The 115,685-nt window shown below is 43.1% G+C and overlaps 12 protein-coding genes across 20 annotated transcripts; 6 read left to right on the forward strand and 6 right to left on the reverse strand.

Moving 5' to 3' along the window:
- Positions 1 to 2,767: 2,767 nt before the first annotated feature.
- Positions 2,768 to 3,269, forward strand: LOC122611955. The gene is made up of 2 exons (XM_043785392.1): positions 2,768 to 2,812; positions 2,879 to 3,269. The coding sequence occupies exons 1-2, from the start codon at positions 2,788 to 2,790 to the stop codon at positions 3,262 to 3,264; spliced, it is 411 nt and encodes a 136-aa protein (XP_043641327.1). The 5' UTR covers positions 2,768 to 2,787; the 3' UTR covers positions 3,265 to 3,269.
- Positions 3,270 to 4,723: 1,454 nt separating this feature from the next.
- Positions 4,724 to 17,174, forward strand: LOC122611950 (ell-associated factor Eaf). Of its 4 annotated transcripts, XM_043785382.1 has the most exons (8): positions 4,724 to 4,811; positions 5,474 to 6,292; positions 6,393 to 6,485; positions 15,459 to 15,597; positions 15,655 to 15,872; positions 15,972 to 16,059; positions 16,116 to 16,575; positions 16,637 to 17,174. In XM_043785382.1, exons 2-8 carry the CDS (start codon positions 6,166 to 6,168, stop codon positions 17,003 to 17,005), a joined length of 1,494 nt encoding a protein of 497 aa, XP_043641317.1. In that variant the 5' UTR covers positions 4,724 to 4,811; positions 5,474 to 6,165; the 3' UTR covers positions 17,006 to 17,174. The 4 variants fall into 4 exon arrangements, with proteins under 4 accessions (XP_043641317.1, XP_043641316.1, XP_043641319.1 ...); XM_043785381.1 differs by having other exon boundaries at positions 4,759 to 6,292; XM_043785384.1 differs by lacking the exons at positions 4,724 to 4,811; positions 5,474 to 6,292; positions 6,393 to 6,485 and adding an exon at positions 9,872 to 9,998.
- On the reverse strand, positions 8,245 to 8,750 carry LOC122611956. Its single transcript, XM_043785393.1, has 2 exons — positions 8,599 to 8,750; positions 8,245 to 8,549 (listed from the first exon to the last, which is right to left on the reverse strand). Exons 1-2 carry the CDS (start codon positions 8,621 to 8,623, stop codon positions 8,326 to 8,328), a joined length of 249 nt encoding a protein of 82 aa, XP_043641328.1. The 5' UTR covers positions 8,624 to 8,750; the 3' UTR covers positions 8,245 to 8,325.
- Positions 8,875 to 9,938, reverse strand: LOC122611951 (pollen-specific leucine-rich repeat extensin-like protein 3). Of its 2 annotated transcripts, XM_043785386.1 has the most exons (3): positions 9,829 to 9,938; positions 9,538 to 9,686; positions 8,875 to 9,462 (listed from the first exon to the last, which is right to left on the reverse strand). In XM_043785386.1, the coding sequence occupies exons 1-3, from the start codon at positions 9,863 to 9,865 to the stop codon at positions 8,923 to 8,925; spliced, it is 726 nt and encodes a 241-aa protein (XP_043641321.1). In that variant the 5' UTR covers positions 9,866 to 9,938; the 3' UTR covers positions 8,875 to 8,922. The 2 variants fall into 2 exon arrangements, with proteins under 2 accessions (XP_043641321.1, XP_043641320.1); XM_043785385.1 differs by having other exon boundaries at positions 8,875 to 9,686; positions 9,829 to 9,937.
- LOC122611954 lies at positions 10,317 to 10,946 on the reverse strand. Its single transcript, XM_043785391.1, has 2 exons — positions 10,779 to 10,946; positions 10,317 to 10,725 (listed from the first exon to the last, which is right to left on the reverse strand). Exons 1-2 carry the CDS (start codon positions 10,801 to 10,803, stop codon positions 10,337 to 10,339), a joined length of 414 nt encoding a protein of 137 aa, XP_043641326.1. The 5' UTR covers positions 10,804 to 10,946; the 3' UTR covers positions 10,317 to 10,336.
- On the reverse strand, positions 11,198 to 11,992 carry LOC122611952. The gene is made up of 2 exons (XM_043785387.1): positions 11,919 to 11,992; positions 11,198 to 11,857 (listed from the first exon to the last, which is right to left on the reverse strand). The coding sequence occupies exons 1-2, from the start codon at positions 11,941 to 11,943 to the stop codon at positions 11,277 to 11,279; spliced, it is 606 nt and encodes a 201-aa protein (XP_043641322.1). The 5' UTR covers positions 11,944 to 11,992; the 3' UTR covers positions 11,198 to 11,276.
- A 904-nt stretch (positions 17,175 to 18,078) lies between the features above and the next one.
- On the forward strand, positions 18,079 to 20,647 carry LOC122611953 (lactoylglutathione lyase). Of its 2 annotated transcripts, XM_043785389.1 has the most exons (6): positions 18,079 to 18,499; positions 19,533 to 19,633; positions 19,703 to 19,839; positions 19,925 to 20,011; positions 20,245 to 20,358; positions 20,415 to 20,647. In XM_043785389.1, exons 2-6 carry the CDS (start codon positions 19,562 to 19,564, stop codon positions 20,533 to 20,535), a joined length of 531 nt encoding a protein of 176 aa, XP_043641324.1. In that variant the 5' UTR covers positions 18,079 to 18,499; positions 19,533 to 19,561; the 3' UTR covers positions 20,536 to 20,647. The 2 variants fall into 2 exon arrangements, with proteins under 2 accessions (XP_043641324.1, XP_043641323.1); XM_043785388.1 differs by lacking the exon at positions 18,079 to 18,499 and having other exon boundaries at positions 19,478 to 19,633.
- Positions 20,648 to 21,002: 355 nt separating this feature from the next.
- LOC122612727 (gustatory receptor for sugar taste 43a) lies at positions 21,003 to 23,208 on the forward strand. 3 transcript variants are annotated; one of them, XM_043786718.1, is made up of 9 exons: positions 21,003 to 21,191; positions 21,254 to 21,308; positions 21,728 to 21,860; positions 21,920 to 22,082; positions 22,168 to 22,311; positions 22,367 to 22,507; positions 22,574 to 22,652; positions 22,709 to 23,060; positions 23,123 to 23,208. In XM_043786718.1, exons 1-9 carry the CDS (start codon positions 21,038 to 21,040, stop codon positions 23,183 to 23,185), a joined length of 1,284 nt encoding a protein of 427 aa, XP_043642653.1. In that variant the 5' UTR covers positions 21,003 to 21,037; the 3' UTR covers positions 23,186 to 23,208. The 3 variants fall into 3 exon arrangements, with proteins under 3 accessions (XP_043642653.1, XP_043642504.1, XP_043642579.1); XM_043786569.1 differs by having other exon boundaries at positions 21,716 to 21,860; positions 22,367 to 22,652; XM_043786644.1 differs by having other exon boundaries at positions 22,367 to 22,652.
- On the reverse strand, positions 23,188 to 26,824 carry LOC122612659 (putative pre-mRNA-splicing factor ATP-dependent RNA helicase PRP1). The gene is made up of 7 exons (XM_043786450.1): positions 26,685 to 26,824; positions 25,837 to 26,630; positions 25,036 to 25,509; positions 24,708 to 24,971; positions 23,999 to 24,121; positions 23,583 to 23,936; positions 23,188 to 23,527 (listed from the first exon to the last, which is right to left on the reverse strand). The coding sequence occupies exons 1-7, from the start codon at positions 26,735 to 26,737 to the stop codon at positions 23,400 to 23,402; spliced, it is 2,190 nt and encodes a 729-aa protein (XP_043642385.1). The 5' UTR covers positions 26,738 to 26,824; the 3' UTR covers positions 23,188 to 23,399.
- Positions 26,825 to 27,230: 406 nt separating this feature from the next.
- LOC122611438 (kinesin-like protein costa) lies at positions 27,231 to 32,077 on the forward strand. Of its 2 annotated transcripts, XM_043784526.1 has the most exons (5): positions 27,231 to 27,988; positions 28,047 to 28,564; positions 28,622 to 28,758; positions 28,814 to 29,229; positions 29,292 to 32,077. In XM_043784526.1, exons 1-5 carry the CDS (start codon positions 27,343 to 27,345, stop codon positions 31,091 to 31,093), a joined length of 3,519 nt encoding a protein of 1,172 aa, XP_043640461.1. In that variant the 5' UTR covers positions 27,231 to 27,342; the 3' UTR covers positions 31,094 to 32,077. The 2 variants fall into 2 exon arrangements, with proteins under 2 accessions (XP_043640461.1, XP_043640450.1); XM_043784515.1 differs by having other exon boundaries at positions 28,047 to 28,758; positions 29,292 to 32,076.
- A 286-nt stretch (positions 32,078 to 32,363) lies between these two features.
- On the forward strand, positions 32,364 to 95,144 carry LOC122611470 (Down syndrome cell adhesion molecule-like protein Dscam2). The gene is made up of 24 exons (XM_043784594.1): positions 32,364 to 32,790; positions 36,646 to 36,842; positions 46,313 to 46,657; positions 51,912 to 52,082; positions 53,191 to 53,340; positions 56,891 to 57,017; positions 64,300 to 65,144; positions 65,280 to 65,441; positions 77,834 to 78,118; positions 80,689 to 80,808; positions 80,867 to 82,093; positions 82,274 to 82,429; positions 82,495 to 83,178; positions 83,902 to 84,010; positions 84,064 to 84,240; positions 84,298 to 84,464; positions 86,980 to 87,192; positions 88,536 to 88,691; positions 89,279 to 89,428; positions 89,915 to 90,225; positions 90,284 to 90,464; positions 90,522 to 90,680; positions 91,576 to 91,642; positions 92,424 to 95,144. The coding sequence occupies exons 2-24, from the start codon at positions 36,782 to 36,784 to the stop codon at positions 92,503 to 92,505; spliced, it is 6,105 nt and encodes a 2,034-aa protein (XP_043640529.1). The 5' UTR covers positions 32,364 to 32,790; positions 36,646 to 36,781; the 3' UTR covers positions 92,506 to 95,144.
- A 5,864-nt stretch (positions 95,145 to 101,008) lies between these two features.
- On the reverse strand, positions 101,009 to 102,741 carry LOC122626442. Its single transcript, XM_043806714.1, has 4 exons — positions 102,651 to 102,741; positions 102,001 to 102,180; positions 101,658 to 101,933; positions 101,009 to 101,602 (listed from the first exon to the last, which is right to left on the reverse strand). The coding sequence occupies exons 1-4, from the start codon at positions 102,669 to 102,671 to the stop codon at positions 101,090 to 101,092; spliced, it is 990 nt and encodes a 329-aa protein (XP_043662649.1). The 5' UTR covers positions 102,672 to 102,741; the 3' UTR covers positions 101,009 to 101,089.
- Between the last annotated feature and the right edge of the window lie 12,944 nt (positions 102,742 to 115,685).

A 115,685-nucleotide genomic window follows, 5' to 3' on the forward strand; every position in this document is an offset into this window, starting at 1 on the left:
TCGTGGCTGCCACGGAGCCATATTTATCGCCTCGATTGAGCTGAATCCGCGGAGTCGTACCGATAGGTGGCATTCCAGCTCCGATCGGAGGTGGTCGCAACATGAGGTCTTTTAAGAACCCAATCTTTAGGCCACGCAGAATGAAAGAGCTCGAGCCACAATTAGGTGCGTTTGTTTTCTATCATAAAATTAAAATAACAGTTTAAGTCTGAAATCGCTAAGCAGCTATAAGATACAACTTCTTGATTAGTATTATCAGATCATCCATCCTTCTGTGCTATACGAAACCAGATCTTTACTCAGAGACATTACTTTGGATAAATATGACTTGTCTAATACCATGTTTCTAATACTATGTTTCCTAAACATTACACATATTTTATACAATACACACATATGCAACTCCCGTTCGTCAGTGAGATTAACATGCTCATTACTGGTGGGCAGGTCCCTTGATCTTTCCTTACTGGGGGTCCATGGACGCGTCGCCAGGAGGGGGAGTTCCATTAGAGGCATTAAAATAATTTCAAAACACATAAATTTTGAATTATGGCCACACAACGTGGCCACGATGCCCCTAACTATGTGGTATACATCCATATGTGCACGTGAATGTGATTCGGGAAACGCGATTGCAGGAGTATTTTAAATCAAATTCGCTGGGGGAGTGCTGTGCTGTGTGCCAAGTGTTTTCACTATAATTACAGACAATTTCAGGCATTCACCGTCGTGCCTGCGGAGCGCCTTCTCCCTGCAGCTCGCTGAGCTGGCCATTTAAATTGATTTATGACCGCCTGATCGAGTGAATTTGTTTGGGTGGGGGGTGGTGGTGGGGGGGGGGGGGACAAGTAGGAGGGCATCGGGGCTGACTATATATTATATATATGCGGCCATAACTCACGATCGCCTTTTTCGCCCAGTTGCTGCTAATTAAATTTGCATAGGGGGCGCACTTATTTGCCGGTGGGCGTGGCTCTGGGGGACAGCTGCCGCTTGTTGTTCTTGATCCCAGTGATTCCCATCAGGTAGCCAGATAGGATGGCTGAACCCTCGTCAGCGAAGCTGAAGAAGTGCTCGCGATGGCCTGGTTTTGAGACAGCCCCTAACCAGGCCAAAAGGGTCAAGGGGTCAGTGGTTCGTTAGTCGCGGAAACAATGCCTTCTTTAATTGATTTAAGATGTCGGAGATCCGATGCATTTGTCAGCGATCTTCGGAGGGTTTTAATTGCCTGGGAAATCTGTAGCTCAATCAGTCCGGCATTGTATTGCACTAGTTGAGTACTAATTGCAGACGTTCCGATACATTGGAAGCTAAACTCCTAGATGCAAAACGATAATTGTGTTCGAAGCAGCAGAACTGGGGAATAATAAAGGAAAGGCCAACTATGACAGGCATATTTCTGCCACTTTTCAAACGAAAGTGTCGATAGACGGAACCACATTTGCCGAGGGACAAATTATGCGAAGGAGTGGAGTGGAACCAACGGAACAGCCAGAGGAAGTGCCATAAAAATGCAATTTTAGATTCCATCAACTGATAAGAAAAGTTTTTAAATTAACCGCCAAATGAGAATGCGAGGTTCGAAACTGTAAAGTGAGCAACAGACAGCAAAACTCTTTGATTAGAAAACAGAAAATAAGGACAACAGTCGTGGATGGAGTACGGTGGCGGTGGCGGGGGCAGAAGAAATACGGCTAAAAGACCTGCAAATTGCCGTCGACACGCCACGAGACCGTTAGAAACTTTTGGCATTTCCTGCTGCATTCGGCCGACCACCCACCACGACCCACCTTTCCCCGAAAGTACCTGTGTGCCATGAGAATCCTTAAAGGGAAACGCACTCCACCGAAAAAAGAGAGCAAAAGTATCGGTTTCAGCTTATCAATTGCTTGCCATCGCCAGTGGGACAGATTAGGAGCAGTATCAAAAGGAATGAAAATGGAATTGAAAATGAAAATGGAAATGCAATGAAGCGCGCTATTTCGGCATTTCGAAATCTTAAAGCCTCGATCTTCGGTACGTAGAGCAGAGACGGCGCTCAAGTAATTAACGCCCCTACAGAGGAGCTGCATCCGCATCCTTCCTCAGGACCTAGAGGTCCAATCCGAACCTCAGTCTCAAGAATACGGTAGCTGGCCCTCGGCGCCTTGAGGATTTACCCAAATGTTAATGATGATCCGATCTCCGAGTTGAATCCCCTACCTTAGTGTGGGTGTGCTACTACTGTTGCTTTCCTAAGCAGGACACAAAACTCGATCTGGTGTGAAGATCGGGGCGGTTTTCAGTCTGTTTGTTTTCTGTTTACGCCGATAATCGCTAATACGATATTATTTAGTGCAATATTCCGTGAATTAGTATATACTTTGGTAGTGGAGAAATAAGAATGATAATATACATATGTATATGATATATTATAAATGTTTATAATATTATATTATTTTGACTATATTAAGTTGTATTAGCAACTTCCACATCTAGCGAGCTAACGTTTGTATACTCTTGCCGGTTAAACTATACCAGAATTTTAAAAATCCATTTTTCTATGGCAGCTACTTCGGATAGTCACCAAAACAAGGGCAAAAGCCAAACTTTAATGGTAGTCCTATCCCTTTTATAGCCTTTATTAGATCTATATTATATAATCGCTCGGTTTCATTTAACTTCTTTAAGTGTACTTGTCCTTAGGTATGACTAATTCAAGCCGTGTCTGACTAATAGATTTATTATATTTGCCATATAAGGCGGGTATCTAAAGATCATATCTGAGTATTATCGCTAAAGTCAGAAATGCGACTTTTTCCACTTTACTTTGGTAAGTTCAAGTTGCTCTATTTCGAAACCCAATTTAGTATACCCAAATGTATTCCTGTTTTCTTAGCTTTAATCTTCCTTTTTCAATATGAAGTCTTTGCAATATCGGATGAAATCAAATCTGAACTGCGATCCTGGTTTGGAAATTTAAAGCCCACGCAAAATTCTGTAACGCTTAACACTCTAAAAAAGCTTTGCGTTTTGGAAGTGTTACGAGGCAGCAAACATCGGATAAATGTTGGAAATATTGACATATTGAATAAGAATACTTTAGAAAACTTCATAAAGCTGCCGAGCATCAAAATGCCGAACATTACAATTGTCATCGTGGAAGATGAGTTGTCTAAGAAGCCAAAGGCAAGAAGCCCGAATCGGTATAAAGAAATGGAAATGGAAAAACTAATTGTAAAATTTAAGGAGTGTATAATTAGAAAGCTTAAGATACTATCTTAGTTAAGACAAAGTTCTCATAAATATCGTAAATATACATTTAGTACGATTAAATTAATTTTTCAATATGGTATTTTTGATCTTTTTATATATTTTGTATTTGTGAAGCTTTTTAATTCTTAATCAGTTTCATGAGCCGTATCAAGCCAGAGTTGTTGTGGTTATCAAGCCATGTGATCCTTAGAATAAAAGCAAGAGAGAACGCTGTAGTCGATTTCATCAAATATCAGCTAATAAGGAATAAATTAGAAATTGGCTAAAAAAAACTGTGAAATTAAAAAAAGTACAAGACAGAACATTATATTCGAGTTCCCTGACTAGCAGTTACCCTATACTCCTACAAACCCGTTACTTACGCCCACAAACTGTGGGCGTTGTAGTTTTCGGCGGTTTGTGGGCGTTAATGGGGGCGTGGCTACATGAATCGACAAATTTGTGCTGCGTCTATGTCTTTGGAGTCTGTATGCTGAGATCTCGACGTTCATACGGACGGACAGACAGACGGACGGACAGACGGGAATGGCCAGATCGACTCGGCTATTGATCCCGATCAAGAATATATACAATACTTCATATGGTCGGAGACGCTTCATTCCGCCTGTTACATACCATGTACCATTAGTATACCATTTTTACCCTACGAGTAACGGGTATAAAAACCTTAACCAAATTTTCAAAATTGTGGGCGTGACTGTTTCGGGCGGTTTGCGCAACTTGTGCTGCGTCGTTGTTTACGTCGAGAATATACGTAATTTACATACATATACATATATGGTCCGAAACGCTTCTTTCTACCTGTAACAACGAATCTCGTACACCCTTCAAGTAACGGGTATAAAAATCAGAAAATCTTCAAATCTTCATGGACATGACAAATTTATACAAATTTATATAACGAAAAAATATAATCCTCAATCGATGTATGATTTGTTGACCCAACAAATAATTTCAAGCACATCATAGACAACTATGAAAGAATGGTCGTTCATTTTGAAAAGACGTATCTTTAAAACGGATATTTATTGGGGCATTTTGGGCCGCAGATCTTAACAGCTTTAATTTTAAAAATTACAATATTCTATCTTTGCTTTCCATATTTGCCAAACCAATCTTTTTAATTCACAATAAGGAGTTCCAAAGAGCATTAAAAACCGGAACCTTTTTTCATCGAACTATCGTGGTAGTTATTCAATTCAACGATCATCTATATTCATAGTATTCTTCTTCCTATATATATTAATATATATAGTTTAGTTTCTAAATTAAATAGGCAAATTTTAGGATTCTTTCAATAAAGTTTTCAGCAAAAGGTTTTGTACGTCAATAACCGAAATTTAATAAGTGTACGATTATGTGGTTGGAATGCTGGCTTAAATCGCTGCAAAGTGCTCAACCTCGATTTGAGCAATTTATTGTGGCTACGGTCACTCTATTTTCGATAGAAATAATTTTTGTCAGCAGGTCTGGTATTTTCGGCATTTGCCACCAGTGCGGCCGCACTGAATCGTAAAAAAGTAAAAAGAGAAGCAACAGCGTGAGGTGTAAATAATGTAAGACAATGCAATATTGTAAAAACAATCAGCAATTGGAATCAGTGTGCTCGAATCAAGTTCGATTGGAGCGGCGGAAAAGTGATTGGCAGTTCGCAGTCCGCAACGCAGTTGTGGAAAACCCAGCACACCCACACACAGCCAGAGTGCACACACATATTAACTGATGATTTTCGTCTACGTTTCAATTCGATTTTCGGAAATTTCACCTTCGCGTTGCTGTTTTTCGGCTATTTCAAACTTGTTTTCAGATGTGCGCGCCCCGCCCCCCAACTCCCGCCCCTTTCGTTCCGCTGGCAAGCCGCTCACTTTTTAACTTGCTTACGTATTACGTTCGCGAGCCAATTCGCAGTGTAAACCGTACATTACAAACGCAAAATCTCGCATAATTCCACGCACATTACTAGTCCGCCGGCCTCCAGTTTCCCCGCTATCTCCTGAATTTGTCGTATTGAAATCGTGTGACGCCAAAGAGCAATACGGATCGGTGGAAAGTCGTGAAAAGTGCAGGGAAACCCAACCAAATGTGTGTCAAAGAGGAGCAGCAGCAGGTGTAAATGTAGTGTTCTAAAGCGCTGCAATCCTGTGCGTGTGTGTGTGTCGCAAACATATGGCAGCAAATAAATATTAATCGCACTTGATATTTTCGCCATACTCCGCAGATTGCAGACGTATGCTAACGCCAAGCAAAAGTGACTAAGTAGTAGTAGGGTCTGCAAAGTGTGCCAAGCAATCCAACCCAGAACCATTTCCAATGACAAATGTAACAACCGAAACACACCAGCCGCCCTGAGGAAGCAGAAGAAAGTTTTCCGACCCACCACCACCCCCCGATTTTGTATCGTTTCGTTTTCGTTTACTTTTTAACCCTCCGCTCGAGAACGTGGTTTCTTTTGCGACGTGCAATACTCTGTGGCAGAAGTCTTGCATCGTTCCAAAAGAGAGCAGCACGTGGAGCGACGAGCACGGCCGTACAATACCCAAATCTTTGGCCACCAAGCTGCAGCGTCTTAAGGCCAAGGCGTCTGCGAGCCAGCACTACGGCGGCACCTATCGCAAGCCCTCGTCCGCAGCGTCAGCGTCCATCGGCAGCCACAGCGAGTGCAGCGACAGGAGCGTATCCGCTGCGTTCCACGGCGGGTACAGCCATCAACGCGGTGGCGCCGCCGAGGAGCCCCACTTTGCTCTGGCGGATGTGGCCGAGAAGTCATATCAAAGCAGCAGCAGCAACCACAACAACAATTATCAAAAGTCAAACCACACCAGTGCCAATTACAACCACGCCAACTATATCAACCACCCACAAAGCGCCACCACCAACCTGCCTTATCAGCCCAACAGCAATACCAGCCCGATGATAATGACCAAACAGAAGAATTCGCTGGCCGAGCGCCTCAACATCGGCGAGGAGGTGCGGGAACTGAAGCTGGGAGCAACCTTCAACCCGAAGAACACCTCGACCGCCTTTCACACTATCAAATGTAAGTGCTGTCCGCGGGGAAATCCCTGAGAATATTCAGGGGATTCTCATTTACCCCTCCCAAGAACCCAGAACTCACCCACAAACGCCTCGTCTTGCAGATGACTTCAAGCCAGCGAGCGTGGACACCAGCCGCATGGCATCTGTGGACGTCGGCTCCAACAATCAAGTTACTGTTACCGTGCCAAATTCAGGTGAGTGTACTCGAAAGAGTTGAACAGCATTGCGCTGAATTTAAATTCGGTCTTTGTCCAGGTAGCTCTTTAACGTCATTGAGTAATTATTTTTAAACTGCAAGTCTTTATTTCGAGCACAATTTAAATGTTTTGAAAACAATAGTTATCCACAGTTCAAACTTCTATACCAAGGCATTCGACTTTGTTACAAGCATGATATTTGGAATTATGTGTATACCAGCTCAAATTTACAGAAAATTTTATTATGACAAATGACGTAAAAAAAGTTACCGACACTAAGGTTGTCCAGAAAAGCAAGTTGAATTTTAGTGTGCACCGGCTTGGTCGAATGCAGGTGTTTTAATTCAAGTAACAGATACCGAAATGTGCATCTCGCCCAGAAGCTTCATAAAAATTACTTCGAGCAATCAAGAATACGTGCATCAAGTCAGGTTCAGATACACCTACTTATTAATTCCTAAAAACGAATAGCCTAAATACCTTTATTTGGCATACACATGTAACTCTTTTTTATTACCTCTTTTTAAAACGGAGTTGATATCCTTTTACAAAGAGAGTTTAGTTGCATAAACCTGACGCCAATCACCGTGGTATATTGACCATCAGATAATGAAATAATTAATAGTTTTTAAAAGAATTTGGTGCAAACGAAGTACATTTTGGGATTGCTCCGATAACGTTGACAACATTATTGACTAAAACTCGAAAATATTGACCTAAAATGTTAAGAATTCGCGAAAAGTTGTCACCCACAGTTTTGTTTTTGCCTTTTGAACGCAGATAAAGTAGGTGACTGCTAAAGCTCATTGTCTGTGATTATTTCGGCCTTCATCTGATGACATAATGCATAATCCATTAGACGAGACAAATCAGTTGCAATGTCTATTCAAAGATACAAATAAATGGCTAGCCCTGTGTAAAATTTGAATCAAACTACTGTCGCGACTGCTCGAAAAGGAGAGAAAAGGCCAGCGCTGGAGCATAGACACCAAATTACAGCAACTCAGGAAAAATGCAGCCAAGCGTTATAGTCTTTCTCCTCGGCCTCTCAATACTGGTATTATTCCGGTATGCTCTTTGTGGCCAGACATTGTCGTCGTCATCGTCTGTGGGCCGTCGACTGTGGTGGGGCTGATGCTTTGGACCCCATTGCGGCCGACTTGGCTTGTGTAACGCTCCGTTGATTGCGAGCGCCAAGTCGCCTAACAGTTTAAGCGGCGGAAGTGGTGCGTTCCAATCAGCGTTCCAAGTGCAGCCAAAAGCTCACAATAATGACCATGTTTCCAGTTTGGTACCGTCCACAGCCAAATTTTCTTGCAGGATATCCATTGAACTCTTTTGGGCTGCTTCAATAACTATAACTTTATCTATATATATACTATATAACTATATCGTTTACCTACAGAAACGGCAATTCTGTTAGTTCATTACCTAAGTAATCTAGCAATGGAAGCCTCTGGTAATAAACTAAGTTGAATTACAAAGTATTTTTAGTAATACATTGTTACGCATTGATACATACTTATTCTTCTTACTAGATATCAAATTAGTTTTTGGAAAGATGTGTATGTTTCCCAAATTCCCCCAGTCTCGCCGTCTAAACTTTATGAGTTCAAAACGCTTAGATGTGGCAATTTGTAAACCGCAAGTCAATCCAAATATGCCATGGTCATCTGAGACCTCAGAGAGGAGCCAAGGGCCTGTGTTTCCTGACATAATACGAGATGGTGCGATGAAATGAAAATTTATTGCAAAATGTTTTTGTAGATCGAAGAGAGGTCTCGCTTAGCAAAGCTGGTTTTTAATGAACGGATGATACACCAGCGCTTTCATTTGATTATTTCGGCAGGAACGCTAAGCCAGCCTTAAATTGGTCAGTTATATTGTCCGAGGACGCATTTCCCTGCCGACTGTCCCCGAAAATCTCCATTAGTGATCCCATTTTAAAAACCATGGAAATGCTCTTCTTGATATCGTTTGCAGTAGAATTTAGAAGTCTACTTTTGACTTCCGTTAGAAGGGGAAATACGACGAAAGCACTGTATACCTGCAGGCAGACCACTGTGTTTCTAAATCAGTATGATCTTTGCTGATGGCGAACGATGCTTACCAAAAATTAAAACTCCGATGCGCATTGTATACTTCTCTCGTTGGCGACGGAGTCCACGTCAATAGGGTCAATTGCAGCCGGAACCTGACCCCCTGTCGAGTTATATAGTCAGCATGATAATTGCTATTAACGGCCAGGCCGGACCGTGAATATCACGCTATGAATAGCAGGAATTACTGAAATGCGTAATCCATCGAAAGAGTGCCTGATGGATTCTTATTTAATACAATTTTCCTAAATTTGAAGTCAAAAATCAGTCAATATCAGTTCTATAAGTTTTCGTTGGTTTCATTCATCCACTCGTGGTTTATTCAGTTTGGCCTATTATCCCCGCCGCTTGGATCTGGAGACTATGTCACGCATGGGACATGCTCCGAACTTGAAAAGCGATCTGGCCGCCACAGGTTTATAAATCTTTGGGCAGTAGGGCTTCTGGCAATTCATGGGCGGTGGACAGTAGGGTGGCACGCAGCTTGCCATCCTGCCTTCTATGTTTCCGGGAATACATTTTGGAGAAGTGCAGGGACTCGGGCAATAAGGTGGCCAGCAGGTCGGTGGGAGCCTACAGCCCGGTTCTTTGCATGGTGGATAGCAATCTGGCGGCACGCATTTGGGATCGCAGTGTGGCGATCTGCAGGGATAACAGTAGGGTGGATGACAAATCGTTGGGCAGTAAGGCATATAGCACCAGGGAAAATAAGAGCCATCAGGGTACTCCAGACCGTCCGATATGTGTACCGGAGGCTGAAATGATGCTGTTGTACTGGTTACCTCTGATGGAGACGGAGGAGGCGGTGGTGGTTTCGGCGGTGGCGGTGGCGGTTTCGGTCGGGTGTACGAGGGCGGAGGATAGTATTCCGGAGGCTTCGGGCAGAGTTTGTTCACTTTGTGGGCCAGTATGTCGAATAAAAAACATCGTCTGGATGATGTTATATGTACCTCTTCAAGAGCTTGGCCCAGCGACGGAACCCACTCGGCTCCATATTTCCTTCCAGAATTAGCCTCCGCAATGGCATTTACCAGATCTGAGGTTAGTTTCTTAAGCTTGAGGTGATCCTGCGTCCTACATAGCTGCGCCCACAAAAGACCTACAAAGTGGATGCTATTATCTCATGCAAAAATTGGTTAGTTCATTTGATTTGAAAACTCGGGTAGGCTCCCAGTTCTGACATATTGTAAAAATATGTCAGCCTAATACCATTCCTATCTAAATTTGTTCCCAAAACTTACATATCATAAGCAGTAAGAGCCGAAACTTTCCGTACATTTCGATAGACTTTCCGAACTCAACAATTTTTGACACATGGATACTTAAGTAAATTAGTTCTATGCATATTTCTTAACAAGCAGACCCAAATTAAAATGCCACGATTTAATCAAATAGGCAACACTTATTATCCGTGAGTATAACATATACAATAGCATTGCAAAAAACAGCTACTTTTAAAACAAATTCAAAGACTATATCAATTCTTCTGCTTATTATCACTAAACGCATAAATGCACTATTTGTTTAAGCTCAAGGCACATCTGTAAAACATCCGATATAAAACATTTTAATACGCACTTGTTTTTAGGCTTATTCTGAAAATAATGCATTGAACAAAGCTATCACTTTCAACCAAACAATACATTTTATAATACATCCAGTCTATTTGGCACAGCACAAAAAAGTCACTTAAAGGGCCTAAATGTTTCCACGAGAGATAAGATCCATCTAGCAGAAGTAGCTTTTTTATTACTCTAAGTGGTCCAGAACGTTTATTTTCTTGGTTATGCAATCTTTAAAAAGACCAATTAGTATATCTAGTTTCTTTTCTCTATTTTGTTCTTGCGATCTAGCTGCTACAGGCGACTTTTCATCTGCGAGAATGATTGTAATGTTTGGAATTTTTATGGTCGGGAGGATTATGTAGTTTTGCACAGTATTCTTGTTGGTTATCTGAAAATTGGCGATCTTTGCCGGAAGCTTGCTTACTGCTTTCATTTCTATGACGCAAAGCATTATAAGTGTGTCAATCGTGGCCGAGTCCTGTCGCCCTTTAATGTTCTGATCAAGCCAGGACTTCAGTTCGTTAATTTCATTCAGCACTGCTCCTATTTCCCATTGAAACAGGTAGAAAATGGCTAAAGAATCGAGGCTTATTTTGGTTCTGGTTCGAATAGTAACTCGGACTTACCAATGAGTACAGCAAGCCGTCGCATTTTCGATTTCAGGGATACCACTCTGATTTTACCTTATATATTCCATGGCCCAAATCCATTAGTCAAACTTTACATTAACTGGTCGCAAAAGCATCGAATTGCCTTAGCAAAAAAGATCAATATTGGATTCCGATAAGGGCGTAGCCATGATTTTCATCAGCAGGCAGCTGTTAAAGCGCTTCCGACCCTATAAAGAACAGTTATTGATGATCACTATGTCTTATTCTTATAAACATATCGGCAATCTTAAGAGCTAGAAAGTTATTAGAGATTAGGCATGCACATTCTAGTGACGCCTACGGAGCGAAATGACACGTAACTGACCCTCTTGAAAACAGTCTCATATCTCAGATACACCAGACTATAAAAATGTCTCTAGCAAAAAAACATTTCCTCAAATTTCAAATTTTCACATTTTAATTGAATAAAAAACATTTTAGCCTGTATGGGTAATTTGAATTTAGAAAGTGCGTTTACGCACTAATTACATTAAGTTCTTTGATTTTCATGAGGACGCACTTCTTAACGTCCGCAGGCAATCCTTTCTTAGGCCTTTTTTCCAACCCCGATCTGGGGGCAGGTTTGGCATCTTTAGTGCGGCTAAAACGTTTGATTATTATGGTCGCGTTGTTGCTCTTTGAGTTTTTAGATTTCTCTTGGTATTTGTCCAGCGCCTTTTCATCCTTCACGATGACAACCGTAATTGGTGGTAATATAATTTCCGGCATGCTGATGTTGTTCGTGATCGTATTTAAATTACGGATGCTTTGTTCGGCAAGAGAAACGTCTAAGCCGGATTTTGTTTCGTTTGCTGTTTCTGATTTACAAAGCTTGATAAGTGTGTTTAGGAATTTCCTCTTTACGTCCTTATCGGGACTATTATTTTCCTTTTTATCGGAATTAGGTTTCGTGTTATCCGGTTCTAAGTCAGCTTCACTGTTACCATTGAACATTTCATGCAGCTTTGAGAACTTATTCTCGAAGTGTTTATGGATGTGGTCAACAACAAGTAAAAATGGCTTCGAATTTGAAACGTGGAGCACACAAAACAGCACTATAAATGTCTCAAACTGAAATTATCGTTCGGGTAACTACTTTGAGAACTGAAAACTCACCCAAAAATATCGTGCAAACCCGCATTGTGCGTTGTAAAAAGACGACTATATTATTTCTGTCCAATGACAGAAACAAATGGACGCAGTCTTGGTTTTGCGAAAAAGCCGCAAATAATCCATTGGTACCAGATCACATTTCAATTTCGGTTTGAAACGACTTTTCAAAAACGCGCGACCAACAAACGACCCCTACGATGAGAAGCTCAAACCAAAAGCCATATATTGTCCAAAAAGTATACTAAATACGTTGAAAAGTACAGGTGGACGGAATCGTTTGCGACCCTATAAAGTCAATATATTCTTGATAAGGATCACTAGCCGAGTCGATATGGCCATGTCGGTCTTTCCTTACGTGTGAATTACAAAGACAGACGCAGCGCAAGTTTGTTTAGAAATGTTGCAACGACCAACCTTTCGAATATTTAAAATAAAATGTATTATTGTCAGAACAATGTTGAACTTCTTCGTTCAAACTTCCACCAGCTAAGTAACGGGTATCGGTTATCTAAAGTCACCTACAAAAAAAATAAATTCACCGAAAACTTTAGTTTTGTCAAATCTATAATAATCTTTAATCCATAAAAATTATTATAAAATTTCAATAGATTTTAATTTTGAATTAAAATCAAATATTAATAATAATACTATTGCCGGGGATAAAATATTTTTGGCTTTTCTTTCCGTTTCGGCAAAAGAAACGAGTAAAGGGTATAAGTATATAAGACAAATGCATAAGACTAGTCGAGCGCAGTCAGTGCTTTTCTCCTATAGCACAATTATTTCTATGGTAATTCTAGTTATCCTTTGGATAAAATATGGATATTATTTTACTCAAATTGAATGAATATTTTTGAAGGTAAAAAAAACCAGAAAGGAAGCTAGCTTTGGCAAAACGAAGCTTATGTAACCTACAAGAAATCTATATATATAAAAGTTGAGAACAAGTTTGGTGAATGATTATAACTCCAGAACGCATGAGTTTCCAACGATTTCAACGGTTTTGCATTCGTTGGAAAGGTCTCGGGCTCCGTTAGGACAAGAGCAAAGAAAATTCTTGAAAAAGTCAAAAGAAAAGCGGGAAAACCGTTTTTTACATACTCGCCATTTTTAAAACATAGGATGTCATTCTTCTCTGCTCATTTCGTTTTATTTAATTCATGAGACAAACTTTATTTGGTTCATAAATAAATTGTAACAGCAGGCATTTGTTTTTGAGGTGGTAAGTTGAACGGTGTTAATTATGTGTATCGTGCATTTGAGGTTAAACTCACCACTTCCACCTTCTTCGACTTCCTCATCCTCCTTCTTCTTCATCAATTAGAAGATACACGAGCCGAACGCAATAAAGCAAGAAGACTAAAGCATCAACAATCACGCAGGTTTTCAGAAGAAGGAGGAGGAGGAAGACGAAAAAGGAAGAAGAAAAAGGTAGAGGAAGAAGAAAGAGGATGAAGAAGAAGACACAGTTAAACCAAAGACATTAGAATGTCTTATTCTAATGTCTTTGGTTAAACTTACCACTTTATTGAATCTAAAATTTCATTGATTTAAGCTGCAGCGCCATTTCTGAAATATAGGATGTCATTTTTCTCTGCTTATTTAGTTCTAGAGTGCTATTATCTTTCATTCAATTTTGTGCTTTTGGAAATCAAATTGGATATTTTATTTGGAAAAATTGACATTGAACATAAACATGCGTGTTCAATTGCACAATGATCAATCTGCAGAACGGTTTTCAAAGCAATTATTAGAAATCGGAAGTGGCAAAGTTCCAAATACAAATGGCTTGATCACTTTGCCAAACAATTTTTGTACAATTCTACAATCTAAAGGCAAATTAATAGAAAGCGTTTTTCCAAATATAATTCGAAATCACAGAAATCACGATTGGTTGAAATTTAAATGCACCAAAATTGTGCAATGGCACAAGATTGGTTTTAAAAAAATTGATGCCGAATTTAATTGACTAAAAAAGCGAAAGGAGAAATGGTGCTCATACTGCGTATTTAAGCGACTGCAATTCCCAGTGCGTCTATCATTTGCCATGTCCATCAATAAGGCACAAGGACAAACGCTTCAAGTATGCGGGTTGAATTTAGAAGAGCCGTGTTTTCAAGAGTTCAAGAGTTGGCATTCCAAACTCTTTATTTGTATTCGCTCCAAATGGACAAACGAAAAATATAGTTTATCCAAATGTGTTGGATTGAAAATAACAATTTTCAAATAAAATAAATGACTTTCATATAACAAATTCTAGGAATTTTTCATGCATGCGGCGAAGCGCATAGGGCCCATAGTTATATATAATTATATATAGAAAAACAGTACATTTATTATCAAAAACGGAATTAAATTATTTTACGACTGTTATTATGGCCACTATTAGATATTTTTTGGATTGCTTGGATGAATTTCAAAGCGAAATTTTATTTATTAATTTACTCAAACTATAAAATAACTGAGAACTGAGGCCTTCCGCTGGTCTAGAGTGACAATGGCTTATACAGAGTGAGAGAAAAATATAGTTTTATACTTTATGAATTAGGTTTGGAGTTTTGCAAAAAGGTTATGATTTTGTTGATGTTATCCTTCGTTGGGTTAGCAAGTGCGGTTATTGGGTTGAATGGTTGAAAGACAGCTGTTCTATGTAGGGAAAGAGAAAGAACAGTTAACTAGGAAGTGTTGAACGTCTAAGTGGTGATGGTCGCAAAGTGGGCATATGTTGGGCAGGGATCAGTTCATGTACACTGACGAGCAAAACTGTAACACGAGTTGCATATTCTAACTTCAACGGTCAGTATCTTCTCTCCTATTTTATGTACGATAATAATCTTAGTCTTGTTTTGTTGCTACTATATTTGACTATCGCTTGTGAAAATATGAAGCGATTTGATAATCTGGAATAAATATGCCGAAGCAAAATGTAAAAGAAGTCAAATGTTACAGTTTTGCACTGGGGTGATATATTAAACGAAAATTTTTTTTAAAATTATTTTAATAATGAGTCCACAGCCCTTTTGATTTTTTTAGCTCCGTTATGCGATTTGGCATACTTTGGGTATACCGTAGCACCATTTCAGGACGAATAGCGTACCAGAGGTCCTTTGTTCTTTCCCACAGCTCCATCATTCTACTTGGAGGGCCTGCATATTTTGCCAGTTGGGATTTTACATGGCTCCACAAATTTTCTATGGGATACATATCAGGAGATTGCGGTGGCCACTTCAGCGATTGAAAATTTTGCTTTTCCATCCAATTCTTTTCTCTCTTGTTTTTCTATTATTCCTTTGGGAGCTTTACGAAGAAATGGTATTTTGTAATACATATAGATTTAAAACTAAGAGACTAGTTTGCGTAGAAACTAACGGGCGGAAGTGGCTGTTGATACTGATCCAGAATTTTATATGCATTGCAAACTTCTGAATAAATCTAATATACCCTCGGCAAGGGTATAAAACCCGCATATATATAATAATCATGGTCCCTACTTGACATTATGATGGTGCCAAAGCATTCATTACTAATTTATTTAATTTGCAGAAAGTTCCGGAGTGCCTCATACAGTTTATAAGGGTAATCAGAGAGAGTATGCAAAGGAGTGTTTGATGATCTACGACAAGGAGACGGGCGCCATCACAATAGAAAAGCTAAATCACAATATTCAAGTAAAGAAGACCAGGCAAGTGCTTTAATCAAAGGGAATTCCGAGCGGTAAATTAAAAGTACAATCCTGCAGGAACGAAGTCACCAGCAAGTCAGTTCAGCTGCCTGGTCACCATGCTTCCGTGAATATGGGCCAGGGTCAGCTCCACAGTCATGCTACGAACGGGACGGGACCAGGACCAATTTCAGCACCTGGGCACGGCTCCGGAACGGCACCCAAAATGGAGAACAGCACCATGCGAATCTCAACCAAGACGAAGGTTTCTACCGGCAGCCGCAGAAATAATATTAGTAAGTAAAAAACTAATTTTATAATTGTTCAGCTTACTTAAAACAGTAACTGAATAAGATTAAAGCGTTTGCTCTAATTTAATTTTCTAATATTTTCAGTTGACTTCAAGCCGCGCAATTCGCCAATGCAACAGAGCTCACCATCGCGTCCAGTGCCAGTCCACCGCAGCCCCCAATCTGCGCCGGCGTATGTTCCTTGAGTAGCATCCTTGACGACGTATGATTAATAGAATTAACTTTCAGTTGGGATGCAAACAATGCACAGCAGACTTTGCCCAGCATTCCCTTGATCACCGATGACGATGACTTTGGGTTGAGGGCGGCCCTACACAACAGCGGCCATGCGAATACTTCAGGCTCATCAACTGGCTCCGCAACAGGTCAAACGGATCTCGGATCTATTTCCTCGTCCTCTCACATTGGCAAGCAGCGGCAGGCTCCCCCGCACGGCCACGGAAAGCGTCAGCAGATGCACCAGCGCCAAAGCCCACCAATGGCTCAGCAGCAACAGCCATCGATCTACGGGCGTGGATACAATGGCGGTCACAGCCACGCACAACAACAGCGGCAACGGAACTCGCCGCAGCAGCAGCGTCCTCCTGCTTATGGCCACGGCAGTAGCATGACCATGGACTTAGACCCGACCAGGGAGCATGAACTGACCTCGCAGTCCGTGGCGCAAGCGGCTGCCGCCTTGGAACAGGTGCGTTGTGATTGTGATTAAGTACTGCGCATTGCTAACTTGGGGGTTTTCTTTCCTGCAGCAAATTGGGGGTGCTCTGAGTGCATCGAGCTCCAGTTCGGAGTCGGATTCCAGCGACAGTGACAGTGGCAGCGATTCGGATGACAGCACTGAGGATGATCGCCCCATGGAGGCCCAGCAGCCAGTGTATCAGAATCACAACCACCAACAACAGCAGATGGCGCAGCAACATCTTAATCAGCTGCCCAACCTGGGCCTTGGCTCCATATCACCAGCATATGGAAGCAATCATCAACAGCAGATGGTGCCCCATCAACAGCAGCAGAAGCAACAGTCCGGCATTTATGCATCCAATGGTGGCTTTCCAAACGATTTGCTACAAAATGATCTGCAGTTGTCGTCAAATTCGTCCGACGATGACGATGAGTAGCTATTTGAAGTTTGATCTTATTTGCCTTCTTTTGACTAAACCAACGACAACAAGAGCAACAACAATTATTGATATTCTGTCTATATGCGTGTAATTTGTAATTACTGAGAAGTGATTTTACTTGCTAGTGAAATTTTTTTAAATAAATTCTTAGTTCTATACCACAATATCCACAAAAATATATTAATTAATTTTAAATATTAATTTTAGACCTTCCAAATGTGCTGGTAAACATTGAATTAAATCGAAAAAAGATTAATCAAACATTGAATTAAAACGAAAAAAGATTAATCAAAATCATAAATATAAACATCAATTAAAATCTATATTTGTCAGTACATATTCGTTTTTAATACAAACAAGTGATTATGTAAAACTTGTTGGCACACTAATAGATCACACGCAAATAAAACCAACAATTATGCTATAAAAAATAACCAGGAGATATAACGAACGATGTAGAGGATGAAACTAAGGAAATTATTTAGTTTGTAATAAAAATGCTGCAAATCAAGAAAATAATTTTAAGTTTTCCAGAAAATTGTGACCACTAGGATTTTTTGCCATTAACTACGCATTTTAATTTAAGCCTAAAATTCTTATTAATATATTCAGATACCAAAAGCGCCAAGAAACATATTTCAAATGATATTTTCAAGTGTTATTTTGTTTCCCTTTACTTCGCTTATGTTTGTAGTCAAGCTTACATTTATCGTTGGCGCTAGTTATTTTAATGAAAAAGTAAAAGCTGTATATCTTCGTTTTTGATTAATTTGTTAGCTATATTTATTACGAATGTATTTTTCAGCCTCTTCTCTTTATTAGTCACATAATTGTGCGGTATAGACATTTGTGTTTTTAGCTCATGTTTATTTTAATATATTTGTATTTTTTTAATTAATTTTTAAAATATAATATTACGATTTTGTTATGAGCTTGCAATAGTTAAAAGCAACGAAGGAAATAAATGTGAATCGAAATAACCGGCCTGGTGAAAGTCATTTTTATTTGTATTTCCCCCAGAATGTCAAAATAATTTTTTACACTGGTGAGCAGTTATTCTCTACTCACTGAAAACACAACTCCTTCCATATGTGAGCGTGCACGAGGTCCAGATACACACTTACACATACTGAGATAAACACTATTTAATTTGCCAAGCCAACAATGAATTGTATTTATGAAGTACCATCCACGAGAGAAACGACCAATAACTGAGAAAAAGCGAAATGATGATAATACAAATTAGTTTTTGTACATGCAAATGCGCCTAGGATTAAATGGTTTTGGCTCTAGCAGGAGTAATTGAGACATTCACTACCAACAACAACTTATAAACAAATCATCATCAACTAAACGACAACAAAATAATTCAGCTAATAAGCACAATATACACATGCAAAGAATCTAGATCTAATTATGTAACTAATTCTGTATAGAGTCCGAAAATGCCTAAGATCATAATGAAATCCAGCAAGTAAAATAGTCTTATTGGTAAGCAAATATATATATATATATATGTATATTATATACAAACATGCATGTACACGACTTTATACACAAAACATATAAGAAGATTACTTTTCGTTAAATTAGTTATAATACCGACCATTAAACAGTCAACAATCAATTACAAATATTTATTTGTGCGTTTAATATTATTTATTGGGGAATAAATACGCTTTGCTGTCCGACATTCCGGAAATAATCGGAATACTTACTTAAAACTTTCCGTCTTATCCTTCGACAAGGAAAGTAAGATATGTCCGAAAATTACAATTTACATTTTCCAATACAGTTTTAAGCATGTTATCAACATTTCCTTTTAACTGCTATTAGGTTTTATTCTTTGATGTTTATGATTATACCTTGAAGGATGTATATTGATTCCAGTCAGAAGTTAATGAGACATTAGCGACAATTCAAGTACATATATGTATGTATTTATATGTATAAGCTTTGTGAGTATCAAGTTGATACTATCAACTGACGTAACGATATAGCCGTGTCCGTTTGTTCATCAGTCTCTCAGTTTTAAAGCTATCTGCATAAAATCTTAATGTCTTTGTTCTATTGCAATAAAAAAGGCCACTTTATTATTTAGTTGCCATAGAATTAATCGGAAAAAAGAAAAACAAATGAGCCTTCGATTTGTTGTATCATTATGTGTTTTAATTATCTAAGCACCCGTTTTTTTGTAAATTTATTAGTTCGGTCTTAAATCAATCCATATCCCATACAGATACCGTAAAAGCAGTCCGAAAAGTATTGAAAATGATAGGAAATAAATAGCAGTTTATTTGGTTTTTAAAGTTTTACAAGCCAATCCTCTTTTGGGGATTTTATTTGAAAAATACGTATGTGAAATTTGTGTTCTTCAAATATACGAGGGTATAAACTTGTCGGTTCGTAATCCAACTTACTTTTCGCGCGCTTAATTTGCGTGCACATTCTAGCCGCACAATAGTATGTTTTACCGGTCGAGCGACGGTCACACTAATAAGTTCCTCGCGGATTGTATCAACAGGTGTTGATTAATTGGCCAAAAGCATCGAAATGGGCGACGTTACAGGATTGAGCAATGCCGAGGCCGACGAGCTGTGCCAGAAGCCGGACCCGTCCACCAAGGTGAGTGGGTCCCAACCGGCCCAGACCGCCGCATCACGGAGTGCCACTGACCCGCTGTCGGCGGCGTAGGATTTCCTCTTCCAGCAAACCATGTACCGCATTAAGGATCCACGCCGGTCGCTGCCCTTCTACACGGGCGTCCTTGGCATGACCTTACTGGTGAAACTGGATTTCCCCGAGGCTAAGTTCTCGCTGTACTTCCTGGGGTAAGGTCGATTGCTCCGGCTTATCTTTATTCCTACCTGTCAACTGATATTGATGCAATGACAATCGCTTTTATATCTGATCCAGCTACGAGAACGCCGCCGACGTGCCAAAGGATCCCAAGGAACGACGCAGCTGGGCAATGAGCCGTAAAGCCACCATTGAGTTGACCCAGTAAGTGGTTTTCCATAAGCAAGCGATTTGCGATGTTCCATTTGAATTGGCTCTTCTCATGTCATGACTCTAGAAAAGCTTATTAAAATACTCTATAGAGCGAATTCTTAATATCTTATATTAATATTGAAGCTTACAACCAAGCACGCAACACTCGATTATATACTTTTAAAGAAATACGAATAGTTCTATTAATTGGTCAAATCAATTATATCTACTGCCATTACCCGTAGCAACTGGGGCACTGAGAGCGATCCGGATCAGAGCTACCACACCGGCAATACCGATCCACGTGGCTTCGGACACATTGGAGTCATGGTGCCCGACGTGTACGCCGCCTGCCAACGGTAAGTAATGTAAATGAGAAAGTGGTGACCTTTCTTCAAAAATATCCTTCCCGCAGCTTCCAAGAGCTTGGCGTTGAGTTCGTAAAGAAGCCCGACGACGGTCGTATGAAGGGACTGGCCTTCATCAAGGACCCGGACGGCTACTGGATCGAGATCTTCAATGCACACTCCGTCTAGTCTGGCAGATAGTTTTAATTTGATTGTGCATCTGCCACTGTTCCTTAATAGCGATTCCCACCACTGAGCTACCGAGTGGAGTCACTACAATAAATGAGAAATTGTGTAATAATTGGCCTGTGGACCTCATTCACTTGGGTGCACCTGTCGCAGCTGCCGCAGCTGTCAACGCCGGCCCCAAAATAATTGGCTCCTGCTCCTGTGTCCTTTCCGGCTTGGTATTTTCACACGCTAATTATTATTTACATCGCAGACAGCCGAGCTTTTTGATAAGCAAATGTGTTACTCACTCGCACATGGGGTGTTTGTCCAGACGGTCTGCGAGGCCCCTGCGGAAACGGTGTGGGTGGGGGGCGGCCCGCTAATAATAGTCAAATATAGGAGCGCAGTATTTGTTTGGTGTCGAATATGGCGTTTTGCAATTTAAGGTCCTGTATTTGGCCACTTTAGAACAGTTCTCGCCCGGAGGTCGTTCTGCGAGTGTCCCTCGTCGTAAAATACCATGGAGATATCCCAGCCCAGCATCGGCATTTTCTACGTCAGCAAAGTGCTGGCCCTGGCTCCATATGCTACGGTCCGGAACTCCAAGGGCCAAGTGGAAATCGGTCGCAGCTGGCTCTTCACGGTATACTCGGCCACGTTAACGGTGGTTATGGGTAAGTTAGGCAGCTACAGGGGATGAAATTCATCTGACTAAGAGCTATCCACATCTGCCTAGTTTTTCTCACCTATCGGGGACTCTTGTTTGATGCCAACTCCGAAATACCAGTGCGGTAGGTACTTCCGACTTGCAGTTGGAACTTTTGTTTCATTTATGTTTCCTACTTGTAAGGTCCCAGTCCTGTGCCGTTCCCTCTACTAATCTTTACGTGCTTGTTCACGCAAGGGTTTCAAATTAGTGACACTCGAAATGAAATTCTCCATAGAATCCATATCTACATGATGTGTTTCTTCAGATTTGAATGCTTAGTTTCTAACGTTTGTATAATCAGTTCTTTTTTATAAAGAATAATATGAATTAGTGGCTAGGGAGTGTCATTACTTTGATCTTAGTTGTGTGTATACTTTTATCTATTTTTCACTATCTAATCATCACCTCTGCTCCCTTCTAAACACATTTGATCTTGACCAATTAATTGCTCTGACAAACTGCAAACAAAACCAACCAACAAATCAAAAGTGCATCTTTTAGAATGAAGTCGGCAACGTCGAAGGTGGTGACGGCCCTGGACGTTTCTGTGGTTGTCATGGCTATTGTATCTGGTGTTTACTGTGGTCTTTTTAGCCTTAACGACACTCTCGAGCTCAACGATCGACTAAACAAGGTGAGACCAAGGAGGTCATCTTCCTTACATTTTATAATACTCCTGTGACCACACCGCAGATCGATAGTACTTTAAATGCCTACAACAACTTTCGAAGAGATCGATGGCGAGCCTTGGGAATGGCTGCCGTCTCCTTGGTTGCCATTTCCCTACTGGTCGGCCTTGATGTTGGGACGTGGATGCGTATTGCCCAGGATATGAACATTGCTCAGTCGGATACGGGTAAATATTTCCATTTATAATTTAAAATAAATCGTAATGGATGAAATCCATCTTTGACTCTTCGTTTTCATTTTCCTTTTGACAGAGCTCAATGTGCACTGGTACATTCCATTTTACAGTCTTTACTTCATACTCACGGGCTTGCAAGTTAATTTTGCCAACACAGCTTACGGACTTGGCAGGCGCTTTGGACGCCTGAATCGAATGCTTTCGAGCAGCTTTCTTGCTGGTAAGTGGTACATTAAATTCCTACGATCTATGATTGATTGTGACACTCCCAACAGAGAACAACGCAACCAGTGCCATTAAACCCCAAAAGGTCAGTACCGTCAAAAACATAAGCTTAAATCGCCCTTCAATGCCATCGGCACTCCATGCGAGCCTGACGAAGCTGAACGGCGAAACCCTGGCCAGCGAATCCGCAGGTGACAAGGAAGCCGCCCGCAGTCTAATCCTCAACGTGGAGTTACTCAAATTGGGATATTTTCCAGCCAAAAACAAGGGGTTGCTCCTGAAATCTCTGGCGGACAGTCACGAGTCGCTAGGAAAGTGTGTCCATCTCTTGTCCAAGTAAAGTTGTTCCACATCCCATGTTGCTGGCTTATTACCCTTTCCGAATTTGACAGCTCTTTCGGCATTGCGGTTCTCTTCATCCTGGTGTCCTGTCTACTGCATCTTGTAGCTACGGCCTATTTCCTCTTTCTGGAACTGCTCAGCAAGCGAGATAACGGGTACCTGTGGGTGCAGATGCTCTGGATTTGCTTTCATTTCCTGCGATTGCTCATGGTGGTGGAGCCGTGCCACTTGGCTGCCCGAGAGTCCCGCAAAACGATCCAGATTGTTTGTGAGATCGAGCGGAAAGTGCACGAGCCTATCCTTGCGGAGGCGGTTAAGAAGTTTTGGCAGCAGTTACTCGTGGTAGATGCTGACTTTTCCGCCTGTGGATTGTGTCGCGTGAACCGCACCATTCTAACATCAGTAATGAGTTGTACTATACGTAAATAAGATCACCGTATTATTCTTTTGTTTTCTGCTTGCAGTTTGCATCGGCCATAGCCACCTATCTCGTAATTCTCATTCAGTTTCAACGGACCAATGGCTAAGGTTTTTAGATATACAAAAAGTGGCTTTTTTTTATTAACACTATTAACTAAACGGAGTTCTTGGATATCATGCTCTCTTAAAGTGTCTATGTGCTTGAATTAGGTTAGCAAACAATAAAAAGCAAAAGGGTTATTTTTCTTAGAACTTGCTTAAATTCACACACTCATATCCATGATCCCTTCTTCATATTACAACTAGCCATACTCTGGGGACTTAAAAACCCTTCTGGTATTGCTTGGTCTCCATCCGCTGCTGTAGCAACTCCAGCTGTCGTTTTGCCTCGCACTGAGGGAAGTTATTCAAGTCATAATATTGAGGCGCCAGGCTGAACAACCATTCAGCTATAAAAGAAAGAAATGCTTACAAAATTGATCCTGGAATTGGAAAGCAACTTACGTTTCACATCTGTCACAGTGCGAATGTAGTTCTTTGTGGTCAGAACAAACTCATTGTAGATGACCCAATCGGGCTTGTGGTCGAGACACGTCGACGGATGCAGCTGCACGTTCTGGTTGTCTTTGATAGTCAGATAGTAACCAGTGCGCTCCAGGTGGGCCACCTGCATGAAAAAGCCCTGCACGAGGGCCTTGCGTATGTTTACGTAGTAATCCTTCGAGGTGAATTCGGTGCTCGTGCGCCGCAAATTGAAGCGGTCCATGATCCTAGCCAGCTGCTGGCGCACGTTATCTGCACTCTTTAGCGATCGGAAGTTTATGAAGTTCTCATAGCACCAATTTGGATCCTCACTGCCTGCAAGCGTCAAAGCAACAATTGTCTTTCTATTTCGATAGGGGTTTGCTTAGTTTACTTACTCTGCTTAAAGGCGTGATAGACATTCAGCAAGGTCAGGTGGTCTCCGTCAATATGGGCGAATCGCATCTTGGCCTCATCGGCAGCTTTCTTAGCCTCGTTGGGACGAACGAAGCATTGTGGAACTTTTGCACGTTTGAATTGGGTTGGTTTCGATTAAGCGTTAAGCGTTAAGTTCAAAACAATTTTTTACATAAACAAATAGATTGTGCTTACTTTTTGTCAGCTATGCAATCTAGAAGCTTGATTCAAAGATTGATTGCATTTGTGAGTTGCAAGTGCGTTCAATGAACTTTAAAAGATAAAAACAATGTCTATTTGGGCATACTTTGCTCATCATTCCATTCAAATAATGGGCTTTGACTATTAGCGCATGTGGAACTTTTTTTTCGAGTTGAATGCAAAGAACAAATAAATTGAAAAACTTTCTCCTTTGCATTGTTTCTTAAGAAATTACAAAAATTCTTTGAAGAATATCAAAAATTCTTCCCGAAAACTTTAAAGACTTTCAATTTACAAATGAAGAAACGAATCATGGCTGCCACTTGAACGGATACAATGTTAATGTATGCATCCGCATAAATCTAAATTAAGTACGAGTCTTACGTATTTGAATAACGAAGAGTGGCAGCCATGAAAGTATTCGTGCGAAACCTGAGTGGACTTCTTAACTTATCGAAGACAGTTTCTTAGAGTTGTATTTTATCTCACCCGACAACATGGCCGTTATGGAAAGTATTTCATTAGAGCAGTTATGTTGGCAGCTGGCGATCAGCATCTTGGCCAGCTGCGGATCCAAGGGAAACTCGGACATAACGGCGCCCAGGTCCGTAAGATTGCCGTCATCATCCAGGGCGGCCAGATAGTTGAGCAGCTCCAGGGCACGCATCAAGGTCTCTGGAGCAGGGGGGTCCATGAAATCAAAATGAACAAGGTCGTCGATTCCCAACTTCTTGAGCTGCAGAACCACAGTGCCTGGTGAAAAATGAGTAACCGGGTGTGAGAAATTGAGTAATGTATTATAGGATATAGGAATTACCCAAATTGGAGCGCAGGATTTCTGGGTAGGTGTTGTCCTGCATTTCGTTCTTAAACGCCTTTTCCGTGTACAGACGGAAACACTTTCCAGGACGCGTACGTCCAGCACGACCGGCTCTCTGCTGTGCAGACGCTTTCGAAATGGGGGAGACGAGAAGACTCTCCACTCGAATGCGGGGATTGTACACTTTTTGCTTGGCGAAGCCTGGATCGATCACGAACACCACTCCGTCAATGGTCAGCGAGGTTTCGGCGATGTTGGTGGACACCACCACCTTGCGTCCAATCGCGCCATTGGCATTTGGCGGTGGGGCCGCCTCAAAGATGCGCTGTTGCAAATTGGGCGGCAACGTGGAGTACAAGGGAATGCATTTTAGCTCTCCAATTTCAGAGCCCAAATTGTCGATCTCGCGCTTGATGCGCTTGCACGCCTCCTCAATCTCTTCCTGTCCCGTGAGAAACATAAGGATATCACCTAATATTGCAAAATAAAGTTTGAATTTAGTTTGAAATGGACAAAGTGAATGAAGCGTTTTTGGCAAATCTAAAAATCATATTCCATATTAAAAAAATCCGATAACAAATAAATATTATTGGAATTTAAGAACTTCCCAACGGCATTAGAAATTTTATCTGTTGCCTTGCACTTTTGCTTTTGGCAATGCTTGACTTCAATATTGACTTCCAATAATTTCATAAATATTTTGAATATAAATTTTTGGGATTATCGTATAAGATTACTATAAATGTCGATGAGGAAGCAACTTATGATATAAACTCTTAGCGGAATCCGTAAACTTACCCTCGATTTCCTCACACATGTGTATCTGAATGACCGTGCGAATGGCAGCCTCTAGGTAATCCCTTTCTGGTTCGGGAGTGTAAAAGATCTCCACGGGATGTGTGCGACCGGGCACATTCATGAGCGGTGCGTTGTCAAAATACTGCTGGAACTTGCCGGCGTCCAGTGTGGCGGACATGACCACCAGCTTAAGGTCGTTACGCTGACGGATGACCTCCTTGAGCACGCCCATGAGAATGTCCGTGGCCAGGGTCCGCTCGTGAGCCTCGTCGAGCAGGATGACCTGGTACTGCTCCAACATAGGGTCAGACATGGCCTCACGCAACAACATACCGTCGGTCATGTACTTGAGCAGCGTCTTGGCCGTGGAGCAGTCCTCGAAACGAATGGAGTACCCGACCTCTTCGCCCAGTTTAACGTCCATCTCCTCCGAAACGCGCTGGGCTACGGACATGGCGGCAACTCGACGTGGCTGGGTGCAGGAAACGCCTTTGCGCCCCTTGGACACTGCGAAGTCCACACACCACTGCGGGATCTGGGTCGTCTTGCCGGAGCCTGTCTCGCCCACCAGCACAATGCATTGGTGCTGGCTGAGCAGCCGCATGAAGTCCGCCTGGTACTCAAATACGGGCAGCGCAATGCGCTTCTTGTAGAGATTTTGGTATCGTTGCGAATACGGCGTGTTGGTCAGTGGGTTCATCGTGGGCGGCTGCTTGTTGGGCACAAATCCGCCCAGGATCTGGGCCACTGTGCCGGCAGCGGCTGCCGCCGACGAGGAGGACGCCTCTGTCTCCCTGGGGAGAAATGAGCATTAAACCACTGCCGTATGGTGGCCGTAACACACTTACTTCTTCGCCTTGCTGCCGTAGGTCTCCCCTACTTCAATTCGACGCTTGGACATGCTAATTTATGCTGATTACTGGACTTAATTCTCAAAACGAAGCGTTTAGCACAAAAAACACACGCGCTCAGTGAGACCTTAAACATACCAACCATGCCGATCGAAATTTTTAAAAATACCAAAATGTACTTTCTATGTATACTGTTTAAATACCATAAATAGCTAAGATCACCACCAACACATGCCAGCAAGTTGGGTATTCTTAAATACTTACACCTATTTGTTCAAATATGTTGATGAGAATCTACAGAAACCTCTTCTTTTAAAAATTAACTTTTTAATAAGAGAAGTTGCAAAAATGATTATATACTTATTATTGTATACAAACTTAGCATTGACTTTCGGTAGCGATTTGGTTGAAATATGCTTTCAACTGTAATCATTTTTAAAGGATTGAACGGTTTGTTTTGTTCGAAACACAAGAATACATGGATTTGGTATTTTCGGCTTGCCTTGGCGCTCTAGCTGTGGCCACACTATTCCATTGTATCGATTCGGAGGGAGCTGAATTTTTGCACGTATTTCAAAGTGCCAAGATGCGAAACAAAGCTCAGGATACCGAATGAAAGAGCTCCTCCGAGAACAGGACAAGTTGCTTAACCACCATGGAAATACCCATTCAGGTAGCGGTGCGCATCTTCCCGCATAGAGAACTCAAGGACTTGTTGAGGAGCTTTGGTCCCTCAGAGCTCAAAAAGGATGTGCAGGCAGAGGATGAGGGGGCAGACTTCAAGGACCCTGCGGTTCAAGCTCCAGTGGCTAAAATGAACATTGCGGCAAAGGCGGACCCAAACGGGAATGTTAAGGATGGCAGTGCGATCGATTCGAAGACAATTCCAGATGCCAATGGCAACGACAGCGGCCACAGGGATTACCCGGACTCCGCATATTGCGTTCAGGCTATTCCCATTAGCGCTTCTGTCCTAGGATTGCCTAGTGCTCTTCCAGGAGGAGATCCCATGGACAGCATTGCGGCTGGACTGATCCAAGTGGGTCCCCACACGGTTCCTGTCACACACGCCCTGGCCAGCAGCAGCTCCCAGGAGCAAGTGTACCACCAAACGGTCTTTCCGCTCATTACCCTGTTTCTGGAAGGTTTTGACGCATCTGTAGTTACCTACGGTCAGCGGGGCCAGGGCAAAAGCTACACGCTCTACGGAAACGTCCATGACCCTACCCTGACAGATTCCACAGAAGGAGTCGTACACCTTTGTGTCCGTGACATTTTCTCGCACATATCATCGCATCCAGGTGAGTTTATTAGAGACTCTTATTAGAATTGTTATCCTAATTCCATTTTCACTTTAAGGACGCACCTATGCCATCAACGTGGGATTCGTGGAGATATGTGGAGGTGAAGTATGCGACTTGTTGTGCATGGGTAACATACACTGCACCAACGTAGATGCCGTCTTTCACTGGCTGCAAGTGGGTCTATCGGCTCGCCAATCGCTACCGGCGCACACCTTATTCACGCTTACCCTGGAGCAGCAGTGGGTGTCCAAGGAAGGGCTATTGCAGCATCGCTTGTCCACGGCCAGTTTCTCGGATCTTTGCGGCACTGAGCGATGTGGCGAACAGCCACCGGGCCGTCCCCTCGATGCTGGCCTGTGTATGCTGGAGCAGGTGATCAGCACTCTCACAGATCCAGGCCTCATGTACGGGGTTAATGGCAACATTCCGTATGGTCAGACCACACTTACCACTCTTCTGAAGGACTCGTTCGGCGGACGGGCTCAGACGCTTGTGATTCTGTGTGTATCACCGCTTGAAGAGCATTTGGCCGAGACTCTGGGCAACCTGCAGTTCGCCTTTAAGGTGCAGTGCGTACGTAATTTTGTAATTATGAACACCTACTCCGATGACAACACGGTGATCGTTCAGCCGGCTGAGGCTGCGCCAGTTTCCAATACCTCTGCTGGACCTTTGGCACAGGCGGGACCTGGGGACAACTTTGGACTGCAATTCGCAGCGAGCCAATGGTCTAAATTAGTGACCAACGCCGAGGGGCTATTTTCCAAGTAAGTGTACACGTTATTTCGAATGTGAAACTTTTGACGACGAAGACATTTCTAGGCTGATAGATTCCAAGCTAATTACTGAAGTGGAGAAGGAGCAGATCGAGGAGTGGCTCTTTCTCAAGCAGGAGTGCGAGGAGTGTCTTAGCTCAACAGAGGCTATGCGTCAGCAAAAACAGTTGGTTCCCATTCTGGAGGCCGAGGAGCCCGAGGAGGTGAACTCTGAAGCAGCTAATTCTGAGCCGCCAAACTCCGACAACGAAAACGACACAGACAATGAGTCACATCGGCCAGATCTAGACGCCAAGATAGAAAGTCTAATGGAAGAGTTTCGCGACAAAACAGACGCTCTTATCCTTGAAAAGCACGCTGATTATCTATCCAAGCACCCGAAGGCGGTTATGCAAAGCCAGGATTGCGAGAATGGACCAGGACCAGCTGAAAATAGAGATGATCGCAAAATCAGCATCGGCAGTATGTCCTTACTTTGCACATCCTCTATTATACAGTAACATTTTGGTTTCTTATTTTAACAGGTCGGAGGAGAAGTGTTCAGCCAGGTGCTAGCTTAAGTACTGCAGAGCTCGCCATGCTTAATCGGGTAGCTTCCCAGCAGCCTTCTCTGCCCATTGATCCTGAGTCGGTCGTTGATCCTCTGGAAACTTCTTCGGGCGAGGGACTCCGTCAGGCAGCTCTCGCTGCCGCCGCTGCCACTGCTCCTATTGAACAGCTGCAAAAAAAATTGCGCAAACTGGTCGCCGAGATCGAGGGCAAGCAACGACAGTTGCAGGAAATCGAAGAGACAATCCAGGTAAAACAAAACATAATCGCCGAATTGATCAAGAACAGTGATACACGTAGCCATGCAAAGCAAAGATTTCACAAAAAACGGGCCAAGCTGGAGACCGAGTGTGACAAGGCGAAGAAGCAGTTAGGTAAAGCACTAGTTCAAGGCCGGGATCAGTCGGAAATTGAGCGATGGACTACGATAATAGGACACCTCGAGCGTCGTCTGGAGGACCTTAGCTCCATGAAGCATATTGCAGGTGAGAGCGGACAGAAGGTGAAGAAGCTTCAGCAATCGGTAGGCGAGTCGCGAAAGCAGGCCGATGATCTAGAGAAAAAGCTTCGAAAAGAGTGTAAGTTGCGCTGCCAGATGGAGGCGGAGCTGGTCAAGCTGCGAGAATCTATGGAGACTGGCAAAGAGCCTGTGAACGCCCAAGGCTCTCCTGAGCAACAGGGTCGCCAATTAAAGGCAGTGCAGGCTAGGATTACGCACCTTAATCACATTTTGCGCGAGAAGTCGGATAACCTAGAGGACCAGCCGGGACCAGAGCAGCAAGAGAGCTTGCGTCATGAGATCCGCAACCTGCGCGGAACTCGTGACTTATTGTTAGAAGAGCGCTGTCATTTGGACCGCAAGCTTAAGCGGGACAAGGTGCTGTCTCAGAAGGAGGAGCGCAAGCTGCTTGAGTGCGATGAGGCCATCGAGGCCATAGATGCGGCCATAGAATTCAAGAACGAAATGATCACGGGTCACCGCTCTATCGACACGAGCGACCGAATCCAGCGGGAGAAGGGAGAACAGATGTTGATGGCCCGCTTAAATCGTCTCTCAACGGAGGAGATGCGAACGCTTCTGTACAAATACTTCACCAAGGTTATAGATTTGCGCGACTCCTCACGAAAGCTGGAACTGCAGCTGGTGCAGTTGGAGCGCGAGCGGGATGCCTGGGAGTGGAAGGAGCGCGTTCTGTCCAATGCCGTGCGCCAGGCTAGACTGGAAGGCGAACGAAATGCGGTGCTGCTGCAGCGTCAGCACGAAATGAAACTCACATTAATGCTGCGTCACATGGCAGAGGAAACTTCGGCCAGCTCAGCCAGCTACGGAGACCGAGCTTTGGCCCCCGCCTGTAGCAGTGATTTCGACTACGATCATTTTTACAAAGCTGATGGTAATCCAAGCAAGGCACTAATTAAAGCGCCAAAGCCGATACCCACCGGCTCGGCGCTAGACAAGTACAAGGACAAAGAGCAACGCAGCGGGCGCAACCTCTTTGCCAAGTTCCATGTACTCACCAGGTACGCTTCAGCTGCTGCAGCCGGGTCCTCAGGCTCTACGGCCGAAGAATCCACAGCCCTCATTGAGTCAACCACCACGGCCACGGCAACCACAACGTCTACAACCACTACCGGAGCCGTCGGAAAAGTAAAGGAAAAGGCCCTGGTCAGCTTCAGGCCGGAGCAGCTGAAGCGACTAATGCCAGCGCCGACGGCCACGAAAGTGACGCGTCAGAAGAACAAAATAATTATTCAGGATGCAAGTCGTCGAAATTAAATTCGAATTTACCCATTTCCAGGACGATATTATCTGGTTAAGCCAAATAGCCATATACAATTAATATCCCTGAGTCGAAATCCAGCCACTTTAATAATTAACTCGACAATATTTTAAATACCCAAGCGCATATCCAGCACATAACAAAAAATTATTGAGATTGTTTACAAAAAAATTATTCATTTTAATTAATCGTTCGATTTAAAAATTATGCGTTTGTTAGACGTATTAGTTTATTAGTTTAGTGCTTGTCGTTTAACTTATTGAAGTGGTTATAGTTCGATATATTTTTAAGTGTGAAGCAAAGATCCTGATATAAGAACTGAACAAGTGTCGTCCACAGTCATGACACAAATACAGCACACATGGTTCTCATTCTGGATCTTTAGCTGGGGAGCATTTATTTTACAAACCCTTACACGTACACCTAGCATATGGAAATAACTATCCTCATGAGATTGAACCGTAAAGACTTGACCTGATACTTAAGATACTCGCAAGACAAACCGTAGACAAAACTCGCTCAAAGTGTTGACCTAAACATCCTCACTGCTTAACTTGTACATAACAATAATTGTTAGGTTACGATTTAATTTTAATTGATTTTGTTAGTTTTAGGTTAGTTGTAACACTATTGTGTCTTCCCTCGAATTTTAATTGACTTCCGTTACCAATTACAATACACGTACTAAATACCCAAGTGTTAACATTTAATACTCGACCCAAAGCATTTACTCTGTACTTAATGCTTAATATGCGCAGTATTTGTGCTATTTGTATCTAATTTTTCACTTGCATTCAAATTCAACACTTTTTGGTTGTGTATAACGTATTTTCTGTAGTCATTCGGATAGGTGAAGTTTCAAGATATATTTCACTATTTTCCGAGTAATTCAAATTGATATTAATGTATGTATGTATGTATGTACCCTCAATATCAACGTGTAAGCGTACATATTTCGCATAATCGCTTGGCATGGCTTTGTGTGGATATTGTTGGATAAGCAAATAAATATATACAAACCAAAATAATCATATATTGAGTGTTTTATTTTGAAAACAAAATAAATATTGTACAAGATAAATAAGTTTAGCATTTACAGATAAAATCCAAGCAAGCCAAGTCCACAAAGCAACAGGTGAAGAATGTCCCAGAAATTTCCCAAACAATCGCCCCTTAGACACACACACAAATTCAAAGCGGAGAGAGAGAGAGAGAGAGAGCGCCGGTTTGAGCGGAGTATCTGAATCCGATGGCGATTATCTGAGCATCCGATTCAGTCTTGTTTGGACCGTCGAGCGATCGAGAACCGGATTTCAACGTTAGTCGGCGAATCGCGAGAGCGTGTGTGTATTTGTGTGTGAACGTTGTTTTGGGACACCGATACGGATACGGGTACGGATATACGGATATACGGCAGCGGTACGCGATTAGCAATCCCCCAACCGGTTGCAGTGGTGCTGGTGCACCTTCAAATAAGTGAATAATAGTGTTTCAAGGTATCTGAAAGATAGCCAAGAGCAGAGCAAAGTAGCTGTGTTTGTGTGTGCGGTGCTTTTGTGCGGAGTCGCCACCCCCGTGGATTAGTGGCACCCTGCTGCAAATAGCCCACCACTTTCACTGAGTGTGATAGTGTGTGTGTAAACAATTAAAAATTGCATTTAAACAACAATCAGCATCAGTAGTAGCTATAACGGTAAGAAAAGTCGGCAGTTCCGTTGGGAAATTTTCACCGTTGTCTGGCAACTTCTTTGTGCCCGTTGTGTATGTATAGGTTGCATGCGGAAGTGTGCGTAAGTCCTGCCCACGCCCACTGAGTAGCCCTAGTCTGCGAAATCAATTGCCGAATGCTGTATGTTAATCTTAAATCGGTTAACTGATAAAAGTCTTGGGTCTTTCTATTGATTTTTCGCCTAACGTAAAGTTTCCTGATTTTAGAATGCAAAAACGGTTACTTTATTACACTGTATTACACACACTTGCAAAAGGGTGTGAAAATGTACTGCCATGAGGGAGGAACATGCATGTTCTGCGACCATCAACCCAGTTTAATGATAAATTTATGAATGTTTGTTTAATATCTAGGGAGTTTCTATACATTTCGTGCCACTTTTTATTTATAAATCAAAATTATTGCAGTTCTGAATTTTCAGCGAATTTTTTTTCGGCGCATGCGCCCTTGGAACCGCAGAAAAGCAACTCTGCGATTACCGTTGTATTCGCTTGGGCGTCCATGGCTATGTCAGTGTGTGTGCAACCTGTGCCTCCAGCCGCCAGGTCCTTCGTCCTTTGTCCTTTGTCCCCGTCAGGTAGTTTTCAGTTTTCCCTACTCAAAACGCCTCATCCTCAAGAACCTTTTAAAATTCCTGGCAGTTTCCATGTGGCACACATACGCCGTGATCCTTTATGCGCATATATGTGTGTGTGCTAGCACGATGCGAGTGTTGGTTCATCCCCTGCTTGTAAAATCTCTGAAATTCCGTGCAGCTGCCTTCGCCCTTTCCTTGTTGCTGTGTCTGAAGTTTCCACTATTTGATTTTGCAAGTGTTGCACTACCCTCCTCCACCATTTCCTTCACCGTCTGCTGGCGATATACTTTTTATTTTTCCTGCTTCTTTTCTGTATTTTTGTCGGCTCGCCATCCTGTTGCTAGGCGGATTTTTACCACTAGCTGGGCTAGTGCCAATTTTCTATGATTCTATGTTCCCTGCTTAACATTTTTTGTGAATAACATAGGTATTTGCAGTAATATTATAATATAAATTATAGGCACTGTTGATTAGATTTTATTTACTTGCTGTTTTGGTACAAAAACTAACTAATTCGACTAACTTAGAAATATTAGTCTTGTAAATATCTCTCAATTTGCCAAAAAACTTTCTGCCACGCCCACTCTAACGCCCACAACCCGCCCAAAACTGTCAGTGTTGAAGTCTCTCCTTTGCACTTCCACTAGCTGAGTAACGGGTATCAGATAGTCGGGGAACTTGACTATAGCGTTCTCTCTTTTTTTAATGCAATTCTTTCTGACCATGTGGACTCTAATGGTGTCTTCTTTTAAATGGACCATCGTGCCAGTTTAGTTAATAGATCCTGGAAATCATTAAAAATCGTACATTTGAAAGTAGTGCAGCTGTGGAGCGATGTATTCAATCATCTTTATTAAGGGCAGTTATAAATATTTTAAAATATATGTACATATATATATATATTTAAACTGCACACTCGAGCTTGAACAAATTTCCTTTGGTCGCTCTTATCGATTTGATGAGAACGCTCTCATCGGGTCGGTTGTGAAGCCAAATATTGATTTCCACTTGGGCAGCAACATGACACAGCGGAAAAGGTTAAAGTGAACAAAGGACCGAATAAATATTTCCTTTTGTTTTTGCTGCCGCACTTGAATCTCAATTAGGGGCGCAGTGCGAGAGCACTGTGCGCGAATGGGTCATAGCAGCGGCTCTGGACAATGGATGTGTCTCTACCTCCGCCGACGACCCTGCGACCACTGCCCTCTGTCCCCCATCCGATCACCGCCACCAGCAACCATCCCTCCGGGCACCACCCTTCCTAAATTTATTGGCTCGTCACCCCAATTTAAAGTTACACATGCAGCCAGACGGGGCAACAAGAAGAATACGAAATGCAAGCATGAGTAATATTAAAATGCTTTTGATTCGTTGATTTTACCACGCGATTGACCAAACGGATCCGCTCAGGGAGGGGTTGTATCTCTTTATGTAGGTACATTGTATATAGTATAAATGTATCCACACATATGTTGCCTATACGGATGCCTGGATCTGTTGACTGATTGCCAGATGTTTTCCAAATTGCTTCAGTCGAGAATCATTTGTCGGGATGAAAAGCGAACCACTTCCAAGCTGAAAGCTCAAGTAGAGGTGTACTGATGCGTCATTCATCGAATTTTACAGTGCTTTTTGGCAATTTTTGGACAGACTATATTCACATTTATTTACTTTATAATTTTTTTTTTAAGGAAAGAAACTAAATTCGCTGATGCACAAAAATTCGCTGATGCGCAAAATGCACTTCATGCATACATTTATTCATTCATACTTATGTAAAAGGATACATTTATTTACCTTATTAACCGTTGGATGACAACCTTTGTGGAGGCATAAGCCTTGTGCCCATGCACGTGATTCAATCAAATTTCGCACCATTTTCATATGTGAACAAACTTCTTTGCCTTCGTCTAGTTTAACTTGCTAATGACATTTAAAATTCAATTAGGGTTTTTGATTAGCAAATACATTTTATAACTAATTAATATATATGCCTATTTTCCACCATCTGCAGACAGCTTTTGTAAAATACTTTGTAGGCTGCTTTGATGCCACACCCCTGCTGGAATATTTTGGCCACCCCAGAGCCTTTAAGGCAGCTGTTCCCCTGTCAAACTGCTCAACTTGGAGACAGTTAACCCTCGCTTAAAGCGACAGCTAGTTCATTAGTCCAATTGAAAATATAATATGGGCAGTGGACCCTCCAACACACAACCTATTTTATTTATTTGAAAGGGGATAGAGCTCTCTGTACGTCTGCGCAACCCTCTAAGCAAATAAAAATGAGTCGTGGATAAGCAATAGTCATCTAGCTGAATGATCCGACTTGAATTAAATGCGGGGTAAAAAACGAAATCTTAGTCCACAATTCATGGCATAAGAAATTAAGGAATCCACTTAAGAGTTAATTAACGCGCTAAGAAACTAAATTCTTCAGCTTTTCAATCTATTTCTATGCTTAAGCATGTGTATAAGGAACAATTAAAGGCAAGCTCATGGATTAAAGTAAGTCGCTGGCCATGTGGAGGAGCTGGAGCTGTCAAGTTGCAGACCCCAAGGGGACCGGGGACAAACAGACAGAAATGTGGAATCGTGACTTCCTGCCTGTCATAAAGTGTTTTTTTTCTCCACCAAACAGACGCGGCGGCGGGGAAGGGAGGCGCGTGACATTTTATGAATAGCAGAAGGCGGAAAAATTAAAAGTAGTTGCCTTCTTCTTCTATCGCCATTTGTGGTTTAATTAATGACATCCCTCCGCGGAACCCTCCTTCCACGAAGCACTGTTGCCTCTTTCGTGTGGTTCCTCTATTTTGTTTTATTCCATTTGCTAATCGCTTTTACAGGGCTTCTTTTGCTTGGTACTTGTTGGATACTTGGGAATTGAGAACTTTCATGGAAGATCATAAACACAGCTATCAGAGGAATTATCCTCAAAGTGTTAGAAAACAATCAATGAATACATCAAATTGAATATAAAGTATACGTATTAAACATTTAGTTTCAGGTAGTCATTAAGCATTGACTTAGAATGGTTAAATAGGATGGAACACTGTCTTACAGTAGAGGGTGGTTTGCCTAATTAAATTACTTGCACTTCATTTAACAGTAGGGCTACATTTTGGAAAAAGTTTTTTTAACGCGCAACTTATAAGCACAAAAGAAAAAACCCATTTAATTAAAAACTAACCATATCATATAAAATCTTATAAAATAATGAAACAATGCTTCTCCCCTGTTTTCAGATAACTCGGGCGTGCCAAAACCGCAGCGAAGGGTGCTTTTCGGTGAATTTTTGCGTAAAATCGATAGCCAGATAGACCCTCTTTCTACTGCCAACCAACCTCACACAACCCGCTCCGCGGAAACACGGCATACGGAATGAATATGCCCAACGAACGCCTCAAATGGCTAATGCTGTTTGCAGCTGTTGCCCTTATTGGTGAGTAATCGCACTTGGCACAGTCTCTATTTGAGTTGGCCCTATGAATTTGTGTTCTAAGGCATTCCGAACTGGTGAACTGTTTGAACTTGTTCGGTCTTCACAACTATCAGATACCTATTACTTATATAATAAGTAAGTTTAAGTAATTATGGCTTCAGGATGACCTGAAGCTAGTCATAATTTATATACACATGAATTTATGTACTGCAAATTAAGATTTATCTTATATATACATATATGTATATAAAATATTAGGTTTCTAATCAACCTTCAGATTGAGTCTGGAAGGCACAAGCGCCACAACTTTTTACCCATTTTTCCCGCTGCCGCTTCTGTGGATTTCCAAACGTTTCTGTGGTTCTGCGATTAAATTCTGTTTTTCTTACATTTACTTTGGCTTTCGCTTTTTGTTTCAATGCGCTTGTCGGCTGCTTGCAGTTGGTTATTTGCTCGAGTGTGCGTCTGGACGGATACATTTGTATATTTTTGTGTGTGGGAGGAGATAAACGTGCGGTTCATTGCCTCGACTGTCCGGAAAATGTTGTTGTGGGGATTGAAGGGGACTTGGGAGGGACTGTGCCACATCAGTGGGTCAGATTTGGAATTAGTCAGTCCCGTCGAGTAGATGAGTAATTCCAGTTCTTGGATAGACTGTGGAAATAGTTTTTTATGAATGGACTAATCTTTTCCTTTATATGTTTTCTATAAGCTTTTTATTTGATTACTTTCATATACAAATTATTTTTACAATAATGAAATCGGATTACTAATTTTGTTACGTAGAATTCGCCTTCTCCAAACATCAAGACATCTTATATTTATTCAATTATTGAATCTTTATTATTTAAGCCACCTCTTATGTTAGCTTAAATGGAAATCAATTAGGAGGGCTAGTATCTTGACCCATCGCCATACAAAGCGAATTTACGAATTTATATAGTGACTGGATCCATTTATGATATCAGTTAGTTATGTAGGGGTTGTCGTTTCTTCTACTGTTGTACACGAAGAACAAAAAAGAAGAATAATAAAAATAGCTTAAGAGTTACAGAAAATTTACTCTGTCGATGAAGGGAGAATTAAAAATTACATTTTCAAATGGAAATCGCGTGATGAGATACTTTTTTGAAATTTATAATAAATAAATGCTAATGAACCGGAATATTTAACCAAAAGCAAAAAAAATAATTTTATAATTGAAATGAGTTAAGCAGATCTGGAGAGAAGATTTCGAGAATTAAAAGACCACATTATACAAAGCTTCAACAACGAGTACAAACATTTGCTTACTGGAATGGAAACATCTCAGGGATACAAGCTTTGAATGAGCGTCTTACGTTGATTGCGCGGGTCATCATTCAATTGAAATTGATTAAAAACATTTTGCGCCAATTTTTGCTCTTGTTATTATTATATGTTTCGCCATTGTGACCGTGCAAGGCAACAGAAAGGCATATTGCATTAATATTTAAAGCCAGACTTAAACAATAAAATGGATTTATTGAGCGGGCTCCGTTATGGGAAAGTCGGTGTGATGCTTATGTTGTTGTTCCGCTGCAGTCGGACGTATTTAATTCGCAATTTCATTCAATCCAATTGAAATTCCGCTCGCATACGACGGGCACTGTAATGGAGCTTAAAGTTCACAAATGGCCACAGTGGGTTCAAAACACTGTAGCCGAAAAGTAAAAAGTAACCATGTAACTCAAAGCAAATAAACAGGAAGCAGTCAATTTGTGTGCACATGTACATATACATACATGTATGTGCAAATCAAATGGCACATGGACAAATGACAAATGGAATGAGCTTTGCTATGCTTCCGAAGCATGCTTTTTGTTACTTTCTATTGAAAACAAGAGAGAACGCTATAGTCGAGTTCCCCGACTATCTGATACCCGTTACTCAGCTATTCGAAGTGCGAAGGAGAGTCTTCAGCACATACAGTTTTTGGCGGTTTTGTGGGCGTTAGAGTGGGCGTGGCAAAAAGTTTTTTGGCAAATCGTTAGAAATTTACAAGACTAATACAAAAATATAAAAATATCAAAACATTTTTCAAAAGTGTGGGCGTGGCAGCTTTGGGCGGTTTGTGGGCGTTAGAGTGGGCGTGGCAACATGAATCGACAAACTTGCGCTGCGCCTATGTCCCTGAAGTCTGTATGCTTAATCTCAACGTTCTAGCTTTTGTAGTTCCTGAGATCTCGACGTCCATACGGACGGACAGACGGACGGACGGACAGACGGACCTGGCCAAATCGACTCGGCTACGAATATATATACTTTATATATATAAGGAAACGCTTCCTTCTGCCTGTTACATACTTTTCAACATACTTTTACTCTACGAGTAAAGGGTATAAAAATATGTGATAAAAACTTATCCGATTGTTAGCTCTAATTAGAGCATATGTTTCACATGTATCCCGTTCGCTATTGAGTTCTATTTATGGAACTTTTCGCTGCTACAGAATATCCATATCTCGGAGCTGAAGTGTTGTATAAGTTATAATATTAGCTCGACAAGAGCACATTTCTATGGGTTTACCTACTGCTGATAAGGGAGGATGGACCTCGAATCCACTTATCAACTGGGTCACATTTCTCCCGCTGCTATCGTCAAGATCTTTCCTTAAGAGATTTCGTAACCAATTAGAAGCAGTGCGTGCCACTTAAAGCACTCGTAAATATGACAGAGATCATCCGGGAGATCACTGAACCAGGCCCTGTTCTGTAAGAAACTATTTCCGTTCCTACACAAAGTCAAATGGTGAAGAATGAAGGAAAGGAGCCGGATTGTGAGGATGGAGTGGAGCTGTCCAAGATGGGAAATGCATTCCGTAATTTCAGATGATTGATGTTCCCCTCCTGACACTTTCTTCGCCCTCTTCGGAGTATGTGTTATGATACCTCGACGATTGAGGCGCATCACACGCGTGGTTTGTGCGAGAAACTCCGAGGGGCTGGGCTCCCATCCTATCCAAAACTCTTATACACTTACCCAAAATCTTACCACTTAGGTTTTTTTTAAATATGTTTGATTTGGATCAAATACGCCTCTCAATATACCATGCCCCAAGATCACGAACACTGTTTTTTCTGAGTGGATCCATCTTTTTCTCGTTAGAGAAAGAGCAGCAACTGCAGACGGTTTAATACAATTTTGCCCCCAACCTATTACTTGCATCGCAGTGGAATGCGACTATGAAGCACGAGAAAGCATTCTATTTGCCAGTGACGTCATCATGCGGCTTGCTGCTTTATGAGCCGTTGCAGCCAATTTTTTCCATTCGCAATAGATCAAAGCTGTTTGTCAACCCGAACAGAGAGTATAGATTGGAAAATAGCGGATCGTAAACTGCTAAGCAAGTTTTCGATAATTGCTTAAAAAATTGCCTTATAACAATGCTGAAAGTGGGCAGCTATGCCGATATAAATGCTATTCACAAGAATCACAAGAACTGACGTTTTAAAAACTCTTTACAAATCCACCTTGATGTCGCGACATCTCAGGGCATCAAAGCGTTTGTTGGCCCATTAAAAGCATTTGTCACATATTCGAGCTCATTGAGTGCTCCCAGAACTTAAGAAACTTTCGAATCCATGTGCATGTGTAAAAAGTATTAAGTTAACTCAAAATATTTTATGAGCTGCAGCCGGCGAAAGAATTTGTGGGGCCTACCAAAATGTATTTTAAGATATTTTGAAGTGGGTGTAGAGTAAATGCCGCTCTTAGCGAGACTTTTAAAGCTTCGGCAATAAAGTTTTTCTTTTCAACCCCTCCGTTGGTGGAAAACACATACATATGTAAGTCTGCATTCTGGCTCTGGCTCTCTTCCTCTTTCGCTGACACCCCTAATTCGCAGTGGAGAGAAAAAGTTGTGAAAATGAGAAATGTTTGTTTAGTTTGCCAGCGAAGTTTTGCTCCCAATGCTTGGCCGCACACTTTTCATTTACCCGGGAAGAGAGAAGAGTGACACCCACCCCCAGACGGCACAAACAGCTGTAATGACTAAGGGCCACGTTGGCGGCACGCATTTCCACCTCCTCCATGCCAAACAGTGTCCTACCCTCTGGAAAATGATTATACTTATTTACGTCTCCCTGCCTGACAAGCTGAATTCGAGCGACGCGCCGTTGCCGCACTTCACTCGGCGAGTTCCTGCTCGCCTGCAGGGATTCCCCCTGCAGCGCCCCCTGGCGACGAATTAGTCGGTCAAGAAGGGCGTTGTGGGTGGGAGTTGTGTGTATATGTTGCCATTTTGCACTACCCATCCAAAGGGTCTAAATTACATATTCTGTTTTTTGTTTCTTTAACTCTTCAAGCAACATTATTTCGAATCAGTCTGATACTTAATTAGACATAAACTCGTCTGCGATTCGAGTTCCTTAAGTCAGACTGTGGATAAGAACTTAGTTACGGCACATAGGGCACAATAAATTGTGTAGCGTTAAATGAAAAGAAATCGCTTATGTGGAATGATACGAGCGGAAGATAAATATGTATCTCAAAAATCAAAGGGTTAGAGGATTAACATCGTTTTGGCGCTCCCTAAAAATGATGTGGAATCAAGTCGTTATAAAAATTTGTAAAGTATGGCCCCACCCATTCACCGATCCCAGTTCCAGTCCAATAGCCTCGGAGAACTGACACTTATCGGCACACATCATCTATGGATGTGATCGCGCACGTCCCGGCATTTCGAAGGCGGGATGTGATTGGAGCCCTATACGTATACCTTCCCCATGTTTGCTTAATCACGTTTTTTGGAGCTGCCGAGTCTCAACCGTTTTGTATCATTCCATCTCCATAATCTGCATGCGACAAAAAAGTGTTTAAAGTTAAATTGTAGATACATGCGTGTATATACGTACTTTTCAAAAGTCTTTTACTGCCTTGCTCGACGTCTTAATTAATGCGCACGAGACGATGACGACGTCAACTCGATTTTATATGGAAAACACGTCTGCAGTTGGTCTTCCTTTGTCATGGGTACATTATGTGCATATGTATATTTTTTGAACGATTCTGTCGAAGAAGTTGCCTTTATCTGACCATAGGAAGATTGCATGCCTGCATGTCTTTAAAGATAGGAGATGTAGACCACGTTCTCAAACATGTCTGAAATTGATCTTAGTAATTCTATAGATCTGTACTCTAAGTTCCACATCGCTTTGCAAATTTTTAACGCACTGTGTATCTTTGAGACAAATTCCTATACTTCCTGAAAATGAAACACGTGTGCGCTCTGCTTCACTTTTCTCTTCTTTCCGCAAATGTTTTGCAACGCTTTCAATTAGGCAACAAATCCACCCCCAAGGTCTTCCTTCTCTGCTACTCTCTTCTTTGGACCCATTGTGCAGCCGCTGATGTAAGTCTCTCTCAGAAGACAGTGGTTATACCCGTTACTCGTAGAGTAAAAGGGTATACTAGATTCGTTGAAAAGTATGTAACAGGCAGAAGGAAGCGTTTCCGACCATATAAAGTATATATATTCTTGATCAGGATCAGTAGCCGAGTCGATCTGGCCATGTCCGTCTGTCCGTCCGTCTGTCTGTCCGTCTGTCTGTCCGTCCGTATGAACGTCGAGATCTCAGGAACTACAAAAGCTAGAAAGTTGAGATTAAACATACAGACTCCAGGGACATAGACGCAGCGCAAGTTTGTCGATTCATGTTGCCACTGCCACGCCCACACTTTTGAAAAAGGTTTTGATATTTTTTCATTTTTGTATTAGTCTTGTAAATTTCTATCGATTTGCCAAAAAACTTTTTGCCACGCCCACTCTAACGCCCACAAACCGCCAAAAACTCTCCTTTGCACTTCCACTAGCTGAGTAACGGGTATCAGATGATATTCCCACCTCGATGGAATTCGCAAAAGCGTGGGCTAACACTGCCAATGATAGTTCATTTGAGGCGCTATTTATCTAATTGTTTAAAATATCAGAATAAAATGTTTTGTTATCATAACGTATTATGATAAAAAGTGCTAAGCCCCGACATTAACCCACTGTGACCTGGCATTTACTGTCAATGGAATCGAACAGTCGCATCATCATCACTCCCAGCCCTCCTCCTTGCCCTGAAGTGTGTCCATCCTCCGCGTGGCCTGCTCCAGTTCGTCCCACTTCTGCCTCCTGCCTCCTGTCGACTTAACGGCGTTTCCCTCCACTCCCGGTCTTGGCACCTGGCTGCGGTTTCGTCGCTCCCTGGCCTCTGGTGTTCCCGTTGTCAGCTTCTGTCGAGTGCGGCGTTTCGTCACGGAGACTCCCTGTCATCTTTTGACTACCGGCGAGGCGGACGGGTAGGTTGCGGGTATCTTGCGGTCTCGGACCTTTCCACGGGTGACTTGCACTTGTCGGCAGTTGGAGGCGTCTATCCATCCAGATACCTGTTACCTGTTAGAATCGCGTGGGCAGTGCGACTGCAGTTATGTGTGTCACGCATTATAGAATTAGTTGAAGTCTGTGCACTGGGAGTTCAGAATTGTTCATTTTCCGCATTGGTAAATAAAATATATTTACAGCCAGGCTAATAACGATTCCTGAATATGCTCATTTATCATCATTGAAGTTTAATGTGATTTGTTTCTTTACTTGGATGTTTCATTTTGCTTGCTTACTACTAACCATATTAATGAGTAGAGTTTTACCAAATGTTTATCTTTTACAAATAAGAAGCTGAGGAAAGAAGCTAACTATAGGAATATGTATATGACTCAGCACACCGCTCTAAATTCAGTTGCAATCGTAGATCGACGTTTGAATGGAGTTTTCCCTGTGTAGCTGAATTTGTATTTGCTCTGATATGTCCACACGAGTAGTTGATAATGTTTTGTGGACTGTGACTGATCGTGACGAGTGTGTAGGTAAATGCCGCGCGATTCGCATGAATGAGTGGGTAACGCTGGCATTGAGACACCGATAGCGATACCTGTTCTCCGAATAACGCAGTACTCCTCCGCTGAACAGCTGTCGAACTGGTTTCTGAGCTCCCGAGCAGATGTTTCTGTCTTTTACCGGCTCAATCGCGGTGAAAAAGTCGAAATTCATTGAGTTGAGGAAGGGGGATATACATACATACATATGTATTCGATTGGGGCTGAGAGCTGTGTGATCCATCCTGGGCAGTTCCTTCCCTTTCGCCTGACCGCGATGTCAAGAGTGCGTGATGTGGACTAATTTCGATGGGCGGGGCATGCGTGTGTGCCTATTGAACTTTTGGGCCCTTTGTTTTTGTGTAGCCTGATGTTATTAGTTTCCAATTTCCTAGCTTAAGGGGTGTTAGGGGTTTGTATATGCCACAAAATAAGTTAATTAGGTGGGCAGCAGTCTTTCGATGGGGAGGTAATACATATTGATGATTATACCTCTGTTATTAATGGCTGTAAAAAAAACCAAGCTTAGTAATTGTTAGCACCTTTCGAATTGCGTGTGGTCTATCTCTATTTCTTTATTTGTTGGCACTGGTGAGGCACTCCTCTACCTGAAGCATATTATTATTTTTACCAGTTGATATCCTTACAAGTTTAGCCCGCTTTTTGTTTACCCAATTAAATACAATATAAATTTGAGCACCTCACGCTGAGTCACTCGGCCTCTTAAGCTTGATAAAGTAACCTACGTCGTCCGCACCGCCATCATCTTCATCATCACAGCAGAATTATCATAAAATTTTGCAAATTGCCAGCCTGAGTGGAAAATTGCGAGGCGAACTTAACTATTCCGCACACAAAAATTCAACTGCTTGATTAGCTTGAGTTTTGCCGACGTTGGCATCGCAGTTCTGCTTTTGCTTTCAGATGCTTTTGCTTATGTTTTGCCTTATTTTACTTTTCATTTTTTTGCTCTTTAAAGCCGGCTTCTTAACCGGTTCCGTTCTGCGTGTTTTTGTTCGCAGAGCTTTAGATTTGGCAGCGGAAAAGGTAAAATAAAACACCTGCTGCAGCTCCAAAACAAAACTGAAACTGGGAGCAGGTGAAACGTAAATGATGATATATAAAATGATGGTATATAAAATGAACCCCAAAAAAGTGGAGTACAGGACATTGGTATCAGAAACATAAAGGATGCAAGTTTTTGGAATTTTATTATCTTCTTTTTAAATGATCTCAGTTGTGCTCAACAGTTGCAAAATATAATTCGCTCTTCTTCTTATTCATCCCTACTCTACCCACTGTTTTTGATGTTTACCACACGATCCATCCAAGATTTTACGCTCTGTATTCCGAATGGCCACCATATGCTGAGATACACATACATATATTTTAATATTTATGTAATTTTGTGTTTGCCGATACAGACTGTTCTGAAACTATAGTTCATATCGCATTTAAGATAAATGTGATATTTTAGATTTGTTACATTTTAATCTTATAAATCAGTTTAGTTGAAGTAAAGTTAAAATAATTACTTGAAGAACAAAAGCATGTATTTTCTTTTGCAAATGCATTAAAATGACCCTATCTAACTGATTCCTATTTTATAAATAGTTTTTAAGTGTTTAATCTTGAACACAAGACTTATTGTTCAACAGGAAATTAATAATTAAATTGAAAGGCGACGTTTCCGGTGTCCTTTCTATATTTTCCTTTGATCGTTCTGAGATGCTGGATGTAAATAATTAGAAATAATAAAGGTTTCCAAGTGTATTAGGAATTATATTTCTATATGCTAAACATATATTCTACTGTTGATATATGGGATCTTAAGTTGACCGGTTGCAGAATACAAATTTCTTGCAGGGACGATGCTAATCAAGCCTATAAATGCTTTTGCGCTAGGCAAATTGCAGCTACACACCCTGAGATTTATATATATGGGAGAAGAGGCGTTGGGTGGGCGTGTCGCCGCACAAAAATTTGTCAACACCTTTTGGTAATAGGAAATGGGGGATGGGAAAATTCCAAGCGCCATGCCGATGCATACATGAAGTCTAAAACCGTTTGCCAATGCAAAAGTGACGGCATCAACAAATGGTAGTGGGTGGAGTCTGCAAAGTGTCAACGAACGATTTTCAGCATGCTTGTCTTTTGTTTGTCGTCGGCGGTGGGTGGAAATGGAAGTGGAACTGTGGCTGGTTTGGCAGATGAGGTATTCCATTCTGAACACGGCTTTTGTTGGCGGTACTGTGCCGAGGAGTCACTGATCCATGGCCCGCAATTGTCAAACAGCCATGGCGAACAATAGCCACACTGTTGACATGAATATGGGAATGCACTTCCGCTGCGCAGCCAAGAGTCTGTTGATCTAGTGCAGTAATGGCTGGCAAGTACATCAAATTAGTAATATGTATAAAAATCGAAGAGATTTAGTGATATCTCTGTGGACGACAATCTACACACTGACGATCACCTCTTCTATCTAATTCAATAGTTAAAATCTGACAATCTTATGTACCAGTTGTAGTACTAAAAATTAATCTCATTATATTTACCAATTGTCGGCTTTGCTCTTTTTTCATTTCAGCTAATGGTCGTCAGACCCTGGCTGCCAATCCCCCCGATGCCGACCAAAAAGGACCAGTCTTCCTAAAGGAACCCACCAACCGCATTGACTTCTCCAACTCCACGGGCGCAGAGATCGAGTGCAAGGCCAGCGGCAACCCCATGCCCGAGATTATCTGGATCCGCAGCGACGGTACCGCAGTGGGTGATGTTCCCGGATTGCGTCAGATCTCATCCGACGGCAAGCTGGTCTTCCCTCCGTTTCGCGCCGAGGACTACCGCCAGGAGGTCCATGCCCAGGTGTACGCCTGCCTGGCCCGCAACCAGTTCGGATCCATCATCTCCCGGGACGTACATGTGCGAGCCGGTAAGTCAGCAGGGTTCAAAGGTAAATAAAGGGCAGTGCAAAGTGTATGTTGATCCGTGATACATATATACCAATCATGAACACAATATGCCGAAGTTATCACTGATGTTGATCGTGTGATTAATAAGGAATCTCAATAGATGTGCTCTGTATATAATAAAAGTTTCTACAAATTGCATATTCCACTTTAGATTGTCTGATTTATACTTTTAAATTAAACTTTAACTGTATTTTAAACAGTTTTTCAATACATTTTGTATGGTCAGATTGCTATCTGCTATCAACAAAGAAAATAAGAAGTTATGTAAGAGAACGATTAGCTAAAATAACTTATTTTATTTTAAAGCCGGTAGTAAATGAAATGTAGTAATCAGAAAATTACATTCAAATTAGGAAAACCAACAGGTGACTTTGCACTGTCCTAAGTTTACCATTTCCTTTGCAGGTTCGCCCAAATGAAGACCCATCTGCGTTGGTTTCGTATCTTCTCTACTCATAGCAGACAGTTGCCGGTTGCCTTTGCGTGTCTAGTTGCTCTTTGCAGTCTTTAAGCCCTTTGTGTATGTCTTATTGTTGCACCGGGTGCGGCAATTAAAACCAAGTTTTCACGGGATTTCCATTGAACGCTACGCGAATTACCAAAATTTTTCCGCACGCTTTATTGTTCCCACATTTTTTAGTCGACCTCTGCAACGTTTAGGGGAGTTAAATGCAAGTTGGCATTTCACTTTAATAGGTTCGTTTTCGCTGCTTCCCTTTCGTCGCCATGTTTTGTCGGCGACTGTACCTGTCATGCCCGTGCATGTCTGTTCAGCACCCTTGAACAGCTCCTCTGGAAGATGTGGCACCTGGGACGACGACGATAATGAAGAAGATGAACCTGTCAGCCCATTTAGCGCACACGGTTTGCCAGCTGATAGAGTTATGGACCAGACCCAACTCCCCTGGATATCAGTCACTTCCGCTTCCATGGAGCCGTCCCTAGATGGGACAGACTTGAGCACATTTTAGCTAATTATGTCGGAGCCATGCCGCCCGTTTACTCATCGCCGGCTGACGTGTTCCCTGGCAATTAGCCAGCACACCTATCCCAGCCACCACCTCGCCTCTCGACCTATGCGCCCACTTTCCAGAAGCCTGACATCATTATTGTCGTTTGCTTTCGCTTGCTATTAACCGGAGGAATTTACGATTTTATAGTATGCTTATGTGTGAATAAGGCGCACACGAGGAAAACATTCTGCCCAGCTGGCCCGCAGCTAGTTGGCCGAAATGAGTTATGGTCTACACCCAGAAACACGGGCTGGCGTAAGAAAATTTGTTAGTTAATTGAAATTAACTTTTGACAGTCAAGTAGCGGCGCGATGATAGTTTCAGAGTTTTTCGTTTTATGAATTTTCGACCAGAAGGTGGCTATAAATCCAGATTTTTCCAGGAACTCTGCTAAGAACTTTCAAGGTTGTGAGAATATTTTGGACATATTAGGTAATAATTGGCCTTTTCCCAGTGGTTGCCCAGTACTACGAGGCGGATGTAAACAAGGAGCACGTTATAAGAGGCAACTCGGCGGTCATCAAGTGTCTGATTCCATCGTTTGTGGCCGATTTCGTCGAAGTGGTATCCTGGCACACCGATGAGGAGGAGAACTACTTTCCAGGCGCGGAATACGGTGCGATCTGAGCTGCAGATGCAGATGGGATGAATGTGTTGTTTTGCTCTACTAAAAGCATGCTGGGGTCGCCATTCCTCTAGTTTCACAGACAATCCCTTCATTCCATAAATCATTCATTCCTTATTTAAATCTGAAACTCACCACTATTATCGTTTCTCCTTATTGTTTAGTCGTTTCCCAACACTACGAAGAAGATATACACAAGGCATTTGTCATCCGCGGCAATTCCGCCATATTGAAATGTGATATTCCGTCGTTTGTAGCCGATTTCGTGAATGTTATATCCTGGCACAGTGACGAGCAAGAGAATTTCTATCCAGGCACTGAATATGGTGTGTGACTAGAAGAACTGTCTCTGTTTGTGAGCTTTTAGAAAAATAGCACTACTTTAACCACTACTGTATAACACTGCAAAGCAAACTCATAGAAACACTTGTGCACAGTGCAAGGGCAGTTAGCTGGAAAACTTCCCACACTAATTATAAAATACAATTCTGTAAAATATACAACACACCGAACTCAAAGAATAACTTATTAACCAACACTGTCTAGTCAAGAAAATGTTGAGAATCCTTCGTTCCCTCGTCGTAGCCTTCCCAATTCGTCAGAGTTTCGTTTTCAGTTCTACCCGATATTGATTTATTTTCGGTTTTATTACGCAAATGCATTTATTTGATTGCTGCCATTGCTGTTTTAGTCGTTGCCCAATACTACGACACCGATGTAAATAAGGCTTATGTAATACGCGGCAATGCGGCGGTTCTGAAATGCGAAATCCCCTCCTTTGTGGCCGATTTTGTGAGCGTTGTCTCCTGGCACACCGATCAGAACGAGGACTTTCTGCCAGGCAGCGAATACGGTTTGTTGGCTACCTTTTTGATTACATTTTGGGCTAGCTATACATAGGGTTTGTACAGTTGCGTGCCACCTAAGAATTATGGATAAGTACCTAACCATTTTCCCTCCTGCATCTATTATGTTTACTTTTTTGCGTTTATCTATGCTATCTCGGGTGACTGCGTGTTGATGAGCCATGTTATCAGAACCATTATTAACCTCTTGCCCGGAGATTTTCTCAGGGGAGCGCGGAGTTCGCAAGCTTAGTGTCCCATTAAGTGCACTCCGCGATATTGTCTGCGCTGTTAGAAGACACTCTCGTTTCAATTAGCTAGCTTCACATTTTCACACGCCCGCCGCACGCAAGGCTTGGACTTAGACTCGGGTTCTGTAGGCGTTTCATCCAATTCCCCTCCGTACCATTGCTTCATTATGTAATCAGTGGCTGTGTGAACTTACCTCCAGTTGTGCAGCAGTTCTACGAATCGGAGGTGAACAACGAGTACGTCATAAGGGGCAATGCGGCGGTGTTGAAGTGCTCGATTCCATCATTCGTTGCGGACTTTGTGCAGGTTGTATCCTGGCAGGACGAAGAGGGTCAGCTCTACGGCTCGCTGGGCGATCAACAGGGAACGGGTACACATGCACTATAAACGAAACTTAATGGTTATGTAGGATTATCCAGACCCCATCCATCACCTACCCACCCAACTCCTGCTATCAGCAATTTCATTTAATTTTGGTTCCTCATAAAAGTTCTTGCTTTACAGTCGTGAATCAGTACTACGAGGCTGAGGTTGTTTCCGAGTACGTTATCCGAGGCAATACGGCGGTATTAAAGTGCACTATTCCCAGTTTTGTGGCTGACTTCCTGCGGGTTGAGGCCTGGGTGGCCAGTGACGGCACTGAGTACACTCCGGAGGAGGATTTTGGTACAGTTCCGCACCGTTGAAACAATTTAGAAGTTAGTCCTAAGCTGCATTCCCATTCCTTCCCTATTTCAATTTGATTAAGCTTCTGTTTCATTTCACCATGCTATCCCTTTTTGAATCGCAGTTGTGAATCAGTTTTACGGCGCCGATATCCTGATGGAGTATGTCATCAGGGGCAATGCGGCGGTTCTAAAGTGTTCCATTCCGTCGTTCGTGGCCGATTTTGTGCGTGTCGAATCCTGGATAGATGAGGAGGGAACCGAACTGAGACCCTCTGAGGACTATGGTATAAACGCAGGGCTAAATAATATTGCAACGGCAACGCATTGTGGGGGTTTCTTTCCTATCCAATCCAATCTCTACCTTTTCAATATATTTTCGTTATTGAACACCTTTGCAGTTGTAAATCAGTTCTATGAGGCGGAGATCATGACCGAGTATGTTATCAGGGGTAATGCTGCCGTTTTGAAGTGTTCCATTCCGTCGTTCGTGGCTGATTTTGTTCGAGTTGAGTCCTGGATCGATGATGAGGGCAATGTGTTGTCCTTTTCGGACAATTACGGTGGGAGGCAAAGATGTTTATCCAATAGTTTTATGTTTAATTTCCACCAGCTCCATTCCCAGTGATCCCCTCTTTTCGATTTACTTATTATTTTATTCGATTCAAAGTCGTTTCACAGTTCTACATAACCGAGGCCGAGAATGAATACGTAATTAAAGGGAACGCGGCGGTGGTCAAGTGTAAGATCCCTTCGTTTGTGGCCGATTTCGTGCAGGTTGAGGCCTGGCTGGACGAGGAGGGCATGGAGTTGTGGCGCAACAATGCCACCACTGCCTATGGTACAGTTTAAGCAAAACATACTTCTTCGGTTAAGTGCAGCACAAGGTCCCATTTACCACCTCCTGACCCTCAACCCCCAACCCGTTTTTTACACTGTGTTACGTTATTCTTTCGGCTTAGTGGTCATCCAAAGCTACGAATCCGAGGCGGACAATGAATACGTCATTAGGGGCAACTCTGTGGTGATGAAGTGCGAGATTCCCTCCTACGTGGCCGACTTCGTGTTCGTCGATCTCTGGCTGGACTCGGAGGGTCGCAACTACTATCCCAACAATGACGCGGAGACGGGTACTTGGCCAGGCTTCTTTGCCTTACCTCTCTCAGACTTCTTTACAATCATCCTGAAACCCTTCCCAGTTTTCTTCAGTTATTATTTCACTAAGTTCGCTCTGATTTCCTTCAGTTGTCCACCAGTTCTACCAGACACGGGTAATCGATGAGTTTGTGCTGCGTGGCAACTCCGCCACCTTAAAGTGCTTGGTGCCCTCGTTTGTGGCAGACTTCATCGATGTCGAGGGGTGGATCGACGAGGAGGGCGTGGAGATCCTGCGGCCCCTCCCGGACGACTCCGTTGGTAACCATTACGATTTTCGGCATTAGCTTAGTTAGAGTACGAAAAAATTCAACCCACTACGACCCTTCCCAGTCCTGATTTAAGTTTCTCACCTCCCGTCTTGCAGTGGTGAAGCAGTTTTTCGAGTCGCAAGTCTACGACGAGTATGTGATCAAAGGCAATGCGGCCATTTTCAAGTGCCAGACGCCCTCCTTTGTGGCGGATCACATAGATATAACCGACTGGATCGATACCGAGGGCGAGGTCTTCACAAAGAACATAACTGGTAGGACCCCGAGTCTCGTAGAGTTGTGCAGTTTGCTCAGTTACATGAATGGGGATCCTATTTACGGCGCCTCTTTTATACTTATGATTTAACCCCACGTCCTGCTCAATAAATCTCTTCGTAAACTTTGCAGTTGTGCCACAATCCTACACTGTCAATGTCATGGATGAGTCCATACTGCGTGGCAATAGCGCCATCCTAAAGTGCCACATTCCCAGTTTTGTGGCCGATTTCATAGTGGTCGACTCGTGGGTGGAGGACGAGGAGCAAGTTATCTATCCTCAGGAGGATATCGCGGAAAGCGGTAAATTTACAGACTAAGAGCTTTGGCATTGCCCACTCCTCCGTAACATCCTGCGTCCCCTATCCAATTCTGTTCGCTTCGATCTGGTCTCAATGTGGTTTTTTTAGAGCTCTCAAAGAAATTCTCCACGTTCAGTGCTGCTTAGGCTTTCGAATGACCTTCTTTGTGTCTTTCCTTTTTTTTGTCCACCTTTTCTGTTTTATATTTTCCCTTTTTTGTTTTCCCATCCCAACCCTATTTCGTTTTCCCCTCCAAAAATCCATGGGTCGCTCCTGACTTGCCCAAAAGAAGCCGAAACCCCTTCATGTAGTTGAACGTAGCGTAGTGTAAATAAATGCAAAAATGCTAATAAACCGTCAAACACGTAAAAATCTGTAGATAAAAATCGTTTTAAATGAATAGTCCATTGCTGTATATATACCATAAACATACGAGTATATATAATGTGTAACATGCATTTCATCTAATATTATTGGCATTTTTGTTAACGCATGTCAAGAATTAAGCACAATGCTAAAGAACTTGGAGATTCGCGATTAAAGAAATCAAATAAACCTATTTGAATTTAAAAATATTTATATATTCTAAATGTAAATGGATTACAATCAATCTTTCGGGTTCAATTATATTTGCTTATACTTATGCTTATACTACAAACTCTTGGCATTGTTGGAACTTTGTTACAACAAAAGTTAGTACAGTTCCTAAAATAAGACTAAATGAGATCCGAGCAGAAGTTAAACTTTCCCACAAAATAAATCGAATGAATAACAAATTTCGTTTTTAATTGAGCTTGTGCAAAATAACTATAAGGGTTTCTCATTTAGTCTATAGAAATTAACTTAGCTGTAATCATTTCAAAGTCACATTGCATGGTCAACGGTTCGAATAGAGTGAAGCTTTTGCTTCATAAAACATAAAACAAAATGAAAATATTTGTACCTTCCATGTGGCTTTCAAATGTAGAGCGAATAAATTCAATTAAATGCATGTTAGTCAATTGATTTTGTTCGACGTACAGCAGTCTTAATAAGTTGACTTATCCAAGTTAGCCGACAAGTCATCACTAACATATTATTTATTCTATCTGAACATATTAACATATCAGATGGAAAGTATCTGGTATTGCCCTCTGGAGAACTGCACATCCGTGAAGTTGGACCCGAGGACGGATACAAGAGCTACCAGTGCCGAACTAAGCATCGTCTGACTGGAGAAACCCGACTAAGTGCCACAAAAGGACGTTTGGTCATCACAGGTAAGTCCGCCTAGTTGGCCAATTTTCTCATACTAGTGAAACCAAAAACTTCAGTTATTGTTTTTTTCTGACCTTTATGCACTTTCCAGTAATAAATGTTTGCAGAACAATCCAATTCATATTAATTTCTTACAAAGTCGATAACTGAAGTTTTCTTGCTGTAGAGTAAATTTCAAATGATACAATGTGTAAATTCAATTGTAACCTTCGTGCCATTAGATAAATGAAAATTTTTATAATTTCAATACAATATGTATCCTTTGGAGTTTTCTCTTACATAGCTCAAAGAGAAAAGTTACGAATCGATTATTAATATACATTGTTTAAAAATAATGATTGGTTTCTCTTCAAATGTTCATAAAATGTTTGAAATATTGAGATATTAAGTAGTTTTACGTTATATATTTTATATTATTTTTGCTTATAAGCATATATAATTTATATAAACAACTCTAATTTATAAAAGTTAAAAGAAATAAAATCATATTTCAAATATTTTTGAACTGTTTTAATTTAAAATTGTTTGGATTTTGCACTCAAAGAATTGTTTGCAATTAAAAACTATATAGGGTTTGCAGTTTCCAAACAAATATAACTAAAACAACAAACAAGCAACAATTCTGGTTTTTTCTAGAATGCAATCAAAAAGATTTTTCGCTTAAAATCTCTTTCTTTGCGCACCGTAAATGCTAGTGAACATTGCTTACGACCTACTACAAATATAAATATTCAATTATTCCATATGCGAATACCTAAAATAATAACATTATAATAAAATTCGCAAAAAGAATTGTTGCTGTAGCCTAAGTCTAAATTGAAAACTGCCTGAATGTTGGGATAGGGTACTCGACAATGCTGAGAGCTTGAAATAAAGCCAAATAGAGTAGGTGTGGTCCGTTCTCAAGAAATCCGAGTTAACTGAAACGTCAGATCCAACAAATGATTCATGTCTCAGTCGTTGGCCACTTTCACTTCTTAGTCTCCTTTGAACTGCTCCCAAGGTAAGTCACTCCATAGATCTTCCATATCTTTACTTATTGGCATTGTACTATGTAAGGCTATTAACTTTGAACTATTTCGCTTCATTCACAGAACCAGTTGGCAGAGTTTCCCCCAAGTTTCCTAATACTCTGACCAGCAGCAGTTTCACGGGAGACGAAGGCTCTAGTCAAACCCTTCTATGCCCTGCCCAGGCTTATCCAGCTCCCCTGTTTAGGTAGGACTTATATACATCCAGACCCAGACCAACTTGCGCCAGTTTCCAATTGAGATTGCACCTCAGCAATATCCTTGCTTTTTGTTTAATCCATCCGCTCCCTCTTTCAAGAACCCATTGCGAGTGTTGCGCCCAGACTTCTCTCTGGTAATGACATTAAGGTGCTTCAGTTCTCTGCTGGCCAAGCCACCACCCTCTTGTGTCCAGCTCAATCATTTCCAGTGCCAGTCTTTAGGTAAGAGTCCGCCTATCCCAACTGAGGGCGCTCCATTCGGGAATTAAATGTTGGGTCCCCGCTTCCCATTTCCCAGAGCCAGTTGGCAGTATTGGACCCCGTTTGACCAGCGGAGATGAGTCGCGAATTCTCCGGGTTTATCTGGCGGCAAGTGCCACTCTTCTCTGCCCGGCTCAGGCTTATCCGGTGCCCTTCTTTAGGTAGACCCAACCCAACACATAGGCTTCTAAGTAGATTATGCTTCCGTTTTATTAATATCCCGAATTCGACAGAACCGGTCGGCAGTGTAAGTCCTCAGCTCAATGGCAATGGCAATCAGGAGCACATAACTCTCACTCGGGTTCCCATGATGGGTAGCGTTTCACTGATGTGTCCGGCTCAAGCTTACCCAGTGCCCTTCTTTAGGTAACAAAGCTACTTTTATGCCCAACTTCAGGCAGGGTCTAGAATTATAGAGGTGAACTTATATCTGAAAGGCCTTTTAAGAACCCGTTGGCAGCGTTGGGCCAAAACTCACATCAGGCGACGATTCGCGGACGGTGAAGATTAAGCTGGAGGCTAGTGTTACGCTCCTTTGTCCAGCTCAAGCTTATCCAGTTCCGGTGTATAGGTAAAATCAGCTGTTTATTTCAGTCAGTCCTTTCCCAGCTCAGGCCTAATACAAACTCGTAGTTCTTTGAGCAATCCCAAAGTATTCTTCCTTATAGAGCCTGTTGGCACAGTCAGCCCGAAGATAAATACTGGTGAGGATTTCAAGCATCTTAAGGGGAGGAGCAGTCAGGACTTGAGTATCCTTTGCCCAGCTCAAGCATATCCGCAGCCTTTCTTTAGGTAAATGCTCCACAAGAATGTCCCTGACTCCCACATCGGCAGCTTACAATTGTGTTAGGAATCTTGTACAACGAAACGATTTCCCCTTGCAGAACCAATTGGTAGTGTCAGTCCTAAGATCTCCAATTCCGATGACTTGAAACATGTAAAGGTGAAGAGATTGCTGAGCCTGTGTCTGCTATGTCCGGCTCAAGCGTATCCGCAGCCAATTTCTAGGTAACTTTCAACTTCTAGGCCCAACAGTCGAGAAACCGTATCCTTCTATAAAATGGGGTAGCTAATTTACGATTTTGTAGAAAATAACTTTTTAGTTCGCTTTATAAGCGCTAATGACGCAGGTCCAGAGTGGAACAAGACGCAATCGTGTCCCCTGCCTGTTTTCAAGGAAAATTCAGTGAGGTTTTACTTTTAAACACATTCAGTCAGTTACAATAAGGGCAATCGTCTTAAAATTTTAGAACCCGTGGGCAGTGTCCGACCCAAAGTGAATCCCCAAGATAAGCACTAGTTCATAGACGTAGAGCTGGCCAGCAGTTATGCCCTCCTGTGCATGGCTCAGTCGTACCCTACCCCGTCCTGCAGGTGGGTTTCCCCTTCCCAACATCATCATAACACAGTTTTCTTCCTTGCCTGTGACTCTGCTTGATTTTTTGCTCTTAGAACCCGTTGGCTCTGTCAGGCCGAAAATAAATGTTCAAGACAAACTACAGACACGCGAAATTGCCCGGGGAATCGGATTCGCCCTACTATGCCCGGCGCAGTCATATCCGATGCCAGCCCACAGGTTTGCATGCCATCAATTGGGAACACAATATACAGGGCGGTATTTGAATTCAGGGCACTGCTGCTTAAGGTTTCTATAAGGTTTATTAGTATGTGATTCATTTGCCAGCTCAGACTTTGCTCCGGTTTCCAAAGCCATAATGGGCGTCAAATGTCCAGCCACGTCATATCTCTTTCCCATTAGGTAGGTAACCTATTCTAGCTCAGCTTCCAACATTTGGGCAGATATCCTGGCAACTATCCCAGTGTTGAAACCCTAATGCTTTTGATTCGCTCAGAGCCCGTTGCTTCGGTTCCTCCAAAGTTGAATCTCTTGGAAAGAGTTCGCACAATGGAGGTTTCTTTGGCCACCACGTATGCCATGCAATGTCCTGGCCAGGCTTTTCCAGTACCCATAAATAGGTAATGCGTAGCCCATCCCAACAACGATTTAGACTATTTTTTTTTTGGACTCCCTGAGGATTTTACTATTCTTGATGTTTCAGAACCCATTGGCTCTGTCCCGCCAAAAATCAACAATATCAACGACAAGTTTCAACTGATGCAGGTTAAATTGGAAACCACTTTTGCGATGCAATGCCCCGGTCAGGCTTATCCTGTGCCAGTCGTTAGGTGGGTTTCGTATCTTTCTATACCAGCATTCCATGTATATGCTTTTTGAGAATATTTCGCCTAATTGTTAAAAACAAACAGAATCTGTCCTGCTCAATCGTATCCAATGCCGTTCTATAGGTAATACCGCAATCCAACATTCAGGTATTTCTTAACAAGACCTACTAAAGAGCCAATTTCTCCCAGAACCTGTCGGTAGTGTGGCCCCAAAAGTTGATATTAAAGATGAGATTAACTACGCCCGGGTGGGCCAGGATCGCAGTCTAGCTATAGTTTGTCCAGCTCAGTCCTATCCAGTGCCTGCCTTCCGGTGAGTAATAGCCGTCAGGATTTGTCCCAACACTTAGGCAGTAAATCTAAAGTCAAGTCCAATGTCTTCACTAAGGCCCTTAAATCTTTGTAGAACCTGTGGGCAGTGTGGCCCCCAAAGTGGATCCCAACGATCGGATCAAGTGGGTCGACAAGCCCATGGGCGTCTCCCTGAATCTGCTTTGTCCAGCTCAATCCTTTCCAATGCCAAGCGCCCGGTAAGCCTTCAGACAGTTTTCTCAAAGGAGCTTAGGTTTTGTTGGAGATATTATTGTGCACTTATATTATTTGCAGAACCTGTCGGCAGTGTAGCGCCCAAGGTGGATGTAAAAGACCGCATCACTTGGCTCGACAAGCCTCTGGGTCAACCTCTAAGTCTGCTGTGTCCAGCTCAGTCGTATCCCATGCCAGCTTATAGGTAGAATATATCTCGCTTTCGCCTTCTACAGGCAGTTTTCAAAGTTAACTGTAGATGAGACGATAGGTGTGCGTGCAATGGTACATGCAGTTCATACTGAACTTTTCAGAACCCGTGGGCATTCTTGCACCAAAGGTTGATAAGCACGATAAGATGTTTTGCACCACCACAAGTTCGAATAGATCTTTGATTTTATCTATTTGATAACCCTTTCTTGCAGAACCTGTTGGCAGTGTGGCACCCAAAGTCGATATGCAGGATAAGTTTGGTGTAAATATCAGAGAATCAAAGAACTCGTTGAATTTACTTTGCAAGGCTCAAGGTTATCCAATGCCAGCGTTTAGGTAAAAACATTGTTGAGTACATTCCTTCAGATCGGGTTTTCCATTGTGGTAGAAGTTTAGAAGCTTTGTAAGAATATAATTTCAGAGCCCGTTGGCAGTGTGGGACCTAAGGTTGAAATTAAGGATAAAGTGGGCATCTTTCTGGCCAGATCTAATGTCTCCCTGGCCTTGCTGTGCCCAGCTCAATCATATCCAATCCCAGCTTTTAGGTAAACACATAAGATTTAAGCATTCCAGTACGTGAAACCCTTTGTGGCAGTTTATTCAAATAAAAACTAAAACTAAACTTCCCTCAGAATCCATTGGTAGTGTTGCTCCTCGTGTAAATCGCAAGAATTAGTTCAATCACGACCGCATAAAAAGCTGCATGACCATTTCCATACAATGTCCAGCTCAAACTTTATCGGTTCCACTTTATAGGTAATGTCGAGTGCCCTGGTTGCCTTATTCTTGTAGTTTTAATGGGCTGTTTTGGCCTGAAGTAAATCGGAACTGTTTTCAGAGCCCGTTGGAAGTGTGGCACCAAAAGTGAATAAGAACGATGAGTTCAGTCACGATCGCATTGCCATTAATGGAATGGTGGCGCTTCGTTGTCCGGCCCAGTCCTTCCCAGTGCCCGTTTATAGGTTGGTCATTGTCGAGCTCTTTACATCCATTCATGTTCAGGCTGTCTTGTATTCGCGGTATAATTCTCTTCTGAAATTTGTAGAGCCCGTGGGCAGCGTGGCACCACGTGTCAATAAAAAGGACGGCTTCAGTCACGACAGCATCCGCCAGGGCAGGACAATAGCCATTTTCTGTCCTGCCCAGGCCTACCCGGTGCCCTTCTATAGGTAACTTGTTGCTGTCAAATTGTGCGGCGTGCCAAAGTTTTCCAATTACAAGAGAGCTTAGCCCCGGTCCTCAAGCCTCATTGGCTCCAAACTCTAATTAGCTTTGTGTCCAAATCTGCCACCCGATTTAACCCATTCAGTGTAAAACTTAGTTGAATAGCAGGTGGGTTCCAACTGTGTCGAGTTTCATGGGCAGTTTTCAATCTCAGCATGGATTTCCGATTCTCACGCCCAATTCTATTGGTTCCAGAACCTGTGGGCAGTGTGCAGCCCAAGATCAGTGTGGGCGAGCGTCGCAAGGATGCCGAGGTTCTCACTCACGGCGATTTGAGCATATTTTGCCCCGCCCAATCTTATCCAGTTCCTGCATTCAGGTGAGCCCCGCTCCATTTCCACTCAGGCAGTTTTCACTGGAGCTCGGTTAGCTGTCATTTTCAATAATCATGATCTTTCAGAGCCCGTTGCCAGTGTAGGTCCCAAAATTAGCGTGGGCGAACGTCTCAGGGATGCTGGTGCCGCATTTAAGTCCACCTTGACCCTCTTTTGTCCAGCGCAATCGTATCCGGTACCATCGTTTAGGTAATCCCAAATTCAAGCAGGCTTCAAATCAAACTTATCTTTAAACAAAATGTTCAAATGAGTTACTAAATTGGCAATCTTTTTAAGAACCTGTGGGCAGTGTGGCGCCTAAAATCAGCGTAGAAAATCGTCTGAAAAATGCAGAGGCGCGAATTGATTTCAGCTGTACCCTCTTTTGCCCTGGTCAAGCCTATCCGGTACCCTTCTTTAGGTAAATCCCTACACATTTTGGGCAGTTTTAAGGTTTTCATAGTTCTAGGGTTATAATTTAATTCCTTTATAGAGCCCGTGGGGAGTGTTGGTCCACGACTCACTTCAGGTGACAAAACCCGGAATGTGGATATATCCTTAGCAGGAAGTGGAACCTTGCTTTGTCCAGCCCAGGCCTATCCGGTACCATTCTTTAGGTGATTACTCTCAGACGTTCAGGGAGTTCAGTCATGAATCGTTATGGAATATTATGACTTATTCAGAACACTTTAGTGGTGCTGCTCCCAGACTGGCTTTTATTCAGAAAACCAACGTAGAATAATACGGCTTTTCTTGTGCTGGTTTTTAGATGAGATCCAACATTCGGGGAGTTTTTAATGCACAATAGATTTGCGTTGGTAAAGTTGTGTTTTTTTTACATTTTTAGAACCTATAAGCAGTACCGTGCCCAAAGTGGTTTCGCTGGCGAAGTTCGATATGAAGACATATTTAGGTTCCTCAACCATCGCGCTTTTATGTCCGGCGCAAGGCTATCCTGTGCCTGTGTTTAGGTAATCAAAACGGGAAGATTTCGAAACGGTGTCAATACTCAGGCAGTTGTAAGGTGTTAGGTGTTGGTTTGGATTCTTCGTCCTTAGTCGCATATTGAAATCTCTTTGCAGAGCCGGTTTCCAGCACTGCTCCCAAGGTGCCACCTCTTCAATCTCGACCTCTGGTAGTTTCTGGCCACACCGATCTCTCAATATTGTGCCCGGCTCAAGGATATCCCGCCCCAAGTTTTAGGTCGGTGTAAAAAACCATGTGTTTTTTTCTCTTTTCTCTCCTTGTAGTTCCCTCATTCAGCCAGTTTGCAGCAATTGCTTTCCTTAGACTTTGATGTTATATTGTTATAATTATATAACTTTTGACTTTTGTAGAGCCCGTTAGCAGTAGTCCCCCCAAAATCAACGCTCTGACCTATAAGCCCAATATTGTGGAGTCCATGGCGGCCACCGCAATACTTTGTCCAGCTCAAGGCTATCCAGCTCCTAGTTTTAGGTGGGTTCTGCAGAGACCTTAAACCAACATCAGGCATCGGTTTCGATTTCCTTTAAAATAGTGCTTTACTGTATAGCAAGCTAATTCAATGTAGAACCCGTCGGCGGTAAGGCACCCACTCTGCTCTCCAATGACATAAAGCGCTCTTGGATCGAACGGATGCTGTCCACCAATCTGGCTCTGTTCTGTCCCGCGCAGGCCTTCCCAGTGCCCGCCTTTAGGTTAGACTATAAAAATTATAATATTAACTTGTAAAATTGACTGAAAAGAAATAAGAAAATATGCAAATTGCGAGCTTAAACTAACTGCTCTTCTAGCAGCAGAAGTAAGAAATAAACGAATCCATATTACTGAGCCATTAGACCAACATCAGGCTTGGATACCAGTCCAATAAAAATACTTCACCATGAACTTTGCAGAGCCCATTTCGAGCACTGCTCCCAGAACCCCAGACCTGGTTCAAAAACCTCTGGAACTGCTGGTGACGCACGCCATATCGTTACAATGTCCCGCCCAGGGGTTTCCGGCTCCTGATTTTCGCTAAGCGGAGCTCAAAAACTACATTTATGTAAGATAGGAAATCCTGTAATTTGTTGCTTCGGGTTCATTGAGGAGTTACTTATCCAAAGAGTTAGATTCTTGTTTGCCATACAGAATCATACTTGGTTTACTGGGATTACCAAAAACCTCATAGCAAACCACATCCCTTTTAGCGAGCTATCTCCCTATCCCATGCATTCTTGCCAAGCCCACGACAGATTCTAATATTGCCATCATCCAACAGAGCCCATTTCGGCCAAGGCACCCGTGCTCTCGGTGGACACCAAGTGGTCCGGCATCGAGAGGCACCGCGACATGGACATCGTGCTCCTCTGTCCGGCGCAGGCATATCCGGTGCCCATTAGCAGGTTAGCAGATTCTGGCGGAACTTTTGGGCGCGTTCCCTCGTGACATAAATAATGCATGCCGCAAACGTAAAAAGCCACACCACCACTCTCGTACGCGGAAAAGTAAGCTACGTAAACAAACCGTAAACAGAGCGGCGGAAAGAGAGAGAATCTGCACATGAGAGCACATGACTGTGCATGTGTGGGTGCTTCCCCTCCCTTTTCCGTTTCGCACTAGTGTGAGTGAGCAGCTTCTCACTGCGCATGCTTGGCATCCACAGAAATTTCCCAAACAATTACCCCTCCCATGCTGGTGTGGATCGCATGTGTCTCGCTTTATGAATGAACGCACGTTTATGGGTCAACAACCGTTGGTTTGTGTCACTTTCTTAAGGTCGAATGACATTGAGAAGGGGTCGGAGTGGGCGTTGGTGACCTCCACCTGTTGCGCGTTCAGCTGATTGTGTTTGTAGCCGTACTTCTGCGCATGTCCATGGCCTTAGCTTTGACCGAAAGGAAATATGCATTAGTTATTCACTTCTTCTTTGCACCTATTGGCTAAAGTTGGGATTTAAGGCGCCAAGTTTTCCCAGCGTAGCTTCAACATTCACCATACAGTCGCCCAAAAATAGCGAATTGGCCTTAACTTGCGAAGCTCAATCCTATCCCGTACCCATATTTAGGTAATTTGATTCAACGCTGCTCAACTGGTTCTGCTAAGGTTATAAAAATGAATGCCAAAGATATATTACATTTATTTATTATAGAGCCCGTTGGGGCGAAAGCTCCGACATTTTCGAGTGACTCCAAGGGTAGTATCTTCGAGCGGTCGATAAAGGCCAGCTTTGCGCTTTTGTGCCAGGCTCAGGCGTTCCCCGTCCCCATTATTAGGCAAGTTTCGGTAAACAGTCTTCTGGGGTAGTCCTGTTTAAATACTTTGCAGAGCCCATCGGCGCCAGAGCTCCCACCTGTGCCAGCGATTCCAATTCGTTTTCCTATACGCGCTCTGTGAGTCAAAGATTTGCTCTGCTTTGCTAGGCTCAGGGCTATCCAGTTTCCATTATCAGGTTAGGTATTAACAATTGAGCATCAGGCAGCTTTTCCATATAGAAATCGTTAAAATTAAAGTCTCCAATAATTGATTTCAGAACCCATTGGCGCCAGGGCTCCGACGTTTTCAACGGATTCAAATGTATTTTCATATATTCGCCCTGTGGGTCATAGCTTTGCGTTACTTTGTCAGGCTCAGGCCTATCCAGTTCCCGCTATGAGGTACTGTAAGACCAAAACCCGAACCTGTTCAGGCAGTTTATTAATCGTCCCTCAAAACACTCCCAGGTCCTAAATTTATTTAACGTTTCAGAGCCCGTGGGCTCCAAGGCTCCAACCTTTGCTACGGCTTCAAAGATTTCAAGTATACTCGACTCAAGTTCGAGTGACATTGTGCTACTTTGCCAGGCTCAGGCTTTTCCAGTTCCCTATACACGGTAATTCCAATTCAGGCAGTTAAGGTGGCTTCTCTCGTTTTTTTACTAGAACCCGTTAGTGCCAAGGGACCAACCTTTGCTTCCGATATGAAAAGCTATACATTTGTGCGCCACTTTGGTCAGAGTTTCGCGTTACTCTGTCAGGCGCAGGCGTATCCAGTGCCCCTGATAAGGTAGCCAATAAGTAGACATAAGACTAAAAAATTCGAAAAGCCCCATAAGAATCATATTGTTATCCTTTTTGTAGAGCCAGTTGGCGCCAAAGCTCCCACGTTTTCTGGCGAGTCCAAGAGTTTCACGTTTGTCAAAGAGATATTCAATAGTTTCGCCCTTTTGTGCCAGGCGCAGGCTTTTCCAGTACCCATTATCAGGTTAGTCCAACATGTGGGCATTTTTTATTAGACGGAGGGTGCAACTTTTAAAAGTGCTATTAATTTTCAGAACCCGTGGGCAGTGTATCACCCAAAATATCCGGTGACCGTTTGCAGGAAATTACAAAGTCAGCGACTGCTGACTTGGCCATTTTGTGCCTGGGACAATCGTTTCCCACCCCCGCATTTAGGTAATACAGGCTAACTATCAGAGTTCACATTCATGCAGCGAAATGCATTTCAAAAGGGAAACTCATAGAATTTGGATTAACCCATTGATAGTGAAGCTCCGCTAATATATTCGGAGGGGAAAACCCTGAAGCTGGGCCATAGTTTCTCTATTCTATGTCATGGGCAATCGTATTCCCATTCAGTGTTCAGGCAATATGAAAGAAATTTGAATTGTCTTTTAAAATCCTCCTGTTTCCATACATATGAACCTCGATAAGCCCATAATTTTAGTTAAAAGCACTAAAGTCAGGGAAGTGCCCTTCTAGTTTTTTTAACTTTGTCCATGGCAGGGTATCCAGTACCGGCTTAAACCCAGATTATGTCCCCTTTACTAGGTCGAGGTTAGGTTTTCCCAAATTCCCAAAAGTGGCGCACAGAATGAGCAGGTAAAATAAAAAGTAAAATATATTGGTTATGAAGGTAAGTAAGATCCCTCACCAAACCTTGGAAAGGTAAGTAATTCGTCTTTACATGAATGCTCTTCGCAAAAAAGACTGACTCACTCTGTGCCCACTTGATCCTGATGCCAACCATTAACCTCAGAGTTCCCAACTAACACTACGTTCTCGTTCCAGATGGTACAAGTTCATCGAAGGAACAACCCGCAAACAAGCTGTGGTGTTAAATGATCGAGTGAAGCAGGTCTCTGGCACTCTCATTATCAAGGACGCAGTAGTCGATGACTCCGGCAAATACCTGTGCGTGGTGAACAATTCCGTGGGAGGCGAGAGCGTTGAGACCGTGCTTACCGTCACTGCTCCCTTATCCGCTAAGATCGATCCCCCCACCCAGACAGTAGACTTCGGACGTCCAGCCGTATTCACCTGCCAATACACTGGAAACCCCATCAAGACCGTCAGCTGGATGAAGGACGGCAAGGCCATCGGACATAGCGAACCTGTGCTGCGCATCGAATCCGTGAAAAAGGAGGACAAGGGCATGTACCAATGCTTCGTAAGAAACGACCAGGAATCTGCGGAGGCTAGTGCTGAGCTGAAGCTTGGAGGCCGTTTCGATCCTCCTGTCATCCGACAGGCATTCCAGGAAGAAACCATGGAACCCGGACCAAGTGTGTTCCTCAAGTGCGTCGCCGGTGGAAACCCCACGCCTGAAATTTCCTGGGAACTGGACGGGAAGAAAATCGCCAACAACGACCGCTATCAGGTTGGACAGTATGTGACGGTTAACGGAGATGTGGTTTCTTATCTGAATATAACCTCGGTGCACGCCAACGACGGCGGCCTCTACAAGTGCATAGCCAAGAGCAAAGTGGGCGTGGCTGAACACTCGGCTAAGTTAAATGTATATGGACTTCCCTACATCCGACAAATGGAGAAGAAGGCGATTGTTGCTGGAGAAACCCTGATTGTCACCTGTCCTGTAGCTGGCTACCCCATCGATTCTATTGTCTGGGAGCGAGGTGAGTGGATAATTCATCGAAATCTAAAAGAGAGATTGTATCTTCCTAGTAACGATATGAATCAACAGGGCTGCTTTAGTGTTTAATTCGTGACTTCCTTCTCATTTTCTCATAAAACTTTTATTCTTTCATTAGATAACCGTGCCCTGCCCATTAATCGCAAACAGAAGGTCTTCCCCAACGGAACGCTAATAATCGAGAATGTGGAACGGAACTCAGACCAGGCGACCTACACTTGTGTGGCCAAGAATCAGGAAGGATATTCCGCTCGCGGATCTCTGGAAGTTCAAGTCATGGGTAAGTTGAAAATGCTGCTTTTCCCAGAGCTCCCCAGATTTGGGAAATGCTCTGGTCGACCCTATTTTCTTTGGTGGGTCTAAAATTTTCAGCCTCATCGTTGGTCGTTCGTGCTTCTCTCAATCGAACCCGCAAAACTCTCGCTCAGTTCCACCGCAGGTCGTACCCTTTGATTTTGGCGAGGAAACCATCAACATGAACGACATGGTCTCGGCCACGTGCACAGTGAATAAGGGCGACACTCCCCTGGAGTTGTATTGGACAACGGCTCCGGATCCTACGACGGGAGTGGGTCGCCTGATGTCCAACGATGGCATTCTGATCACAAAGACGACGCAGCGCATCAGCATGCTGAGCATAGAGTCTGTGCATGCTCGACATCGGGCGAACTACACGTGTGTGGCCAGGAATGCGGCCGGGGTTATCTACCACACGGCTGAGCTGCGCGTAAACGGTTCGCTTAGGCCCTCTTCGATTCGTAGATTAATTAGTTCCTTGGATTTTGAGTTATGTTTTCTTGACCCTCCTCGCTTCCTCGCCCTCCACCGCAGTTCTGCCCCAGATTGTGCCTTTCGATTTCGGTGAGGAGACCGTCAACGAGCTGGACATGGTCTCTGCCTCCTGTACGGTCAACAAGGGCGACCTGCCCATCGACGTGGCGTGGACGAAGAACGGCGGCCGAGTCTACACTAACGATGGAATTGTGGTGACTAAGACCAGTACCCGTATGAGTGTCCTGAGCATTGAGTCTGCCAGGGCGCGACATGCCGGGAACTACTCTTGCGTGGCCACCAATAATGCGGGCGAAACTCGCCAATGCGCAGTCCTGGCCGTCAATGGTTAATAGCCTCGAATAGACACTTGATCGTTTTTGATTTTCCCTTGGTTCTCTTCTGTTAACCCAACCCCATCCCAGTCTTACCCCAGGTCGTGCCCTTTGACTTTGGTGAGGAGAGCATCAACGAGCTGGACATGGTATCGGCCTCCTGTACGGTCAACAAGGGCGATCTGCCCGTGGACATCTACTGGACAAAGAACGGCGGTCGAGTCTACACCAACGATGGTCTAATTGTGACCAGGAACAGCCAGCGCCTGAGTGTCCTAAGCATTGAATCCGTGCGAGCGCGCCATTCGGGGAATTACTCCTGCGTGGCGACCAACAACGCGGGGGCCGTAATCCAGTCCGCCATGCTAGCAGTCAATGGTTATTGTTTAGCAGATAAGGAGTTCATTTCTTAAGTTTTCGTTGACATTTTTTGCGTTTTGCCTTCCGTTCCCGGCTTCACCAGTCCTGCCACAAATAATGCCCTTCGATTTTGGAGAGGATGTGATCAACGAACTAGACATGGTGTCCGCTTATTGCACTGTAAACCGGGGGGATCTTCCCGTCGACATAGCCTGGACCAAGAACGGCGGTCGTATTTACACCAACGATGGTCTGATAGTCACCCGGAATAGTCAGCGCATCAGCGTTTTGAGCATCGAATCCGTCAGGGCTCGACATGCTGGAAATTACACCTGCGTGGCCACCAACAATGCCGGCGAGACCACGCAATCCGCCATCCTATCTGTTAATGGTTAATCCCTGTTGATCTCTTAAGATTTGCTTTTGTTTTCTGCATTTTCGTCTTAACCCTTTTCCCTTCCTCCTTTGCTCCCTGCAATGCCATGCAGTTCCACCTTCGATAGCGCCGTTCTCCTTCGGTGATGATCCGGTGAACACGGGCGAGAATGCCGGAGTGCAGTGCATGGTCCAGAAGGGCGATGTGCCAATCACTATCAAGTGGACGCTGAATTCCCGACCGATCATCAACGGCGAGGAGGGAATTACCATATTGAAACTGTCTCCAAAGACAAGTGTTTTAAACATAGCCGCCGTGGAACAGGATCATGGCGGCGTCTTCAAGTGCATAGCCGAAAATAAGGCAGGGTCTAGTTTCACAACATCGGAGCTCAAAGTCAACGGTACATAGACCCAGGGACCTCACTCCAAGCTCCTTTATTTTTATTTTTTATTCTAATTTTATTTACTTTTATTGTATTTAATCCTTTCGAAATCTTTAGTACCTCCCCATGTCCTGCCCTTTAGTTTTGGCAGCGAAGTCTTTAATATGGGCGATGTTTTGAGTATCACTTGTGTTGTCCTCAAGGGGGACCTACCCTTGAAAATCCACTGGACTTTGAATGGTGAGTCTGTGGCAACAGGTGTGGATGGATTCACAGTAATGCAGTTGAATCAACGTACCAGCTACCTAAGTGCGGATGCACTAGGGGCCAAGCATCGGGGCTCCTACAGCTGCGTGGCTCAAAATCAGGCGGGTCAAGCGGTTTACTCCGCTGACCTGCAAGTGAATGGTTAGTGAAATTCCCTGTTGGATTTCTCTTTATATCCGCCTGTTAAGTTGCTTCCTACTAACACCATCCTGGTTTATTTGGTGGCTGAGAGTTTTGTCTATGTCTCGAGCTAAAATGGATTTCCCCTTCATAGTTGCACCACAGATCAGCCCCTTTTCCTTCGGTGATGAGCCCCTTAATCGCGGGGAAGTGGCTAGTGTAACCTGTGTCGTTCCCAAAGGGGACTTGCCACTAGATATATATTGGACATTAAACTCCGCACTCATTGTGAATGGTGAAATGGGATTCACGTTGGTGCGACTGAATAAGCGGACCAGTTCGCTGAATGTTGACTCCTTGGAAGCTGTCCATCGGGGTAGCTACAAATGCATAGCTAACAATTCAGCAGGATATGCTGAATACGTTTCCACACTAGATGTGAACGGTTCGTTTGACTTTATCACTATTAATAGTGTTTTAAGTTTTGTATTTGATTTTATCTTTTACTTACTTTACCTCTCTCTACCTCATCTCCACTTTAAAAGTTTCCCCCCAAATCCAAGCATTTGACTTTGGTTCTGAGCCAGCCAATACTGGTGAAATTGCGGGTGGCTTTTGCATGGTCCCCAAGGGCGATCTGCCAATGGAGATCCGTTGGACCTTGAATTCAGCACCCATCATCACCGGTGAGCATGGATTTTCCTTGTCGCGCCTTAATCCGCGTACCAGCTCTTTGAGCATCGATTCACTTGAGGCCAGGCATCGAGGACTGTACAGATGTATTGCCTCCAACAAAGCGGGAAGCGCTGAATACAGCGCTGAATTGCACGTGAATGGTCATTACTCAACTCATACACATATTTCAACGTGTTTCTATTTGAAATTCTTTATTTAAGTTTTAATTTACCACTTATTTCCCGTCCATTTAAGTGCCGCCCCAGGTTTTGCCCTTTAGTTTCGGTGAATCCGCCGCCGATGTTGGCGATATTGCCAGTGCCAACTGTGTGGTGCCCAAGGGAGATCTGCCCCTGGAGATTCGCTGGTCCCTCAACTCTGCTCCAATCATTAACGGCGAAAACGGGTTTACCTTGATGCGTATGAATAAGCGCACAAGTCTGTTAAACATCGATTCCCTAAATGCTTTCCATCGCGGTGTCTACAAGTGCATAGCCACAAATCCGGCTGGGACCAGTGAATATGTAGCTGAATTACAAGTTAATGGTTTGTCCCCACAAGAAATATTGAATAAGGAGAAATAAGAGCACGCTTTCTATATTGTATATTGTTTTCACTTAGTATTGCTTGCGGTGTTTGGTGTTGGAGCAGAAAGAAATATCCTGAGAAGCTGTTTTGTCATTATGATAGATAAAATACGACCGAATTCTCTATGCCTATTTGCATATAGTGCCCCCTCAGGTTATGCCCTTCGCTTTTGGTGAGGAACCCTCAAATTACGGAGACAGTACCGCGGTCCAATGCATGGTGTTCAAGGGCGACACACCTCTTCAGCTGCACTGGACTCTAAATGGACAGCCGATAACGAACGAGCACGTCGGAATACGCATCATCAAAATGTCCCCCAAACTGAGTTCCTTGAGCATTGACGCCATCAATGGTCAACATCGGGGACTTTTCAAGTGTATAGCTACCAATGCGGCAGGGACTTCTGAGCAAAGTGCTGAATTGGTGGTCAATGGTTAATATCTTAACAAGGAAATGGCTCTAATGTTATGTCTTTATTTCTCCTCCCCCTCCTCACTATTACTCCTATCTCGCCAATTACGGTCCAGTGCCTCCCCAAATTCGATCATTTGACTTCGGCGACGAGGCTTCCAACTCAGGCGAAACCATGGGTATTCAGTGCACGGTGGTCAAGGGCGATCTGCCCATCAATATTACGTGGGTTCTCAACAATCACACCCTGAACAGTGGTGACCTAGACGTGGTGATCGGTCGAATGTCGAGCAAGTCGAGCACCCTGAATATCGACTACATAGCCGCCGAGCACCGTGGGGTCTACACCTGTCTGGCTCGCAATCAGGCGGGCGAGAGCAGTTACAGTGCGGAGTTGAAAGTCAACGGTTACTAGCCCTCGATTTTTTTCGCAGAAGATACATTATAATTTGGTTTACTTTTCGATTTTAAAATATATCCCCATCCATCCCAGTCCTGCCCAGCATCCATCCGTTTAGCTTTGATGCGGAGGCCAACGAGGGCGACAGCGTTCAGTTGACCTGCCACGTGGCCAAGGGCGATTTGCCACTGAGGATCCGCTGGACCCACAATGGTCTGCCCCTGTTCACGCACCTTGGCGTGATGGCCAGCAAGATCGGGGAACGGATTAGCCTACTCACGGTAGAGTCTGTCAAGGCCGCCAATTCTGGAAACTATAGCTGCGTAGCGAGCAACAATGCGGGGAACGTGAGCTCAAGCGCCGAACTGCTCGTCAATGGTTACCAACTAACTTTCGTAGTCTTACATTAATGTTCTGTTGATTGAGATCATTTTTTAACCCATCACCGTCCCAATCACTTCCCAGTTCTGCCCCAAATTGTGCCCTTCGCCTACGAGGATCTGATTAATATGGGCGACTCGATAGATTTGTTTTGCCAAATCCAAAAAGGAGACCGTCCCATCAAGGTGCACTGGAGTTTTGAGCGGAGCGTTGCAGATTACGGCTTTGATCAGGTGCAGCCCCAGATGCGAACGAATCGCATCAGCGACAAGACAAGCATGATCTCCATTCCTAGTGCCAGTCCCGCCCACACCGGCCGATATACCTGTATAGCCAGTAATAAGGCTGGAACTACAACATATAGCGTTGATCTGACAGTGAACGGTACTGAAATTTATAGTGTCATGGCTTAGTTTTAGTGGTTGCGGTTACTAAAGGCCCTGATACGTTGCTACTAATCAAACCCAATTTCTCTAACTATCTATCTAACTGAGCGTGCGTGGTTAACTGTGAACTTTTATTGCATATTCGCCTTACTTATTTGAACTGCATTTTCCATACCCCAAAGTGGCACCGAAGATAGCGTCCTTTGATTTTGGGGAAGAACCTCTGAACTACGGAGAACCTGCGTCAGTACAGTGCACCATTTTGGGTGGAGACCTCCCAATGAACGTCACCTGGCTACTGAATAACGCCACCATTGACACTTTTCATGACATTTCCTTCTCGCGGATCGGGAAGCGGATCAATGTGCTCTCCATTGAGTCCGTTTCCGCTCATCACGCCGGATTCTATTCGTGTCACGCGCAGAATAAGGCCGGAATCACGGCGCACTCTGCACGACTGATCGTGAATGGTTAGCTAAACAAAGAGTCCGCCGTTTAGACCTAAGAACCTTACACATTATATTTGAATTATGTTTACTTACGTTGATTTAATTACCCTTTAAACCTTATCTCAGCACTGCCAAAGATAAGTCCTTTTAACTTTGGAGAGGAGTCCATGAGCTACGGCGAGTTTGTGAATGTACAATGCACCATTTCGGGTGGTGATCTGCCCGTTAACATAACCTGGACCTTGAACAATAAGCCCTTCGAGGATTACCTTGAAATCTTGACCACTAAGCGCGGCAAACGCATCAATGAGTTGACAATCGAAGCGGTATCGGCCAAACATGCTGGGAACTATGCCTGCATTGCCGAAAATAAAGCTGGGGTCGTTAACCACACGGCCGAGTTGAAAGTCAATGGTTAATAGTCTAGAAATATTTAAATTGACCTTTCGCTTTTTTATTCGTTTTTTCCTCCTTTATCCCTAAACAAAATCCTATTAAAAGTGCCTTCGAAAATTGCCCCATTCGATTTCGGAGATGAGCCCTCAAACTTTGGTGAATCGGCTAGTGTTCAGTGTCTGGTTACCTCGGGTGACTTCCCGGTTAGCTTCGCGTGGCTCTTCAACGGACGTGAGATCAATGAGAACGTATACGACGTATCCATGGTTAAGTTAGGAAAAAAAATCAGTGCATTATCCATTGATATTGTCCGGGATCACCACGCTGGCAATTATACTTGTGTAGCAGTCAACCGGGCCACTTCCGTTAACTTTACCGCCGAACTGGTGGTGAATGGTACTTTCAACAGTTTAACTATCCTTTTGTACTTTTATGTACTTCATCATTTTTTGATTTATTTATTCTTCAACACTCCCCACTCTTCTACATTCCCCGAAGTGCCCCCAAAAATCGCACACTTTGATTTCGGCGATCATGCTGTCAACTTTGAGGAGTCCGTCTCCGTGAATTGCCTGATCTACCTGGGGGATCTGCCCATGGATATCACTTGGTTGTTCAACGGGGCCCACATAAGCACATATACTGGAGTGTCCATAGTCAAGGGTGGCAAAAAGGCTAGCATCCTGACCATCGATTCGGTGCACGCAGGACACGCAGGAAACTACACCTGCAAGGCTCGTAACGATGCAGATTCTGCAGAATACACGGCAGAGTTGATTGTGAATGGTATTAAGGGGGTCTTAGATCAGATAATGCTACATGTTATTGGTTCGATTATAATTTGAATCCCCACATCCTTTAATTCCCATTAAACACCACCGAAAATTGCGCCCCACGACTTTGGGCATCCGCAGTCGAACTTTAAGGGCTCGGTTTCTGTGAACTGCCTCCGGTGATCTGCCCATCCACATCGAGTGGGTATTTGGCGTGGAGCCCATCAGGTATTGCAATTCTAAGAGGGGGCAAGCGGACTAGTCTTCTGACTATAAATTCATAGAACAGAGCATTGCGCAGCGAGTTCTTAGAGGCCTTAATTGTGAACGGTTGGCAGGGAAACCCTTTACCTAAAGAAAAATGATTGTTGGTTTTTTGAATTTCTGACCTTTTTTTTCCAAATCCTACGCTCTTAACAAGCTCCACCCAAGATCACTCCCTTCAGCTTTGGTGAAGAGCCCGCAAATGTGGAGGACTCCGTTTCGGTGACCTGCCTCATCTCAACTGGAGACCTACCAATCGATATTGAGTGGTTCTTCAACGAATACGGCATTAGTTCCTATTCGGGAATTTCGGTTATGAAGGGAGGAAAGCGAAATAGCGTATTGAGCATCGACAGTGTACAGGCCCGTCATGCGGGAAATTATAGTTGTCGGGCCAAGAACCATGCCGCTGCTGTTAATTACACCACCGATCTTATTGTGAACGGTATTTGATCATTTAAATTTCGTATTTAGATAAATAATTCTATTCATTTTTCGCTTTAAATTGACTTTAATTTTACTACCTTAGTTCCCCCAAAGATAACTCCCTTTGACTTTGGAGATGAGCCAACAAACTTTGAGGATTCTGTATCAGTCACTTGTCTTATATCCAGCGGAGACTTACCCATCGATATCGAATGGTTTTTCAACGAGTACGGCATAAGCCACTATTCGGGAATTTCTGTAGTAAAGGGAGGCAAACGTAATAGTGTATTAAGTATCGACAGTGTCCAAGCTCGGCATGCGGGAAATTATAGTTGTCGGGCGAAGAATCATGCCGCCTCCGTAAATTATACCACCAGCCTGATTGTGAACGGTATATTTATTAAGGGTTGTCTCAATTAATGTTCAGTGTTTCGTATTATTTAGTAAGATTTTCGTTCAATTTTACGCCTTTAACCCCAAAGTTCCCCCGAAAATCACACCCTTTGACTTTGGAGACCAGCCCACCAATGTTGAGGATTCTGTGTCGGTCACTTGCTTAATATCCAGCGGAGATCTGCCAATCGATATTGAATGGTTTTTCAATGAATACGGCATAAGTTCCTACTCTGGTGTCACAGTTGTCAAGGGAGGAAAGCGAAGTAGTATATTGGGAATAGATAATGTCCAAGCGCGTCACGCAGGAAAATATAGTTGTCGAGCGAAGAATCATGCAGCTGCAGTCAACTACACCTCCGATCTTGTAGTAAACGGTACTGGCAAATCTTTAAAGGAAAACTTAAAATTAGGTTTATAATTTTTAAGTTCCTTTAATTATTATTACACTTCAATCCTTCAGTTCCCCCCAAAATCACACCTTTCACCTTTGGCGAGGATCCCACCAATGTGGAGGACTCAGTCTCTGTGACTTGTTTGATATCCAGTGGAGACTTACCCATCGATATCGAGTGGTTATTTAATGACTTCGGAATCAGCTCGTATTCAGGAATGACTGTTCTCAGAGGTGGAAAAAGAACCAGCATGCTGACTATAGACAATGTCCATGCTCGTCACGCGGGAAAGTATAGTTGCGGCGCAAAGAACCACGCAGCCGCCGTCAACTATACCACTGAGTTAATTGTGAATGGTACACTTAGTTAAAGTATACATATTTAGTTGGGTTTATGAATTAGCTATTTGTCTTGTGTAATCTTGCATATTTATCATCGTTTTGGTTAACCCATAGTTCCTCCAAAAATCACTACCTTCACCTTCGGCGATAAACCTACTAATGTTGAGGATTCGGTTTCGGTGACCTGCTTGATCTCTAGCGGGGACCTACCCATCGATATAGAGTGGCTATTTAATGACTACGGGATTAGCTCCTTCTCCGGGATGACCGTTTATAGAGGAGGAAAGAGAACGAGCATGCTGACCATAGACAATGTCCATGCTCGTCACGCGGGGAATTATAGTTGTCGAGCGAGGAACCATGCAGCTGCCGTTAATTTCACAACCGAATTGATTGTGAATGGTACACTTGTATTACTATATTTAATAGAATAGAGTTTATTTTTCTTAAAGTTTAATTTTTGTTCTCCTCCCGTATTGCGCTTAACTCTCACAAAAGCCCCACCGAAACTAGCTCCTTTTGACTTTGGTGACTCCCCTGCTAGCTTCGAGGACTCCGTTTCGGTTAGCTGTCTCGTTTCCTCTGGTGATTTGCCCATTGACATCGAATGGCTGTTTAACGGGGAATCCATTAACTACGCCTCGGGAATCGCTGTTTTGCGTGGTGGCAAAAGGACTAGTGTACTTACGATAGATTCCGTTCATGCTGGACATGCGGGGAACTATAGCTGCAAGGCCAAAAACAAGGCGGCCAGCATTGAATTCTCGGCGGCCCTAATTGTCAATGGTCATTAGATTATACTTATAAAAATCCGTAGCTGTTTGCCACTTTTATTTAAACTTATCGTTTATTTCCTCCAATATAAATCGAATCAAGTTCCACCCAAAATTACGCCCTTCGACTTTGGTGACGCTCCGACGAATGTGGAGGACTCTGTTTCGGTTATGTGTCTCATTTCCAATGGGGACTTACCCATCGACATCGAGTGGTTCTTTAACGACTATGGAATTAGTTCGTACTCCGGAATAAATGTAGTTAAAGGTGGAAAGAGAAACAGCATGCTAAGTATTGATAGTGTCCAAGCTCGTCATGCCGGAAAGTATAGTTGTCATGCTAAGAACCACGCTGCTGCTGTAAATTATACCACCGAATTAATAGTTAATGGTACACCTAAAATTTTCTTAAATTCGTTCTTAGTGCAAGGTATATTTTTATGTTCATGTAATTTTCATTAAAAACCACCTTTACTCCTAAGTTCCTCCAAAAATCACGCCTTTTGACTTTGGGGACGAGCCCACTAATGTTGAGGATTCCGTTTCTGTGACTTGTCTAATCTCCTCCGGCGATTTGCCCATTGATATCGAGTGGTTCTTCAACGACTACGGAATTAGCTCCTACTCCGGCATAAACGTAGTTAAGGGTGGCAAGAGGAACAGTATGTTGAGCATCGATAGTGTGCAGGCGAGGCATGCGGGAAAGTATAGTTGTCGGGCAAAGAACTACGCAGCAGCCGTCAACTACACCTCTGAACTCATAGTTAATGGTACTGATGGTCGCTTTTCCACCAACCTGTAATATTGATTATTGTTTTTATTTCGTAGTTTTGTTTTGAGACCCCAAGCTTATTGTGGCTTTCCCTATCTATGTCACTAGTTGCCCCCAAAATTACACACTTTGACTTCGGCGAAGTGGCGGCGAATTTTGAGGATTCGGTTTCCGTAAACTGCCTGGTCAGTTCCGGTGACCTGCCGCTCGACATCGAGTGGATGTTTAACGACTACCCCATCAACCACTACTCGGGCATATCCACCTCCAAGATGGGGAAGCGCCTAAGTGTGCTGATGATCGATGCCGTGAGTGCCCGCCACGTGGGCAACTACACCTGCAAGGCCAGGAATCTGTGGGCATCGGCTGTCTACACGGCCCAGCTGACAGTTAATGGTACTTCCTTGCGAAGTCAGAGCTTCTGTACAGCACTTCAGTGTCATTCTGGTTTAGTTAGTTTCTATTTGTATACCCACTCCTGTTTTTCCTACACACAGTACGCATATAAAGATTGCATGTTTGCTTTGGCTTTTGTGTCTTGGCTTTTGTAGCTTAGTTGTAAGGTTTTTAACTGGGGATCTGCAAAGATGTCAATCTACTCTTAGATTTAATGTGAACATAATCTATAGATGTACTATACCCTTTGATTGCTCACCTTTTTCCAAGTGCCTCCCCATATCAGTCCCTTTGTGTTCGGGGAAGAGCCAGCCAATTTCGGGGATTCGGTAACCGTTCAATGCACCATTTCGAAGGGCGATCAACCCGTGGACATAACCTGGTTGTTCAATGACTATGCCATCAACGAGTATCACGGGGTCACCACTTCCAAAATCGGCAAGAAGGTCAATGTGCTGACCATTGATTCGGTAAATGGCAACAATGCGGGAAACTATACGTGCCGGGCAAGGAACAAAGCCCAAATGGTGGAGTACACTGCAGCCCTCATTGTCAACGGTGGGATAGAGATGCAAATGCATATGCATATACCGTAGATAGAGATCACCTTACTTGTCTTCATTTTTGGTCCTTGATTGTTCGTTTAGTTGACTGCTTTTGTTTTGTGTATCCCGCAAGTTTTGCCTCAAATCACGCCCTTTGCCACCGGTTCGCAGCCAACCCATCTGGGTCAGTATATAACGTATCAGTGCACCCTGACGGAGGGCGACTTGCCCCTCAATATCCGTTGGACGTTTAACAACCAGCCGCTCTTCAATGACGATGACCAGGACATCATCGTAGCGAAGATGGGTCGTCGAAGTAGTGTTCTGACCATCGAAAGCGTGGCTGATCGTCATGCGGGCAACTACAGCTGCCACGGGGAAAACGCCGCCGGCCGGGCCACCTACAGCACTGAGCTGCACACATTCCATAGTCTTAGACTTAAGAGAAGCTTACGTTGATGCGGTTGTGTTTTAATTTTATGCACCTTTTGTTTTACCATCACACACACCACATCACCAAAACGTAAATGCACATCCAGTTCTTCCGCGCATCATACCCTTTGCCTTCGAGGAGGGCCCTGCCCAGGTGGGTCAGTACCTGACACTCCACTGCTCCGTTCCTGGCGGAGATCTGCCCATGAACATCAACTGGACGCTGGATGGTCAGTCAATCTCGGAGGACCTGGGAATTACCACGGCCCGCGTGGGTCGTCGTGGAAGTGTGCTAACCATCGAGGCTGTGGAGGCCTCCCATGCGGGCAATTTCACCTGCCACGCCCGGAATTTGGCGGGTCATCAGCAGTTCACCACGCCTTTGAACGTCTACGGTTAGAAATTCTACGGGATTGGGTCTGTCGAGTAGTTTCTTTGTGGCCGAGTACTAACCCAGCGTCGCTGCATGACCGTCTGTCTCTGCTGCTGTCCTGACTTATTTTTCTCAGACCTCTTTGGTCTAACCTCTGACCTCTTAGACCTCACTCCTCTTAGGAATGGCCTGACGCACATCCACACTGAAAGCTTGCATGTATGACACCCAGACTGCACTGAACTGTTCTGACCAGAATAGGTTAAGTTTCACAGAAACAACTACAACTAGAAACTAGAATTATTTGCTCTAAAGCCAGAATCAGTTGTGTTATCAAATAAGGTTTTTAAAAGAAAGGAAGATTTATGAAGAACTTGAAATGTTAAAAAGCGTCCATTATAATGGGAAAGAGATAACCCTTCGTCAAACGAATTATATTTTATGTTTAACTTTTATTTATACATTTTTTGGTGGAATCACTTAACGCAGTGCCCCCCAAACTGGCTCCCCTGCCCGTGAATTCGCCCCTATACGTGGGCGACTACTACCAGTTGACCTGCGCGGTGGTGCACGGCGACGCACCCTTCAACATTACGTGGTACTACAACAACGAACCCGCCGGAGACTTGGCCGGGGTCACCATCCTGATGCACGGCCGGCGCAGCAGCTCGCTGAACATCGAGAGCGTGGGGGGTGAACACACGGGCAACTACACCTGCAAGGGCGCCAACCGGGCGGGCGAAACCACAGCAGAGACCCACCTGAGCGTCAAGGGTTTGTTCGAATTACTTCTAAGGAATCGCTAGCTTGGGGGTGGCGTCTTAGTCGTAGACTCCTAGAATAGGAGCTAGGCATCTGTAAATCCCCACTCTCCGTCTGTGCCTCCTTGTCTGGTGTTGGTACTGCATAAGCACGAACCTGTATTATCTGTATTATACAACTGGAGTTGGGCGTTCTCATAGTACACCCATCTAAAATTCCTTCGCTGTACAGTGTGTTGATCTCTTGCACGGCTTTTTTTTATCACCCGGTCCCAGAGCTGCCCCAGGTTGATCAGTTCCACTTCAATGCCAACGGGGTTAATGGCGGCCAGGCGGTCCGGGTCATGTGTATGGTCTCCTCCGGCGACCTGCCCATCGACATCTACTGGCTCAAGGATGGTCAGCCCCTGCTGCGTTCCATCTACCACAAGATCGACGAATACACCCTAATCCTATCGCTGCGTCAGACCACTATTGGTGACTCCGGCAACTACACTTGCGTGGCCAGCAACGCAGCGGGAGTGGCAAGTCGCTGGTCCATCCTGAAAGTGAAGGGTACTCCGTTGTGTATATAGCCTTTAGTTGTGTCTTTTCTGTTTGTATAAAGTTATTCTCCTTAGAGTCCACCCAAACAAAAATCAAAATTCAAGTCAATATAAAGCGTGGTAGTTCTAAAGTTAGTTACTCAGAGAACAATGGTTGCTAAACAGAGGACTAGGTTTTTTTAAACATTTACCACTTACCACACCTAAGGACTATCATCTTATATTTGGGATAATTAAGGATGTTATTTTCATTTTTATAGTGGCACACTACAGAGATCAAATCATATCATAATCAAATCACTCATCACTGATGAATTTAATCAGAATTCGAAATCAATCTAATCATTACTTTTAAAGAATGGCTTTCCATCTATGGGGACTGAACACTCACTCATCATCCCATGAATGACTTACTTTATGACCTGACATCTAAATAATGGCGATCCTTTCTGTACCCACAAAAATATTCCAAGAACCGCCTGTGCTCTCTGCGCTGCTGCTTTCCGCTTCCGTTTGTGATGTCGGCGATTACGTGCAACTCACCTGTATTGCCACCCGGGGGGCCACGCCCATTCTGTTCGAGTGGTGGCTAGATGGGCGGCAGGTGCACGATGACGGCAACAATGACGTCACTCAGGCCACAGTGGGCGAACACACCAGCCTACTGCTGATCAACAGGGCGGGGGAGGGACATGCGGGGAACTACAGTTGCCGGGCGCTCAACCAGGTGGGCGTAGCAGAACGCCGGACCAAGCTTACTGTGAATGGTAAATGGGCGGTAATCAGATATGCCAATTCCACCTTACTTTCGACTTCTCTTGCTGCAGCTAATACAGTTTTTCTCGACTTCTCTGAATTATTCAATATTCCGCATCCGTAGGCCAAAGACCAAGTTGAACCAAGTCAATCGAGGTCTATATAGTCTATATATAGTTTGTGTAAATATGTGAAGTCTCCGCAATCAACTCTATCAGTAAACCTACCAACGTCGGGCAAAGTTAGCCTAGATCTAACCTAGGTCCCACTGTGTATTAGCTTACTCGAATCTTATCCATAAAAGTCAAAACAGCTCAGATCTGACCCTGCACGCATACATGCACAGCCACACCCACACACAGCACTACACTTAGCACTTTTCCGGAGAATAACTCAGAATTACGACTCACGGGCTTCAATTTCGAATGACTCCTAGAGGGTTATGGTTTCTATGTAAAATACAAGTTCACAGGGCTCATGCTCCAACACCGAATAAACCAATAACAGCTAAATCTATTATCCTAATCGCTTCTAATTGTCTACTTAACTAAAAATAAACATAATCGTAACTATGGAACCCAGTCCTCCACCAAACGAGACTGACCTTTTGCGCTTCCACAAACGTAAACGTATCTGTCCAGCTGAAAAATAACCCACATCCTAATCCAATCCTGCATTAAGTATTCTTCGTTTGTTAATTATTATTTACCTAGACCATAAGACACAAAGCAAAGTCCATTGGCAAGGAAACACAAAATGACAAAGAAAATCTTTTACAAGGACTTCGTTTTGCACTGATTGCATAAAATGTTAACTTTTAGTTTTGGTATATCATATGTTTTATTAATGCCCCACTTTCATTTGTCCTATTATCATCTTGGTTATTTGTGCTAATGTTTCTGTTGTAGTTTGGCCTTTTAAGTTAACCTCGTATGTAAGCGATCGTGTGGAAATATTTTATTGTATATAATAAGACGATATTCAATCAACACTTAAACTTTCGTATTGAATAGGAAAGCATTATTATATTTCCACACCTTTTAAAGAAAACTGAAATGATATTTAATTATATGTTAAAAAACTTTTACCACGCAGTTGTCGAACTTAAAAAGAATTTTTTAGTTCATCAAAAAATCATTTCACTTTGCTTGAAACTATGTCCGTCCTTCCGCTTTCGCCGATACTCTTGACCATATTGCATGCAACAACTTATGCTAGAAACCACCACAGCTCAACTAACGTGTTTTCTTTTCCCAATCGCGTCATCAAACCCGGCCAACAGTACCTCCTAGATGGATCCTCGAGCCCACCGATAAAGCCTTCGCCCAGGGTTCCGATGCCAAGGTGGAATGCAAGGCTGATGGCTTCCCCAAGCCCCAAGTCACATGGAAAAAAGCAGTTGGTACGTACAAATCAGTAGTATACCTTGAAAGCATCACGTAAAACGAGTTCCTTTCCAGGCGACACCCCCGGAGAGTACAAGGATCTGAAGAAAAGCGACAACATCCGCGTGGAAGAGGGCACTCTGCATGTGGACAATATCCAGAAGACCAACGAGGGCTACTACCTGTGCGAGGCTATCAATGGAATAGGCTCCGGCCTCTCGGCAGTGATTATGATTAGCGTTCAGGCCCCTCCGGAGTTCACGGAGAAACTGCGCAACCAGACCGCTCGACGAGGAGAACCCGCCGTACTCCAATGCGAGGCGAAGGGCGAGAAGCCCATTGGCATCTTGTGGAACATGAACAACATGAGACTGGACCCCAAGAACGACAATCGCTACACCATTCGCGAGGAGATCCTGTCCACCGGAGTTATGTCCAGCCTATCGATCAAGCGCACCGAGAGGTCCGACTCCGCCCTGTTCACCTGTGTCGCCACTAATGCCTTTGGTTCCGACGACGCAAGCATAAATATGATAGTCCAGGAAGTTCCAGAGATGCCCTATGCCTTGAAGGTGCTCGACAAGTCCGGACGTTCCGTGCAGCTGAGCTGGGCCCAACCCTACGATGGCAACTCCCCTCTGGACAGGTACATCATTGAGTTCAAGCGTTCCCGTGCCTCCTGGAGCGAAATTGATCGCGTCATTGTGCCCGGACACACCACAGAAGCCCAAGTGCAAAAGCTTAGCCCCGCCACCACCTACAACATTCGCATCGTGGCCGAGAACGCCATCGGCACATCCCAATCCTCCGAAGCGGTGACCATCATCACAGCCGAAGAAGCGCCCTCCGGCAAACCCCAGAATATCAAGGTAGAACCCGTGAACCAGACCACTATGCGCGTAACCTGGAAGCCACCACCACGCACCGAGTGGAACGGAGAGATCCTGGGCTACTACGTCGGATACAAGCTGTCCAACACTAACTCGTCCTATGTTTTCGAGACGATCAACTTCATCACCGAGGAGGGCAAGGAGCACAACCTGGAACTGCAGAACCTGCGCGTGTACACCCAGTACTCCGTGGTGATCCAGGCCTTCAACAAGATCGGAGCCGGACCACTGAGCGAGGAGGAGAAGCAGTTCACGGCCGAGGGAACGCCCAGCCAGCCACCCAGTGACACCGCCTGCACAACTTTGACCTCACAAACCATCCGCGTCGGATGGGTCAGCCCACCTCTGGAATCCGCCAACGGAGTGATCAAGACCTATAAGGTTGTCTATGCCCCCAGTGATGAGTGGTATGGTAAGTAGATTCAAGTCAAATATGGGAACTACCACAACTGAATTGACAGAGAATGGGAATAATAAAATAGAATGTTAATAAAAAATAGTCCTTATGTTCATTATTGATTTTTTTACTTTTTCACCCATCAGAAGATAATACTTGTATGATAATTTGTCTGTGTTTTCCAAACTAATTTAGATGAGACCAAGCGGCATTATAAGAAGACGGCATCCTCCGACACCGTTCTCCATGGCTTAAAGAAGTACACAAACTACACAATGCAGGTCCTGGCAACAACAGCCGGAGGCGATGGCGTCCGAAGCGTTCCCATTCACTGCCAAACCGAACCCGATGGTAATTCATAACCATAACCATATATACTATAAAAAAAGCAATTTCTAACATCTTTGCTTTAACAGTTCCCGAAGCACCCACTGACGTTAAGGCTCTTGTTATGGGTAACGCCGCTATCCTGGTATCCTGGCGCCCACCAGCACAACCCAACGGCATTATCACCCAGTACACCGTATACTCTAAGGCCGAAGGCGCTGAAACAGAGACAAAGACTCAAAAGGTTCCCCACTACCAGATGAGTTTCGAGGCCACTGAACTGGAGAAGAACAAGCCCTACGAGTTCTGGGTGACAGCCAGCACCACCATTGGAGAAGGACAGCAGTCCAAGAGCATAGTGGCCATGCCCAGCGACCAGGTGCCCGCCAAGATCGCCTCCTTCGACGACACATTTACTGCCACCTTCAAGGAGGACGCCAAGATGCCCTGCCTGGCCGTTGGAGCTCCCCAACCCGAGATCACCTGGAAGATCAAGGGCGTCGAATTCAGTGCCAATGATCGCATGCGCCTCCTCCCCGACGGATCCCTGCTCATCAAGTCGGTGAATCGCCAGGATGCCGGAGATTACTCCTGTCATGCTGAGAACTCGATTGCAAAGGACTCCATAACGCACAAGCTCATTGTTCTGGCACCACCACAATCGCCCCACGTCACCCTCTCGGCAACCACCACTGATGCCCTGACTGTCAAGCTGAAGCCCCATGAGGGAGACACTGCTCCTCTGCATGGATACACCCTGCACTACAAGCCAGGTGGGTGGATCAGTCTAAATATAAACTGGAATTCGTATTAGTTCGGTGCTAATTATACCCGTTACTCGTAGAGTAAAAGGGTATACTAGATTCGTTGAAAAGTATGTAACATGCAGAAGAAAGCGTTTCCGACCATATAAAGTATATCTATTCTTGATCAGGATCAGTAGCCGAGTCGATCTGGCCATGTCCGTCTGTCCGTCCGTCTGTCCGTCCGTCTGTCCGTCCGTCTGTCCGTCCGTATGAACGTCGAGATCTCATGAACTACAAAAGCTAGAAAGTTGAGATTAAGCATACAGACTCCAGGGACATAGACGCAGCGCAAGTTTGTCGATTCATGTTGCCACGCCCACTCTAACGCTCACAATCCGCCCAATACTGCCACGTCCACACTTTTGAAAAATTTTTCGATATTTTTTCATTTTTGTATTAGTCTTGTAAATTTCTAACGATTTGCCAAAAACTTTTTAGCTCTACGCCCACCGCCAACTGCCCACACTTTCAAAATGTTTTATTTTTTCATTTTGTATTATCTTGTAAATTTCTATCGATTTGCCAAAAACTTTTTGCCACGCCCACTCCAACGCCCACAAAACCGCCAAAAACTGTATGTGCTGAAGACTCTCCTTCGCACTGCAAATAGCTGAGTAACGGGTATCAGATAGTCGGGGAACTCGACTATAGCGTTCTCTCTTGTATTTAAATTGTAATCCCCACTCTTAGAATTCGGAGAATGGGAAACATCAGAAGTGTCTGTGGACTCACAGAAGCACAATATTGAGGGACTCCTGTGCGGCTCCCGCTATCAGGTCTATGCCACAGGATTTAATAAGTGAGTGTTTAAATACCTATTATGAGACAAAACTAATTTAAAAACCTGTACAGCATTGGAGCCGGCGAAGCGTCTGACATTTTGAACACCCGAACCAAGGGACAGAAGCCCAAGCTGCCCGAGAAACCTCGCTTCATTGAAGTGTCATCGAACTCCGTGTCCCTGCACTTCAAGGCCTGGAAAGATGGAGGATGCCCCATGTCGCACTTTGTGGTGGAGAGCAAGAAGCGGTAGATAACACACTAATAACGCATTAGAACGCGATCTAAGATTGCATACCTCTGCAGTGATCAAATTGAGTGGAATCAAATTTCGAACAACGTTAAGCCCGACAACAACTACGTAGTTTTGGACCTGGAACCCGCCACCTGGTACAATCTCCGCATTACTGCCCACAACTCGGCTGGCTTCACCGTGGCCGAGTACGACTTTGCCACCTTAACCGTTACCGGAGGTATTTATGATCTGTTCTCCGATTTCCAATTGATTCCTACATTGCTATTGTACATAGAGTACTCTACGTTGACAGCTTCGGGGTCTGATGCTAAAAATACCGCTCTGAGGTCTTCCAAAAGGTCCATTTACTGGGACTGGATGCCTGAGGAGTTGGTTTTGGGATCGAGACCCCGAAAACACTGTCCATATACAAATAACAAGATGAGAAGCACCAAGCTATACAATGCTGTACAAAACATTTCTTCAGTTTATTTTGTCTTTACCAATCACGAAAAGTTATAACGAATTTTTAAAAAATATGAGCAAATTATAATTTTCTTGCTTTTCAATGTGAACAAATTGCACAGTATATAAAATTATATTGTTGTTATTTTTCGTTGCCCAACAAAGCTTGTCGATATAGTGGTTTTAGTTCATTTATGTCTCATCATTTTTTTAATAGTTACTTATTTATATTTTTTACTGCCAGAACTCTGAACGCAGAAGCACCCGAAGAGTGTAAAATAATACTGATTTTTCTTACGTAAATGCAATTTGTTTTTTTATTATAATTTTTGCTAGACCCAAGCCTTGTAGTGCTCTAGATAACAGAATGAATATGAATGCGAGACCATCCATGTCAATAACACTTTAACGCATATGGGAAAAGACGTTATTGACGTTATTTCATTACTTTAAAATGCTCTCTGGCGACATATATGTATATTTGAAAATTGATTTTTATTATGGATCAGCTGAGCAACGGTATTTGAAAACGATTTATTTTCTTGTTGTATATTTGGTGTAATTGGCATGGAACGTCCCCTTATGATTTCTAATAGTTCTTTATGCATTTTTTTTTTTGTATTTCTGTGCCCAGTCTGTGAAAGAAAATTGGTAAAATATACGAGTACACGCGGTGTCAAATGTGAAAGCCAAATGGAGCCCCAATAGCTGTCGTTATTAAGCATATTAAATGGATGTTGTTATACCCGCTTAACCATTTCCGAATCTATTGAATGTACAGAACTCCAACAGATGCAACTTCCCGCCAATAAGATGTTTGCAAGGGTGAATAACTGCCTGAGCTAGATTTTTCCACCCACAACTGGTCACAGAAATAATTCAATCACCAAAAACGACACTTTTATCATTTAAGCTAACTTGATTTGTTTTTTATTTGATTCAAAATATCAAAGTACTCATTTAACAGAAGCTTGGAAAAGACAAAGAAAGTGTGAAACTCAACCCGAAGAATCGAGCAGAGCCACCATAACATGACAATCAATCACAACAACCAAAGTATCTCAATCCTGTTCCATGCGAGTCCTGGCCAGGGAGTCCGAGCTGAGAGAGCTAAACATAAACTTAAACTTTTACTTATGGTTCGACTTATCACTTATCACTACAGTCACACGCAGACATTTTCTTTTGGTTTTTGCCATTTCGATTCGTTTCAGTTATAGTTATGTCAAGTTACAGTTGAGTTCCATCTAAGTTAGTTGGTTTATTTGAAGGGTATGTTTCTCCTTCTGGAATGCAATTCCATTCGTTTCGTGCAGTCTTAGCGATCTAACAACATACCTTATTAACTAGCTCTAAGCGAATCACAAACAAATTGCATTTAAACGTATTTAAAAAAGTAAAATAAACTGTTTTTATACAATTTCGATATACAATTTTTAATAGTTTAACTAGTCTCATATCAACTTACTCACATTTTGATGCGTGCTTAAGTTCTGCGCCATGTAAAATAACCGAAAACCAATACTATTTAATTCTCTTAATAATCTTACTTTTCTCTCATATGAATAACGAAAACGACTCAATATCGACAAGTTAACCTTTGAATTTTTCGCCTGCCACAGTCTGTATTTGTATATGTATGTGTTAAGTGCTTACGAGTTGTACGCGGTGCAAAGGTCAATGTGCCAGCAGAGGTCGAAGGGTGAAACCGATCCTCCTCTTTCTCTCTTCCTCTCTCTCTCTCTCTCTCAAACACACACACACACACACACACTCTGTGTATCTGTATATGTCTCTGCCTCTATCCGCCCCACCCACTGTCTGTTCCCACCCACTGACCAAAACCAACACCACCCTTTGGTTGTTGTATTGTTGTTGCAGGCACTATCGCACCCTCGCGAGATTTACCCGAGTTAAGCGCCGAGGACACGATCCGCATTATCCTTTCGAACCTAAACTTAGTTGTGCCCGTCGTGGCGGCTCTGCTCGTCATAATCATAGCGATAATTGTTATTTGTATACTGCGTAGCAAGGGCAATCACCACAAAGGTATCTATGCTAACCACTAATTAAGAATTTCGTTCCTTTTCGGTTTCTCTCTATTTCTCTACTTGAACACCACGAAACTGCAACACCCTACACTTGCGCTTATGTTACGAAAACCCAAAATACCGAATACCACAATACCATATTGCCTGTACTGCCTGCCCATATCCCATATTGCTGTTGTCTATGACCCAACTATTGCATGTGCGAATCCGGTTTGTATACCCTGTCAACCCCGAAAGGCACCATCGCGCCCCTGGACGACGGATCCAGCCACGGCAACGTACACACCCGCATCCGCCTGCCCGCCTGGATGCCCGAGTGGCTCGATCTCAACTTCATGGTGCCTCTGATCGCCACCGTGGTCGTGGTGGCTGTGGGCATCTGCGTGGTGTGCGTCGCACTCTCCCGGAGGCGAGCGGATGACATGCGCGGCGGCCAGAAGGACGTGTACTGTAGGTTCTCCCCGAGGAATCCACACAAGCGCCACCTCTTTTCTTGAATCCTATTCCATTTTTAGCTTACTGTAGAGCCTAGATCGATATCTTATTTCTGTTTTGTTTCATGTTGGCTAAATGTTGGTCGATTATGTGCATCCAATTAACTAATTTTGCGTTAAGTATTATTCAAACAATTTAGCCAACATGTCGATAAATTTAGCCGTCACTCATAAAGCCCAAATGTTCGGATGGTAAACCTTTGATATCAAATCATTAAATGTTAAAGGAATTTCTATGTGTAGTTTGGCTTTGCATGATTTACTTATATTTCTAATCTGAATGATACCAAACCAAGATACACGCACAGAAATATACCAAAAGTTCTCACTCCAAAAATATACCAACAGACAGACAAAGAAACTGAAAATATACCAAACAATCAAATAATATAATACATATCAATATTATATATTTAATTAGTGTCCATATCTGTGTGTACATACGAAAACCATCATCGATATTTCATCGTCATTAAAATCAATTGGTTTTTCAATTACCAAATATGACTTGAAAGTTGTACTGAAGCACCCGATAACTTCTGAAGAATAGATCAGTTTGCAGACCAATTTGTAAATTTATTTATGAGCAGTTGTTATTGGATCTGTGGAGGACTCTATTTTTATGCAATATTAGAATAGCCAGTAAGCGATATATCTATACTAGCCCTGTTGTTTGTACATACGTTTTGCCTATGAACTATGGTAAGCAACTTCACAATCAAATACTACTCTATATATACATATATATATATATCTACAACCATATCCTCCACAAAACAAGACAAGTCAAATCTATCGTTTTTGAGTTCCGAATACTTTCTGTATTTCCCCTTATGAACAACCAAAACTAAGATGCTTTTTGAAATCACCATCGAGATCCTTGATCGATGACAATGAAAGGTCGAGTAAATCCAAAATTAAGTTCATCGCTCATTTCATGTCATTGTTAACAATCGTAATCGTATTCGTTGACCAGTTGGTATATTTTGAAATTAAAAACAAATAACCTAAACACTTCACGTAACATCTTTTGGAATCTTTTTTCGCAATCGTAACTTGTAAACTTGTATTTTTGAGCTACCAAATAGCACAATTAGTGTGTTGACATGCCGCACCAAAACCAAAAAACAACAAGTCAATCTAAAATTAATTGTAAAACCAGTAACGAGTGACGGAATAAGTCGAGATCGAAAACAGAAGTAAAGTATGCGAGTTGATTGAATGCGAGCAGCATATGATGAAGGAAAAGCATCTTCAGTGTTTCAATATTGAGTTGGCGATATCATATATTAATTTTAGACGATGTAGTTTACAATCAGACAATGGGACCCGGCGCCACCCTGGACAAGCGTCGTCCGGACCTGCGGGACGAGCTCGGCTACATCGCCCCGCCCAATCGGAAGCTGCCCCCCGTTCCCGGATCCAACTACAACACCTGCGACCGGATTAAGCGAGGTACAGTCATAAGTAAGCATCTAAATTTCCAATGCAACATTTATTAATGCCGCCATCCCATGTCGGGTCCCCGGACTCCTGGGCATGGATGGGGCTTAGTTCTTTCTTCCATTTACTTTGCGAACGAAAATCATAAACGAAAAGTATTTTGCGTTGCCTTGCATTCATACATATTAAGGGTAGCTCTAGATCTCTACCCACATACCGACATACAATCAAGCTAAGCTTTTCCGGACCCGAAAAATTCTTAGTGTTGCTTTTTAAGCCGCTTCCTGTTCAGTTCCTTCAATGTCCCCATCAGTCCTGGCATGAAAAGAGCCGTGTTATTAAATGTTGTTGTTAATTTAGAAACATTTTTTTGATTGGGAACTTCCCAGCCTTGATTAAATCCAAGTATACTTATCGTTTAAACCTCTCGCTCCCCATGCACCAACTCCAAATCCCGCACCTCATCGGTTGCTTCAATTTGATTATGATTTCTATTGACTTATCATTGATGTTGTACGAAATTGGAAATTGAAAAACACCACACTCGACACCACACACCTCACCCCGAACCACACAATACCACTCTACGACATGTCCAGGCCGCGGTGGCCTGCGGTCCAACCACTCGACCTGGGACCCTCGGCGAAATCCCAACCTGTACGAGGAGCTGAAGGCCCCTCCAGTGCCGATGCACGGCAACCACTATGGCCACGCCCATGGCAATGCCGAGTGCCATTATAGGCATCCAGGTAGGCGGAGTGGAGATGAGCAGCCGCTCTCTTCTACGGATTTATGTTTCTTAATGCCCCATAAATAACCTCACTAACCCAACTCGCTAACCCATCTTTTTAAGGGTGCTGATCGACTTACGGATTTATTATATTCTGGGTTAGCTAGTCTATAGGTAATAAGGAGTTATCAAAATGGTCATCTGACTTTTGTTGCACTTCAGTTGTTATGGACTAACTGTTTTCAGTCATTTGATTTATGCTGTAAAATCGATCACTCCTGAAATGTACCCATTTTTAAGTTTATCCGCTCTAACATAAAGTCTAACAACTGGTTGCATCCAGCTAAATCAAGCTAACAAACTAGTAAGTAATAATATGGTAAGGGAAAAGAAAAGGGTACCAGGTATCATCGCAGCATACTAAACACTCTAAACCAAATCCACTTAAACAACACATGAACTCTCTGAGTGGACACACGTGCTAATCGGTTCCTTTTCCCGCAAGGCATGGAAGATGAAATCTGCCCCTATGCCACGTTCCACCTGCTCGGATTCCGCGAGGAAATGGACCCCACCAAGGCCATGAACTTCCAGACCTTCCCCCACCAGAACGGACACACAGGCCCAGTTCCCGGACACGCGGGCACTATGCTCCCACCAGGACATCCAGGACACGTGCACTCCCGCTCCGGATCGCAGTCGATGCCTCGGGCCAATCGATACCAGCGAAAGAACAGCCAGGGCGGGCAGTCCTCGATCTACACGCCAGCTCCTGAATACGATGATCCCGCCAACTGTGCCGAAGAGGACCAATATGTGAGTAGTAATCAATTGAAGATTTGGAGTATAATGCATTATATTGTTGGTCCTGTAGCGACGATACACCCGCGTAAACTCGCAAGGCGGCAGCCTGTACTCCGGACCCGGACCCGAATACGACGATCCCGCCAACTGCGCCCCTGAGGAGGACCAGTACGGCTCCCAGTACGGAGGACCCTATGGACAGCCCTATGATCACTACGGTTCTCGAGGATCTATGGGACGTCGCAGCATCGGTCAGTTAAGCACCTTGAAAGATGTAAAACTTGGTTAACTTATAACTTGATCCACAGGCTCTGCTCGCAATCCTGGCAATGGATCACCCGAACCTCCACCACCACCACCACGCAACCACGATATGAGCAACTCCTCATTCAACGACTCCAAGGAGAGTAATGAGATCTCAGAGGCAGAGTGCGATCGTGACCACGGACCACGCGGAAACTACGGAGGTAAGTTGGCGACATGAGTTCTTTTCGGATGAAAGGATATTGTAGTGTTTGTTACAATCTAACAAGCCCATGATATATTTGAGAGCTCGGTCTAATCTTAACAATATCAATTCGCCATCTTTTTCAATTCTATCCGAAATTTTGTGTAAATATAAATCAGAAGACTCCAACGAGGGTGAGTGATCATAGCCGAAGTTGAGTTAGTTTGTGTGATTATCATGATCATTATTCGAGAATACCGATCACCTCTCATACTTCGATTTCTCACGAACCCCTCGCCTCTGTTGCTCATGATCAACTGTAACTATATCATAAGATATGTGCAACGATCATTGCAAGACCATCATTACCATCGAAACTTTCTCGCATTTATCAGAGATTTTTTGTTATCTCCTTCATTCGTAAATATTCATGCTGTGTTTTGCTACATTTGATTAAAAAACGTCAGTGTTTTGAGTGTAACAGTTTTAAGTTATTACGATTTAAATTTGGTTTTGGTATTTTTGTATTATTATCCAATTATGTTACACACATATCATTTCACTTCATAGACCACACCGTTTGCACATAAATGTTTTATGTTTTAACATGAATTGTCACCAGAAATCTGCATGGGATGACCTTTTGAGGGTCCAAATAAGTAATGATACCGGGTACCAGCACTTAATTTGAAAGTACCTGCACGAAGTTGCCCAACTCCGATTGGACGCCTACTTACTGTGTTTTTAGATCTAAGCTGGTTATATTTGTAAAATTTTATTTCCATTCCGAATTTTTCTTTCTACTTTCTTTTATGGAACCCTATTAAATTTATATATACCCCACTCTATCGGTTCGGGCAACAAAAACCTATTTCTTTTGCAAATATTCCGATCCACAAATGCTGAACTCGCAGCAGTGAAGCGATCTCCACAACCGAAAGATCAGCGCACCACCGAAGAAATGCGTAAACTGATAGAAAGGTAAGACCAGACCAATGGGCCTGACCATACATATTTACTACCCACACGTAATTAATCAAATGTTAAAGCGATTGCACAGAGTTAGATTTGTGTAGTTCTGTGGCAGTACCCCAGTCATAAATCGCAACTAAATAACTTTCCCCATCTTCATTTACCCCCTTTCCTCATTTCGAATGTTTATGATCGCTGACACTAGTCGACGACAGTTGTAAGTCTTGAATAAGGAACCTAACAAATGTGACTAGCCACGAATACCCTGCATGCCCAAGCACCCATCTAGTATACTAACCAAAAGTGCATCCAGTACTCACATCGATGTATCTATGTATAACCCGTCTTGAGTTCTTGTTCGTATATTAGTTTTTACATTGGTTTTGTCTTTAATATATTTTTGTTTGGTTTTTGGTTCGACAGCAAATCACAGTTGAATGTGTTGAAACCTTTTGATAAACTACTCCATACAATAAGCAGACCTACACCATGTTTGTCTATCGCGAAGTGTTCCCATAAATACTCGTATTAACACTTTATTGCAGCTTTGTGCTTGGCCTCAGCTTGCCACAAAAAAAAGAACCAGAAGTAAACCATGTTAACCCACGAACAGAACATAAAAACACGGCCAATGGGGCGAGATTGGATCTGGTTGGGGATACTTAGAAAACTTCAAAAACACCCGAAAGATCCCGTCTCGCCTCTTGCAATGCTTTACTTGCATCATAAACATAATCCAAGTCCCGATTCCAATGTTCCCGACTAATCAGATACATCTCTTCCCGTGCAGAAACGAAACCGGCCCAAAACAACTCCAACTCCAACAAGCAAATGGCGCAGGATTCACAGCCTACGATACTATGGCAGTGTAATTTGTAAGCGCCTCCTGCGGCGGTGGGCGTGGCATTTTAGCTTAGTGTTTTAGCTGCATGAAGTGCGTGGGAGTTGAATGACACTCAGACACACAGGACACAGAGACACACAGTCAGATCATCAGAACACTAGGAGAGAGAAGGAGTTATATACCGCATATACACGTAAAATATTCAACTACTTCAAGTAATTATAACGAAGGAATGCAAGTTTCATGAAACATATTTATATTGTCTATGCAAGCAGCAAACCAAACATACATAAAGTATATAAGTACGTTCATATAAATAACTACTATAAGAGTGTGCAGGAAGTACTAAGGGAAATTACTAAAGTTATTCGAGAGATGGTGCAAGCACAGCCCGAAAAAACAGAAAACACTTACGTATTCGAACTAATTTTCAATAATGTACTTTAGTTTTAAGCGGTGTCTACCGAAATATTAGAGCAACAGCAACTGAAATGGATTCTTGTGTGTAAGAGGAGATGATTCGAAATCTGTTTGTGTAAACTTTTGCCATCTTCATATGCCAGGAGCGGAAAAATCATCCTTTGCCTAGCCTAAGTCAAAGTCATAATATTAACTCATCTAATTAATATATATTTAGTCGTAACATATGCGATAGTATGATTTTTTCCTATGCATTTTGTAATTCGTATGGACAGCGCACATTTGGAGTTTTGTTTGCGTTGACTTGTGATGATTGTTAATTTGTAGAGCTTTGTGAACCGGTAATTGTACTCTGTACTTGCTTTGTTCTTTATTTACAGACAAGTGATTGTCTTATCTAAGTTCGCCTTTATTTTTAATTCAAAAATGCGCTTCCAACTGAACAAATCGAAACTGTTCAATGCACAAATCGCAGCCACAATAAATGAATGTATTATACAAGATCCACGGGACACCTGAAAGCCACACAGACACACTCAAGCAGGATTTATTAAACCAATTCTGATATATACCGTTCTGAACATGAGTTATACGCATTTAAAGCTTTAAGAGAACCTGAAATTGTTTATTTCACTTCATTTGATCTTAAGTTATTAGTTCATAAGTTGCCAAATATATGATTTTGATTTTTTTTAATTCATTACATTCGCTCTGGGTTAATTATTGTTTTTGGGTTCCGCCCATTGCGGCCAGAAATCCGTGGAGATACCACCAACACTACAAAGACTGACTAATGCAAGCTAAAAACGAAACCGGGTCAATCCAAGTTTTGCAGACTGAAACCGATGCAATGGAGCTGAAAAATATGCAGTATTTTGCTCAATACGTAGAATAGCAGGGCATTTTCGGGGTAATCCACGATGTTTCAGCAGCGCACTGCCACGAGATCGGAACTGGATTTTGATCCTCGTCCCTTAAGCACATCACGAACTGCATTTAACCAATGGGAGACGAAAACAGTCAGGTTTATCAGGCTTATTATTTCTTTTCAATCTCCTTCGGTTCCCACTTAACCTATCCAAGCTAATACTCACTCTTACCCAGACTATACCAGTTTTATATAGATATATATGTACGTATATATAAATGTAGTGTTGTGAAAAAATAAGATTGCTTACCTATATGAGTGTACTACAAATTTTCATGGCAAACGAACTACAAATATTAAGTAGTGTATAGTAAAGGCAATGGCATTTAATCAATAAGCAAATGAAAGAAATACACCTACAAATTTTCAAGTAATTAAAATAGCAAGCAATATTCTAGAGCCAAAGAAACGTTGGATTTCAGCAATTGTAACGAATAAACTCGAATTTAATTACACTCGTAAAATTTATAAACTTTTCGGCAAATCAAAATCAAAACAAAAACTTTTGGCATTAAAAAGAAAACGAAATATTTAACAAAGCGGTTTGAAAAAGAAACCACTTAAGATAAGTACGATAATATAACATAGTCCATTTTTCATACTATAAATCAAGCAGGAATAACGATTCCGAGTCGTATGCTTTTTGAGTTGCTTCATTGTCAAAAATGAATAAGGCGAAAATTCACGTTTTGCATTCATCAAAAGGCGCTTCATATTTGTAATTATTTAAGCGATAAGCGTTCATGCATATACAAACATATACAAATAATTTTTTACTTAACTTTACATAAAACGCATTAATCAAAATTTAACTCCCAAGAAACATTAACCAGAAGGTCAGACAAAAAACATTAGACACTCACATACGAAGGACATTCAACTTCAACGCACATCAGGCTCGACATCGAGGAAAACTAAGCACGATCAGCACACATTTGAATTCTGTAACCAAGAGGACAGGCAGTTTAAAACGCATTTATACTAATCACTCGCTCCTTCTTAACAGAACGAATATTATACGAAATTAAGAGAGAATAAATACCCCAGTGGAAACATTCGTAACCATTAAGCGCGGCATATACGGTAAACCCCAAATTGAATACTACAAATATGTGTATTACTAATTACATTTACGAAAGCATACATATACATATTAACTATATTAAATATTAAATGTATTGAATTGACAACAGCCGGCATGCCCGGGAATTACTACTCTGAACCGCTCCATGTGGAACGGATTGGTAGTCCCGCCCAAAACTCGAGCAGTTTGCATGTCCGACCAGCGAACAAAGAATTTGTCAGTTTCCAGTTTCAGTGTCATACAAGTCAAACAGAAACCAATTAAAATTAAATAAATGCCAATTTATGTTGGATAAAACCAATTGCCCTATTAATTTTTATTCGCTATTGTAAAGCTTCTGGCGGTTACAATATAGGACACTATTTTTTTTTAATTAATTAACATCTTTATTTAATATTATTCAGGAACAGATCAATTAAAGCCTTTAACCTAAATGTTGTCTTAAGTAAATAATCTCTTAATTATAAAATATAATTTGCTTTCATCTTAATATATAGGAATAGGTCAAATTTCGAGTAGTGAGGTTTCAGGTAAATAATATATTCATACTAACATCTTAGAAGCAGCCCAAAATGTCTTCTTTTGAGCCTGCGAATTGGGATAGCCCCCTGTAATCTCCGGGCGAGACGATTACGGTGGGCAGTTAGTCGGTCGTTGTATCTGCTTGAGAAGAACGAGATTTGGTCTTCAACAAGGCTCAGGTTTAAATCATTGTGAAGCGTTTGGCCGCTAACGAACCAGTCACAGCCAGTGATTTGTTTTAATGTTTTGTTCTGGACGGTTTGGAATCGTTTTCGGTGGGACGCAGCCGCCACTCCCCAAATTTGGATGCCGTATCTCCAAGTAGGTGCGATGATTTGCTGATAAATCTGACGCTTGCATCTTAAAGGTAGTTTGCTTTTCTTATTTAGCATGCAGAATAGTTGGTTACGCTTTAGGTTGCACATTTTGACGACTCTGGCAATATGATCGCGGAAGGTTAGGCGTTTGTCCAGTGTGAGGCCTAGGTATTTCGCCTTAGTTGCTTGCTCTATGTCCACATTATTAATGTGTACCGCAGGAGTTGTGTTACGGCGTAACGTAAAGCAAACGTTTACGCATTTGCTTTCGTTAATTTTGATGTTGTTTGCCATGGCCCATTTCTCGAATTCGTTGAGATAAGTTTGCAGCATTTGTGACGACTCGGTCTCACTGTTCGAGGAGCTGAGAAAGCAGACGTCGTCAGCGAAGCTGGCCAACAGCATTTTGCTGTTGTCATAGGTCATTTCATAATAGCTTGGCTTGGGGATGTCTGCTGTATAGATGGAGTAAAGTATCGGTATAGGACACTATTGAAATTAAAAAAAAAAAAAAAAAAAAAATTCTTGGCATTGCCAATATGCCAAAAAGTATGTTCATATTTTCCTTTTGATTGCGGAGTATCAATCTTTTCAGTGCATACTTTAAGGCGTTGTTTAGTCATGGTGGTCAAGTAAGCTAATTTACATCATTTAAATAAACCGTTATAGAAAAAAGACACGTTGAAAAAGGTAAATACCCAAATTTCTATAATTCTTCTTAGAATTGTATTTTAAGAGTATACTTTCACTATATTTCAGTACATCGGGCAAAATAAGTAACAAATTACATGAATCAATACGTAAGTATTAATTTAGGAAGATTTCTTTCTTTTCGTTGCGTATTCAACGTTAAAAACATTTATTCTCATTGGTCTTGAATGTCGCTATGTAAAAACCATTAAAGTGAGAAGTGTGTGTTTCTAGTAAAATTCAACTCCGAATGTGCTCATACTTACTTCCCCGGTGCAAATTTTGAAATTTAGGACAACAAAAACCCGCCATTCCAGCCGCTTTGTTTTCACGTAAATGTTTGGCCATCGGATTTGCACATCCAGTTAGCGTCTGCAGGCTAAGCTCTCTGCAAAGAACAAGTGCTGATGCAAACACTGCAGGTTGGCCATCCCAATACCATTGGTTACTCACAGTGACACCTGCAGGCCCAGATCCGCTGCGGTTGCCCAAGATTGGCTCATCATCATCATTATTTGCATACGAAGGCGTCCAGTGATTACCCAATTCAATCGAAACCGCTCACAGCTCACACTCTCCCCGCAGAGGCCTTCCGCAATGCAATTAATTGTTGCAAAATCCGATGATTTTCAACTAATTGCGGCTCATTAAATATATATCTATGCAGCCATGCCCCCGAGTAAACGCCTCCCCAATAAATACATGTGGATGTGGTCGCTAGTTGGGCAGAAGCAAAAAGTGAAAATAAAAATGAAAATTATTCGCAAACAATTGCGCTTGGCGCCCGGCACTTCCAACAATTGTGCATTGTCTTTGCTGCATAACAGAAATTTCAACATGGATGGGCAGCGGGGTCGGGAAATTGAGCGTTTAAGCGCTAAATGGCCTGCGAGCTACTGGCGATGGAAACATGACAAATACCCCCATCAAATATTGATCATTTAGCGTATCAGTCGCAGAACTCTGGGGGAAGTCGTAAACTGCAATTGTCTTGGAGCACGGCCATAAATCTTCGGGAGGGGAGGAAGGTAGGCCCAACTGAGAGAGGCCAAATAATATAAAAACAGAGCAAAATGAACGGCTGGGGAGAGCCACAAGGGGCAAGCAATCCAAAAGCGAACAAACACTGTATGAAACGTTGAACGTTGAGCGAGGCCAACGTTTGCTTAAAGGGGCGTGGCAGCAAATGCAGCAAGTACGCCAAATCGGGGCAGGGAGGCACAATTCGAATGGGCTTAGTACATGTCATGATAGTCAATAGATGTCAATAGATCATTGGGCAAGAGGCAACGAGTCGTGGCCACTACATAGCTAAAAATCAATAATCTTTTTATGATGTGTTTTATACTTCTAAAATGGTTGATTTTCCAAGAGAAAACCCTATACTCCCGCACGTTTAAAAGATGTTTTCTTCTTTTTTTTAAAGTGTAAATTTCTGTAGATTTTTCACGCCCACTCTAGCGCCCACAAGCCGATAAAAAATGTCCGTGCTGAATGTTATTTTCCTAAACTACACATAGTTTTGAAACTACACAATTTTTGAAACTTTTTTCATATTATTATTTTGCTTGCCAATTTTCTTACATATGGCTAAGAAGTTTTGAAATTCCCCCCTCGCACTCCCACTAGCTCCGTCATGGGTATCTGATAGTCAAGATACTAAGCCTTAGCCTTCACGCAAAAACAAAAAAGGAAAATTTTTGAACGCTGGCGTGCATTATCATTAGAAAGCAGGAACTTCGTTTAACGGTGGTAAGTAGGATAATTAAACGTAAGTACAGAAAAACTGCGGGTAAAGGAAATATATTGTAAGATATCAAAGTATCTCAAAAATGTAGCTACGCATGGAAAACTTATTTCAGCGCTCTGCGAAATCGAATGAATTCGACAAGAAACAATTAGGCTTTTATAACTTGGCTAAACGAGTTCGCTGCCTAAGTCTTTTGTTTGACGGGCAGTGTGGAGTCTGGTCAGTGATAAAATGGCATTTATATAGATTAGAGATTCGGGACAAGCGCGTTGACAACGCAATCTCGGCGCCGCCTTTAATCATTTTTATGGCCTCTTGCTGCAAGTACTGCGTTAGTACTCGAAGCGCACGTCTGCTCGTTTGCAACATCTCGTTTGCCATTTCAGCAGCGTCATGGCTTTTGTGGCTCAGTTGCCTCACCGCTCGTTTTTCTCTTGCAGACTGCCGCTAATTCGCGGCTGCCCCGCTTTTAATCAGCCACTTTAGCCGGCGACCTTGCCACACACGCCCCGCACTTGCCTAATGTCACCCAATCGGAGGCTGCGATTCCGCTCCACTTCTCCGTCGCCTTCATTGTGACCCACATCTGCAGCCAGAGTCCCGCTGGAAAAGAGTCAACAGCACCTGGCGAGCAATAACCCCTCCACAGTAGCAGCTCCACGCTCCGCGGGCACCGATCCGCTCCGCATTCATCACGTGCTCCGCTGCTGCGGCTGGCGTCTTGAACCTGAGCCACTACATCTAGTTATTTGTACAAGAAATGTTTCGCTGCCGCTTTTTGCCTTTTTTCGGCTGGGTGTTGCAGCGTTGCGGGGCGCGAACAAAAGATTTATTACAATCAAATATTTCTGTCGCTTTTGTTTTGATTTTTTAATTTTTGTTTTGTTGGCTGAAATTTATTTTTATTACATTTTTCAATTTCTTTCACTCGGTCTGTATGGCTGGCTCGTTTTGTATCTCCGCGGCTGCGGCTTGTGCAATGCGAATGAGATGTTGCTGCTTCTGCTGCTTCAATAATTAAAACAACAACTATAATGTGCCTCACTCGAATGCGTTAAGTGTCGGTTGTTGTGGCTCGGTTATCATTTCTGTGGCCCGCAACTCCAGGCTTGGCATGACACTTGTTTGGTTACATAAAAGTCAGGTGGAATGCAATTCAGACCTCGTTTGAGTATCACCACAGGCCAATTGCAGTTGCATATTTATTAATTTGTTTATTGATAGGTATTTCTTGGCCTGTGAGAAACAAAGTTGTGTCGCAGTCACAAAGACAACAATGAGGGTATAATTGAATGTCAATCCCATTGATATAGAGCATGGTTGCGACCTTGGCTTAATTAGGCGCCAATTGTTTTGTGGAAACAAGAACCCTCAATGCTGAATATAGGGACAAATGCATTTCCAAAGTCAAGAAAATACCCGGAACGAAGACAGCCTATTAACAAAAGCTTCATCTGCTGTGGCTCTATAACGCTCATCTTTCGCCCATGAGCCGCATCTGCACCCCCCGGAAAACTCATTTGCCAGCCGTGCCAATCGTTGATTTGCCGAAATCTCCAACAACATCATCAAGCAGGCAGCAACTACTAACTGAGATTTGGCAACGGCATGTTTGCTTGAACTCGAACTTTTTGCTGCAGTTACCTAATCTGCGCAGCTCCGCAGGCTCGGATTGCAACTGCAACCGGTGTAACTGCAACAGTTGGCTTCCTCTGCTAACCTTATGCGGGCATAGCACTATGGCACACAGACACACTGCGCGAAAGCGGGGGGAGGCAATTAAGGCAACATGTGGCAACCGACCGAGTGACTTGGAATTGCCGAGCCGTTAGGTGGGATACCGCCGCGCACTCCCTTCGGGCTGAAACTTAAACTGAGACTGCATCTTAAACTGAAACTGAAACTGAAACTGCATCTGATTCCGAAGCCCGGGCAGCTGCATTCAGCTTCAGCATTCAACTTGGCAACAGGAAGTGGCGGCGGTATTGTTGCCGCTTATCTGACGCGGAGATGCTTCCTTGAGATTTATTTGGCATCTAGGCAAAAGGCATCGTCATCATCAACGCCATCATCTCCCGATGCAGTTGTTGACTTTGGCTCATGGCCTTTTCGCCAATTCCAGCTGAACGATGGTGCCGACTTCTTCGGATTTTTCGGTTTTTTCGGCACTTATCTAACTTCCGGGTGTCGTAGGTCGGAATCGAATTTTTATGAGTTGCATTTTCGCCGAATTTCTGCCACCGAATCATCGCCGAAACTACCAATATTGCTTCATCCGCATCCACACCGGGAGCAACGCTTCATCCGCAGATGCTTTATGTTGGTATGACCATCCAAAACGTAATTAAAGGCATTTAGTTTTTATATTTATGTTTATAGTTATAGTTTTAGTAGTTTTATTTTGCTTCATCTCTTCGAAAAGTGTTTTTGTACATCAATTTTCGTGTCTGTGCTTCGTATGGGTATAATAATTAGGATTAAGTACATATTTACAAAACAATTTATTTACGGCCCGTCTTTGCAACATTTCGCCCATATGAAGATCGCTACAGTCGTTATAGTTTTTGTTGTTTTATTGAATTTCGTATAACTTAAAGACAAACGCGCGCATGACTAATTTGTACACTTTTGGGAAACGGCGATGAAGGAGGCGGGTAATGGGTAATTCAAACAGGTAACGAAAGGTATGAAGTTGTTTTGTACAAAATGCAGGAGGAAGTGGGGTGCCTTACATCATTAAGTCTATGTAACAATTTGAGCCTGTTGGGTTGCACACAACAAGGATCGTGATCTGCGGAGGATGGAGCAGACCCCAAGGTATTGGCAGGATTAGCGGGATCAATTATCGGATATCAGTGCTGTCGCCTGGCTGGTTGCCAAACGGAGACCCCTGCCGCGGACCTAGTCCCATCCGTGGCCATGGCTCACTGGCACCCACACCTTCTCCCAGACGGGCTTCCACACCTTCTTCCACTCCTGCACCTTGACCTCCTTCCAGACGGGCACGTTGACCGACTGCCACTCGTCCTTCCACGCCTGCCGCTTCTCGGTAGCCCACACCTGGCGCTTCTCGGTGCGCCAGATCTGAACCTTCTCCTCGATCCAGGTCTCGCGCTTCTCCTTGATCCAGATCTGCTTCTTCACGGGCTTCCACACCTGGATCCACTCGTCCTTCCACTCCAGCTTCTTGTCTTGCTTCCACTCCTGCACCTTCTCCGTCTTCCATTCCTGCTTCTTCTCGGTGCGCCACTCCTGCTTTTTCTCCGTCTTCCACTCCTGCTTCTTCTCGGTGCGCCAGACCTTCTTCCACACGGGCTTCCAGACTAGCTTCTTACGCCAGAGATCGTGGCTAGTGTATTCCCAGCCCTCGTGATCCTTGCCCAAGAACTTCTCGCCGGGAATGCCCATTTTCACCTGTAAGAAGCTTGAACTTAGTTCATGTTTCAACGGAGATCGGGAAACCACCTACCCATTGGGGCTCGAACATTTGCTTCCAGTCTGCGACCTGTACTTCCTTCCAAATGGGCACTTGTATTTCCTTCCAGTAAGGGACCTGCACCTCCTTCCAGATGGGCACCTGAATTTCCTTCCACACGGCGACCTTTGTGGGCACCCAAATGGGTTTCGTTATCTTCTTCCATTCGGCCACCTTGACCTCCTTCCAGGCGGGTACCTCTCTCTCCTCGATCTTCGGCTTCTTTACAATCTTCCAGTCGGGAACCTTTTCTTCTTTCCAGACGGGAACCTGGAGGATATTCATTTACGTTTCATAAGGACTTCGGTTGAAAGGCAGTGCCCCGCCAGTGCCATACCTTGACTTCCTTCCAAATTGGGACCGAAACCTTCTTCCACTTGGTTTCCCACGCCTCCTTCTTAACGGTCTTCCACACCTGGACCCAATCTTCCTTCCAGGTGAGCTTCTTCTTCCACACTCCCTCGGGGGGATGGGCGTAGGCTAAGCTTAGGATTAGCGCGCAGCTGGCGCTTAGTAGCTGCGGGAGAAATGAAAATGTAACGAAATGGGTTTAATGATTTGGCAGTGGTGCTTGTTGATTCCATGATGTATTTGCTTATATCGATTATATTATTGGATTAAAAATGGTAACTGATAATTCTGAATTCTGCTTAGATTATTGGGTGTTGGAAAAGAAGCCTAAATTAATTTGGAATATGCATTAAGAAGTACGATTTTAAAAACTGAAAACATTCGTAATCTTCGAGGTACGTTTTTTTGGGTTGCATTTTATTTGTTTGGGTTTTAGACATAAATTTTAACCTTATGTGGGGTTTAATTTATACGCGACTTTGGTATTTTATGTTAAATGTTTTGTGCTTTTTATCATTAAGCTTGAGTTTTGCACAGTTATTTTCACTTCATTTATATATTTTCGAATTCCACAAATGGTTTAATTTTTGTTTCTCAAGGATGCACTAGTATCATTCGTATTTCTCAAACACTAACCAACAGACTTAGGGATCTCATGCTTGGTATCCCTTGCACCACCAACAGCGCGTCAAAACAGAAGGAGCTGATATGTGCCTCCTCTGAGGTCTTCTATGAACACTATTCGCATTTCCCTACCTGCACATCTATTTATATTTTGAATGGCCTCGTCTCCGAGCCACCGACTCCGGCGTCGCGGTCGCCGTGGGCAGAGCAGCAGCGGTGGCAAAAACAAAAGAAGAGCCAAATCCACACCGCCATCGGACCAAAGCTCGGCCGCTCTGCCCAGGTGGGTTGTTCCAGGTGCAAAATGCACGCAGCAGAGGCGCCGCGTCGCTGCCGACGTCCCATCGAAAGCAAAAGCAAAGCAAAAGCAAGAGCAAAGCACAGCAAAAGCCAAAGCCAAAGCCAAAGCAAAAGCAAACTGAAATCGAAAATCGCAGAGAGTGAGAGTGAAATGGAATGGCGCTCGGCCCGCCAGCTGATGAAGCTGCCTCTTGGACCGCCGATGACTGCGCGGATTTTCCCAAGGTAACGGCGCAGCTTCAAAACAAAGCGAACAAGACCACGAATACGCATACCTACTGTAGGCCGACTATTTCGTACTGCCATTGGACTCGAGTGCTCTGAGCTCGGACCCATTGACCAGTGGACCCATGGGTCACTTGAGATCCGTCTTCGCGGAGTAAATGGTCTTGGTCAGAAGAAGACCCCGCGGTAGAATGCTACCGCTCGAAGTGATGAAGTTGGCAGCGATGAATGCTTAATTGCAACAAAATCCCATCCTACGCAGCTGAAAATTAAGAGATGTACTTTTAGGTCATTAGGTCTGTAGACTTTTTTTTATACTGTCAACCCTGATTTTGTTGACTTTATTATTTAATTTTTTATTTTTACGTGTGATAGGAAAATATCCGTGGGCTAATTTTTAAGGTGTTGCTACCGGAAGTTTGTATGTAAACAGAGATCTATAAAAAGATCCCCGTAGTTGAAGGTATTATATGACTAAAATAAAACAGAATTTCTATCGCCATTAATCTGATGATACAATCAAGGTCTTTGAAATGATCATTTAGCAACAAATTATTTAAGTCCGTAGTTTTATAATCTGCATGGGTATCCAAAATTAATGATCATTAAATGTTTTTTGCAAGACGCTATAAAGTAAAGCGAAATTACTGCAATGATTACTACACTGACCCTACTACGCCCCATGTAGTAATTTGCCTTTACTATACCAGCAACCAAACTTTGTATGCATTATCAATCATCTTCCACCATCATCCTCAAATGAGTTAATAGACCCCGTCCTACCCCCGAAAATCAATCAATCAATCCCCGTGCAAAGTAGTTCACCTCCGGCCAAAAAGCTATTGATAAGGTCAATTGCTGTGGGCGTGTTGTTACACTGGGCCCAGACGCTAAGTAGTCTTAAGCTGCAACAATTTGGGCTACGTGCCCGCGTTTCATATGGCTCGATTAACCATGTCCGACTCCCTGCTCTGAACTTGAGTGACAAACAATTAGCACGACTGAGTTCAGCAGTCCCCTTGCTTGCCAAACGATCACGGGAGGAATCCGACTGGCCAAATCAAAGACAACAAATGCCGTTTATGGACGCGGCGACCTAACCGCTCAAATGGCAATGGTGACCTCCGCGGCATGAAGACGTTTAGCAGCTCCACTGCCCGCGGTCGAAGTGCTTCTGTGCACTGAAAGAAATTACCTGTACTTTCGTTGCCTTATTTAAGTCACCACTTTTTTCTACGATCCTAAGAACCGTCGCTGAACAGTTGGATATTCATGATAGTAAAAAAACACTTTATAATATGTTATTAATTTTAACAACATAATTTTAGTATTTAACATTACGACATGTGCATAATGAGAGCTATGGCCGCACTTAAATTTAGTTAATAACGATAACTGACCACTTGAAACTACTTCAAAGTTTATGTTCAGTGCTATTCTGGTAGTGCGCTTTAGCGAGTGGCTTCAACAGGGGCCAAATGGACTTTTTAGCACGGTGGAGCGGCCTGCGCTTGATGATCACCCGGATAGATTGGGCATCAGTCCGTGATAAACGCACCAAGACCAAACAGTTGGCCACAATTAACACCCGAGAAACGGAACAAGCTGGAGTTTGAGTGTCCGATTGTGGGACTGCACACAGGGCGCATCGGGCTGAAGTTGGGCCTATGGGACGATCCGATATGATCGTAAATAATACACGATGCCTAAATTAAAACCGACAGGCTTGTCGCCCCAGAAGTTGCATAACTATCCAGTGGGGAGCAAGGGGAGGTTACAGGAGGGGCGGTCAGGCGGCCTTCAGTGCAGTGCTGCAAAAGGAGAAGCAGACAACATAAAGTGGGGCCCCGACATGTTAAGCCAATTTAGCAAAAAACCAAAACTCGAAATTAGGTAAAGAAACACGAATATAATGAAGAATGTGCAACAGGCTCGTTCGCTGCGCCGGATCGCATTTTGTTTCATTTTCGTATTTTTGTATTTTAGCTCGCTTTTTGTTGGTCAAAATGAAATTGAAATTCCTGAAACGTGACCAGCAGATCTGCGACGACATTCGACTGGCAATTCGGGTTTCAGCTTGGGTCTGGGTTTGGGGTTTGGGGTTTGGGTTTGGGGTTTGGGTTTTGGTTTGGCTTCCCGGCGAAGATGTCGTTGATGGAGTTGCAGCTGGATGTGGAGTCGAGTCGAGTCGCCTCTGGAGCTAAATGGCAGGATGGATCGATGGATGGCAGGCTGCAGGCCACGGAAACACCTTTCGCTGCGGTTTTCTTGTCCCTGCTCACCCAGTTGCATAATTTACTGCATCTCTTTATTGATCTCGACGCTTATATGTAGGTTATGCATTGCCTTATATTATCACTATCGGCAGACAGGTTTCCGCTGCGCGGAAGGGAAGCGTGTGAAATTGGCTGGAAAACGTGTTAGACCAAGCTGCAAGGAAGGAAAATTAAATTGAGCGAAAGGTCTGATGGGCCTCGCTAAAAATGTTTTGACAGTTCCCTCGGCTAATCCCATAATGGCCAGATTTTATGGTTGCTGAGAAGAAAATACTTCTCATACGAGGGACCGAGAAATATGTACATTCAATTATAAACAGGAAGGAAAACAAATCAGTTGTCAGTTGTCTCATCTTACTATAGACGCAAGTCAAAGATTTATATTTACAGGCTGTAACATAAGGTATAAAAACAGTCGTAAGTTCATATTATTTCTTAGCCATAATATGAGCTTAAATTTAGAAATATTTAGATCAGCACCTACTATTTTAGGTATATTTTAAAGATTTTAAATGCTGTTAAGATTTTTGTGACACTACTATTAGATTTATTTCGTAAGCGATTTGTACAAAATCCAACTTAAAGCTTTACATTTTGCATATGAATATGTTGCAATTCAAGTAAGACTCGTGATTTTATCACCTGCCCCACAGGCCAGTTTTAAATTGCAGTTGTCTGCTTAATCATAGCCTATAGCCTCATGACGATTCACAAATTCTTTGTTTCACTTTTATTACATTTCTTGTTAGCCGAATGCATTTCCCATCCCTGAGCAGCGTATACTTTATTTTATTGCGCATACGCCTCATTGAGCGGGACGCTGTTGCAATGCGACAGCTTGAAATAGCAGTCACTTATCTGCCGAACAATAAGCCATAACAAAACACTCACGTTCACACATGGCTAACCTTCAATCAGGCTCTCGTGGATCAGGCCTAATCCGAACGTGGCGGACGACGGGAGGCTGAGGATAAGGTCTGCAACGTCACCGTCATCATTCCAGCGGCAATTGCCTGTGGCTTTCTTCACTGCCGCTCGACACTTGGTACTTGGCGCTTAGCACTTGGACTGCTCCAATTTGTTGCGTGGAGCTGGACCGCATTGGACCCGATACTGGAGCTGCAGGTGGTGCGCAAGTTTCGACGTTAATGTCATTGTTGCCCCGGTCCACCTGACCCACTTGCATGGTAAATGAAGCGGCGCTCATTGCAGGTCTATAAATTGATTTCATTACAGTTGCATCACGCATTCGAGTCGGTGGGTGCGTTTAGTCGGCTTAAACGGGATGCCAAATTGATTGGGCTGGTAATCAGAGTTGAAAGTGCGTGCACACTTAGCCCCAGTGGCCACATTGGATTAAGCAGCAGGTGGCCAAGAGCCGAAGAGCGGCGCCAAGTGTTGGCCGAGATTCGAGATCCGTTCGGAAGATGAGCGGCACTCGTTCACTGGTTTAAGCCAAGGCCATCCAGCCGCAAGTTAACAACATGTTGGACACCGCCAACGGGTATTAACGCTTATTAATGGCCACAGCCAGTGCGCCTGTGTTGTTGCTGCTGTGTTGCAATGGCCATTAAGCCAGAAGATGCTGACTTGCAGACGGAACATTGATTGCGGCCAGTCCCCAGTCGTCCTTTGCTACAGATACATATGTGCAATTTAGCCGAGTGTGCCCGAAACCGGCTCAGTGGCTGTTACGCAACTTCTGGCCAAAAGCTAGCTAAGCCAGGCCAGCCAGCCATTTCATTCACACAGTCAGAGGTCTCGCATTCCAATTTGCGTAGACTCGTCGCAAAATTTAGACTCGGAGTCAGAGATGCTGCCCACTCCTGGTCTAAACTTCGGCTGCTGGCTATTGGCTGCTCCAAGTTGGCAGTCAGGTAGGCAGCTGCACCCGCTGCAGTTGATTTCCTTATTGCTACACGGCGCAAAATTTTTGCATGACTCCTAACTCCTGAACAGAGAATGAGGTCAAGAGACTTCAAGGGGTTACCTCGTTAACTTCCCCTTCAACTTGTAAGTTGTCATAATGTAATCATTCTGTTTTAAGACAACATTTTAAAATCATTTATTTCACATTATTTATGCGTTTCCGACCCCTTAAAGTATATAAGTATATTCTTAATCAGAATCACTTGCCGAGTCGAACTGGCCATGTCCGTCTGTCCATCCGTATTGATCTCAGGAACTATTAAAGCATGCAGAATGTTGAGAAATAGACGCAACACATGTTTGTTTCAGAAGACTGCCGAGCCCACTCTAACGCCCCCAAGCAACCAAAAACGGTCACGCCCACACATTTGAATTTTTAAAAATTTTTCACATATTATTTATTACCTGTCTTGCCAATTTCTACCGAAGTATCAAAAACATTTTTCCCACGCCCACTCAATTTTTTTAGTTTTCCTGCTAGTTTCTATTGCTCTGCCAACGAAATGTTGTGATGTTGAAATTTCTCCAGGTATAGATAGACTCTTATTTTAAACTAATTACATATTTAAAATAAGGAAGGCCCATGGTAAGTATCATCTAATATATAACTCTCTCTACAAGTTATCCATTTTAACTAGCTCAGTTTTCAATAAAAGCTGTAGCTTAAACTTACTAAACTCTTATAGAACACGAATAAAATCGCCGCTCTTCATTTAAGAGGCTCAATTAATGACCTTTTGTCTTTCGGACTAATTGTCATCTTATATGGGTGTCTGTTACCACCAAGCAACATTGACCACATATCCTGCTTGCCTTCCTCCGTTTTCGACCAGTGTAGGTAAGCTGGGGCTCAGCTGCGATTTGAGATGAAGACACCGACACACGAAATAAGACTTGCCTCGGCAGTATTTTATAATACATTGACAAATATTGCTAATTAAACGGCATGTCTGGCTACCACCTGGCCGCCGAATGTCCGCGAATGGCCAAAAGTGGTACATAGTCGGGCTGGGCGAGATGAAACGGGATCGGAGGAGCGCCCGCGATTGTCAGGTCGGTGGGTCGACCAAGGCGGAACTACTGGAGAGACATCTTCGGTTTCCTGCACGACAATTAGTTATTGCGCAATCGGTCCGTGACTTACCCATCGATTTGAGGTGGAGCGAGATGGTAATGGACGGGCCAAAAGAGAAGATGCCTCCGCATTACGTCAGCTCCCCTTTCACTCTTCTTGCACAGGGTACTATCATCTTCGTTTTGACGATCACAGCCACATTAATCGCTGCTGCTTCTTCGCGAGCTGCCCAATTGAATGTCCCCACGGCGGATGAGTGATGGTTCAGGTGGGCGTAGAGGAAGTGGCTAGAGGCGGTGGACAAGTGCCAGGTGGCGGCAAGTGGCAGTCTATAAAAAAATGAAGTCATTAGCGTGCGTGCGAATCTCTTTTTGCTCATTAATATGAAAATTCACTCATTTTACTGCTTTGATTGGTGTTGCGATTGCAGTTGCATTTGGATTTTGTCGCGCGCCCAGGAGCTTTTTTCTCGCCTCCTTGTACCGAGGCATGTCTTTGCGGCTGTTCCGCTTACAGAAGACAGTACATAGAAGACAGAAGAAACCGATTCGGGCCGAAAGACAGTCTCCCAGACACACTGGGTCTGTGTAACTATAACTCCACCGCCGCGCAATCATTTTCCCAGTTTTCCACACCAATTATCTGACTTTCCACTCGCTCCGCCGCCACCTGCCTTATATAACGACATGTGAGATCTGTTTGCGTTGTGGCAAGCTTAGTTGCCCTGAACTTCCACTTGTTAGCCCTGTGCATTGCCGTCAAGATCTGTCCGCGGTTTCAAATGCAATGGTTGAAATGGCTTGGGTAATTGAAATAATGCAGATTTTGTTGGAGGTCCGTATAGGAATTGTTTTATCCCAAAAGTTTTATTTAACTAACTTTATATTGGCAATGAAGTGTTAATGAATTGGGTTAATTAATACTAAACACAATAGATATGTAATTTTGTATATTATCTGAGACTAAGCAACTGCTTAAAATCCATATTATAATGACATTCATTAAATGTTCTTATATTTAAGGAATATTTGAAACTTGTTTATTTATATCCTTCATTGTAAACGTGGTTAAATCAATATTTAACATATGCGTAAAAACATTAGATTCAAATTATATTAATTAATATTGACAAATTTGTTAAGTTTTTAAATTATCTGCCTCCCAAAAATGTTAATCAATGACTCAGCTAATTTCTATAACATTATTTTTTTAACACTTAATTCTAACTTCGCAATTCAGCTTACGACTGAAGTGCCACAAAAAGATACACTTGAAAACTTAATAAGTCATTAAAAAGTTTCCTAGTCGATTTACCTAACACACAGGGAACATTAATTCGTTAAGTTCCTCGAACGGTTGACTTCATCGAATTCAATGAGCTCTATTTGTCAAACATTTTTAAAGTCTTTTCTTGATATTTTTGCGCTTTGCGGCTATTTGCTCATTTGCCTCAGATTGACAGCTGGCTGGCGACATGAAGACAACCAGCGACTGGTGGCCAGTGACAACAATGCCAACAAGGAAGTCGGAGGCACATCTTCCACGCGCGCCCAAATATGACAAACGACAGCGGTGCCAAAGCAGGGGGGAATCCCCACACCCACAGCGCAACCACAGAGCTGAAGCACCTACTTGCCACACGATTTGAGGAACTGAGGCATTGAGTTATAGCTTGCAACACCTGCGGACTTTCGGCATTGTCATTGCCGTTTCGAAGACGCAACAATGTAAGTGGATCTCCGAATGGCTCGGGTAACAGCCCCCAGGCAACAGGTAATTGCCAGCATTATACGACTCTGGCTTTAACCGCGCTCTTTGTGGAATTCTGCACAGCAATTGGGCAAACGCAGTTTGGCAGGAGCTTCTCTAAAAGGCATGTGACACAAAATGTGGGCGTGTCAAATCGGGGATTGTCGCCTTGGTTGGAAATATCGGAGGTGTTGGAATGGCAATCTATAAATGCTGGCTCCGTGACATAAGTTGGCCCAATAACAAGAGCCAATGGCCAAAAACTGACCGACAATGGCAAATCGAACTTAATGGAATGTGTGTGAGGTATTTTATTTCATTTTTACGGCGCCTCCGCTTCATCTACGTGATTTGCTTGGCACGGCGCCTGAATGGATGGACGGATTGGTCGGATGGCGGGCACGAACTGGAAGATTGCAGCGTCATTGCTACGAGAAGAGGAGAAGCAACGCGTAAGAGTGAAAAGAAAGGAAAATGGGTCAGCTGTGATGGTGGAGCACCATTTGCAGATGTAATGAAATGATCGCTTTGAGCCCAGTTTTGTGCAATTCGCTACTAGTAACCGCAAACGGATAATTATTAAATAAGCGTAATTAACGCGATTCGAGGTGCCGATGGCCCATAGAGACGGACTCGACCTCCCAAAAAGTCAGCAACAATTGGCGAATTTCGATTAATTAGGCAGCGCCACTTTGAAGCCCCGCGCGGCATTGAACTTCGCACGCATCCACGCGCGAATTAGCGTCACATAATGGCCAAATATTGATAATCTCTCAGGTGATGATGTGTTTGCCCCAGCAGCGGACTTCCCAAGTCCATTTTACCCTGCAGGTTTCGAATAAACCCAGTGACATATCTGTAACATGTCGGCTAACGTAAGTTACGACGTCGATATTATTTTGAAAACGTTATTTAATTGTCATAAAAAATTTGTTTACCTGTTACTAGTAGAGTAAAAGGGTATACTAGATTTGTTGAAAAGTATGGAACAGGCACTATATATACATATATAAGAGGGATCAGGATCAAAAGCCGAGTCGAACTGTCCATGTCCGTCCGTCTGTCTGTCTGTCTCTCGATCTCAGGAAATATAAAAGCTAGAATGTTGAGCAAGAAGCTTCCAGAGACATAAACGCAGCACAAGTTTGTTTCCCAATCTTGCCACGCCCACTCTAACGCCCACAAGCCACGCCCTCACTTTTGAAAAATGAAATTTGTTTTAATTCTATTATTATACCCGTTACTCGTAGAGTAAAAGGGTATACTAGATTCGTTGAACATTATGTAACAGGCAGAAGGAAGCGTTTCCGACCATATAAATTATATATATTCGTGATCAGGATCAATAGCCGAGTCGATCTGGCCACGTCCGTCCGTCTGTCCGTCTGTCCGTCTGTCCCTCCGTCTGTCCGTCCGTCTGTCCTTCCGTATGAACGTCGAGATCTCAGGAACTACAAAAGCTAGAAAGTTGAGATTCAGCATGCAGACTCCAGAGACATAGACGCAGCACAAGTTTTTCGATTCATGGTGCCACGCCCACTCTAACGCCCACAAGCAGCTCAGAACTGCCTCACTTTTAAAAAAATTAAATTTGTTTTAATTTGATTATTTTTTTCCTCACTTTCTACCACCATTCCAGAAAAAGTAAAAAATTTTCGTTCGCACTTCCTCTAGCTGAGTATCGGGTATCTGATAGTCGGGGAACTCGGCTTTAGCATTCTCTCTTGCCGATATGTCTAGGGTAATTTTAAATTTCTTATTGACATTTTAAAATATCAGCTTAGAAAAACCCAAAATAATAAATCATATAACGTAGGTCAACGTTATCTGTAGAACATCTTAATTGAATATTTGTATGAATCACGTGTGATCAAGACTTCACGCCGAAAATCTCGACTCGAGGCACGACTACAACCACTGATGAGTTGCATAAGAGGACTTCACGGCCCCCACATTCTACCAACAAATGGTCAAAATGGCCAATCTGCCTCACGCAGTCGCCGCGCACATTATATTCATCATTCTATCAGATACATGCCTTAACTTATTTATGCGTGTGAACTGCGGCGACCGCAACTGAAAATTGTCATAAATTATTGCGTGACTTTTCTCTTTCTTCAAAAAATGTGAGAGTTCATGTATTAATAAGAAGAAAGCTAGCTTCGGCAAGCAGGCCTATGTATATACCCTTGCAGTATATTTATTTAAAAACAAGAGAGAACGCTATAGTCGGGTTCCCCGACTATCTGATACCCGTTACTCAGCTAGTGAAGGTGCGAAGGAGTCTTCAGCACTGACAGTTTTGGGCGGTTTGTGGGCGTTAAAGTGGGCGTGGCAAAAAGTTTTTTGGCGAATCGATAGAAATTTATAAGACTAATACAAAAATTAAGAAATATCAAAACATTTTTTAAAAGTGTGGGCGTGGCAGTTTTGGGCGGTTTGTGGGCGTTAGAGTGGGCGTGGCAAAAAGTTTTTTGGCGAATCGATAGAAATTTATAAGACTAAGACAAAAATTAAAAAATATAAAAACATTTTTCAAAAGTGTGGGCGTGGCAGCTTTTTGCGGTTTGAGGGCGTTAGAGTGGGCGTGGCAAACAGTTTTTTGGCAAATCGATAGAACTTTACAAGACTAATACAAAAATTAAGAAATATCAAAACATTTTTCAAAAGTGTGGGCGTGGCAGTTTTGGGCGGTTTGTGGGCGTTAGAGTGGGCGTGGCAACATGAATCGACAAACTTGCGCTGCGTCTATGTCTCTGGAGTCTGTATGCTTAATCTCAACTTTCTAGCTTTTGTAGTTCCTGAGATCTCGACGTTCATACGGACAGACAGACGGACAGACGGACAGACGGACGGACGGACAGACGGACGGACGGACAGACGGACGGACAGACGGACATGGCCAGATCGACTCGGCTTTTGATCCTGATCAAGAATATATATACTTTATATGGTCGGAAGTGCTTCCTTATGCCTGTTATATACGTTTCAACGAATCTAGTATACCCTTTTACTTTACGAGTAACGGGTATAATTATAGAGAAAGCTCGGGAACAGTGTTCCTTCAAACTTATCCCACTTAAATTCGGAGCGATGAGATCTCGACGCAATGGATCCTGGGTGTTGCTATATATACTGATGGAGTTATACATACATAAACATTCGTGCACCAATAATTTGTAACCGAACAATAAGAAAATATACACAAACAAATAGAAAAACAAGAGAGAACGCTATAGTCGAGTTCCCCGACTATCTGATACCCGTTACTCAGCTAGTGAAAGTGCGAAGGAGTCTTCAGCACTGACAGTTTTTGGCGGTTTGTGGGCGCTAGAGTGGGCGTGGCAAAAAGTTTTTTGGCAAATCGATAGAAATTTAGAAGACTAATACAAAAATGAAAAAATATTAAAACATTTTTCAAAAGTGTGGGCGTAGCAGCTTTGAGCGGTTTGTGGGCGTTAGAGTGGGCGTGGCAAAAAGTTGTTTGGCAATTCGTTAGAAATTTATAAGACTAATACAAAAATGAAAAAATATCAAAACATTTTTCAAAAGTGTGGGGGTGGCAGTTTTGCGCGGTTTGTGGGCGTTAGAGTGGGCGTGGCAACATGAATCGACAAACTTGCGCTGCGTCTATGTCTCAGGAGTCAGTATGCTTAATCTCAACTTTCTACCTTTTGTAGTTCCTGAGATCTCGACGTTCATACGGACAGACAGACGGACAGACGGACGGACAGACGGACGGACAGACGGACGGACAGACGGACATGGCCAGATCGACTCGGCTATTGATCCTGATCAAGAATATATATACTTTATATAGTCGGAAACGCTTCCTTCTGCCTGTTACATACTTTTCAACGAATCTAGTATACCCTTTTACTCTACGAGTAACGGGTATAACAAGAGAGAACGCTGTAGTCGAGTTCCCCGACTATCAGATACCCGTATTCAGCTAGCGGAAGTGCAAACAATAAATTTTCACATATTTTTGACATATTGATAGAAATAGGAAAAAAAATAATTAAATGAAACAAACAAAATTAAAAAATGTTTCAAAATCTTGGACGTGGCAGTTTTGGGCGGTTTTTAGGGGTTAAAGTTAAAGTTTTTTGGCAAGTCGATCGAAATTTACAAGATTACAAGGGCGTGGAAGCATTTGGAAACAAACTTGTGCAGCGTTGTTGTGTCTCGAATCTGCATGCTTCATCTCAACTTTCTAGTTATTATACCTCAGGGAAATAAGTATATGTGGATGCATTTTTTTCCAAAAAAGTATACTTTCAACAAAGTGAATCCGGTCAAGCTTTTTTTTAATTTATAGGCCTTTTGAACCGCTAACAGAATATATAATAATAAGACATAGTTTAATGGAAACTTATAAATATATTTTATTGAATTTAACAAGTCTTTAGGAAATAAGTATGTATATGTGTATTTTTCATTTGGTTCTCTTAATCTTATTAATTGTTTCTGTATTCAATTATTGTTTTTTATTTTAGTAATTTATATGCTTTCCCTTAGCCATATGAAGCTTATGAATGCGATTTGGCATAGAGTCTGCTAAATTTTGGAGAGTTTCATTGCTTATTAGCTCCCACTCTGCAACCAAAACGTCTTTTAATTGTCTGATATTGTCAAACTGCCGTCCATTCTTATAAATTCTTGCTGAAAGAATTCCCCAGAGGTCCTCAATAGAGTTTAAGTCCGGACTAATCGCTGGCCACTCCAGAAGTGGTATAGATTTTGAAGAAAAAAATGTTTTTGTAGCACGTGATGTATGGATTGGAGCGTTGTCCTGCTGAAAAGTCCAATTATCGGCGTAAAGCTCCGGTGCAAAGTCTATTAATTCTTCTTCCAGCAACTGGGTATATATCTCGGAGTTTGTTTTGGTTGGAATAAAACAAATGCGAGACTTTCCTGCATATCCAAAAGCAGCCCAAACCATCAGTGATCCGCCGCCAAAGTTCCTTTTGTGTCGTGTCTCTCAGGGATGTCGTAAATCACGCCAATACTTATGACACCCATCTGGGCCATCCAAATTCCACTTTTTCTCATCCGAAAATATAACACTGCGGAATTCTTCGGTCCAAAATTTGTATTTTTCGGCAAATGACAAACGTGAGCTTATGTGACGTGGTAGTAGCATTGGTACAGGCACCCGAGAGCTATATTTAACTGTCTTATTTTTTGCCAAAAGCTGATGAACCCGTCTCCTAGACACTTTGAGCTTCAAATGGCGCTTAATGTCTTTACAAGACATTTGCTTGTTAACAGCTAGACGCTTAATCTCGCGCTTGCACCTCTCGTCGATGGTACTGGGTCTGCCACTGCGTTCGGCATTTCCATAAGATTCCACGTTTTTTAAGAAATTTGCAACCGTATTTGGATGTCTCGAAACTCTGGAAGCTATTTCAGAAATTTTGGCGCCACTTTCGCTCAAACCCATAATCAGACCGCGCTCTTCGGCAGACAAGTGTGTTCCACAAGGCATTC

This window comes from Drosophila teissieri, chromosome 2L (genome assembly GCF_016746235.2).
Source record: "Drosophila teissieri strain GT53w chromosome 2L, Prin_Dtei_1.1, whole genome shotgun sequence".
Lineage (NCBI taxonomy): Eukaryota > Metazoa > Arthropoda > Insecta > Diptera > Drosophilidae > Drosophila > Drosophila teissieri.

Bases quoted from the DNA above. Each gene is read 5' to 3' on its own strand.
- LOC122611955 (XM_043785392.1), top strand. From the start codon at position 2,788: ATGCGACTTTTTCCACTTTACTTTG. The intron at 2,813-2,878 runs GTAAGTTCAAGT...CTGTTTTCTTAG, and splicing joins ACTTTTTCCACTTTACTTTG to CTTTAATCTTCCTTTTTCAA.
- LOC122611950 (XM_043785382.1), top strand. From the start codon at position 6,166: ATGATAATGACCAAACAGAAGAATTCGCTGGCCGAGCGCCTCAACATC. The intron at 15,873-15,971 runs GTAAGTAAAAAA...TAATATTTTCAG, and splicing joins CAGCCGCAGAAATAATATTA to TTGACTTCAAGCCGCGCAAT. The intron at 16,060-16,115 runs GTATGTTCCTTG...ATTAACTTTCAG, and splicing joins AGCCCCCAATCTGCGCCGGC to TTGGGATGCAAACAATGCAC.
- LOC122611956 (XM_043785393.1), bottom strand. From the start codon at position 8,623: ATGCGCATCGGAGTTTTAATTTTTG. The intron at 8,550-8,598 runs GTAAGCATCGTT...TTAGAAACACAG, and splicing joins CATCGGAGTTTTAATTTTTG to TGGTCTGCCTGCAGGTATAC.
- LOC122611951 (XM_043785385.1), bottom strand. From the start codon at position 9,865: ATGTACGGAAAGTTTCGGCTCTTACTGCTTATGATAT. The intron at 9,687-9,828 runs GTAAGTTTTGGG...TCCACTTTGTAG, and splicing joins GCTCTTACTGCTTATGATAT to GTCTTTTGTGGGCGCAGCTA.
- LOC122611954 (XM_043785391.1), bottom strand. From the start codon at position 10,803: ATGCGACGGCTTGCTGTACTCATTG. The intron at 10,726-10,778 runs GTAAGTCCGAGT...TCGATTCTTTAG, and splicing joins ACGGCTTGCTGTACTCATTG to CCATTTTCTACCTGTTTCAA.
- LOC122611952 (XM_043785387.1), bottom strand. From the start codon at position 11,943: ATGCGGGTTTGCACGATATTTTTGG. The intron at 11,858-11,918 runs GTGAGTTTTCAG...AGACATTTATAG, and splicing joins GGTTTGCACGATATTTTTGG to TGCTGTTTTGTGTGCTCCAC.
- LOC122611953 (XM_043785389.1), top strand. From the start codon at position 19,562: ATGGGCGACGTTACAGGATTGAGCAATGCCGAGGCCGACGAGCTGTGC. The intron at 19,634-19,702 runs GTGAGTGGGTCC...TCGGCGGCGTAG, and splicing joins AGCCGGACCCGTCCACCAAG to GATTTCCTCTTCCAGCAAAC. The intron at 20,359-20,414 runs GTAAGTAATGTA...TCCTTCCCGCAG, and splicing joins GTGTACGCCGCCTGCCAACG to CTTCCAAGAGCTTGGCGTTG.
- LOC122612727 (XM_043786569.1), top strand. From the start codon at position 21,038: ATGGAGATATCCCAGCCCAGCATCGGCATTTTCTACGTCAGCAAAGTG. The intron at 21,309-21,715 runs GTAGGTACTTCC...ACAAATCAAAAG, and splicing joins AACTCCGAAATACCAGTGCG to TGCATCTTTTAGAATGAAGT. The intron at 22,653-22,708 runs GTAAAGTTGTTC...CGAATTTGACAG, and splicing joins TGTGTCCATCTCTTGTCCAA to CTCTTTCGGCATTGCGGTTC.
- LOC122612659 (XM_043786450.1), bottom strand. From the start codon at position 26,737: ATGTCCAAGCGTCGAATTGAAGTAGGGGAGACCTACGGCAGCAAGGCG. The intron at 24,972-25,035 runs GTAATTCCTATA...ATTTTTCACCAG, and splicing joins AATCCTGCGCTCCAATTTGG to GCACTGTGGTTCTGCAGCTC. The intron at 24,122-24,707 runs GTGAGATAAAAT...AACGTGCAAAAG, and splicing joins CATAACGGCCATGTTGTCGG to TTCCACAATGCTTCGTTCGT.
- LOC122611438 (XM_043784515.1), top strand. From the start codon at position 27,343: ATGGAAATACCCATTCAGGTAGCGGTGCGCATCTTCCCGCATAGAGAA. The intron at 28,759-28,813 runs GTAAGTGTACAC...AGACATTTCTAG, and splicing joins GCCGAGGGGCTATTTTCCAA to GCTGATAGATTCCAAGCTAA. The intron at 29,230-29,291 runs GTATGTCCTTAC...TTATTTTAACAG, and splicing joins TCGCAAAATCAGCATCGGCA to GTCGGAGGAGAAGTGTTCAG.
- LOC122611470 (XM_043784594.1), top strand. From the start codon at position 36,782: ATGAATATGCCCAACGAACGCCTCAAATGGCTAATGCTGTTTGCAGCT. The intron at 65,442-77,833 runs GTAAGTTGAAAA...CACTTAACGCAG, and splicing joins TCTGGAAGTTCAAGTCATGG to TGCCCCCCAAACTGGCTCCC. The intron at 82,094-82,273 runs GTAAGTAGATTC...AAACTAATTTAG, and splicing joins CCCCAGTGATGAGTGGTATG to ATGAGACCAAGCGGCATTAT.
- LOC122626442 (XM_043806714.1), bottom strand. From the start codon at position 102,671: ATGAGATCCCTAAGTCTGTTG. The intron at 102,181-102,650 runs GTTAGTGTTTGA...TTTCTCCCGCAG, and splicing joins TGAGATCCCTAAGTCTGTTG to CTACTAAGCGCCAGCTGCGC. The intron at 101,934-102,000 runs GTATGGCACTGG...AATATCCTCCAG, and splicing joins CAATTTGGAAGGAAGTCAAG to GTTCCCGTCTGGAAAGAAGA.